A 144,179-nucleotide genomic window follows, 5' to 3' on the forward strand; every position below is an offset into this window, starting at 1 on the left:
GAGCTTCCCTAAAATAACAGCAGTGTTTAACACACAGTGCCTCACTTTTATCTTCCTCCAGCACAATAACTCGACTCCCTCAAGGCAATAACCAAAACCACACAGGAAGGGGTTCTCCCTGGGGAAACTGCATTAAGAAGTGATCTTTGGAAAGCCCCTCCAAGCCCCCTGAGCTTAAGCAGCTGAGTTTGAGACAGGAGGGTTTAGTTCTTTCCACGGGGCTTTGGGCATGACTAAAGCAACTTTTGCTCAGATTTCCTGAAGGCAGCACACTTCCCATCGGGCTGGGGGAGCTGAAGGATGAGCAAAGCTACATTACAAACCTCTGGACAAGCAACTGATGGAGACAAACAGCAGCTGGAGCAGGTAACAACAAGGAGGTAACAACTGACCTCAGCCTGGTCTAGTGGAAGGTGTCCCTGCCCATGGTAGAGGGTTGGCAATAGATGGTGTTTAAGGTCCCTTCCAACTCAAACCATTTGGTGATTCTCTGATACCACTTTTTGGCCATTGCCACCCGGTGCTTCGGGCTGACCTGCGATGAGGGAGGCTTCTCCTGTGACCGTTTTTCCCAGCAAAAAGGCATCTGATGTTATTTTTCCCAATTTTGTATGTCTTCCAACACAGACAGCTAGTGTTTGATGAAGTGCTTTGAAGCTGCTGCCTCGGTTGTAGATCTGAAGGCAGCTCCAGTACCTGACAGCTTGTGCTTCCCATCCTCCCTCCTCCCTTAGCCTGACACAGTCATTCTCCCCTCCTACCCTGCAGTGTGCAATTTTAAATAGAGCATCAGGATAAACTCTGAACAGACATTTAGGAAAGCAGGACTGTGCCTTCACACAGTTTGCAGCCTTGGATTGGGACCATTCAGAGTTCAGTATCTCTCTCTATTTCTTCTCCTTGAAGAAGTTATCTGCAAGTTAAAATTGAATGTTCAGAGGCCAAACAGAGCTTGCTGGTACTGCAGCAGCCTTAGTTTTCCCATATCTGTGTTTCTTTCACTACAGCAGTGCAGCTTTTTCATAACAGCCCTTAGACCAGCCCTTGAGGCTGTTTGTTGATAAAAGGAGTAAGGCTAGAGTTGCTACTCATATAAGGAAAAAAAAAAAAGGAAAATAATAATCACAGAGCTCTTCTGAACTTTGAAATTACTAGTAAAAAAAAAATTTAATTTTTAATTTTTTGATTTTAATTTTTTAATTGTTCCAGAGCTGCCACAGAACAGGAGAGGGGAGCAGACATTTCATAGAAATTGACAACTTCATGATCTGTTTTGATAAAATATGGGCATTGAAAAAAGCATCTCAGAGCACTTTCACCCATCTCTAACTGTTGTTGTTACAGAAGAACCAGCTCTCCAGAGCATGGAGAGGTGGGAGGTCACAGCACAGAGAATCCTGCTCCATGCCACACCTTTCCTGGCAGGGTTTTCTCAACAGGGCCATGGCAGGTGGGATCTCTTAGAATCACAGACTGGTTTGGGTTGGGAGGGAACTTAAAGATCATCCAGTTCCACCCCCTGCCATGGGCAGGGACACCTTCCACTAGCCCAGGTTGCTCCAAGCCCTGTCCAACCTGGCCTCGGACACTTCCAGATATGGGGCAGCCACAACTTCTCTGGGCAGCCTGTGCCAGGGCCTCACCACCCTCATATTGAAAAATTTCTTCCTAATATCTGATCTAACCCTGCCTTCTGTCACTGTAAAGCCACTCCCCCTTGTACTATCACTCTGAGCCCTTGTTAGAAGTCCTTCTCCAGCTCTCTTGGAGCCCCTTTAGGCACTGGAAGGGGCTCTGAGGTTTCCCTGGAGCCTTCTCTTCTCCAGGCTGAACATCCCCAGCTCTCCCAGCCTGTCTGCATACCAGAGGTGCTCCAGCCCTTGGAGCACCTTCATGGCTGTTGGAGGCGATAAGGAGGAAAGAGAGAAATATGAAGTGTGGAGACGCATTTACAACCCTTAAATGGACTTTATAATACCGGACTTGACCTATAATACCAATAATGACTCTCACTGAATATGTCTGTTGTGCCCCAGTTATTCCCCAGTTTGCTGTTGTGATGTTATACAGTTCTATGTACCCCTGTTGTTGTTTTAAAATTTGTCCACCATATTGTCCCCTTCTTCTTCCCTCAGTTTTCCCGCCTTTTTCCCTGTTTTCCCGCTCCTCTGCCTGCCATTGGCTAGGTTTTGGTGCAGTGCAGAGGTAGCTCCCATTGGCCCTTTCCCATGGTCACGCCCAAACTCCTCCCTCCTTACCCAATCATCCAATCACCCTCTCTCCTGAAGTTGTCAATCCCAAGCTCCTCCCATGCTCCTCCCAGTTCTGGAACCTTCCCTAGACCAACCCTATTTAAACCCCTGAGTTGCTTAATAAAGTGGCATTGCTTCACCAGACCTTCGACCGTGTCTGAACCCTTATTCGCAGTGCTGTGACCCTATCCCTTACCCCAGCGGGTTTCGGCAAGTGGCGCCCAACGTGGGGCAGGGTTGAAGGTCCCTTGTATCAAGGGAACTCCCTTGACTCCGCTTGGGATCAGGCAGCTTCAAGAGGGAAGTCTGCTCCGCCGACCCTCCCTCGTGCAGCCGACGGCTACAGACCTCCACAGTCGTGTGGGCCGCGCACCGGACAGGTGAGCCACGAGGGACATCCCTGACACCTTCCCCTTACTCCACACCCCGTAACTTATTTCACCGAGAGGAATAACATCAGAGAGTGTTCCCAAGTACCACCATGGGCTTAACACTCTCGACCTCTCAGAAATTCGTTTATAGACGCCTCAAGGACTTTGTCATTGAGCACGGCCACCCGCTGGATAAAAAATCGGCCAAAGCGTTAGCGAGGTGGCTGGACCGCCAGGGCTGTGCCATAAATGATAATATTTCCATGGACAAATGGCAAGCCTTAGGATACCAACTCTGGCGGGACTCTGAACGAGGCAACAAATTGGCCAAGCAGGCATTAATCGCTTGGAGGCTCGTTCTGATGGTGCTACAGCACCAAATGATGAACGCGAACACCAGCCTCCCAAAAGACACACTCAAGGACACTAAAACCGGTATAGACAATGAGGGCACACAAGATGGCGGGGAGACGGACACTGACACCACTCAACAAGATGGCGGGAGGGAGCGCGGAAGAAGGTTGCGTCGATCGCGAAATGGCGTCGAGGAGGGACCCCAGCGTCGCCCAGAGAGAAGGGGGGAGGGTGAAGAGCGCGAAAAGCCAGCGCGGGAAAAGAAAAGGCGGGCCCCTGTAGCTCCACCCCGTGGGCCGCCCCTCTCTCCTCCCACTCGTGGCGCGAGAAGTCCCTCCCCCGACGCGCCTTCGGACACGCCCACTTCCGTCACCCCAGTCTCCTCCCCGGACGTGTCGCCCTTACGGCACCGACAGGAAGTAGTGGGCGGGGCAAGGGCAAAGGCCAAGCCTTCCTTCCGGGAAGATGGCCGCGCCCGTAGGGCCCGTAACACCAAGGCCTACCCCGCTCACCGGGACTCGGACAATGACTATGGGTGGGCACCGCATTCCCCGGAAAGGCAACCATCCGTGCCTGACATCTGGGAGGCCTTCCGGGAGGAAGCTGCGCGGGCCCAAGATGTGGAATTTTTAAGGGCATTTCCGGTCTACTACGAGGAGGGGAAACCCCCCGAGTGGAGACCGGTGTCCTATCCTATGCTTAAAGATATTAAGAAGGCAATCGTGGAATACGGGTTAGGGGCCCCATTTACCATAGGCCTCTTGGAATCCTTCTTTCTTGCCTACACCTTAATCCCCTATGACATTCGGGCCGTCATAGGAGGGCTTTTCACTACCGTTCAGGCCTCGGTCTTCGAGACTGAATGGAAAAAACGTATCGTTGCCTTTGTCAACGAAAAGATGGAAAGAAGGGGGATTCCAACAAGGCAGGCCGTTGATATGCTTTATGGGGAGGGGAACTACTCCAGCAGAGGGGATCAGACCAGATTAGACCCCAAATTATTAAATACAACTAAGGAATTGGCTTTGGAAGCAGTGAAAAGAGTGGCGGACGCGTATGTGCAAGCGCCCTCTTTTACATTGATCAATCAGGGAGTCAAAGAGCCTTTCGTAGATTTTATTACGAGGCTCAAAGAAGCGATAGCTCGGCAAGTCCACCAAAAAGAATCTCAAGAAATTTTATTTAACAAATTAGTGATCGAAAAAGCAAACGAGGACTGCCAGAGAGTTTTGAAAATGCTCAAAGATCCAACTCTGCTGGAGATGATTGAGGCTTGCAAGAATGTGGGTTCCAATGCCCAGAAAGCAAGAATCATGGCCGCAGCATTTTCGGGGCCCCAACACTGTTTCGAGTGTGGGGAGAAAGGTCACTATCGTAAACATTGCCCAAAATTCAGGTCGGAGCCTAACTTAAACCTGCCAAACACCCTGTGTCGCAGGTGTGGGAAGGGTCGCCATTGGACCTCCAGCTGTAGGTCCAAAACCAACATCAATGGCGAACCCCTTTCCCCAAAACAATCCCCACGGCTCCAAAAGAGGGTTACATTTTCATCAATGCCAGACCTCAGACAGTGTGCATGTGAGCACTCGGGAAACGGGGAGCTGAGCGCCCGGGGGGGCGCGATGACACAAGTTGCCCCCCACTCCATCTTGCGCCAGCCACGCCCAGCTACCCCGTAGTCCGACTGCCACCAGCGGACCCTGTTCCCCTACGGGAACAGTGTAAACCCATACCCTGGATTGTCTTACAAGTTATTCACCCTTCTACACATTTGAATTCATATGAACAGCTTGCGAGGGTCGTTCCATCCAACCCTGTAGACCCCAATTTGACATATTTAATAACATCTCACTTTTCAGCAGTCGGTAAAGGGATTGTAGTTGTACCCACCCTCCTGACGGGTTTGACACCTAACAACATTGCCATCTGTCTAACTGTGCATCTTCCCCCCGTACAGCTGGAGGACCGCTTCCCTGTAGCGAAGATGGTCTCCACCGAAGACCTGCTGTGCGTTCTCTCGGCAGATGAGGAAGAGAGTCAGGCAGCGGAAAGGGAGGTCCTGTGGACCACCACCGTTAAAACATCACGCCCACTCCTAACCTGTTTTATTTACTATTCGCAGCCGAGGAAACCGCAGCGGGTCAAGGTGGAGGGCCTACTCGACACGGGGGCGGACGTAACCATAATCGCCTCCAGAGACTGGCCGCACGCGTGGCCAGCCCAGACGGCCTACGTTCAAGTGAGCGGTGTGGGAGGAACACAGTACCCCGTCAGGAGTCGGGAAGTTTTAACTATCTACGGGCCGGAGGGTAGACCAGCGTCCCTTCAACCGTATGTATTAAACATTCCAATTACATTGTGGGGACGGGACGCCATGGAGCAGTGGGAGCTCAAATTGGGCACCCTGACTCCAGAACAAAATTTTTAGGGGGGGTCACTGAAGTAAAGCAGCTCCCCAGACTGAGCTGGAAAACCGACACGCCAGTCTGGGTTGATCAGTGGCCCCTACCAACAAAAAAGCTGCAAATTCTTAATGATTTGGTCAATCAGGAATTCGAAAAAGGACACCTGGAGTCTTCCACCAGTCCCTGGAACACTCCAGTGTTCGTAATCCAAAAATCCTCAGGTTCCTGGAGATTTCTCCAGGACCTGCGCAAAGTTAATGAAGTCCTTGAGCCAATGGGAGCCCTCCAGCAGGGAATGCCTTCACCATCCATGCTCCCTGCTGAATGGCCCCTAGTGGTGATTGACATAAAGGACTGTTTTTTTCACATATTTCTCAATCCGGCTGATTCGGCTCGATTTGCCTTCTCTGTCCCTGCAATCAACTCTTGTGAACCTCACCGCAGGTTCCAGTGGCGTGTGCTTCCCCAGGGGATGAAAAATTCCCCAACACTCTGCCAAATGTTTGTGGCAGAGGCGTTGAGGCCAATTCGGATACAATACCCGCAGTCAATCATCTTCCATTATATGGATGATGTATTGATCTGCGCAAAAACTCAATTGACGGTTGATGAGACCCTAAATTCTACGATCTTGGCTCTAAAAAACCAAGGATTGGAGATCTCCCCTGAGAAAGTGCAGAGGGAAGCACCATGGAGGTATCTCAGACTCCAAATCAACGCAAAAAATATCAGACCCCAGTCTATAGAAATTGACAAGAATGTCCGAACTTTAAATGACCTCCAGAAGCTACTGGGTGCGATCAATTGGATCCGGCCTGTGTTGGGGATCACAACAGGAGATTTGCACCCCTTATTTGAGCTGCTACGAGGAGACGCTGATTTATCCTCCCCCCGGCATTTAACATCAGATGCCATCAAATCCCTTACCGCTGTTGAAAAGAAAATTTCCGAGAGACAAGCATGCAGGAGGATGGAGGGACTGCCATCCTCCTTAGTGGTAATCAAAGAACAAAGACAACCGTTGGCCCTTCTGGGTCAGTTTTCCAGCGACTACCGAGACTTTTGCTTGTGGGAGTGGATGTTCCTCCCTCATCAATTCGGTAAGACCATCACCACTATAACGGAAATGATTGGAAAAATAATATTTAAAGGTCGCACTAGGTGTTTAGAACTTAGTGGGGAAGAACCAAATTTCATCTACCTCCCACTAACTTCCGAACACCTAGATCAACTGCTGCAGACCTCCATTGACTTTCAAATAGCCATCGGGGGTTACCCGGGAGAGATTCGGCTACATCTCCCGGCGTGCCCATTTATACAAAGATTAGTGAACATACCAATCAGGCTCAAAATTATGCAATCCGACATTCCAATTCCAAATGCAAAAACAATTTTTACCGATGGCTCGGGGAGAACCGGGAATGCTGTAATAGTGTGGAAAGAAAACAATGATTGGCACCAAGATATCCACAAAGTTCAAGGTTCTCCTCAGATCGTGGAACTCTCGGCAGTTGTACGCGCCTTCCAAATTTTTAGTGGTGAGCCAATCAATATTGTTTCTGATTCGGCGTATGTAGTAGGTGTGGTAAAGAGGATCGAAAATTCCTATTTAAAAGATGTCACCAATCAAAATTTATTTCAATTGCTAACCAAATTATTGTTTCTAATAGAAAGACGCGAATTCGGCTATTATATCGTCCACACCCGCTCGCACACCACTCTACCCGGTCCTGTGGCGGAGGGGAACCAACTTGCTGACCATCTAGCAGGTATGGTTGTAACCCCCAATTTGTATCAACAAGCGAAACTCTCGCACGAGTTTTTCCACCAGAATGCGCGATCGCTGCAAAAACAATTCGGACTCAAATTATCTCAAGCAAAAGAAATTTTAAAGGCTTGCGCTGACTGCCAAACACTCACACCTGTTGTCCCAGAGGGGGCAAACCCAAGAGGCTTGTCACCCCTGGAGATATGGCAGTCAGACGTGACCCATGTGGCCGAATTTGGAAGACTAAAATATGTACATGTGTCTATTGACACATTCTCAAAAATGATTGTGGCCACCGCGCATGCTGGAGAGAGGAGTAGCCATGTCAAAAAACACTTCCTGTCTGCATTCGCAAGGATGGGTGTCCCGAAGCAGATTAAGACAGATAATGGACCCTCCTATGTGTCTGCAGACACGAAGAAGTTTTTTGAACAGTGGGGGATACAACATACCACAGGGATCCCCCACAACCCCACAGGGCAAGGTATTGTGGAACGTGCGCACCAAAACATAAAGAACATGCTTAAAAAACAGAAAGGGGGGAGTATTGGCCTCTCACCCCAAGAAAAATTAGAGAAAGTTATGTACGTTCTTAACTTTCTCAACATGATGGAGGACACAGAAACTCACACAAGCAAAAGTCCTGTGGATCGCCATTTTAGGACCACAACATCGGTCCTATCTGACCAAAAAGCAAAAGTATTGTACCGGGACCCACTAATGGAGAAATGGACGGGCCCTTTCCCCTTAATCACCTGGGGGAAGGGCTACGCTTGTATTGCAGGTCCTGACGGGCCAAAGTGGGTCCCTGCCCGGCGCGTGAAGATCTCCCGGGAACCGATAGCGACTACTACATAAAAGAAGTCATCTACAACGCAGCAAGGAACAACGATGCTGCAGATACCGCATCTCCTATGGATCCTCCTCCTGGCTACCATCATCCATCGAGCGACTAACATCCTGCTTCAAGGATGGATGAACCAACCCGATCAAAATCTCTGGGTAACGCTGGCCAAGGCTACGGGCACCGACACCCTATGCCTAGCCTTGACCAGCGCAGGTAGTCCCTTTAAGACCTGCCTAGTAGGGATCCCCATCTCATCATCTGAATGGCCCGCGTTTGTATCACAAACGCGGGTCCGGGGACCCCTACCACTAAACTCCCCCAACATGGCACAGGCCATATCAGCGCTCTCCTTCGTAGACATCCCATTTCAAGAAATAGATCTTTTAGGTTCGCTTCCCGCTACCGCTTGCATTATCTTTCACCGCTACACCCAACCCATTCTGTTTACCCCTCTTAATGTAACTGCAACTAAGTCCATTTATAAAGGGACACACTCTCCGTGGTGCAATGGCTCAGTGGCCACCACCGTACCCACTGAGCACGTCCCACGGAACATGAGGCTCCCTAAGGGATTTTTCCTACTGTGTGGGGATCGGGCATGGCCAGGGATTAGAGCCTACCCGGAGGGAGGTCCCTGCACAATAGGAAAACTCGCCTTATTCAATCCGGCTAAATTCTATTTTGAAAATCAATTAGTGCACCAAAAAGAAAGAGCAAAGAGGTCCCTTTCATTTTCTATGGGCGCTCCCCTTCGTTTCCCCAATGCTAAGCCCGCAATTTCTAAGCCTGCTGTCCCCAAAACACTACCTAAACTCGATGTGACACCCCAACCAATTCGGACTCTAGATTTTCTCCCTGCACCACATCTGAATCTTGGAAAGACCCAGTATTGGCCCACTCCTCTGCCCTTCCCAGAGGATTGCGATTCCAATATTCATATCTGGTCCAGGGTAAAAAACTTCTGGGCGTCTTTCCCTATCCCTGGGATAGGGACAGCGCATGCTCTCTCTCTCCTAACGCACCTTGGATGCTGGTTGACCAAGGAGGCGAATGCTACCACCAAGGCGATAGAGGGCTTGCTCGAAGACACCCAGAAGTTAAAAGAGGTGTCTTTGCAAAATCGGGCCGCCATAGACTTCCTTCTCCTGGCACACGGTCACGGGTGCCAGGAATTTGAGGGCATGTGTTGCATGAATTTTTCGGACCACTCTGAGTCTATACATCAAAGTATCAACCAGCTTAAAGGATTGGTCCGAGAAATTCATCAAGACAGAGGAGGCGGCCTCGATAGCCTCTTCGATTGGATCCAGTTGCCAAATTTTCCCCCTTGGACAAAAAAGATTATTATGCTTGGTGCTTTATTTCTTTTCGGTTCGGTCTCTGTTTGTGTTTTTTTACCATGCTTGATTGTCTGTCTACGAAGGATGCTGCTAAAGACCATCGAGGCTAACATCGCAGCCGCTGCTGAAAGAAATAAAGAAGGGGGAGATGTTGGAGGCGATAAGGAGGAAAGAGAGAAATATGAAGTGTGGAGACGCATTTACAACCCTTAAATGGACTTTATAATACCGGACTTGACCTATAATACCAATAATGACTCTCACTGAATATGTCTGTTGTGCCCCAGTTATTCCCCAGTTTGCTGTTGTGATGTTATACAGTTCTATGTACCCCTGTTGTTGTTTTAAAATTTGTCCACCATATTGTCCCCTTCTTCTTCCCTCAGTTTTCCCGCCTTTTTCCCTGTTTTCCCGCTCCTCTGCCTGCCATTGGCTAGGTTTTGGTGCAGTGCAGAGGTAGCTCCCATTGGCCCTTTCCCATGGTCACGCCCAAACTCCTCCCTCCTTACCCAATCATCCAATCACCCTCTCTCCTGAAGTTGTCAATCCCAAGCTCCTCCCATGCTCCTCCCAGTTCTGGAACCTTCCCTAGACCAACCCTATTTAAACCCCTGAGTTGCTTAATAAAGTGGCATTGCTTCACCAGACCTTCGACCGTGTCTGAACCCTTATTCGCAGTGCTGTGACCCTATCCCTTACCCCAGCGGGTTTCGGCACATGGCCACCTCTGGACTCACTCCAGCAGCTCCATGTCCTTCTTGTGTTGGGGTCCCAGAGCTGGACACAGCACTGCAGGTGGGGTCTGACAAGAGCAGAGGGGGAGAATCCCCTCCCTCGACCTGCTGGTCACAGTTCTTGTGATGCAGCCCAGGGTGTGCTCGTCTTGCTGGAGGATGAGCTGCCACTCTCTTTATTTGCAGAGGTTCATAATGATCTAATTTCTGCTTCACTAGTTCTCAGGAGGTATCTGCTCTAAAACAGAAAAAGATATTAGGGAAAAGATCCCCCTATTATGACTAATTAGTCACTCTGCTTCAACACTTGTAACTGTCTCCAGGATGGGGCCGATACCTATTTTGGTGGTGAGATCCCTAAAAATGGGTGACAGCACACAAACCCAGTGCCTGTGAGATCCAGCCTGTCAGCAAGCACATCAAATTCATTATTTTAAAAAAACATCACAACAAAGTGTCACAGCTGACAACCTGGTTACCAAGAAGTTAAAAGAAGAACTTGATTTTCTGTAAAGCTGAAATTTAGAAAATCTGAAGCAGCCAGAAAATCTGGTTCCCTTTGCTGCCTGTAGCTGACTCATTGCAGGCAGATAAAAAGCATTTATCCCCCAGCTCCCAGAGATTTTCAGGAGAGCCAGAGTGATGTCGAATCAAATGAGGCGAGGCTGCAGCCCTCAGAGAAAATACAAGAACAAATACTATTTGTGGAATTGTTTTACCCCTTGGACAATGGGGTATAGATAATTTCTTTCCTTTTCGTCAGAGTGAAGGTGAGAAGTGCCTGTGCTCCAACAGCATCCAAGAAAATTAAAGGATTCAGGGAGAAACAGGATCTTGGAGAGATCAGAGCCACATTTAACATCAAGCCATTAACTGGAGTCTTTAACTGGAGCCTGACCTTTTCCCTGACACGCAGTGTATCACTGTAAAGCTTGGGAGATGCCTGTCAAGGAATTTTCCTCCTTTTAATTTAAGTTCTCCCTATTGCCTGGGTTACATTAATCAAGTTACACCTTCATTCTGCATCTCATGGGGAACAGGTATTTGCAGATGATCTGATTTTTGCAGCAGAGAATGTCTTTGTTTTGCTAACAGAGATGCAGGTGTTACTTGCAGCAGCATCCCCTCAGCTCCAGCACCCCCAGAGCCCTGTGTGCTGGAGCTGCCTGTGACAGGCAAAGCTGTCACCTAGAAAAGGCAGGAATTGGGCCCAGGCAGGGATCCCAGCCTGGGATTTAACTTTCAAGGCAGCCTCCCCTGCATGAATTAACCTTCAGGCTAAACACAAGCCATTCACCCCACAGTGCTTATCATATTCCCTGGTGCAGCCAGACAGGGTTTGCCTCTCCCATACACATCTGGAAATACCAATTAGCATCTCTGTGCCCCATGTTGTGTCACTGGAGAACGCTCATCTTCCCTTCTAGTCACACTGCTTTGCTAATCAAATGGAAAATGAGTAAAATAAAAATGGCAACACGTGCAAAGTAAAAATATTCTGAGTGAGAAGAGCAGTTCTGCTCCCCACAACTAACGAGGAGCAGGACTGCAAGGGGTTTAGTGTCACCTCCAACCCAGATGTTTTGCACTTGTAGGAGTAAAACAATCAACACGCAGGGAAATCTGTTCGTTCCTCTAAAAGAAGGGGCAAAAGAAGGGAGAACATCTGAGGCACAAGGAAATAGCCTGTCCAAAGCTGGATGACTCTACAGAGCCCTCCTCCTTTACCAGGACAGCTGGTCACCCCATTCCTGGGGACAGCAAGCCAGGAGGTGGAAAAAGATACATGGGAAGTGTAGAATCAAAGAACAGCCCAGGTTGGAAGAGATCTTGAAAGGTCAGCTGGTCCAACCTGTCATGGGAAAGGAGCTGGATGAGGTTATCCATCGCCCTATCCAGTTGCATCTTGAAATCCTCCAGTGATGGGGACTCCACCACATCCCTGGGGAAGTTGTTTCCATGACTGACTGTTCTTACTGTAAAAAATGTCTGTCTTGTGCCAAGTTAAAACCTCTTCTGGTGCTACTTGTACCTGTTCCCTGTTGTTTTCCACATGACTCCGTGTGAAGACAGAGCCTCTGTACTCTGCAGCTGTGATGAGGCCCTGCCTGAGCTTTCTCTTCCCAGGAAAAAGGGACCTGACTCCTTCAGTCTTTCCTCACAGGGCAGGTGCCTCCGGTGAGAGGGAGCAGAAGGCCAAGGGGATGGGCAGCAAAGGGAGGTGGCGGGTTGGAAAAACACTTCTCTGCAGAAAACAAGAGCATGTTGGGCACGTGAAACCAGACGATGCCCTCACTAACAGGGAGGAGCAGCCCTGCAGGTGTGGCCCATTCCCTGGTGGATGCAGCCCTTCTGGTCCAGCCCTGACCCTCCCCTCACCCCCGTGCTCTGGCCCAGGTCTCACACGGTTCAGCACACGCGGCAGGGAAGCGGAATTGGCACAGGGAGAGGTGCCCTGTTACACACCTGCCAGCTTGGCACCACACTGCTTTCCTTCTCTTCCTGCCCCGCCTGGAGACTCAACATTTGTCCACAGTCCTCCTGATGTACTTCAGCCAAATCCCAGTTTAAAACGATGTTGCTTTAGAAAGAGAAGAAAAGGTGAGCAGCAGAGCTTTTGGAGGAAAACAAGGTTTACCACACTAGGGAAGGCACAAGGACGTAATTTAGAACTCAATTATTTGAGAAATGCTGATTTTCCTCTTTATTTTTCATGTGCTGATCACACGTTTCTGCGTTTTCGTGGAAGAAAAAATAATCAAGAGACTAAAATTATCACGAATACTTACCTGTATTCAGGTGAGGGGCCACAGGTTCCTTTTGCAAAGGAAACTCAGCATTCGTTGGGCAAATGAAGAAATTGCCTCTGAAGGATTTTTACCTGAAGGAAGATGTTTTCCGTGGACCTGTGGAGTGCAACCCTGGCAGGGGATTCAGATATTCGAAGTTGTGGTGATGCTTTTACTCGAGATAATGGCTTTTAAAAATCCTCTACGGTGCCTTTAAAAGCCAGCACTGCACAGCTGCACCATCTCGTGGTGTGACAGAGCCCTGCATGGCCCGAGCCTTTAAAACCCTCCTTATTTTCCCGAAACTTGGATCATGGATACATCAAAGCCAAGTGCACCCACTGCCAGACCATGCCATGGCTTGGCCCACCACAGTTCAGAGCCACAAAGCCCCCTCCGGACCTCCTCCAGCTCCACTTCTTCCTGCCTGCTCATCCCTCTCCCCAAGGTACCAACAGTACAACCATTTTCCAACCACAGCCATCATCATTCCAAATATTTGCCTGACCCCTCCAGTTATTATTTCAAGATCTATCCAGGCCAGTGGGTGATTATTCATCTGAACCTGCTCTACCTGCCTTACTAAGATGTGTTACAGATGGTTCCAATGAAATCAAGGCTCTGCTCACTATTTAGAGAAAATATTAAAAGGAATACTTTTAATTTTAAAAATATTAAAAGGTCATAGAGCTACAGCCCCGTGATGCAAAGCCAAGGGCAAGACCTGTATGTGCTCAGTCTCAGCCCTACTCCTACACAGCACCTGGCCCAAGTCAGCAGTAAGTCCCTTCCAACCTAAATGATTCTATAATTCTGTGATTAAACAGGCTCATGCCTTGACAAAAAAGCTTCCTCTCTTCTTCTAAATGCATTTGCTTGTGAAAGAACAAAATGGCCCAAGACATCAGACTTTGTGCCTGAGCATTTCAGATGCATAAAAAACCCCACAGTGGTTCTCAACCTCTGAGGGTACAGCACAAAGTAACCAGCAGATTTGGCAGAGACTAGGAAAAAATCCTAAAGGCATATCCTGTTAAAAACACACATGAAAACGTCAGACTTTTGTATTTCTGTGGGTTTGTCTTCCAGTAAATGCTTAATTTACACCCAGCTTCTTCAGCATGCCCCTTCCATGCAGACCTAACTCGGGGACATGTGCCAGAGGAAAAGCTGCTTCCCAGGAGCACCTTGAACCAATCCAACTCAAGCACAAGTCGGCTCCCCCAGTTCCTCCCCATCCCTTAGGGAATCAATGTTGTTTGCCCACAGAGTGGTTGACCCAAAACCAGTGTCAGGTCACCAGCTCACCACGACCACGGACGGATCAGCACTCACAACAGGCACTGCCAAAGTTAAGGAGGCAGATGCCACTGCAGCCTGGAAGGAAGGCAGGGATGTGCCTCCTGATCCACTTTCAGGCCCCATTTATCCCTACAAACCCAGGAGAGGCAGGTGAGGAACCAACCCACTGCTTCAGGGGTGCTGTGAGCACCACGAGAGGGGTGCTGCACACAGGAGCTGACAGGGGGTTGTACAGGAAACCCCACCAGTCCCCAACAGTTTTCTCCCACTTCCCTATCCCCTCCCAGAATCCAGGATCTTTCTGCTTTCTCAGCTCCCACTTATGTACAGGTTTTAGTGGCTTTGGAAGCAGCAAGATGGCTTTATTCAGACCTCAGCAGGTTAACCAAGAAGAACAGGAACTGAACCCACCTGCCAAACATGCTGCTAGGGGAAGGAGCCCTTGCTGCTCAGCAGTCAGGGCTCTCATCTTTATTAAAGCCCAGCAAGTCCAAAGAGCTGTGAGAGGAATGGAACGGGGAGAACTCTCTGGCCTGATTCTCTGAAGCCTTTGCTTCCCCCTCCCAGTATTTCCCCCATGGAGAATGGCATGTGGGCACAAGAGGGGGATTCCTGGGAGCAGCCCTCAACTATGTTGTGCATTATCAGACATGAAGAGGATGAAAAAAATAACACAGATAGTTTATTGTCAAACTGAATCAAAGCGTGGAAAAAAAAAAATAAAATCACAAGGTTACACTGTAAAGAAATTTGGTTTTCATCACAAAAGCTCATTAAAATCGGACAAAAGAAAACAACCCATTGTCAAGCCAGCAACTCCTCCAAGCCTTGGAGTGCAACATTTATTGAAACGCCGGGAATTCTGAGGCGGTGACATCGCGTTTGTAGGGACAAAACGATCAACCCTCATTATCTGGGAGAACGGAGGTTCTGTGAGGGGGTGACGTGTTTCTGGCTGAGCGGTGACTCCTCCGTTCGCCTTCGAGCAGCAGCAGCCTTGTCCTTGCTGGAGTCCAGCCCGAGATGATGGCCAAGGCTGGCGGGTGCCAGCTGCGCTGCCTTTCTTTGTCCAGCATTTTCCATCCTGATCGAGTGTGTTTACATCCCTCAATCAAAGGGGCTGTTCCAAAATTAAAGGCTGTCGGGTGCGCAGAGAAGAGCAGTGGGAGCTACGACGGGTCCACCGAGGCCCAGGGGACACAGACACGGCCAGTGCCTCCCAAACACCCAGTATGCTGCTGATCCAAGCAATGACCAAATCTAACCCTTCTAAACTGCTTTTGAATCTGGGAAAGTGTGTAACTGCCGATGCAGGGACCTGCCCTATGGAGCCAAACTCATCTGTGTGTGTCCCGGGCTTCAGAAATGCCCGTTACGTGGTACCGGGCAATTATGGAGAACCCGGCTCCTCAGCACAGCTCCTTCCCAACAAAACACTCCTGGAAGCTTCCCAAGTTCGAGTCTGCCAACCTGTCCAAACCAATGTATTACCTACAGATCATTTATTCACCAGTAGCTCCAGTGGAACCAGAGGAGTCCAGGAGAGCTTTGCCTGGTCTCCTGCCAGCGTAGCTGGGCTGAGGGGAAGTCTGGATGGTGAGGGTGGCTTGCCAGGAAAACTGCTGGAGACTGCAGGATCCCCTGGAGTGCAGCCCACCTGGAAGAGGCCCTATCCCATCCTGCAGGGGATTTCAGAGTGGTTGGCTTTCCTTCTGAGTCAAAAACACAATGAAATGGGGGAAAAACATGGGAAGGTGTTTAAGTACGTAGATTAGGGTGTGCTTGGTTTTAATCAGTCAGGACAGAACAATAAGGATCTTTCTCACTGCTATAAATGAGCTGTTTTATGAATTTTGAGACACTTGTTTTACTGAGTGAAAAAAAAAGAAAGGCATCTTTATCCTAAGTAGCAGCTAAGGAGACTGGTAAAACTAAAAAAAAAAATCCCCTAAACAAATCCCCCCCAAAACAAACCTAAAAAAAATTTTTTTAAAAATCAACCCCCTGACTCACCAGTACAAAGTAAAGGCAGTCTAGTCATTCCAACTGATCACAGGACTAACTAAAAAATATTTTTAATTGCAACTAGTGTGCTATCTTGAACCAGCTGCTTATTCCAACAGGCCTGAGGTTTTCTGCTCATAAAGCATCAATAATATGTGCCTTTTCCTAGAAAGGAAGGCTCTGCCTAAGTCTTATTGTGTCAGATAAAAAGTCCCAAAATAGATTTTCCAACCAAATAAAGTGTTTTATTCAGATATTCATGTGGATATGGCAGTGATGTTAAGAACAGCTATTCAAGTAGCTGAAGTAAGCCCTTCAAAAGAAGTCACACAGCTTTGAGACTTGAACAAATTACTGTATGATCTCATCCAAGAGATCTAAATAGCTGGAACATCTGCAGGAGTCGCCACCAATTTATTTAGCAGAGTTCAACAGTAGTTCATCAGCTCTGTTTGCATAAGCAGGTGCCAGGGCAGGCACTGAGGAGTCCTGCACACGACTTAAAAAGAGGAGAGGGGGAAGAGGGCTGGACTTAGATAGATGATTTTATGATTTAACATGGATGTGCATTAGCAGGAATAATGTCCCTGACAAATTAGGGCAGTGCCTTTTACTGAAGAAGTGCAGAATTTCTTTTTCCCAGAGAAGTATTACATGCACAAGTAACTATATTGTTAAAATTTTTTTATTTGTGACAGTAAAGAAACCATTCAATACCTGATTGACAACACTTCTCTCTCCTGCAAACACTCATATGGTATCTGTAGTGTTTCTCAAGTATTGCTGGATTGTTCATTGCATCAAAGTGTAAACAGCTCCATCATAAGAAAAAAAAAAAAGAAGGAAAAAAAGAAAGAAAGAAACATTTCCATTGCTTACTCCTCCGTTAAGGAGTTCCCAATAGACCTTTAACAAGAAATAAAAGAGAGTCAGCTGGGATTTTACAATACCATGTGAAACAGAAAACTGACAGCTGGTTTTGCATAGTTACCCAGAGATTCTGAAGCAATTGCCCCACGCCAGTCTCACCTGCCCCCTCCTCGCCCCACAAAGGCAAAAACATCACAGCACCTTGGAAATCAGAGGCACAAACTTGTTTCTGTTTTACAAATAGGGCTGTGCGGTACTGTGGTTTATTAGGTTAAAAACAACCTGTAAAACAGAGGATTTACGTCTCCAGAACTTATATCATTACTTCACTTTTTTTTTTTCTTTTTTGATACACCGAAATTTCAAAAGCTGCAACATCAGCACACACCAGTGTCATTTAGATACTTTATTGTCCCCAACCAGTCTAATCAAAATCATGCTGTAAGAAAGTGATTTGCGTACACTGACAACCAAATGTCTCCAGGTGTTGAGCTTCCTCCGTGTAGAACTTCGCTGTTTAATAAAGATCAAAAGGGCAAAACAAAGAGACAAATTACTCTTCCAAAGCTACCTAAATGAACACAGCAATATTGTACATTTTGCTACCATCTCCCATTCCAAGCCTGCCACGCTTCCTGGTGGTTGTTAACAAGGACTCTGCGCACAGCCCTAGTTTACAAATGGCAATTTAATCGTTAACACCTCAGCTGAATTTAAAGAATCTAAGGCAATTCTGCCTTACAGCTTAATTCAAAAATACCTATACAGGCAAAAAACCGTTTTTAACCCGACATAAAAAGGACAACAGAACTTCAGGCCAGGCAGCATCTCTTTAGCTGAACAGGATGACCAACTGGAAAAAACTTTTTAATAACTTCTATAATATCCAGAAATAATAAAATTGAAAGCCAGGGTTTATAACAGCCCTGGTGACCTGCATGCACTAACTGCACTTCAAAATATGCAAGAGATTTAGGAAACAAGTATTTATTTTTTTTTCCTATTTTAGTTTTTAAACTCTTGTATTTAAAATACAATCAAATACCCGTATTGCAAATTTTACAGACATTCCATTATCTGACTGTATGGACAGAACTATATTGCTTTGTTACAATCTAGAAACTAAATATAGAGCGTTTGTATATCCACGCAAACTCAACACTTGAAATTTCAAGTACGATGATAAGTGTCAAAATAACCAACTAGGACAGTTTGATCCCTCTGGTCAAATCTGAATACACAGGGGAGTCCAAACCTGATTGCAGAGCACTCCAAGTGGGTTAAAAAATAAAAAAAAATTACTAAATTACTCAAAACTTACAGAAAATACTCTTAATATTAAGAGATCAAAGCTGTGGCTAAGTTTTTTGCCTTTGTCACAAAATGTTATTTTAATGCTTTACTAAAACTAACTTATTAAAATAATTTGGGTTGGTTTTTTTTTTTTTTAAATTTGTGGATTTCAAGAGCCAAAATAATACAGTGTTAAGTACAGTTTGTACAGAACCTCATCAGAACCCTTCCTGCAGAAGCTGGTGCAGAAGTTCAGTTGCCCCTTCTATGTGGATTTTAGAACAATACAAGACACTTTTAATAGTCAACATTCATTCACAGACTTAAGGCAACTGGTTCATGAAATCTTGCTGCTTTCAGAGATGCAAACGGATGACATGGTTTGTCTCACGTACAACAGGTCACCACGGTGGGTTATTTATTGTCTGTTTGGTCTAACGCTTTTGAGAAAGTCTTAAAGTTTTTTTGTTTTTTTCAGCCATTCCTCTCATACCTGCACGACTAACTACAACCTGAATACTTCCCTGCAAACTGCATTTGAAGCCCAGAAGCCGCAAAACGCAGTTGAAAAAAATACTGCTCAGAGAACAACTTTTCTTTCTTTTTTTTTTTTTTTTTTTTTTTTTTTGGCAGCTTACGGGTTTTCGTTACTCTGAAGTCAAATACAAAATTAAACAATCTTAAACCGAAAGGGAACGTTAATGGACTAACCAGAATCCACACGTCTCTCTTTTTATTTTTTTACCCCCGTTTTTATTTTTTAAACAAAGTAGGCTTTTTTTTTTTATTTTTTTTTTTGTTTGTTTGTTTTTTTTTAAATTTTAGATTTGACGGTTTTGTCTTTCGTTGTGGCACAGAATTGTACAGTACTAAGGTAATGCCAGCTGGTTAAGAAACAAAACGGTGATGCCATTACAGACTCACACAGAGTGTGACGGGACTGCCTCCAACACCCCTGGGTGCAGCCACAGCTGGAGCACAGCTGCTCACTTTTATACTGTACCTACAACCTTACTCACTGCCTGCCCTTCTATGAACGTTGTTAAGCTGCTTCACCAATGATTTTAGACGAGGATCACAAGCCAAGTCTATTGCAAAAGAGCTGGTTTTTTGTCTTTTTCCCCCCCCCCCTCAAATCTTCAAGACTTTTAGAAAGAAAGAGAAAAGGCAAAGGGGATCTGCAATTCAGAATTTAGCACGAGGCTAACTAGAAGCACCGAATAGTCCATTTAGTCTTCTCTGATGACAGCCAAACACAGCTGCACTTTTTTATGTTTGCAGATTTCTGGGGTGGAGGATAATTAAAAGGTGACACTGGAAAGGGGGGAGAAAAAGTAAGAAAGAAAAGGTGCGCCTTTTCTTCAAAGGCTTAAAATGTTTAAAAGTTATTCAACTGAAAAAGCACCTCTGACACTGCAGAAGATGCTAAGCAGGTTCTCAGACTCAGAGATGAGTCTAACTCAACTCCAAAGCCAGAGGAGCCATTTTAGTCTAGGCTAGTAACTTGTGCCCTTCTAGCAAAGCTCGATACAGCTCCCAATCTGTACCTTACAGCTTGGGGGGAAAAGAAATACAAATCAGAGATGTGAACAAAATGCTTTTTTGCATTTTTATATACCAACAAAAGGAGAGGGCTTCACCCCAATTGAAAAAAAAAAAAAAAATTTAAAAAAATGCCCTTTACAGGTCACCTTTAACTGAGTTCTCTGGTATTTCAGATACCATTGGATTAATCCATGGGGGTGGGTTATGAAGCCTGCATTTTATTTATTGCCCAAGTTTGCAGCTTACAGAAAATGTTTCATAGCACAGGCACAGTGGCAAAAACAGTATAACAGCCGATGGTCAACTCCATTTGGTGAGTATACAGTAGCAGCAATTAAAAGAAAAAAGTACTCCAAACAGCTCAACACAGATCCAGCTTACCCAGACGGGCTGTTTTAAGAAAAGAATCTTAAACTAATAAATAGATCTCCTCCTCCCCGTTCTCCCGAGATAATGGTTTTCCGAAAATCGAGAGGCATGGCAGTTGTGCGTAAGCAGAGACAACAGAATTTCATCTGTCTACAAGAGAAGGTGCTCTAGGTCTATCAGCCACCTTGTTTTCTCAATTCCATCATTCCCTGACACTCGAAACAACTGCAGATATGTTCCAAACCGTGCCCAAAATCATCATCGGTGAAACAACCATGTAATGAACCCAATTCACCCCTCCCACGAAACGCCCGAACCTTCCGAGCGTGGCAAAGTGTAATGCAACTTAATGTCACTGTGGAGACAGGAACCCAGCATCTTGGTTTCAACTTTTTCCTTTGTTATATATTACAGTGCTCTATAAAATTTTTTTCCTTTTTTCCTTTTAAAGCATTTAGACAATACAAGACTAAAAGATGTCTGGAAATACGTCTTATACAAAAATGAATTTTTTTTTATCTTAAAATAACATTCAAAAAGGCACTTCATTCTGTAAGAAAAAATTCAGAGTCAGGTCAACTGCTCTAAGCAGGGGGGTAAAATTGTCTGCATAGTGGGAGGGGAAGAAAGGGAGAGAAATTCAACTGCTGAAATACAAGCTTCTTTTTTTTTTTTGGCATGTTTTAAGAAAAGCTGATCCAGTAAAAGATGTCCATTTATGAAATTAATTAAAAGAGTCCCACTTAAAATAGCTTCTTTTTTTTTTTTTCCTTTAAAAAAGTAGTCTGAACACATGACCTTAGGAGTCAGGCTTCTGAAGGCTTAAGAGCATCACTCATGATTGTCCTTCGTGTCCAATGTAACAGGAAGATCAAGAGTAGCACTTCTGACAGGGGTGACCTCCCCAAAGCTTACATTTGAAAGAGCTGAAAAAGATGGAGACAGGCTCTACTGCAATCTAGTAGCAGAAGTCAGTCAAAGTTAAGGGCTACCTGTTGCAGAGTTTATGAAGCATACTGTAAACTTCTTCCTCTTTGCTTAGTCCTTCAAAGAAAGGAATAAGATCTAGCAGCTCTGTGTCTGTCATGTCATCAAACCAGGACTGCACAGGCACCTGAAACAAAGCAACCAACAAACACTGAGAGGGCTTCATGATGTGAAGGACACGTGAGTTTTGCCTGTGTGGGTGTCCTGTAACACTCATCATCGCAATAAGGCAAATTGCTAATCATTAGCATTCAGGTGGAGCACCGGGTTCAAGCCCATGTTTTCTAGCACCCAACCCCAACCCCAAAGCCAAGTGCAGGACAGCTGACCTTCACCTGCATGTCCAGGTCACCTACGTGACCCCACACTGGGCAGCTCGACTCGCTCTGCCTCCTTAACATTCCAGAACAGACTGGAAGGGAGACACAGGTTATAAAGCTGCACTGACAGTTTATTTACAGGCAAGTGTGGGTTTTTTTTTTCCCTCTAAGAATTATCAGTGTGAGTCACCAGACAGAGGAATGCAGCAACAACCCCTTCTGGCGAGGGGTTTGGAGGAAATATTTAACAGCAAGTACAGAACAGAGCTCAGATTAAAATATTAGACCTAGAGAACAGGTTCAGAAAATAATGCATGTAATAACCCTTCTTAAATATGTGGGCTGGATGTGTATCTTCACTATGGAAGTGCACTGAGGTCTTTTAAAGACTATCTTGGATCTTGTTACAAGCTCTGGTTTCTGCAGAGACTCGAGTATCAGTTCGCTAGCAGCACTTTTCTATACATGAATAAACCACTCTGACAAGGCCCTTAACTTCATCTCCCAAATTTCTACAGCTCATTATTTTCTTGGCACTGATTTCTGAGATACCAAACGATGATCTGGATCAGGTTTTTGATTTTAATCATGAACATAAATTTAGAGCTTCAGCTCCTGGTTATTATAAATGGCAACTTTAAACCACGTGTGGCACCAACTAGAGAAATGTTTTCACCACATCACTTGAGGCATCACAGTTTTAGGATCTGAACTTGAAAGCTGCCTGCTGCAAGATAAACAGCTCATGTTAAAAAAAAAAAAGCTATTCCAGAGAGGCAGGACCATGGAAAACAGTGGTCCTGATAAAAATTTTCCTACATTAATTTTAACAATTCACAAAGACGACAGGTTAAAAACATCAAAGAAGGCACTGCACAGGCTGGTTGTTTAAAAGTCAGTAGATGCAAGGGAGTTCCAGCTTCTATCCTGGCAGCTACAAAGCAGCTGCCAGCATCTGTAGCAATGGAGGGAGCAAGTGCCAGACCATTCCATCCGAGCTCCTGGAGCCACCAAACACACGCTGACAACGCACACTGCTCCTAATTACTGTCCCCTGAAGTACTAATGCTGCTTGTCTTTTATTCTTGTTCCTAAAACCTGATGAATTTGTTGGCTAACATTTCTAATTATGAAGGGAGTTATCACGAAAACACTTGAAGGAGAACCATAACAACACAACAGGATCCTGACTTTTTTTCTCTCCCTTATCCGCAAACACAGATTTCAGACAGCAACCAGTAGAACATTCACTCTTCTTGCCTAATAAATATTCTCATTCCCACAATGAAAAAAGATGGGAGTACAAGAAGTTGTTCGAGCAAACCATTCTGTCTGTAATCACCACTGCAAAGAACAAAAGCTGTGCTGCAGGGCACGTTTGGTTTTTAGAGCTAAGTTAGTTCCTCAGGTTCCCCACCACCTGGTATTTCTCAGAACTGTTGGACTTCATGCCACAAGCTAAAGCTGAAAGCACATGAGCAGCCATGGCTATGACACGCTGTCAAGATCAGTTTGCCCATGTCCTTCACCACTTGGCAGTGAATCCCAGAAGCTACCTGCAGCCTAAGAAAATACAGAAACTAATACAAGGCAGGGCTCTGAAAGGTTATTTTCTGAATCAGAAGGTCTGGGCAAGGAACAGAAAGATGAAGTCAAGCTCGAGTACTTTGAATACTTACTGCATTTTCAGGATGGAAGATGTAAGATGCAGGAGAATTATCTACTATAATAACTTTACTCAGCTCACGTCCCAGTCGACTCAGATCCTTCACATAATTTCCTCGGTGGAAAACACAGGATTCTCTAAAGAGCCTTGCCCTGAACACACCCCAGCGATCCAGTAAGTCGGCCACTGGGTCTGCATACTTAAAAATAGAAGTCAGAAACATGGAGTTAGCAGCATACAGATAAGGCTGGTTCACAGAGTCAGGCGAAGGAGGGACACAAAATAATTTCAGACAAAATGCCCTTTCTCCGTTTTCTTCCCTGCTCCTCGTTAATTAACTTACTTGCCGCCAACCTGAAGTGATTAATAAAGAGATAATGCAAAAGGAGGACTTTCTGCAGAAGGCTAACTTGCACTCTGATGTTTTCTGTGATTTGATTAGGTTTTATTCTTAGGGTCAACTTACAGTTACTGTAAGAGTTTTCCAGAGGTTGATGGATCCAGAGATCTCAACTAACATTACTGTAAAACCAGCCAGTGCTAACAGAAAATCTATAGGAAGCATTTCCACAGCTGATTTGTTTCCATGTGCCTCTAAATATAAACTGTAAGGAACACATCTGAGCCTGATGTGGCTTTTCCAAGTGATGCCCCTGGAGTGACTGGGTCAGTAAGACTCTTAAGGTTGCCAAATTGCATAACTGGGCCACAGAGGATCAGACAAAGATGTTATTAGGAAAAATACCACAGTACTAGAGAAATTCTCATTTTATACATAAGATGATACTTGAGGTGAGGCACAGTTTAGAATCCAACAATTGACATAAACTGACCAAGAAAAAGTGTCCAAATAAACCAAAACATGAATAACCAGACACTTGAAAGAGGTAGTTGTAACTTATTACTGCAGGGCAGGAGTTACCATTTTGTTATATTTTTTTTCTGTATTTTAAACTGAGAAAAAAAACTGATGTTGAAATCAATCATCTTCAGACTATGAAAAATTAACAGACACCTTACTTCAGTACAAAATTGTTGCAGTATTTAGGATTTTTACAACACAACTGAACAGAACACGGTAAAGAGAATTCAGGGTAGAATCCTCTGGTAGGAAGGCATTACAGATCAGGGTCCTGCCCCCTTCTACCATCACTAGGTAGCACTAAAAGCTTGCCATGCTAGAGCATTATTTAGAAACAACCAATATAACTTTACAAACAAGACACCACAAATACAGTACACTGAAGGTGAAGAATTTTAAGATCAGTCCACTACTGTAACATCTACCACAAAACTACCTACAAACTACTACTGCTACTGCAGACCAGAGGGCACAAAATATTCCTGCTGACGTTTCAGGCTTTGCAAAAAAAGTCTCATTTTCCAACTCCAGATTTGCAATTGCACCTTGACAGAACAAAAAAAAAAAAAAAAAAAGACGTGTTCCCAATTTTCAGCAAATTTCTGAGTCACTGGTTGGTGTGGATGGTGTTTAATTCAGTGTGTTTTATTTCGTGCCCAGCTTTAATGTGCTGCTTTACTCGCACACTATTTGTTCTAATTTCTCACTATAACCATGGTAACTTGTGAGCCTTTCATATTGGCATCATGAGCAATGCATGGAGGCTACATTATGAGACGAGCCCATATGTGATGGTGTTACCATGGAAACACTTACCCACACACTAGCAGACAAAGTACACACTGTCAGACAAAGAAGCAGAAAAGAAGGGGAAAAATTAAGATAGTACCAAACTGTGGAAATCATTATCCATAGAAAACCCAACCAAAAAGTCCACTGACCAGCACTGAAAAGGTTAATGAGATGAGGAGAGGAACAAACCTTGGCTAGACTGGCTGTGAAGAGTACACATTCAAAGAGCTCTCCCATCCTCTGAAGAAACTCATCCACATGTGGTCGTTTCAAAACATAAACCTGGAATGATAATGACATTTAGGTCAGATGGTGCTCAAGGAAAATTAAAAAAAACCCACCAACCAAACCAAACCACTCCTGCAACCCCAACACTTGAAGAAACAAAAAAGTTAACAGGGAAGCAGTTCAAACGAGATGCTGAAAATAAAAAAAGAAGTGCACAAGATAAAAGTAGAGATCCAATAATGAGAGATTGGCACGCACAGGCTGCCAAGCCCCATGCTGATTATGCCATTGCAAACACTGTGCATCATCTGGAGTGATGCTTCTGCAAAAATCTCATTAAAGGCAAAGAGAGACAGGAGGCCTTCTCAAGGAACGAGGATTCGTGTCTCTCAACCAAAAAACCATTTTGGTGCTGGTGCCTTCGGTGCTGAAGAGCTTTAGAGAGGGAATAAATTCAATGAAAACTCTGTGATGACAGGAACTGCACAACAGGGAGCTGTTTTCTCTCTGTGGCTAATTCTCTCGTTTTTTTAAATTCCAGGTGCTAAGTACCATATCTCACCATGGAGAGTTATCAGTCATCCAGCTCTGCAGGGAGCTTTGTTCACCAAAAGCCTTCCCAGCACCACACAGAATGTCTAAAAATGCTGTTTTTCAAAACAAAGTCTGCAACATCTTCTACGAGGAGCTAGCCCTAAAGATGGCAAATACTCAAGATCTCTCTCCTCTTGGGAGAGATCCTCTCAGCAATGCTGTACTGCCTTTCTGCACTGACATCCACACAGGCAGCTTGGCTGCCTACTGTCAACAACCTGATTAGCAGATATTAGGGCCTCCCTGCCTCTCTTTCCAGAGCAAGCAAGATGATTTTGCATTCAGAGAAAATACCAAGATAAGATAACTGCTGCTCAGAAAGCTTGGAAGTAGCTCACAACATACTGGGAAGCTGAAGAGGGGAGTCTGCTTAAAAAATATTTATCTATCTTGTTTGCAGTTAGATTAGAAGTTTGAGAGAAAACACTGGCAGCATTTTATCTTCTTTGTTTGGCAAATAATCCTCAATACTGGAAATTTCAAGTGGAGAAGTCTGGCATAGAACTGACTGAAATTTCAGGAATTTCCTTCCTTGACATGTAAAACTAGATTAATTTTATGTGTTTTACTAGCTTCATATTAATAAGAGGTAAAAAAATGGAGATACCCAGAGAAAAGGCCTGAAGGAGAAAAATACAGAAACAGCAGCTTGAACTGAAGTGTAACAATTAAAGCCTCCAGCAAAAGAAAAAAAGTGTGTAATTGGAAACCGAAAACCTCAATCTGAAAGCAAAGTTTTATTAACAACATATACGATGGAGCTGCACCTCAATGACTAAATCAGAAATGTTAGTTACTCTTCCACTTTATGTAGCATACAGATCATACCAGGAAGCCCTGACCTTTTTTAAGTTATTCCTATGAAATTTATCTAAACTATTTCTGGCCTCATAAACATTACATTCAAAGTTTGATACAGATAACAATTTATAACCCATATACATTTTTTTTAAACAGCAACAGCAGCACCTCACCCATCAAATAAATGTGACATTTTATGAATTAAAGACAGTTAACAGATGTACTTCAACACCACTCTTTCCAGATAATTACAGCAATGTTTCCTGTATTCCACCAGGCATAAACCAAGTAGTTTCCTCCCCTACAACAATGCAATTAATTTTTCATTAATTCTTACTAAACAAAGTTGTTCTGTAGTATTTCCTCTCTAAATTCTATCTCTGAATTTTTTAAAGACACAGATAAAAAGACAGCTGCAGTCCCCCTGCTTTTGGGCACCCAGAGACTATCCAACTTCCCAGTTGTAAGAAGAAAGGTAGCAGGATCCAAGTTACTCCTTAATAATGAAGTTTTTAATTCTTTAGCCTTAAATTATTTTTTTGAGGGCACAAAAAGGGCACTCCAGAGTCTTAACTAGATAGTTAGTGCTGGAATTTAACATTCATTTCCCTTCTAAAGCCCAGTGTTTTCAGCCACAGCAAAAGAAGACTCCTCTTTGCTCTCCATCCCTATCTATGCCCGTGCTGGCGAAGTATTTCCACTTGGAATGTAATTACAAACTCCCTGCCAAGGATATGAACTTTGCTGCTTGCAACATAACCCACCTCCTCCATAAGGAGAGCACACAGTAAATCAACCCTGGAGCTGCAGCCCAAGAGCTCCCAAACCACAGGCTTGTGCTGTATTTGCAGGCAAGTCCTTGCAGGAAGTGCTCTTCTGGCTATTTGCAGGTCTCCTAATGCTGCACCTCCTCAGTGTTTAGCTGTAAATACACAGCATTTTAAATTGTGCTGTCCCCCTTCTGCAGTTTAGATCTCCTGCTCCACCAAAGGGCACCCACAACCTCCACTCCTTGAGTTTCTTGCTCTTTTGCCTTAAATCTTCCCTGCTGGGATCTGGCCAACAGATTTGCTTCCCATGTTAAATGCCTGATCAATAATGTCATCTCTTAGGATGAAGTCTCAGTAAACTTTCTCTTTAATTATTTCCTTCTGTAAAAGGTCTTAATTCCTCGCCCCCCCCTTTTTTTTTTAACAACACTGTTTTTTTTTTTCTTTGGCAGAACAACATATCTTAATACTTTGGATAGTTATTCTCCTTCAAGTTTTCTTTGGGAAGTCCTACTTAGCCCCTGGAAGCAACTCCAAGTGTACTGGTATCCTGGGCTACAAAATCTCTTTGGTTTACTTCACATAAAAAGCTTTCTTCAGCTGACAGTGCAGCTCTTTTCTCCTCTTCCTCCTCATTTGGAATTTTTTCCCCCTTTACTTTGTTAGTGGCTGGACTTGAATCTCAATGCTGCCTGGTTATTTGTGGCTTGGCTTTTTCTTCTGTTGCCTGATGGCTTCAGTTTAAGTCTCTAGACTAACTGGCTCCTGGCATTTTTCTGAGATTTATATACTGTCTTTAGGGCATTAAAAAAAATATATATCCCTCCAATTTTTTTGTGTATTGTGTGTTAACTAATTTCTTCCTTATCACAGCAAGAATTTGGAGGAATACTGTCTTCTTTTTATTATTTAAAATGAACCCTACTCTCAACATGTTAAGCACAAATCAGGCAGTAGGCATGTTTTCACAGGATTCTTACAGCTGCTAATGGCAGAACACAAGTAATTATCTTTAATTGTTCCCAAGCATTTTGTATTTCCACATAAATTTTCTATACCTCAAAGCAGTCTTAACCCAGAGAGACTCAGGGTTTGTGAAACCAGAGGAGAAACCCAGCTCCATTTTGATCAATTAAACGGGACACAAAGAATTGCCTTCCGAAACACGCTTTACAATAACAAAATCTACCAAGTAATGACCAAAAAATCTGCCCAGGACAACTCCAACTCCCGTGATCTCCCGTTCCGTGGGCTGGTGCATCTTCTGAGCAGAAAATAACACACGTCCTCGAGCCTCCTCGTGCTGGGTCACACAGTTGTGGTTGTCTCCCAGTGCAAGTAACCAAGAATAGGCCAGTTAGAATGGATACAGCCTATCCTGGATTACTTGAACCAGGCCACAGCCTTCCATAAGGAAATCCATGGATTTTGTGCTTTACAGAAAGGAAGTTTATTATTCAAACAGCGTTTTCCCCCCCACACTATTAAAAAACATTTTGTGTATTACACTCAAAGTACACAGGGCCAAAGGTTTCTTTAGCTTTCAACAACTAAAACAAGCAATTGTTAACAGAAATTAAAAAACCAAACACTAAAAACTAGTTTTACTTGACAAATTAAATTTAAGAATGAAATTCCAAGTAACACCAAATCAAACTCCTCCTGGCTGCCTCCTTTTACACTTTGACACTGACAGCAAGGCACAAAGGCACTGCAAGCCATTTGGATAAAAGACAAAAGGACAACTATACCTTAAAAATCTTCCCTTACTGGGGATTAAAGCTACATTTAACGTGCAGTTTCTGATCTTTTTGGTCACTCTGCACTTGTTCAGTGGGAAGCAGCTCCAAAGGCAGAAGTTACATCAAGGTTGAACATCTTTCCCCAGCCACTACTTTCACCCTCAATAAGCCTCCTCTCAGTTGCAGCACATTTCACTGAACTTCCCACAGTTTATCTCTTATAATTTGTTAGAGTGGGAGACCAGCTCTGGTTTCCTTTTATCCAGAGAACCAGGGTGAAATGAGAGAACTGGCCAGAGAGGGTCAGCTCACACCAGAACTGCCCTGCTGTGTCTGTGCCATCATTCCCAACACGAAGTGTGGGATTCTTCTCCTGGAATTCCAGCTGCCCTCAGATGGGCACAGTCTCTGCAGGCATCTAAAGGCCCACAGCAGCAAGAAAGGGAGGTGCTTCCACACGTGATTTATTTCCTTCTAAAATCAAATGACAAATCCTTCCCAAAGATAAGGTAATTCAGGCCAGAGTAAGAAAGATGGGAGAGGGAAAAGGGGTGTTCAGAAAAGCTATTTTTTAATCTGGGAAGCTCGTTTACCCAGGTACCCTTTAAGATGATGAATTATCCCTCCCTATATAAAAAAAAAAAGAGTTTCTCTGACCTTTGGATTATAAATTATGTAAGGAAAAACAAACTCCCCAAACTAAAGACAGTATTTTTTTTTGAATACCTCTGTTGAACAGCAAAAAATACAGCATTTACCATGAAAAAACTTGTCGGGTATGCAAATCTCAAAACTCCTTTAAGTGCCCAGCAACTGAATTTGCCACAACTCGTGTTGTTGGTGCACGAGACCCGACCAATCTCACATTATTTCAAATTTCTGCCTGAATGGGCACTTCTGAAATGGTCGTTTCCCTGTTTGTTTTCCTTGGGGTTTTGTCTCTAAGGCAGAGTTCAATGACTACAATAATCTGTCAGACCATCTCGTGCCTGATAAGGTACCAGGCTTACTGGTAAAGCAGGTAGGGATATGCACTGTGGACAGGATGGTTCCACAACATCTCACATGCCCCGTGGTGTTTTACACAGGTGGAAGTATTTCCCAAGGTCAATGATTAATCTTTGAGTGTATGAACTGCTTAAGAAAACGGATGAGCATTACCCAGATGACAAATTCTGAGAAATAACAAAAATTGCTCATGTTTATGCTCTAAGTGACTGGAGAATTACAGGTTTGAGGCGGGAACAGGTTGTCAAAGCTCCACAGCCTGTGTTAATGCACAGACTCAGCCAGAATATATCCCTTTTTGCCCTTTAGTTTGTCACAGTGTAAAAAGAAAAAAAAGATTACTGAATGACAGAACATTACTTTGCCTACAGAGATGTTACAAACACAGACTTTGCTTATTCAGTGTGCCACGAAAATTACCTTTATTTCAAGAACCACAAATTCCTTACAATTAACTTCATTTTGACCACCCAAATGTGACTGAGGTATTTACTTATTTTAGAGATTAATAACTGGATATTTTAAGAGATTAAAAACTGGAAATACAAAAAGGATTAAGCAATTTCCTTGAAAATTATGCAGGAAGTCTCCAGCAAAGCACAGTCAGAGACTCATTTCACTTGATCTTCTCTGTCAAGGAGAAGGAGATGCACAAATCCACTCCCTCTGGCCAGTTGTGGGGTTTTTGTTTGCTTGGGGTTTTTTTTGTTGCTGTTTTCTCTTTGCCCCCACAAGCAGTCACCTCAAGTGCCAAACTGCATCACGTTTGGTGAAGAATCTGAGAGTTTGCAGCAGGGAATGGAAAAGCAACTGGCTTTTGAAGTGCTTGACTGTAAAGCCCAGATAGTCTTTTAGTGAGATTTGTTTCAAAATGTAAATATACCACCTTGACAAGCTAAGTGATGAGAATTCTAAGCCACTCAAAAATTCACTTTCAAAAGCATTCTACGAAGTTTTAGGAGAGAAAATGTCTGTTTTACAGCACCAAACACAACTAAAGCCCACATCAAATCAGGACTGACAGTATCACAAATCTCCCAAAACATCACTTAGTGTTTTAAGCATCAGCTCTGCTGAACGTTACAGGTGTAAGTAACCTAGATATTGAGTTTTTCTACATGAAACAGGCACAGTGTAAAAACTGTCAAAGCAACTATTACTTTAAAGCATGTTTCTGTCCACTGACTGATATTTAGTAATTATTTTAAGAGTGACAATTGCATGGGAAGTTTTCATAAGAGGAAATTAAATGGAACTATGAACTTTACGATCTATCAATTAGTCCAAGATTAAAATAAAAAACTCTCTGTCCAAGTAAAAATAATACATATAAAAAACCCCAACATTTCAACAATTAAAGTTCTTAAAAATCTCCATTAAATCACATCCAGGGAAGATTTGCAACTCAATGACTGCATTATCTGTAACCTACAACACCCGGCAGAGAAGATGCTTCAAACAATTTGCAAGGTTCATGTATCAGAAAGGCTCAACTTCAAATTAACCTGCTTAACTCATCTCCAGCAAGAACTTCAATGTCTGTCTGAAGAGGAAAATTTATGGCACTGTAATTTCTCTCATTCGGGGGTTTCAGAAAAGACTCCTGATTAAAGACCAAGCTAAAATACATGAAGGGGATTGATTTTCAAATTATGGGTGTTTTGCATTTACTGAAAACCATTTCTCAGAGCCATAAGTGAAGTTCTTAAAGAGTAAGACATAAAAATTAGTCTCCTCGCAATTTTGTCCAGACCTTTTAAAATATGCTGAAGTATATAAAAAAACCCTCCTATCAGAGGAACTTTGATTACTTACAGGAATAAAAGGGGACAGGAATTAAACACAGACTGCCACAAAAACCTGAGGAATGTCTGTTCTTCCTTACTACCTTTGTAAAGTTTGGTCCTTATGAGCTACCAAAAGACATTAAAGTCAACTTATGTCCTGTTTGCCTTGGAAGGAATGAGAAATGCAGTATTCAAGTAGCTTTTTCTGAGTTCTAGTCATGTTTGAAATCCCATTCTTAGACCATTTGCTGTTTGAAAATGTTTTAAAATTGACAAGGAATCAAGTACTGAAGCCCTGAGACAGAGTTTCTACCTGATCAAACAGGGATGCCTTTCTGGAAGGTACATTCCAGAATACACAGTTTTCGTGTTTTCTAAAAGTTACTGAATGCAAAGCAGCAAATGCAGGAAGAGAACACTCTGGGACACTCAGGACACCATGTTGAAGGAACAACAGCACTTACCTGATGTATGGTTCCATCGATTTCGACGGGAACGATGAAATCAGCATTGCTAATTGGCTGGAAAGAATGACAAGGAAACGACCAACATTAAAAACGGGATCATTAAGAGGGAGAATTTCAGAGCTGTAAAAGGGAGGAGCACCTACTTCTCAGGAACAAGTTAATAAGCATTACTGACTGTACAAATTCACTCTGTGTGTGCTCTTCACACACACAAGTCAGAAGCCTCACAGTTGTATTCCTGGATGCTGCAATTCCCTCTTCTCTCATATTTTGGAGCTTCATGCAACATAATACACTTCACTGCCTGAATAACCCCCTCTACCACTGAGTCTGTTTACCAGGAAAACATCTATTTGGCTAAACTCTTCCACCAAGTCTGTGTGGATACTTGATAATCAAGAAAATCAGCTATGTGCTTCACATATTCTATTCTGGGTCATCAAGTAGTAATTAATTAAAAGTAAAGACAGTGGTAACAGTAATACCTAATGGTTATATCTGAATATAACGAGACTCAAGTTGTATAGCTAATTGATTCTCAAGATGCCACACTTCAAGAACCAATAGCAATCAATTTAATCATGTAAAATTGCATTTTAATTCCAAAGGGAAGAGCAGACACACTCTGCCCAAGTCCTTGAATCCACTTTTCTAGCCTGTCGATCACAACTTATTTCTTAAGACTTACTGAGAAAAACTGCTGGTCAAGTAAAACTGCTTTGGAAAGTAGGAAAGTGGCCTTGTAGGCAGTTTAAGAGTACATAATCTAATCTTGGCTAGACAGCAGTGGTAGTTGGGAACACGCTGTTAACAATGTTTACTAGTTCAAATGGACACCCAGCTTGGCAGAAGCCTTGGGTACAGCTCATGCTTTATGTCCATGATAAAAAAGTAGCCATGTAAACATGCCTGGCTGAAGCTTGTAACTCATTCCATCATCTGCAGCTTGGAAATGGCTGAGACAGAGCTGCCAAATACAATTTTAACATGACTGATTAACAGACAATATGCTCCATGGATAAGAGCCTAGAACGAGGGCTGGGAGCAGTCTGGTAACTGGTGTTACTAAGCTAAGGCTGGAAAACGTCTTCACTCAGCTCTACTACACTTGTACAGACCTTCCCACCTGGTTTTCTGGATCAGACTGATCTCAGGAACCACCAAGAAGACGCCCCTGAAGAATCTGTGAGACTAGAAACAGACTTCAGACCCACTCAGGGGGGCAAGGGGGTGCCAAGAAAGCAGAGAAGCAGCCAAGGTAAAGAGCAGATCACAAACTGGTGAGCCTCAACAGCTGCTCTGTGAAAAATGGTGGGAAAAGAGAATCCTGCAGGATGAACCTGACAGCATCACTTTGATCCCATTCCCTGGAGAAACAAGATTCTCACTGCACTATGAACAAACCTTCCTACGAGGAGAGCAAAACGACCGCAGGAATTTCTATGGAGGGCAACACCCTCTCTCAGGAGTAAAGTAAAGAGGAAGATGGTTTGATCTGACACCTGGAAGTGCTGGGTCAGAGGGCAAAGGAGAGGCTGCATGGAATCTACTTGTCCTGACCAACCAGTACTGGCAACCAGACTCTGGAGCAGATGATGCTGGAAAACTCTACCCTGCCGATGACCCCTGTGTGAGTATAACCTGAAGATTTCCTCAAATACACACAGTTCAATCCAATTTTATTTTTTTTTTAGCTGACACTGAGCAATTTCCCCTTTCTGCTTCAGGAAAAGACAGAGGGGAGGCTTCCATCTGTTCCCTAAATGGAGCCCCTCAGATAGAGAAGGTACTCTGCAGCCTGTCCAACAGCCACAGAAAAAGTACACAAAAATGTTCTGAAGCTTCACCTTAAAAAGAAACCCAAATAAACTGTCAATAAGCCTCAGCCACCAGTTTTCCAGTGGGTGCCAGCTCCCTGCAGACTTTGAAGAGGCTTGCACACACTTGAAGAATTTATATATGCATGACTCCCTTAAGCAAGAGAAATACTCTGCAGCAGCAGAAAAAGAAGAGGTCACTGCAAGCTACTGAGGTTTTGAAATCCACTGATAAAACTACAGCTTTTACAAAATTTAATCCTAACAGTAGCTACACCAACCAGATGTCAGAGAAAAGCACATTCTGTTCAAACAACTTCCATTTTTTTCCTAACAAATAAAAGCTCACCCTTAGACTTTGCAACACTGACCAAACTACTCTTAACTACATATTTGCTTCCTCCACTTAAATTTCAGGTACTGTGTTGTTTTCTTGTTGGCACAAGTGATAAGGAAAGGGAGCATGGACTGGGGTTCTGTGCTTTGTCGTGGTGGGGAGAGAGGAGGAAAGTCTCCAACAATTTGCTGGATGAAGGTTTCTGGGGTTGTGCACACGAAGCACGTATGTGCCTCCAGCGGGAACCACAGAGGCAGCCTGGAAGGAGACAACGTATTTCCACTGAAAATCTTCAGTTAGAACTGCTTCTCTTTTAATAAAAAGTCAGCATTTTAAATGTTCTGAGAGTGTTTCACAGCCAGTTTTGAATACGACTGCATTCCAGACTTGCATGTGGTTTAATACATTTTACACAAAACCGTGTTTACATCTCCTTGATTTAAAAATTTATTACTTTTGCTTCTATTATTGTTTCTATGATGGGAATGATAACTATCATGTCTATCTATTCCTTTTTTACTCTTGCCAAGGAACCCCAAACTTTATTCCTTTAATATGCACCTAACATGAAAGACTAGTACCTCCTTAAAGCTTCACAAATATGCAGGGGCATAAAATAGATGAGAATTACCCTCCTTCAGATGTTGCTGCTTTCATAAAAGAGCACTTTAAATATTCTGCCTCTCTGGTTGTGTTAAAAAAACATGTAATCTGCATTTGAAATATGAAGCCCATTTCATAACAGAATTACGAATTCTGAAGTATCAGGTGTTTTAAATAAACCCTTTTTTGTACTAAAAAATCACAAATTTATGTATGCTTTTCCAGCTTTTAAGTGGAGACCTGCTTGGTTAGAGCAGACGTGTTTTAATGAAAAAAAATCCACCAAAAATACCCCCAAAACCCCACAAACTAAAAGAAATTGCAGAAGTAACTTGATTATCCAGGCAGAGCAGGGTGCACAGAGGGGTTCAAACCCCTGCTCTGTTGGAACATATTATTTTTGATGATAATTAATGGTCTTGATTCAGTTGAAGTATTTCCCTTTCTGAAACAAAACCCAAACAGCACCACTGGACAGTGCCAGCCACTGAACAATTAAAGCCACTTCCTCCAACACTTGGTTTTCTCTTACACACCCCCCTCACAGGGCTTTATATTAAGATATAAATATTAAGATATGGTTACCTTTGTAACCATAAGACTACTACTGCAGAAACTCCAACATCTGCCTAACACTACTGACCTCACACAAAAATGGAACAGTTTTCTTTTCCTAACACAGAAAATTATTCAGTGCTCATCATTAAGTAGAATAACAGTTTAATTTTTTAAATATCTATTTAATATCATTTAAATGCCCATTAAATATAATTTGAATGTTACCCACAGCATTCAGAAAGCAAACCTGTATTTCTACCTTTCAGATAGCACTAAGCCTAAAACTTCATTATTATTTATTATTATATAAATTTAGATTTTTAAATTCAGCTTTCCCTCCCTACTTTTGATTTTTGGTAAAATGGGATGGCATGGTTCCTCCCTTCCCACTCCAGCTGTGTTTCTCATCTCCCTGAAAAACTCCCCAGTGCAAACTCAGTCTGGGTATAGAAGACAAATCTGGCACTGAGGTTGAGGGGTTCCTGTGCACCACCATAAACTGTTATATACCATCAGGCACCATAAAGACAGAGAAAAATCTTAATTTCAGTTTGAGGCAGAGGAGCATTTGTTCTAATATCTCCATATAAGGTTTTCTTTAAGCCAACAAAGACAGCCTGTTGCCAAATTCTAACCACAGCATGAATTACAGTTTGCATTTTAAATGCTGGCAACTAACTAGTGAAGGATTAAAAAGTGGTGTTTAAGCCAGCAGTGAAAAATGGAGTGCAACAACTAGAAGAATATAAAGGTAGTAATTTTAGTTTGCCAGTAGTAAGGTAACTATTAATTCTCATAAATTCTCCAATCAATGTACAAAACCAGCAGATGCTTTATCATGTATTAGATTTGCTAATCAGAAATGCTGTCAATACTCTGAGCCAACGGATTATTTCTGAAGCCTCCCAATTTCAGCACTACTTAAACAATCAAAAAATACCTCTACTTCCACCACATGCTGAAATCTGAGGGGTTATAAAAGTTGCTTCTCAAAAGTGACTGACTCAATAGCAACAACTAAAAGGTACTTGCTTTCTTGCTCTGAAAACTAAATATCAAACCCATATTTCCATAGCAACACATTTTTTATCTGTTAAAATACAGGTTCTTGCTGAAATACTTAAAGCCATGAAGACAATACCTATTCCAGGCCTTGTTGCAGCCAATGTGACTGTCTCAGAGTTGAAACATAAAAAACCAATATGTGTGTCCCTCCCCTTACAGCTAAATTAGGATGAATAACCACAGAAGCAGCAATGAGAACTCCCAGGCATCCTGGGAGAGCCTGTAAGACGAGTTCAAGTGTTAAGAGGCTTAACAGTTCCTGCAGCATTCACTGACAGATTAAAGCTGCAAGAGATCACTTTTGAATTTACTTACCTTAAATGAACTGTGCACTAAAGTTTCATCTAAATCAATGACCACACACTTCTTCCCATAGTCTGATGCTGTCAGTTCTGGCAGGAGGTATTTAGCTGGTGGCTAAAAACACAAAGACAAGAGGAAGACAACAAAAAAAAGTAAAACCTCTATCCAAGGGGCACTCTTCTGTCAACATTACTATTCTAGCAATTACTGGGAGCTGGAATACATGACTTGAAATTCAATGCTTTTCTGGGATCATCTCAAGTACACATATGGAAATTAATGGCTCATGCAATTGCAATACCCATACAGACTTTTTTAATATTATTTTTTAAATGAGAGGTTTGTTTGGAATGACCTCCAAAGCACTGGAAATGAAAGTGGTAAAACATCATCACTAGCTAAGAAAACCCAGGGAGAAATAAGACATTTGATACAAAAACATCTTTTTGTAGTGACCCCTTCTCCTTATGCCTGGTTTTGGTTGCTGTTGTTATCCTATTCCCAACAATGCCATTTCCAGCCATATCAGGCTGAGGGACATTTACACAAATCGTTATTTCTGTTTGCCAGGAAAGGTGCTGAAGTGGAGGAATCCATCCTGAAGGAAGACAGCATTATTAATTTTTATCTTCTGGGACATGTCTTCACTTTCATTTGCACCACTTGTGAGGGCACTGACCAAATTTCATGTGGATTATGCTCCCAGTCAAGGCATTAAAACTGCAGTAAAGAACCTAAACTAGGCTCTTGTACAGCATGCTGCCCTTTCTGAAAAATGGTACCAATTCCTTGAATTGACAATTTTTCTGAAAGCAATGCAGACAATCTCATATTCTTTGGATTGCTCATTTCCCACTTTAACACCCCAGTTAGCAATAAAATAATGGTAACTTTAGATTTTAGTACTGGATACTTCCTGAAATAACATAAGTGGGAGAGAAAGCTTCCATTTGGAGCTGAAACACTGCTGCCTCTCAAAAAGAGTTTTTTTTTTGATGAAGGAAAAGGATTAGCTTTATGGAAAAGTGTCAACAGGGAGAAGCTCAAGACTGAGAGGAAATTAAATTAATTTAAAATTGGGTACAGAACTCTAACTTCATTCTTTTGCTACCTTTTTATCTGTTCATGCAGTGTAAAGATGCATCTATCGTGGTTTTGTTCCTTTCAACAGCCCTTTGGAGAGGTGCTGGTAGGGATCTGAGGCCACCCCTGTGCAGGTGACACACAGGTTGAGTCAGACACCTCCACACACCCTCTGGCTGCCAGGACAGATCATCAACCACTGACTAAATTCAGACCTTAAGCTGACAGATACTGGCCAGTGATGCCTAATAAGTTCTTGTTTAGAGGAAGCACCTAACAAATGAGATTCTGGACTTAAATAAAGTGTCTTTAGCTAAAACAGAAGTTCTTGGGGCATTTTTAGGAGTGCTCGCTGCACTTGATTTAGTTCCTTACAATTAACGACGACAACAGTTCCTTCAGCTACCAAACTGGAAGCTGTCTTGTGTACAAAGCCACTTGTCTCAACACATTTTCTCTCAGCACAAATCTAACAACAACCTTCAAGAAAAAACAGCTTCTGCCTAATGCCTGTAATGGACCCAATCCATCACTGTCACCCAACCAGGCTCAAATTTATAGGACACCCTTTCTAGGTTATATAGACAGTCCCACAACTGCTTCAGCTCTAGCTCTGCTTGTTGGCAACTAGGGTCAGACCTAAAGAATTTTACTTTCTCACTTCTTGATTTCAAAGCCTAAAAGGTATTTAGCACCCCACCTCAATTTTTCACAGCAAGGAGGATCCAAATTTGCAACCTGAACAGACCAAAAGGTTACTGAAAGAAAAATCCAACCCATTTAAAGACAATAATCTTCAGAACCTGTGTTCTGATACTGATTTCTTGTCTTTGAAGATGCAAAAAAGGAGGAACATCCCAAGAAACCTTAAGTATATTTTTTTTCTTTTTAAATAATAGTTCAGTTCATTTTTGTACTCTTAGAACTGTATCTAGTTCAAATTTTTGACTACATTATTCTGCACCAGCAGTTCAAAGCCAGAAATTCCTTCTGCTATATGAATTCTTTATCAAACTGAAAATACCTATAGCTATGAAAAATATATGGGAATAGATATTCTTCCATACAAAATTATGCTATGAAAAATAGGAGCCCTGTCTTATCAAAGATATCTTTAGTTTTTTATCTGGAAGCTGTTATGCCTGTCATCAAGAAAAGGATGGACATCTATCAGGGACTGACTACAAAACGTGAGAACCTTCAACTCTTGATAACCTGAATTCCTTGACTGCATCTGAGACAATCCACGCCCATCTTCTTCAATCACCTGCACCCTCTGCTTCCTCAAAAGCAGTGATAAGAGTTTCTCTCCCTTTTCAGTATTGCTTTAAGAAATAATGTGCAGTTATTGACCTAACTTTACCTAACAAGACTAACCCTCAAGGTTTTTCCTGGGGAAACACCAACCCTCCTACAAGCTTTGGCATCTTGGGTTCGATCTGATCCAGCTTCCCTAAGTTCACACCTTTGAAGTTCAAAAGAAATGTGTTTCCATTTCACAACCTGTGTCTCCAGTTGCCCTCAATTGTGAAAACACATTTGCACCCCTGATAATCTAACAGGGATAAGGAAACTATTCTGGAGTTGAAGTCACTACAAGTTGTGAGGTTGTTAAATAGCTGGTGTAGGACTCTGGAGCATGGATGACATTTTTGAGGCTTTAGGAACTTAAAGGATTTGTTTGTAAAGTATCAGTCCATTTGTTTTGCTGTTCAAGCTTTCTGATCTAAAGCAATTTCCACATGCCAAGAGTAGCAAAGCTTTGAGGCAGAAACAAGCATTACTCAACACTGTATTTTAATTTCTTCATTAACAGAGACATATCCAAGAAGAGTTCTAATTACCAGATTTCCACCATAGTTAATAGTTATGGATCTTTTACAATTTCCTTTTTTTTTTCCCCCACATAGTAGCTTTAAAGACATCTAAGATGATTAAGAATATTTAATAGTGGCTAACAGCAACTCATATTTACTATGCAATACTCTCTGAAAGGCTGCAGACTTCCACAGAACTCAGCAGAAAAATAACACGTGGTCTCTCAGTACTGTTAAGTCCTAGCTTGGTCTTCAATTCCAACAAGACATAAATTGTATACAAGTTAAACTAGTCACTGTTTGGGATTTATGCATTCCAGCCAGGTCTCATGGCTGATCAGCTCAACAGACCTTGTAGTGAAACGACTGCTGCACTGCTTCAGTCCCGTGGAAATAGTATATTCCCTAAGAAAAAAAAAAAAAAAAAGGGGGTGGTGGTGGCAAGAGAACAGGACTTTTGGTTGAAGCATAAACAGCTGGTCAACACAAATCTTTCAGAAATTTACTGTATAAAACAATCATCAGCTTTCTTCCCTGTAGGCCCATATTTCCCACAGAGACAAGTATCAGAATTAATAAGCCCTTTTTTGTTTCCTACACTGGCAATGTTGTCGAGCCTAAGTGCAGCACACTAATTCACTGTTCGTGTTCCCTTCAACTCACACTCTGGGTTGCCCTCCACAGAGCTAACAGCTTCTCCCAGCAATTACACAGAGAAATACTCTTACAGGAGATAAATGATTTCTACTTAGAACACAGCTGCCAGGAGATGCCAGCTCCTGTTATGGAACAGGCAGTTCCCAAAATTTCTTCTGTAAGTTATAACAAGGAGTTGTCTAAATGTACGTGAGGACAAGTGAAAATCCCAGTGATAAGATTTAACTTCCACAGGGATTCTGAGGGATAATTCTGGTACCACTCCTTACCAGTGGTATTTTATACTGAACAACTATTCAGGATGTTGCACAAGTGTGGCTTTGTATTTCCATCTACCTCTGTGTTCAAAAGAATTAAAAACAACGAAGCTGCTATGGGTCTACTTTGATTTAGGGGTTGGAACTAGATCACCTTTAAAGTCCCTTCCAACCCAAACCATGGTATGATTATATGAGATACAAACAGGATGAAGTTCATATTTTAAAAACCCCCAAAGTAATGCTGGTTCTATTTTCTGAAGAATCTAATCTAAAGCTGGAACGTTTCTTCCTCAGCAATTACCTCTATCAATAACCAAGCAAAAAATCCATATTAACTCAATTAACTTTAAATTAATTGCAATTAATACAGGACAAATCTGCTTAGCAGAAGATCTCTTTCACTGCATTGCACATATAAATGCATCGAAAAGCAACACACAACGCACATAAAGCAATGGAAGCTTTCAAACAGGTGATCTCAGCAGACAGCCAGGTTTTATACAGGCATTATAAAGCTCCAAAAATCCTCCCATTTTGACTGGAGGTTTCCACTTGAAAGTTTATTGAGTGGGGGAGTGGACAGAGCACTTTTCAGAGTCACTGAGGGGTTTCTCTAAGCACTTGAAGTGATGACATTTGCAACGAGCCTCGTAAAAAGTAAATGTCCACTTAATTGTGACCAAGCTCACTCTGTGTTTAGAAGATTTTCCTCCTGGTTTGTATGAGCCATACAGTTCAAACAGCCCAGTTCTCACCTCTACGTAGCAGAGCATCAAGAACTTCTGCCCTAATGGGTCTCAAACACACAGTTCAGATTTGTCTCAGAGGGACCCTCAGGACAAACAGCCTTTGGAAGACCGGCAGAGAAACACTAATTTTAGGTGTTTTTTTTCCTAATATAACGCTGCATTTCCTTTTCTACCACTTTCTCCACATGCAGCTCACTTGTGCCTTTATTTAGATGATGACATACTAATGCTGGCTGGGCCCTGTCTGACAGCCAGGAGCACTGTGATACTGGAGAGTAAATGTCACACAACTGCCCGCGGGCGATGGTTGCTTGACAACACTCCCAATGTCCTGCTGGAAGGAGCATCAGATGGCACCAGGGAAGGGGAATTAGTGTGTTTTAAAGTCACCTGCTCGCCGAGAACTCTAAGTCATGACTGCAGAGATAAGTTAATTTTACTACCTTATTAAAGTGCTGGGAATATAGGTCAGCAAAATTACAGTTGAGCTTAAAAAAAGAAAAAAAAAAAAGGAGGAAAAAAAAGAAATCCCTTCTTGAATCATTCATTTCCCTACCAGTACCCAAATCTAACAGAGCACTGCTTTAACACTGCAAAGACAATGTCCTAACAAAGCATCTCATTTCACTGCTGTACCTGTCAGAGGAGCTGTACTCATTTATAATTTCAAAATTCTGTTCTCTTTGAATTCTTTTTCTGTTAATACCTACGCTCACTCTTAGCAAAGATTTTATTCCAGGTCAGAGCACAGTCAGAACATGTTTCGTGTTCAAATAACTACCAGCAGAGCAACAACAGTCACCTAACTGAATTTGGCAGGTATGTAAAAAGAAAAGTAATTCAGGAATCTGTATTTTCATCCATCCAAACTTTTCTATTTCTAGACTTGCATACAGATAAATTCCATGCCTGTACATGTGTGTGTATTCAGACACACAAATCTATGCCTGAGCCATATTACAAATATCAGGTAAGCAACAAAAAGTAATTCCCAACAGTTCCTAAATCCAAGAAAAACTAGTGAGAGAGGGAAGATGTGCACAGTCACAGTGAGCTCCTGACACTTCTGCTCTGCAGCACGGACAGGGTTCTTACAGGGAGGTTTGTAATGTTGGGCTACGTGAGAAGGAAGGGAAAGAAGAAAAAAAAATGGTATCGTGGGGAGTATCCAGGTCTTTAAAGGCTACCAAATATCTCAAACAAGAGGGCTGGGTCAGTAACTCCGCACATCAGCACTGCTATTTTCTGGAAAACTCTGCATAATAAAGTATTATAAACAGCAAAGGAGCTAAAACCAAAAAAGTTATTTTCAGATTTACAAAGCCTAAGCCTTCATCCTCATTAAAAAAAAAAGGCAAAAAAGAGCAGCTTTTTGACCAAAAAAGGTTAAAACTAATTAAATTAAAAGCTTCAGTTCGAAGAACTTCTTTTTTTCCCTTCCTTTTATTTAGCCTTGAGAAATAATTCAGATGCCAAACAGCATTCCAAGTTTAATCCAGGCAAGATAAACAGAAATACTAAGGCCCATAAAACAGCGGCTGATAGCAAGAGCATCATCTCAAACAAGGGCAGTAATGCAGCTTTAGTCAGTTTTCCTGAAGTGACTTGTTTCAAATAAGTTTCACAGTTTCTAACTCTTCCTTTCAACTGGAATACTGGGAAAAATGAGAGGAAAAGGTTTTTGTAACTGTGTCTCACATAGTGGTGATGAGTCACCTTTTGCCTCTATTAAAATAAGTAACTTCAACTTTTAGAGCACTTCAAGCATTTCCAAAATAGTAAAAATTCAGATGAAATCCACATAAAACCCAAACTCTTCTTTTAGTCCCTGTGGAACACGTGCAGTTCAATTCATCTCTGAGTATACAACATCACAGACAGAACATAAAATCCTTTTGTTAACATGCAACACAAAACAGACCTGTTAGACTGCAACATAAGATGAAACAAAGCAAAAGTTATGAAAATTATTAAAAGAAAAAGGGATAAAAATACATACACTTGGTATAGGCATGACCTGCATCTGGTCACCCTGGGGAAAAAGAAAAAAAAAAAAAATCACTGTAAGGGTAATGGCTTTTAAAGGGTAGAACAAAGGTCTGGAGCAGTAAATGTAGCACTCAAACATTTTAAACCAAAAGTTCAAAGTATTCAAGAAACCAGGGTAAAAAAAATAAAAACAAGGTCTTGCATTTTAGTTGCTGGAATGATCTGTTAGTACACTGGTATTTATGATTTTTAGGAGACTGGACTGGTAAAACCCATGCTATGATTAATAAGAGATGGCAATTAGAAAGTACCTGTATTTACTGTAACTTTTTCAGCTTTAAGATCTACTAATGGGTATATTTGTCAGTTTTCACTGCAGCAGCAAGAGGCTGAGCCAGACCTTGGTAGCAGGGCAGAAACCCACTCCTTGAACTGAACTTCACTTGAGACAACTGACTCCGAAAAAACAGCATTTTTGCCCAGGCAATATAAAAACTAACCCAATAAACCTCACTGTCTTCACCCAGAAAGAGGCAACAGTATCAGAGCTCTTCCCATGGTCTCACTTTTTGTTATGTACTTGGGAGAAGGCAAGAAAATCTTGGCCAGATTGACTTCTTCTTCCCTTCCTGGGTCCTGATATACAGAGACAAGGACAGCCCCAAAATGGAGAAAGGCTGGTCACAGGGTCACTGACACAAATATGTAAGGGATTGTGGAAAATGGGGACAAGTATTTGCTTTTTGGTAGCCACAGCACAAAAAAAAAAAGGAAGCTGATCCTTCTAGCGTAGATATTACTTAGGTAAGTGATTTAATTCTTGAATACTTGGACAAAAACAGAAGCTCTGACTTCCAGCAGAGCAATTACTGAAAGAGTTGTTTTCAACATTAGCACGGTCTCTTCCAGCTGAAGAAGTCTTGTGCTTACTTGTTTTGATGTCTTACTACAGTGTTGACACATCTCTGACAAACAGAAGTAATTCAATATTAAAGTCCTCTTTTTTTAGTGCTAAAACATCAGAAATTTTTACTGAAGTTCGACCAAAATCCTGAGAAGCTGAAGAAGCAACTAGAGAGCAGCAACTTCCACGAACTATCAAAACCTTTGCACTAGTAAAAAGTACCAAGGATTTCTAGAAAAACACACACACATAAACTGGCAAGAATCCAAGTTTCCCTCAGGGCAACAGCAATAAGAAAAGAAAAAGATTATAATTCAGTACGTTGATGTTCTGTTAGCAGAACTGACTTCCATGGGAATCCAGAACTGAAGCTGCTACAGGACTTGCATTACTGTTTGCTTTATTTTTCTCACAGAATTTCTTAAGTAAATAATAATAATAATAAAAAAAAAGCAAGTAAATTTCCTAAGAGGAACTCTAAAAGAACCTCTGCAAACATCAAAAAGGTAAAGATGAGAACAGCAAAAAACAAGCAGAAAGGTAATTGCACGAGTCTGCTGGGAAATTGTGAGTGCTCACCAACAGGCAAATGTTTTTTAAAAACAAGCCTGCTATGGGAAACTTCTTAAAAGTGTCCTGCATCATTTCCTAATGCTTTGGAACAGGAAGGGGAATAGGTCATACCGGTATCGTTTGAAATACATGACAGATGACTGCATTTGTTGAAGGCTTTCCACAAGCTCCTCATGTTGGGAACAGGACAAAGCTGTTCCTAGAATGCCAAAATTTCCCTATTGTATCGCTAAAATAACCCAGGAACTGATTTGTCCAACCATTGAAATCAGGGTTGGTTTTTTTTTCACAGCACACTATATACAGATGAAATGATAAATCCTATCTTTTCCCTTAGCTGTGTAATTTTGGTTTAGAGACACAACATTTCCAGTATCATGTCGTTCATTAATGCTGTCTGTGGTCTTGTGTGGGATCAATGAGCACCAAGTGACAGGCCACATTATTTTGCCTTTTTTTTTTTGAGAACGGTCTGTATTCAAAGATAAGGAGCTGTTTCATTTTAGAGAAAAATCTGTTATTTTGATCAGCTTCATCATATCCATTTCTTTAACACAAAACGTATTCTAGACCATGACAGGTTCTTTAAAAACAGTAATATAAGTTGCTATTGGACTCTTTCATTGACTTTCAATATCAAGCTTTGTCTCTTAATCTAGAGGACTTTCTGGAGGCAAAGAAGGTCAGAATGAGTGACTAGTGAGAGAGGAACCAAGCACAGCTATGCAGAGGGGGTTTTGTTTTCTAAACAGATCTTCCATACCCTACGTTAATGTTGGCCAACAGAACCAAACATTAGGAACTTTCTTGCTCAGATCAGCAAAGGTTAAGCAGGAGAAAAAGTACTAGGATTTGCATTAATCTCAGTTATCTTCTTCCACACTGGAGAGTGAGAGTGGCTTCCACATCCATTCAGAAAGCGCGTCATTGATGGTCTCCTCCTCAAAGAGAGCTCGTGCTGCTCCTCAAGGTCTCCTCAGTGAAGGAGATACTACTCTGCCCTCAAGAACGTGCTCCCTACAAGCTGTTTTTCTCATCTTGCTGGACCATATTCATGTGGGATAGAGAAGATCCTTTTTCCTGCACTGTGTTAAAAACAGAGTCCTGAAGCAGAGAACAGCGTTGGAGACATGACCATAGGTCATCAAAACAGCTTTCCAGCATCACCTTGGCAGATGATGGTGCAGCAAAAAGCAGTGGGGAGAAGGAGCCCTGACTTCTGTAGTTGTTCGGATGGGTGAGGTGGGAATGCAGTTACTGGGAAAGCAGCAGGGGCAGCTGCTGCCCCCAGAATAAACCTCCTCCTAATTTGTCTTCTTCCCTGTTGAGTGTGGATCAAGACCTTCTCCTCTACTCCAACAAGTATAAAAAAACCTTCCCTCATTCATGCTTCATCTCGTTAACACGAGCCATCTGCCTGATTTGGATCTCACTGTGAAACAAAAGCAAGGATGACTCCAGTGGAAGTGGGTTGTGAGTGAAATGGCAAAGTGCCGATAGACTTGTCAGAGCTGCCTCACCCACCAGGGCTGAGAGCAGAGGGAACAAAAAGCTATTTTGCATCTAGCTGTTTTCACCTCTCTCTATCTGGATCCCACTCCTTGAAGCCTGAGTGAATGAAATCTGTTATCTGCAAACACCTCAAAACTCAGATAACAGACTTAACCCAGAAGGAAAAAAACATCCAGAAGCACGCCCAGAAAACGCACAAATTGAGTCAAGTTGCCAACAGAAGAATAGGAATTAAGACTTGAATTTATTCAGAAGAAAACAAAAAACAATCCCCCTCTTCTAACACTCTGGCCTCTAAACAAAAAAATGTGGCTGGAAGGTGTTGGGGAGCTGCCTGCTGCTGAGGAGGCAGGAAAAAATTACCAAGGGTTTCATGAGGCTGAACATTGTGTGCTCCCAGTGACACATCTGGCTCAGCATCCAAGCTGCAGGCAGGCTGATATACCCACTGTCACAGACATTACATCTCCACAATACATCTTCGTGCTGTGCTAAATAGCTGCTGCATTTCAAGAAAAACAAATATACCACAGTTTCAGTAAATACAAGTTATTGTTGAAAAAAATGTTGTATTGAAACTTTAGTGACAGAATGGACCATTCATTACCAGTATTAGAGTCACACTTGGACAAGCAGCTGCTCTGTGAGGAGAAGGTTTAAAAGTGAACTCAATACTTTAAAGAAGTTTTTGGGCTTTTTTTTCCCCCTAGCAGAACAGAAGTCAGTGCTGAAAAAAATTGTTTATTCAAAACCATGCTTAATTTGGGGTTTCTTCCAATCCTATGAAGAAGTGACATGACACTTGACATGTCAAGCATCATCAAGTCACATCATGAAGTACTGATTAATCTGAAGCACTGATTTCATTTTTTCTAGTACAGCCAAATAATAATAATAATAAAAATTAAATCACACAATGCAATTACTCTGAACAAAATTTCACAACTGTGTTTTCAATTACTTTATAGAATACTCTCCCCTGCTTTCCTTCCTTTTGAACAGGTCACCATTTAAAGAAATCAAAATTCCTGATTAGAAGGGAGTCAGCTTGTCACATCAACTTCAGGTTCAAGAATATGCCAGAAGCAACACAGAACAAACACTGAATTCCTCTGAAACCAGCAGTTGTCTTCCCCACTCCTTCCCTTCCTCTGAAGTCTTTATCACCAGTTTTCATGTAACAACTCCACTGAACAGTAAAGACAGAAGGAAAGTACATCCAAGCCATTTTATATGAGTTTCTAGTGGTAACTGTTTATTGAGCAATGTTCTTTGTCCATTTTTGAAGGAAAGGGTCACAACACATGAGCTGACTTGGGCCATGGCCAGAGGTGAACTGTGACGTGGTAATTAATTTATAAAACATATAAATCAGATAGCAGATATAAGTAAGTAATCATTTGAGCAGCAGTTCAACAGAATTCTAACCTGGCAATAAGAATAATGCAACAAAGAGCTTTAATTTAACAGCAGAGGGGTTTAAGCAATGTGTTGTCAACCTTTACTTTTTTTCCTGAAACAGGTAATTTGGTCATTCCTGGACACTTAATTTCACCAATCTGGAATCCAAAGACCACTGTTGCATGTACTTTCCCCCATTACTTATAATTTCTGAATCTAGACAAGATGCTCAGTGTAACTCCATCGAATTCAAGCAGCCTGCACAGTTCTAAAACAGCTCTCCTGGCAAAAAGCACCACCCTGACAGGGTAACAATATTCAAACATACCCAAGTCTTCAATGCTCTTTTTCTTTCTTTAAAGAATTTCTTATTTACACTGTGTTAGTACTCAATAAAAACAGCACATAAAAACATATACAAAGCTTATTAGTCTTTAATACTGCATTTAAAATAGCCATGTCACAGACTTATTTTACACTGAAGAACCACCTAAAAGTTCAGCTGTACTTGATTTCTTCTACAAAGGTTTCAGTATTTCTTCAACAAAAGTTTGAACTCTCTTCAACATGTTCCTTCAATTTTTTAACTCTTTTAAGTTTTAACTTGGCACTTCTATGAATGCTTCTCTTCCACATACTCCTTGAAGTTTTTCACTCAAGTTTTAATCTGTTAATTCTACGAATGCTGTGATTTGTGTCTTGGTCTTGTGTACAAGTGTTGCACAGCTCCAAAACTGCTCACTGAGGCAGCAGAGTGGAGATGGAAACTTCTGTGAACACATGAGCCAATCACTCACTCAAGGCCTAAGATTTATTTAGAAAATAATTAAGTGTTTTAGAAAATACAATCTGGAAACTACCGACTCCAGACCATTTTTACTCATGTTTTCTGTAGCAAAAATAAACTTTGTTTTATGTTTTTCTTTCTAATGAACTCCCATTCTCTCTCAGCTGTAGTTTTGCCAGTAGTCTCACTTCAGCCTACTTTCCATTCCCCAGTACAGCGGAAAGGGAAATTTTATTAGTTTCCCACTCCTTTTGTTTCTCAGATGAATGTGTGTGCACATGCTACACACTACTCAGCTTTCCCTTCAGCACATCCAGGCTGGATTTCCCTCATTTCAGTCAGAATGTACCTTGGATAGCAGAGTAAGTCTAAAAATACATGTACAATTCCTCCTCTTGGCAGAATTCTCAGGGCACTTCACCTCTGCTTGAGCAGTTTCAGCATGAACTGCTCCAGTTCAGACTTCACCTCCACACATACTCTCAGTCTCCATCACTTTAATCTGCTTTCACCAAGCAGTTCCTCTGCTCTTTCTCCTGAGCTTTTCAGAATTCAAACATAACCAGCAAAATCCAAGCCAGGATAAAATGGACTGGACAAAGGTGGGTAAGGAATCCGCTGCATCAGACATGAAAAATTAGGTGAAAAGCAGGAGGGTGATTCTGTGATTTCCATTTCTGCTATTATTCCCCACCATGGATACACCTATATCTCCAATTTCAAAGCCCTGGAAAACTGTATGGAAAAGATGGCACTCCTGTGTTTGCCATATTGAACTGAAATTCTTCAGTTCATAAGACAAACGCTCTCAGTGTTATCAGAATTAAAAAGAACATACAGAATCATTATGTGATTCTATGAATATGGCAAAGCAATGTAATTACTAGAATTCAATCAAAGTAACATTTTGCTGTTACACAAAATGCTTTGAAGTGCTGAAATTTCTATCAGTTGATTTATTAGGTAAACAAAGCTTAATAATACGGAAAAATGGTCAAAAGCTGATAATTCTGGATTCAGCATGTATTAAACAGAAGTGAACTGCTTAGGGAAAAAGGTCCAAATAATGGTTCTCCCTCTTGTTGATTTGGTTTTTTTTGTCACTAAACTCCTTTTTAAGTGATATTTAAAAGGTTCCACTACGCTCCAGTGGACACATTTTAACCTTCCTGTAATCAGGAAAGGGAACCAAAGCCAGAGACAACTCAGCAGCTGAAATTTTATGAGAAGTCTACTTTCTTGTAGTGTCTTAAAAGTCAGGTTTTAAATGTTGTTTGCTTATAAAATTAATACTGCCAACACTGTCTATGGAAATACTGCTTTTAAACTGCAGCTGAACAGAAAGTATTAGCAATTCACCATCAAGACAGTAATTTTTTCTCTAAATCTTAACAGGTTTCCCTCAGGTTAAGACAAACCTTTGGGAGCAGAGTTAAACCTTGGCTACAAAAGACCCGTATGACAGCAAAATAAGATAAAATCCTGACCTTCTGAAGTCCTCCATTCTCCTCCACCAAAGGAGGCAGAGCACTGGTGCTATTGGTAGATGGTGGTTCGACATTGTAGTCACGAAAGCAGCAGAATAAGGTGCTAAAGATACTTCGACTCCTCTGCTTCTTCAAGCTGATATTACATTGGGACACTAGAGAAAAAAAAAATACACAGCAGAAAAATAAATTCATGTATACAGACCTGGTTTTCCAGACCACAACAAGTGCATTTTTAAGATGTATAGGTATTATACTCAGAAGTCTTCAGCAAGATAATCCTACAGAGATTCTCCATCATGCTGAGACCCACTTCCAAATCAACACATTTTTCCCCTGTTAGACTCACATGGTGATGTCAGCCCACTACAATCATACTGAGACAGTACACTGGGAGTTTTCCAAGTAATATCCAAAGCAAATAATGTAAATACACACAATAACTTGCTGCTAAAATGTGCCTCTGGACTGAGGAAGCAGAATATCTAAACCAAAAGAAAACCACTAAACGCCGGGCATAGTTTCCATCCGAATACAGCATCATGTGTGGAACATTTAAAACTTCTGCAAGGGTCAGGAAAAGCTCTGAGATGTTTCTGAGTTTCCTCTGTTACTGTTTGACAGCACTGCTGGAGGACAAAAAGACACAACACAGAGGCAGTGCTGGGAGCTGCACCACTGGCTGCAGGAACAAGGTTGCAGAGGGTGTTACTAAATAAACAGGAGCCTTGGCCTTGCTTTTCAACTTGTTTATTGGTCCACCAGGACTGAAAAAAAATACTAGCTTGGTAAAAAAATTACATACAGATCACTGAAAGCAAGTGTAACATTTTTAAAGACTGAAAACTGTAGATAAAAAGCAGTTTGGAGGAAAGAAATGCACGTAGGACACCTGGGGATTCCCCTCAGATTCAAATTCGTGAGAATTAAATCTTGAATGCACACAAAAATAAAATGGAGTAATACAGAAGAGTTGAAAAAAGTTTTAGAGTATTTTAAGTAATATTTGATTTGACGACCAAATATTTTAATGATCTGTTGTTATACTTCGAGGTATTACCTATCTAGAAGTATTTGTTTCCTGTGCTGGGTAGAAAACCAAACACTCCCCCATTCCAAAGTTAGAGGGTGAGTGGAATTCTCAGTGAGTCCCATCACACACATCAATATACAATTCCCCATCTTTCCTCCCCTCTCAGATTATTAGAGGACTGCCACATCTACCTGAATGTACAAATATATCAACACAAATAACACAATTATTAATACATAAAGAAAATTTCAGTGGAAGAAGGAGCTGTGTGTGGAATGGAACTGATCTCCCTGGAAAACCTGAGGGATGGATTCCATCATGCTCTGAAGGTGTGCAGGTTCACACGAGTGCTCTGACAAGAAAGCCACATAGAACAGATTCTGAGTGACCTTCCAAGTACCCTCTGAAAAGAGAAACTAAATCTTCTGATTTTGTAGGCCCAGCATAAGTTAGACATGCAGACTTCCACCTCTAAAAGCAGTTGCAAGGTGTCCAACAAGTCCAACAATGATTTTCTGATCTCCATACAGTCTGTATCTGTGGCCTTTCAGTATGTAAAGGGGGCTTACAAAGAAAAGGAGAGCAACTTTTTACACAGACAGAGAGCAACAGGACAAGGGGGAACCATTTTAAATTGAAAAATGAGAGTTTTAGATTAGATATTAGGAAGAAATTCTTCCCTGTGAGGGTGGTGAGGCCCTGGCACAGGTTGCCCAGAGAAGTTGTGGCTGCCCCATCCCTGGAAGTGTCCAAGGCCAGGCTGGACGGGGCTTGGAGCAACCTGGGCTAGTGGAAGGTGTCCCTGCCCATGGCAGGGGATTGGAACTGAATTGTCTTTAATATCCCTTCCAACCCAAACTATTTCAGGATTCTGCAGTGAGCAATGCTCAGGTTCAGTTACTAACTGCTATTAAGAGGAAAGTGTACCAGTATCAAAAACTAAAAGTCTATAAAAACTCGCACCATTTAAAAAGTGCTCAGATAAGAGAATAAAGTCAGAATTGTGCACAGATTTGTGCATGTCCATGAGCTTAAGGAAGGTGTTTCATTACTTTAAAAGGCATTTGTAAACTGAAACCAGTCTAGCACTGCTTATCAATACTCCAGTCAAACAGAAAACACACACACAACTCTAGTCACTGCTGGTACAAGTTACAGTAAAAGACTCATTCTCAGATTGTCACATTCTGTTTGCAGCAACATGAGTTCAGAAATCCCCAAAGGATGCCCGGGCAGTTGGGAAGGACTTTTTTAAAACAGCAAGAAAACTGGTATTGCAAGCACAAGCAAGTTTGTTGCAATATAATCCAGGCAAGGAGAACTCCTTTCCGACATTAAAAATTGAAATATGCTGAAATTAGAACGGGAAGGACAATGCTGTGTGTCCTGTTCCCTACAGCTACTGCCACAGAAACCTTCCTCATAATTTTTATATTGTTTCCAGCCTCTATTTAAGAATATGAGGGCAAATGATGCCATTTGAATGCAGGTATGAATCACAGCAGCATGTTTAAACTTTTAACTTGCAGCAGATCAATGGGAACACCACGACCCTTTCAGAACTAAACTGTATCTTCTCTACTTACCACAGAAAGAGGTAGTAAACAGCAAATTGTCTAAATAAACATTCAAAAATCTCAGACAAGAGAAATACTGATTGGTCCAAACCTTCTAAGAACACTTGGATCAAATCACACATTTGAAATCTGGCCACTCCCTTTCACTTACTGAAATATTTGTTCTAGGAAAAATAATCCTTCATGTTGGTTTTAGTCTTGACAATTTTGCCATTCATAACACAGTGGTGTTTTAAATAGGTCTTTCCACTAATTCAGATGTTATTTTAAAGGGATATTCTTTAAAAATAATGTATTATAGAGGCTTTACTGTGATTTAATAAATGATAATTTTGGATGCAGTAAGGAACTGAAGATCTCAAGTGGACTTACGTGCCGTGCTGTATTAACACACAGGGGTATTATCAGAAGTAGAAAAAATTTGCACCATATTTCATTTTTAGCAACTATGACAGTGTTGTGCATCATGGAAAATATCTTCCCCTTCCTTAGTTACACTGAACCACCTGCAATCCCTGTGCTGTTTGCTGGATTTGCTTTTCTTAAAGCAGCGACAGCGCAAATATAACAACTACAAAGGTGAAAAGAAGCATTAATATTGAATCACTACCATAAATTTGGGCATTCTGGATGCCAGTACATTTTTAAAAAGGCAAAACTTCAGAGGACAAAACCTGGCACTCCTTAAAAGCTTATAGATAAGATCAGGTAGTAATGACACTGGAAGGGTAAACTGAATTAGCTAAACTCCAAGTGTGAGTGGCATCCAGCACATGGAATTTCCCCCCTGTCCATCTTTTGGAAGTTGCAACTTCAATTTCTGGAGCAGTTCTCAGCAAATTCCACTTTCATGGCTTTGTCCCATCACATTTTGAACCCACACTGACTTTTAGTGCCCAAAGCATCCCATGGCAGGAAAGTCCACAGCTCTGCCAAGAGTTCAGCTGCTTCGTAACTCTGACCCTCCATGTTTCTACAGTCTCTAATTCACATTTTTGAGCAGGAGGAACTAGAACACACACAATATCAAGGATGAAAGGAGAGCACCATGAATTTATACACCCACACAATACTTTGTTCTCTTACTTTCCTAATCTTTCCTAATATCTTATTTGAGTTTTACAACAAGTGAGCGCTGGGATAATGTGATTTTTCAGATCTGATTATAACACCAAAATCTCTTCATTAGCAGATATTTCAGGCATCACTGCAAATGTAAATCAAGAATTCTTATGTCTTCCCATGCAGAAAATGTCACATGTATCTACACTTAATTCCATCTGCTATTTTAAAGGCCAGTCATTCAGAATCAGGCTGCCTTCCTACAATTCTTCAGTTAGGTTTTAGGTGTATATACAGGTGCACATATATGCACACACATCTACAAAGATGCACAAACACTCAAGTCTTTCCCTTACAAATTTTGTCACCTTATTTCCTTTTCCATATGGTTTAAGGCCACGCTGAAGAGCAGACTGCACAGATCCCTGTGTAACTGCTGCCCCAGGGATCTCATGGAGGTCTGCAAGAGCCCTCAGTGGAGCACTTTGTCAAATTATCTGAATTTGGAAAAGGTTACCTTGGAAAAGGTAGCCAGAGTCAGAAAAAAGAGCACAGTTCTTCCTGTTCAGAAGGGAAGTCCCTCTGGTACAGATTTCCCCTAATTTAGAAGTATAGGGTCTCACCTATAATTTCCAGATGTCATTTCTAAGGACAAGACTCACTGATCATAACCCATGTGCTACCCACCGCTTGTATGTTAATTCCTGAATTGCCTGGAATCTTCTGGAATCCAAAGCTGGTCCACAGAACTGTGCTTATCAAGGTCTTCTGGCAAGTCCTAATAAACCCACTAAGCCTGGGGAGGGGCTCAAGGAAAGATAAAGGTAAGTTTTAAAATAAACTACTGTACCACGTAAGCTTAGATGGAAGTATAGAACCATACTGGGTGGCTGGACAAAGAGAACAGGAAGAAAAACCACCCCACAACAAAGCCCAAATATTACAGGCAAATGTTATAATAGAAATTAACACCAGAAGTCATCTACAGCATCTCCTCCAACCTCCCTTCACACAGACCATCCTTGGGAGGCACAAGGGTTGTGCTGCTCCTCTCCCACCAGGACAGTTCCAGCAGCAGCACAAGCCACACAGCAAAGGAAAAGATTTTCCCTCAAACCAAAAAAGTTTGGTTCAGGGCTTCTCCCATCACATTTTGCTGTAGGGGTGTGAAATTTCTACACCAGGTAGTTGTGCAGCCTCGTACAACCAACCCCTCGCTGCTGCAGGAAGCCACTATGGGATAACTAGAAGGCTCCAGCCCATCCCTCTGCAGCCAGGAGTGAGCTAATTACCGCTGGGTTTTTCCTAATTAAATGAATGCAATATCCAGTTCTCCCAAATAATATAAGCTGGGTAATGAAGAGATTTTCCGCTTACAGATGAACTCGCTAAATGCAATAAAACGAACATCTGGGCGGGACGAGCTCTCTGCTAAGAAGTTTGTTTATAGCACAGGATGGAAAGACCCCAGTCAGAATCAAGTGATATTAAACAAAGCCTTTCTTCAAAGGAACCAGTTTTGAAATCTATACATGATTAGAAATGCCTAATTTCTCAAACTTCTTAAGAGGTCGTATCTGATCTTGTTACAGAAGTAAAATTTTATATCCTACATGCCTCAAGACAGAAGCAGTTAAGTAGAAAACCATTAACTCGCTTATACAGCTCTTCTTTTTGTGATGTACTGGGCAGGATAAAAATTGTTTTACAATATTTCGTGCCAAATGTGCATGTGATGCCCATATAACTTTGGTTTTGTTTTAAATGCCACCTGTGGTTTATTATTGAAAGGTTCAATCTCCCTCATAAACTTTGCAGAAAATACACAAAGGACAGCCCTGTCACATACCTGAAACAACCACCCACAACTGGTTTAACCTGCAAACATGTACAGCCCAGGCAAGTTGCTCTGCTTAAATTCAGCATGATATATCCCAGAATTATCTTAATTTCAACTGAAGCTGGCAACCTTTTTCCCTCCAACAGAATAATTAAATAAACGTAAGGTTTTGGGTTTTCCACTGAAATTATTACTTTGAAGGGAAGGATCTCAGACTAGTTTAGTGAAATAAAAATCTTTCCAAACCATTTAACTCTCCCTCTCCACCAACCACTTTCACAGGCACTGCATTAGTAGTTTGCTCTGGATGGAGCTGATCACATAGTTACAGGCAAGAAAAAAAGCTTAAATATGTAAGACAGGTAAGGATATGGGGGAAAAATAAGCAAGTAACTTGCTTTTATCTCTGAGATAATTTCTTTAGGTCACTGCACTTGAATCTCAAAAAATGTCAATATGATTTATTTTAGGGAATTTTAGGAAAAATGGAACACTGTCCTCATTAACCCATGCCATGATGTTTTGGAAAATAAGCTCAGAAACTGCACCTTTGCACTAAGATGAAATTGTTACACAAGAACAGCTTATCCCATTCAAATTGAAGTTACCTAGTGGGTAGCAGAACACTACAGTTTGCTTTCCATGCCTCCAAAAGTCCTATAAAAACACAATTTCACACAGTACCTAGGACAAAAGGACAAAACTCATCAGGATGGATGTTAAGACAGCTAAAGATGTGCAAAATAAAAAACACTTCTGCCTAAACAACGCTTCGAAAACATTTCTGTTGCAGCAGCCTAAAGCTAAAAAAACCTTCTTTTGCCCTACATAAATTATTTATTACAGTCCTCAAATATGGGTCCATTAAATACCTGTCACTGGTTATTGGATGCTCATATTTTAAGGATCAAAAACAGTGAAACTCCAAAGTCACTTTTTTAAGAGAAGACTGGGAACTCAGCACTGCTGTCTCTGTTCAGACTGTCAGGCTTCATGAAACGTAGCCAGTAAATGTTAAAACCAGCAACTGTACACAGAAGCCTCTTAACTGACAAGGAGGGATAAGAAACCATGAAAAGGCTCAAAACAGCACAAAAACCTGACAGATCTGAAGGCAAATTCCAAAACCTTAAAGCTGTTGCTACACTTCAGTCTGCACACTGCGGTTTGGTTGGACACGTATATAGGATGGTGTAACCTTCACGTGTGTCAGCTTCTCATATAAGCCATGATTTAAACACCTCTTGCAGTATTCCAAAAGTCAGGAGGGGTTGCTACTGGGAAAGACCATGTTAAGAGAAATGCATCTGTCAGAGCCCAACTCCTGCATTTATTCAGCCCGAGTACTGAAGGCAGATCTGCTGCTTCAGGGGCATCCACATTTCTTAATGAAGCTGGGAAGTTAAATACTGTTTTAACAACCCAATTAACCTGCTGAACCACGATCTGAGTGAAATACCTTCAAGTTCAAATTAAGCAGCGCAGATTTTCCCCACCTCCTGTCCTGCTCAAGTGCCTGACAAGCTGACAGGGCTGCACTGAGACCACTTCCCATTTCGAGGAGCAGCACATGTAGATCTGTATCTCTCCAAAGGGCTCATAAGCAGGTCTCCCGTGATCCAGGAAGGAACCAATTAACACACAGCACTTTCATTTTTGTGCTTGTATTGCCTGCCACTGGGACAGAAGATGGATGAGAATACAAAGGAGAAGCTGGGAGATGTCCACCTCCAGTAACTCCTCCAAGCAACATGAGCCAGGGAGCTGCTGTGCCTTTGCCTTCTACATAAACAGCTGAACAGTGTTTAAAGAGGAGCTGAATGTGCCCATCCAGCCTTGCTTTCTCCTTGGAGCTAGAGAAGAATCCAAGCCGTGTTCAGTACCTGTCCTGCCCTCACATCCATCTACCTGGTCCATCCCACGGGAGAGCATCCAGGATGGATGTGCCCTGCTCTTAAAGGCTGACTTATGCACACTCACTGCCCTTTTACAGAGGGCTAAGAAGCTGCTGAACACCTAAAAAAGGTGCTGCAAGGATAGATAACATTTTTTAATGTGTACATATGCACACATATATGCATATATATGCAGTTCACGGTCAAATCTTTTCCTACTATTTGCTTTTTTTTGGAAGAAGAAGAGCCACAGCACTGGGTTCCAGAGGAGCCTATGGATATAAATTCTCAAAATATACATCTGCTTAAAAAAAATAAGGAAATTTAAAACAAAAAGTAAATAAAATAACTAGCCATGCCCCGCCCTTCCATCAGCAGACCATCAGTCTGAAACATGTACATAGGACCAGGACTACCGTGGGGAAAAAAAAAAAGGTAAAAAAAATATAAGAAATAACTCCCCTCATCTCACTTTCACACTACACACAAGGCCAGGTCACAGCACTGGAGTTTGGTGCTCGCTGGTAGAAGTGATCAAACTCCAAGCTTTTTTTCCGCCTTTGCTGAACCAAAATATTCTACTTCTGTAGTGGAACTCACGCAGTGCAAAAGCGATGCTTCAAACTAGTTTAAGAGCAAAAATGAAATACAACAAGTAACGAAAAAGTAGCTCCAGTGCCACAGAATTACCATGGTTTGCAATGGGGTGGTAAACCAGGCTAACTGAAGTATGCAGGCAATGCTATGGAGATGTATTGTGATACAAAATAAACATAACTTCTTGCAGTGACATCATGGAGCCATCTCCCTTGTCCCTACAGTGCTTCAGGAAGCTTAATGTTTTGCCTCAGTCCGCATCTACAAATATTACAGAACCAACATCCACAGACTGATACATTTACGGCAGTGGCACAACATTAAGATCCACTTTAAAAATTATATTTTCTGTAAAAAAAAAAACCTGAAGAGCTTGCAGCATTTCTTGGTTGTCTGAGCAAAGGCTGAGCTGCTGGATCTGGAGATTTTCCCAGCGCCGGGGTTTGGAGCGGCAGTTGAACAGGAAATACTGCGCAGTCTGTGCATGCATTACATTCCTGTCCCGCCCCGAGCAGCCGCCAACAAACAAACCTTTCTTCTAGTAAAAGAGAGAGGGGGGAAAAAAAAAAAATAGACTGCACAAAGTTCACCAGCAGATGTGGCCTGTGAATCCAACCCGGCCTTTTCTGCTGATAGAAAGAATTCGATGCATTTGCAATGTTGGTGTAACGTCACGGTTTGGTGAAGCTGGATCAGCAAAGACCTGGGAGCCTAAAGCTGCAAAATTCGCAGTGCTGAGGTTCCACGGGGTGCTGCAAGCATGGCAGAGGGTTTGCCTGAAGAAAATTGTGCCAAATATTAGTAGCAGCTTACGATCAAGCTGTAGGAGTCAATTAGAACTGATTTCTGCACTGCAGAAAACACCTATTTGCAAACAAGGAGGTTGCTTTATTTCTTTTTTTACTCAGGTTTTACTCAGCACCTAAGTTTTGTCTTCAACCACAAAGCAACACACAGCAACCAGATCAGATGTTTGCCTATCCCGACTCTTTCGAATTGCTCCAAGTCTGGCCTCTTTAAAAAAAAAAAAAAAATTCTGGAAGATATTTAATAATAATTTGTTAAATACTCGGGAGGGAAGGCGAAGGAGAAACAAACAAATGGAAAACAGGAGCAGCACACGGGGTCAAAATGGCCGGATCTCCGCGCTTGTTAGTCACGGCTGATCCCCTCTGGCAGCGGGAGAGGATCCGAGTCGGAATGGCAGGGAAGCAAATGTAAACAAGCGAGTGTTTACAGAGCAGAAATATGTACAGTATCCGCTCGGCTCTGCCTCGGGTTGTGCTGACGTGGGACACGGTGGGAAAGGCAGAAAAGAACAACTTGCTCAACCCCGAGCAGCTCCAGCACAGGAAAGGCAACAGGCGGCACCTGGAGCCATCACACAGCCCAAGCACTCGGATGTTTGTCCACTCACACTCACTAATTTAATTCAAAGTTGGTTTAATAATAACATAAAAAAAGAAAGCCTTTGAACCAATGCTGATTGAACGAAAGAGAGTGATAAAGCTAAAGAAAAACACACTTTTGGGAGAGTGTGTTTTCTTATCACCCATGGTATGAATGGACAGACAGACTGACACACACAGGGGCTCTGTAGCCCAAGGCTGCATCTTCCTCAAGAAGTTATGCCACGAAATCACTATGAAAAAGCTGGAAAAGCCTCTTTTTCTGTGCTCCACAGGCACCACACAGTGTGTAAAACACCAAGCTCCTCACCTGCCGCACAGCTTTTACCCAATCCGTTAATTTTTCAAGACAAAGAGAGATCCAAACCTGAAGGATATTGCTGGACACCAGACCTATAATCAGCTCATTTCCTTATCAAGTTCATTCAGTTTAATAATCACATGTCTATAAGGGTTTTAATAGGGTTTTCTTTCCTCCCAATGGCCAAATTCACAACCTGAAGCTGTGAAATTTAAGCTGAGCTTTTTCCAGCCTCCTGCCACACACAGGTTGACTCAAACATAGGAGACAGTTTTCAAGTCAAAAAAAAAAAAGAGAACTAAAAGTATAAGACAAGTGGTTCACCAAACCCAAAGGTAGAAGAAATTCCTCTCACCTCTTCCTCCCCCCCACCAAAAACCACCACACCTCCAATTAAAGCCTTGATCATCTGAGGAGAATAAGCTTAATTTAATTTTCCTAAATATAGCCCTAAGATGTTCCCATAGAGACAGCAACATTCTCTATGGTACTTTCTGCAGCAAATACTTCAGTAAGGCATCAAATCCAAAGAATTAGTCTATTTTTGCAAGCCTTCTCCTCTCTTTCCTAGGAACAGCTCTTCTCTAACAAATTCACGTTGCAAAAATGTGTTAAAGGGTGCTCCTTTGCAAGGAGAAGTTTTGTTTCTCCATTTCGCCTCATGAATTTTTCATTCACTCCCTGGGGATATTTTGGGACAGGCTACAGTTCTAATTCCTGCCAGGGAAATCACTCATCCAAAGTTTGCTCCCCAAAAGAATACATCCCTAATAGCAAAAAACAAACTAGGACACCTTTTTCTCTGCAGCTCCTTTGATGCCTACTTCCAATCCCCACTTATTTCTCCAAACCCACTGCTATTTTGTGGATATTCACTGCAGATCCCAAAAACTTCACCCTGTGTGAAAGTACCCACGTAAAACAATGGTGTTTCTGCCAACATGTTTTACAGAACCAAAGCCATTTAAATCATAAAATTTCTGGAAAAGATTTTGTCTTAATGGAGTATAGAACGTGCATGACTAACTATGAAACAGGTACCTTCTTTCTTTGGAAGAAAAATAGAGGTGGTTTAACTTTAAAAAGACATTGACTTTAACAGAGCTTTAGTTATTTGGTATGATTACTGTTTTTCTCCATTCCTCTCTGCCCCTCCCCAAGTTTCTCTACATTATGAAACCCAGAGACAAAGGAATAAAGAGGAATCCCACTCATTTGGAAGAGGAAACTTTATCTGAATCACTGTATTATCTATGCTTCAGTCATTAGTATAATTTAAAAGTAATAGCTGTTAGTAACAACTAAAACGCTCTTAAAATCCATTTACAGGCACCATATGCAGCAAGTATCACTTAGCAGGTTACTTGAATCCAGAGCAAAATAAAAACATCAGATTTTGATTATAAACTTATTTGTTGCATCTTTGGTTGCAGGGATTTCTCAAGGAGCAGTCCAGGTTACATTGGAGTATCTGCTGGGACACAATCTGAAGAAATTAGAGAAATTGCTGCCAAAATAATTTCTTCTCCAGCTTTAGCTTCAATGGAGTAGATTTTACCCAATCTTGGACTACCCTTCATAAATTCATTTTTTTTAATACTTGCAATATTTATGGACATGTAACACAAGTGCCTATTGCAGAGAGAAAAAAATGTAATTTTGTTTGCTGCTTGCTTTCTTCAAGCTGTTGCATCCGCCCTCACCAGTTAAATTGATCAAAATTCTCTCCAGCTTAAGTTTTCAGTAAAACCTACATATATTCTGTAACTATTTTAAATCTGAAGTAATTACAGTATCAACCACTGCAGGTTTTCAGTTCAATGGAAGTGTCACCTGCAGAACAGAAGCTCTGCCAGGTATCTCTGACAAAAATTTGAAGCTGTAACAGAGCATCTATTGTTACACACTAAGTAAAGAAGTGAGGAAAAACCCCCACAGAAGCACATTGTAAAGTCTCATTAATAATTTGCTAAAATATCTCACTGGTGCTGCATGAGCCCTCTCTCTCCTTGGCTTTTAAACTCGGGTTTTTTTTTAATATTAACTGTATTTTCAACTGATCCCAAGAAATAAGTTGGAAAATATTCAATCCAAGCTCTTCTGACCTTGTACTTTGGACTCAAGATAATTTTACCCATTCAGCATTCCCAGACCATTGAAAGCAGCACATTCCCACCTGGAAATCTGATATTTAGAAAGCTAAAACTAGATTAGGAATGAAACAAAAGATACAGGAAACTGCAAGCTTTGTATGATAAAGTGACTACAGTTTTGAAAAAAAAAAAAAAAAAAAAGGGCATCGAAAACTTGATGAACTTCCAGCAATTCCTTTCTAGAACAAAGACACAGTTTATTGCCCGTTGAGAAATTCAGCTAATAAGAAAGATTAATTTATTTTATTTTATTAACAGGAGGGGATTTTTTAAAAAAAGCACTTTGGTGCCTTAAACAAGTACTCAGATGCCTCGACCAAGCTGACAATTCAGCTGCAGGTTGGAACAGCTGCAGACACGTTTAATTGCTTCTCCAAATACCCAGGACGTCAAGTACTTTTGACCTATTTGAAATATCCTAAACTTTGTACTAAAGGAATGCACAGGATTTAATGCCCATGCTCTAACTTCTGACAATCCTGTAGTGCTGAAAGCAACCCACCTGCTGTTTTACAGAGAACTCATGGGAAAGACTGAGTGCTGTATGGTAACTAATAATTACGTTAAATAACCAGTGTCTTCAGCTCTACAAGTTTGGAAAAGTTAAAAATAAACTGTTTCCTTAATTGCATCAGGAAAAAAAACCCAACAAAAACAGTACAGTAACTTTTTGTTGTTTACTGGGGCAAAACTGATATATGTAATTATGTGGATACGTTCTACAACTCCCACTCCTGTTATTCCCACACAAAGGCCATGCACTGACCTTACCAAAGGTAGTCTAATAAAAAGTAAAAATAGCACCTGAGCCCATCAACAGAATTAAAACTCTTCCCCAGCTTACTTCTTCGGAATGTGCCTTTGTGTTAATTTTAAGGGAGAACCCAGGCATGAGGCAACAGAAATCATTCTAATTTTGCATCTTGCTCAAGTCCCAGCCTCTCTCAGCAAACGTACCTACCAAAGCTGTTTATGCAGAATATTTCAGATCAGCTGGTCACTGCCCAAAAAAAACCCCCAAAACAACCAACAACAACAACAACAAAAACCCAATAAAGCTCTTTTCCTTCACCACTGATGCAGTGGCAGGGGTGAGCAGTGTATTTAGTGTGCAGTGATGCAATACTATCCCCACTGTTTTGCATCCTTCTCCTCCTTGGGGTAAAAGAGCCAGACTTCCACCATCTACATTAAATAGATTGTGGAATCACAGAATGGCTTGGGTTGGAAGATACCTTAAGGATCATCCAGTTCCAACCCCCCTGCCATGGGCAGGGACACCTTCCACTATCCCAGGTTGCTCCAAGCCCCATCCAACACGGCCTTGGACACTTCCAGGGATGGGGCATGAGATCTTAACAGTGCCTGTTGTTCTCAGAACTAAAGAAAGCCAGGTCTTGCAGAGCACTTACTCTTCATCTCTTCGGGAGGTAGGAGCCTTCTCTTATTACCAGCACTTGTAACAGCAGTGGTCCCAGTTCTGCTCAGGGGAGAGAAGCAGCTGATGAGCTCACAGAGGAGCCCAGACCACGTGATGGATCCAGTACATTTACTGCACTTACGCTTAGATGGGAAATCCCAGGCACAAGGACCCACAAATGCGAACTCACATTAAGTCTGTACCTACCCAAGCACTTAAAAAGCCATCTTGAGGATGTGCCCCTTCTCCTCTCCTCACAAATAACAAGCTCTCAGCTTACAGAGCCTGCAGGACTCAGCACTGCTCCTCTTCAGCCACTTCACGCTCCCTGTGCTGCTGTCACCCACTCAGCCTTTGCCCCTCTCCAGTTCAGGTGGCTGCACTGACTCTGCCAGCAGGTGTTCACACAACCACCCCCTGGTAACCCAAACTGAAGGGAAGAGGGGCACAGCAACAACAATTTCTAACTGAAAACCCTCCCGTGTGCCCCCGGGACCCCCAGCTGCGTGGGGCAAACCTGCACTGAGAGCAAAGCGGTGCCTGACACGGTCACACCTGCACAGCCGGGTGTGTTGTTTACCCTGATAACTTTAAAAACCCCTTTCTGGCCCGAATAATGAGTATTATGCCCTGTACTATACGGCACAAGCGATTTTAAAGGCTTTTGGCTGAGCGCTATCAGTTTGGGCAGAGCCTCTCCCTGCCCATTTGGCTCCTTCTGCCCAGCCCCAGCACATTCAGTGAATTACTAAAATCTAAACAGGCTCTGCATTTGAATTGATCTCCCAAAGCTGCACAGAGCTCCAGCAGGAAAGCTCTGTATGCACTGGCACGCCTGCTGCAAAACAAGATAAATACCTGGCACCCCTCCCGCTCCTCCATAACCAAAATGAGGACAAATAGCTGCATTATTGGCTTCATTAGTGCCTGTCTTAGGAGATCTTATTTTTCTTGGGAATAGAGGAAAACATCCCAAGAGAGACACTGGAACAGGCCTCCCAGAGGAGCTGGGCAATACTTCCACAATGCCACATCCCTGGAATTGTTCAAGGCCAGGTTGGACAGGGCTTGGAGCAGTTTGGTCTAGTGGAAGGTGTCCCTGCCCATGGCAGGGGGTTGGAACCAGACGATCTTTAAGGTCCCAACCCAAACCATTCCGTAATTCTGTGAAATCCCACGACCAAACAGGATTTTCCCAGAACAAAATTTCCCAAAGATCAAGAGCAAAATTCTGGATCTAACTCTTGCAACACTACAGAGACATTCTCCTTTCTGCTAGAGAACTCTACTCCAGTGACATGTGAGCATAAACAAAGGCACTGGTCCCCTCCCACAGTCCCCACTCCAGCAAGGAATTCCAGCCCTGAAAAATAAACAAAGTAAAGTCCAGTGTGTTTAAGACATGCACTGCCAAAAATCTCCTGCCAACACCCAGCCAGCTGGTGGTGGGAAGTCTCTGGGTGGTAACGGGTCTCAACACTGGACAAAACTATTATTTTTTTTGTTCTAATTACATCATTATAGCTCCAAAGTAGTTTCTGTGGATGTTCTCCTTAACCTCCTGGTAGCTCGGCCCTCAGCCCAGCTGACCACAGCAGTGCTCACACAGCCAAGCTGATAAGCACTTGTAGGGCACAATTCATCTGATTTGCTCACACTAGAACCCACCCTAAAAATGCCAATTTTTTTTCCTTCTCTCCACTGGGAGCCCCTGGTGAACAGCTCAGCTGTTTTTACTGCAAACATTTACAGTTAGGGGAAAGATCACCATCCCCCACAGCGCCACTTTAGCCTTTCCTGTAAGTCCGTGGAGTTGGCCAAGACCAGAAACAATCCAACAAAGTTGCTTATCCTAAAAATGCTGCAAAACAACCCCTTCATTTAATCCTTCTGCTCCTCTACCCAACGCTGCTATTTCCTAACCGCTCCACACTACTAATCTGCATATCCAAAATACAAATGGAAAATGCTGTGCCTAAGAAAAACAAAACGCAGGAACAGCGTGAGATTCCATAACAAGGCTGGATTGGGAACACACTGGTCACCAAACACAGCTTCCTGCACCTCCCAGGTGTGCTCTCCCAGCGTTCAGGATTCTTGGGGAATCCTGTGAGTTGTCCATAATAGGTTGCAAAAAAACCGCCACTGTACAGAAAATTCTGATGAAATTCTGAACGTTTCGTGGAAGATTATTTGTCCGAAATACTTTGTGTAGCAGCTGAAAGACCACAGCACAATTCCCAAGGGAAAGAGCTTACATAAACAGGGCAAAGCTTCTGGATGGGTTTTCACAGCAGGTTGTTTTTTTTTTTTTTGACACTCTTCCTTCCTCCTTTTGCTCAGAGGTGAAAGTGGAAAGTTTTCTCATCCAGAGGATGCCTTGGCCACAGAGTACTTAAACAAACACGGTATTCACAAAACTTGGGGTTTTTCTTTCTCACTGGAGAAAATTCAACTGTTCAAAGGCCTTACTGAATCAGCTGGTGCACATGTACAGGTGAGCCCAAGCACTGAAGGGGCTGTTTCACCCCTTCCTTTAAGACAAGGATGAGCCCAATTTCCAAATACCTTTCACAAGCCACATGTTCAAACACGCTTCACCCCCACCTGCACACAACACGAGGTGATTACAACACTCCTGGAATGTTTGTACCTGCTCTCTGGCCACAGGTTTTAAATTTCCCACCACCATTTTACGCCTTGTCTTCAATCCCAAAGATAAGTGTATTCACAGACAACATTAAAAAACTGTGAGTTCTACCAATCTGAGACATCCTGCCTATGATGTAAACCCCTCTGTCAGCTGGTCCTTCATGTCATTGGGAATTTCATACCAAACATTAAGGATTAGGGCTGGAAGGGAATATGGAAGAAACACGCAGTTTCTCCTGGAACCACAAGTTTTGGATGCTCCCATCAAAAGGAAAGAATACAAAAATCCAGCTAGACCCAGAAGGTTCTGACTGCTCCCAGTGACAGCTCCCAGTGACAGCTGGGGAAACAGAACTGAGGTTTCCCAAACTCAGGATCAAGTGACGAAAGACAACACTGCATTGTACTTCTTAATGGGATGTATGTACTGCAAAGCACACATGGAAAGGTCAACCCCGCCCGTGAGAACAACCAGTTCAAGTCCAAGGAGAGCCAGACCCACTTTTCTGCTCCATTCCAAATCTCCATTTTTTTTTTGGATAAGCAGTTTCATAAGTTTTGTGCCATGGTTCCTTATCTATAAGAAAAACTTTTTAAACCCAAGATAAAAAACACCTGCAGAACATTTCTTTCTTCATTTTTATTTTCAAGTAAGGCACAGAGCCTTTCACTAGGAGCCTGGGGCTGAATATATATATTAAAAATTGAGAGGTGCTCATATAATTTAATAGTAAGCTCCAGAGGAGTATTTAGCTTGTCACATCCTAACTTTACTCCCTTATCACAGGTAGCAAAAATTCCTGTTTTATCCAATGTCTGGAAATGACATTAACCATATCTAGGAAATCCTGATAGGTGAGGTCTTAGCATTTAAGTAACAATTAAGTTATGCTTTCCATAAGATATAATTGTGGTGTTTGGACATTACTAACTCCAGATATTTTTCCAATTAATAACCTAATCATTGCATAAAGTTCTAGGAACAGCCAATGGAACAGGCAAATCTGGAGAGCTCTTTTCTAAACATGCAATTTGCTATTTTTTTTCCTTGAGTCATTTCAGGCAACTAAACCAAGCATGATCTAGGAACGGGAAAGCACCAAGGAAAAAGATCACTAAAAATGATGTCACTTGGCTTCTATTTCTTGTTTATAGTGATACTACAGCAGAAAACATAATTATAAACATCAGTTTGTACCCGGTATAAGATATTCCACATTGAAAAAATGGACTGTATTACATAATGCTAAATAGGTTTAAAGGCTTCTCCAAATTCCAAAGCTCACACACATTTTGCCTGCCTTAATAAACCAAAAGTACACACAGATCTGCATGAACACCTGGGGTGCAAATGCACACATCTGGAAAAGCCAGCTTGAAAGTGGTACAAGTAAGAAAAATGTGCTTTCCAGCCCTGTATCCAAACCAGAGAGGTAATAATTGTTAAACATGGAGTTTAAAGCAACTTCAATAAACAGTCACTCCGTCATTCTAAAAAGCACATTCTGACTGGAATTACCCTCATTTTTATTTTATTTTTTTTTTTTTTTAGGAATTGAATTGCAGTAATGTTGTACGAATTATTCAATGATTCTATCAGCTTATTTTCAACCAAATTCTGTTTTCTTTTCCCTGAGGAAATTCTAACAGTACTTGCATGCACCACTCCAGTATTAGCAAGAGTTAGAGGCCTTTATGCTCTTTTTTTCTATACAGATAATGTATTCTTCAAGCTCATTTCCACTGAGGGGAGAAAAAAACGCTTTCAGCTTGGCTTTCCTCATGAATAATACATTAAAAATTTAATATTAGAGAACAAATCTTCTTTTTAAGCCTCCAGAAACAGTACTATATTTGCCCTATTACTTTGAAAAGATTCATGTACATATTTAAACACGGGTAAACCATAAGCTCCTGTTCTCCGTAATTAAGCTGCAACAAAATATTTCCCCATTTATCAGACCAATTCTAAAACAATTCTGTGTAGCTTTATAACTGTCATTAAAAAAAAGATAATCCCTTACCGTATCCACAACAAGGACTGTAATGCATTTTGTTCCATAACTCTGTGTTAGAATATCAAGTGGAACAGATATTTTTTTTTTTTCAGCCATTCACGAAAAACCAGTTTGTTTACACGGAGGAGACGGGAGAATCCTGATTTCGAGCAGGAAACCGAAATCCACAAGAAAACCCATTTCCACAGCAGCAAAAATTATGTAAGGGAGGAGAGGCAGGAGAAAATAAGCGCCTGGTAAAAGGATGAAAACTTCTAGGAAGAGAAGAGTCCTTCTAAGAACAGCAGCCGCATCGATCTCGTGCCACTTGTTCAAGCCTCTGCTCCGTGGGCTGATGGCTCCATCACGGCCTCAGGCTTCCGATTCCTTCTCGGGCTTGTGTAAAAATAAACAAACTGTTGAATGTGAACCCAGATGTTTCAGAAATCAGAAAGCAAGAGTCCAATCGTGCCGCTACAAGAGGAGCATTTTTAAGTGTTCGCGTCTGGCGAGGCTGCGCTACAAGGCGGGATCGCTGAGTTCAACTCCCTGGAGGCTCCCAGCATCTTTTCCAGGAAGCCACCAGCAAGTTCATGACACTGAAGGAACTGGACAAGGTGTCCTTTGAGAAAGGAGCACACTACAATCTGCAGGATGAAGGACAAATACAACCGACACAAACTCTGCCTTCGCTGCTCAGGGCTGGGTCACTAATGTGGCCTCAGCACGGAGAGGGACTGATGGTTGGGCTTGATCATCTTAAAGGGTTTTTTCCAACCTAAATGATTCTACAATTTCCATGCATTGCCTTTGGTGGAAAGATGAGCCAAACGGGAAAGGAAGAAAGGGCAAAACATTAATTTTTATTAAGATGACTGGAAGAAATGCTGTGGACTCAACTGTATGGCTGCAACTACAGGTTTCAACCAACATCAGCCCAATTATCCTTTCAAGGTAACTTCTAATTTCTCTTTAAGGTATCACATTCCACATGATTTGGGATACTCTGCTCATTATCACAGAAAGACGGACAAACTTTTCTTCTTTATCTCATTTATTACAAATCCTTTTAAAATTATCATTAAGCTATGATTAAGCATTCAAGGACTTTACCACAGCTTGGACTTTTAGCGGGCTCTTCATGTTCCCTACAGAAAGGCAAGACATGGGAATCAGAAACTCTCTCATGCCTGGTCTGCAGGGAACTATCTAGCAAACACTGTTGATCTGTTCCCAGATCACAGGTCATGGAAGTGAGCTGTAAACCCTGTCACAAACACATTTCTAATCCAGCTTTCCAAGGGCAGTGAGGGCCCGGCAAAGCTTGGAATCAGCACTGTCAAGTCGCTTGGCTTTACAGCGTCCATGAAAAAAGGACGAAGCAACTTGTGGCTCTTCCACTAAAAAGCAGTGAAATCCTCGTGTTGCCTTTTTTCCAAGAAGTTGCATTTTCCTACTTCTCAATATCTGCTTTATCCTTAACTACAAAATTCATGAGGAGCTCTTGCATCTAAACCCTCTCAGAAACAAACCCCTGGTGCCTTCTAAACCCATGAGGAGCTGCTAAAGCTGCCCCTCACCCAGCTCCTGCACTCGGCTTTGCAGTGACAGTGACTGCCCCAAATGTCCCCCGTGTCCCAGAGCAGGAAGTCCATCCAGCAGCAGCTGGCAGGCAGCACAGAGATCCACACAGCCTATGTTTGTCCATTACCCTTTTCCTCTTGGCCGCCGCCTCGGCTCTGTGAGCTCCTCTCCCCTTATACAGGAAGCCGGGGCCTCAAGCTTAATCCTGCACATTCAGTTCTCTGCTCTTCCAGCTACCACTACAAATGTACTCTCCCAGAAAAAAAAAAAGCAAGCATGGAAAGCTCTCGCAATCCAATCTTTGCTAAACTTCTCCACGGTGAGATTATTTCTTTTTTTTTTCTTTTTTTTTTCCTGGGAGAAAAGTGAAGGAAAGATTAACAAATTCCCGCAGCTGAACAAACACACTAAACGTTATTCATCACAGAGGGGAGCAGATAATCCAAATCTGAAGGTCCAAACAAACCTTGCAACACCACTACAGCCAGAAAACCACCGAAGTCCCAGGATCTTCATTCGTGTTTTGGCATTACACGTCAGGCATTTCATGTGAGCCAGATGAGCTGCACTCCAGCACTTTCACTGGCTTGTGTGCAGGGTTGGGGAAGTGGGAGCAGTGATAGAACCTGTAGGAGGATGGGGAGGAAGATGTGGTTGCAAGCAAAAAGCTTGACCACAGCAGCCTGGGAACCCAGTGCAGCAGATCCAGTGGGTAAAACAAGGAAGGAGGAGTCTACAACTCTCATTTCTCTTCTTTTAGTCTAAAACCTGTGAAGTTTCTCTGCAGTAAAGCATCTACCCATCTACTGCTCTGCCTGCTCGCTCCATGCCAGGTCTGGACTCCACCAGCAGCCCTTTCCATCCTCAGAACAGCTTGTTTCCTTCTTACCCTATGAGGGTGAATATCTCCTTTTCCTCTCTCTTGACCACAACAACACTGCCAGGACCACCCCAGTATATTCCAGAGGGAAAACACCCAACCAAGCAAGCATCAGATTTCTGTATCTTGAGACATGTTTTGTAATGTTATATGTGTGTCCCCTCCCAGCAGCTTCCTCAATTCCTTCTTCCTGAACCTCACGGCCTAAAATAGAGTAAAAAAACCCTTCCTGTCATCCTTTCCAATTATTTTGGTAACTTCCTCAATTACTGACCGTAGGTAAAACTCCTACAGCACACATAGAGACATCCTGCAATTTGCTTACAGGCATACATGGCACTCTGGGAAGGGCAGGATTGCCCAGATCCCAGACTCACCTTTCCTTCAACTGCTGACTCTGATCAGCAGCCAACTCCACTACACCTCTTACTGGATTTACTCTAAATAATGTCACAATATTTAAGATGTAGACAGCACAGCACCAAACCACCGCTGACTTAAGCACTGACTGTTGTACCCAGAGCCTCATCCAAAGGAGCTGATGTATCTCCTAATGTCTGTGGCTGGCTGAGCAATGGCAGCTACTCATGGAAGTACCATGGGATGTGCAAATGGCACCACAAATCAAGGATGCCTTAGAGCACCCTTCCTGCCACCAGTCCCTCTAGGTATTCTGCAAAAAGCATCTGATATGGCAAAGAGAAGAGGTGCCTTCTGAAAAGGAAGGGAAGAAGAGCTTTAAGTTCCAGCTGAATTTATTTATTTCAGGGTGCTTCACCTGCTGATTGAAGGTGCTTCCGGTGGTATGAATGAACCTGATGCTTTTAAACATTCATCCTTTATTTCATGTTCAACTGCATATAATGGTTAATAACGTAATAGCAAGAAGAGGTGGGAAGAAAGGAAAAGTGACTATACATGGACTAATAACAGAATTAACCACACCAACACACCTTTTCTATATGAAAACCTGTGTGCCACTGTCAGCACTACTGCGGGTTCTGCTGGCAATTTAACTGCTGACATGCAGTTGTCACATCAGTCACAGGAACTAGGGGCAGATACAGAAATAAATAAAAGTCAGGATTCCTCTCCACAGAATTAAAAAAAGTTCTCAATTTCTTCAGCCCTTCACTGCAGGTCAGCTCTTCTACTCTCACTGCTTTCTCCCTGCTCCTTGCAAAGCTCTCAACTCCCAGTCCAGCACTCAAAGCTTTACACAGCAGCTCAGAAGTCATCTTTCCAAAACAGGGTACAGCAGGACGACTTCACCGTTCTTACAAATCAGCTGTCACGTTGGAATGTGTAAACAGACATATATCTCCTTTTTTTTTTTTGCTGCTACGTGTCAGATCTCACTACTACAAATACCTCAGGATTTTCTAAGGTCTAGCAACACAACCACTTGTCTTTTCTTCTGTTTTCGCAGTGGTTTATTCCACAAAATCTTGAAAGAGTCTGATCAAGTTAACATGAAAAACACAGGATATACATTTAGCTCACCCAGGCCCTTTCTATTTTTAGTGGAAACACCCAGTGTGGCTCCTATTTCAGTACCTGCAGATTCTGCAAATGTCTTCTCCATTGCATCACGCAGGTCATCAGTGACCAGTGACAGATCTGAGCACACCAGGGCACTGTCCCACCTGCCACATCCCTGGGAAGGCCCTGGACTACTGACACGTTATGCAAAGATTTCTGCACCCATTTTACAGCAGCTTATATGCAGACCCCATTTTTCTAGTTTATTCTTAAAAGCTTTATTTCAACGTGTGGTAATCTACTAATTTTTCTTTCCCCTGTTATCAAGTTACAGAAATAAGTTCAGTTTCTGTGACATGGTTTATTTTTGAAGAGAAAAATCTGCTGGGTGTTATTGGCTTCCTTGGTTTCTTGCAGTATTTCTCAAGTTCCTGCATTCTTTTCTGAAAACTGAAATTAGAAATTATAAATAAGGCAGCCTAGGCATTATTTTAATTCTTACGGGTTTTTTTAGAAGCTTATTTACTCTTCACAAGGTGTCAAAGGTAACAGCTCACAGTTCTGAAGTTGTACAGTTTCACACCAGCCACAAGGCACCCAATGATTTAATGTGCCATCTGCTCCCAATTAAAATCTTAGCCAGAGACTGATACAAGCTTCCCTTCCCCCATTTTAATACAATATTTTAGTGTCAGAAGTTGGTGACTTCCCTTTCCTGCTGAGCACCAGACCAAATCCCTTGTTTTCCTTTCACTACTACAATACTCACCAATTCTCTGCCTTCCCCACAGCCACTGCCAGGTGCATGTTCTGGCAAGCACAAGTCGGAGAACATAAAAAAATTAATTAAAAATAATTTAAAAACAACATCCAAAAATACCAGGGAAGCAAAAATATTCTTTATATTTATCCCTGCTCAAATCATCCCTATTGGAAACTAGGGCAGACGTTTTGCAGGCTTCCTTCCTTCCTTCTTATGCTGGAAAAAGTTATCAACTTAGTAAGTTACTATATTTTCCATCCTTCATTTGAACTGGGACAGCCTGTGCCATCTCCATAATAAAAAATTCTGTTAAACTGCTACTTCATCTTAAATCCTCTTTTTCTTTCAGGTTTGCATCTGAAAGAATTGAGGCACGCTGCCAGCTTCTCACAGATTACTGAAGTTTGCCACCCTGTAGCTCACTGATTTTAATGTTTCTGCTCTTTCTCTCTTTTCCCCCTTGAACCTTCTGGTAAGTGTCACCATTTCAGTCACCCTTTTCTGAGCCACCTTCTGCTTTTGTGCCCTTGGTGCCTCCAGGGATCTCTCTCAGCTGCTCTTCCTGCATCAAAGTCTGTTGGAACACGAGGAGGATGTGCCCCCGCTGCACCCCTTCCCCAAGTGTTTAGTTGAAAAAAACCCACTTCACCAGCATCTTCTGTGGTTTGAATCACTCCAGCACTCACACAACACAAGGCACACGTTGACTGCAGGTACCTGAGTGAAAGCACAGCAAGAGTTTATAAAGTTGTCCAAGAAAAACTCCCCAGTGTAACGGGGACTGTACTGACACCACCAGCAGTGTTCACTTTACAGCCCATTCTGCTGAGAGACACGTTGTTTTCAGGACACTCGCCCACTGCAGCAGCTTCCTGGTGCTACCATTTTACAGTCTAACATTTCATCTCAGTCTTTCTTTCTTGGTAACCCCACGAATGAAGCTCAAGTGTTCATTACTATGTCCCAGAGACCCTTCAATCCTGAAGGTGACACTGCACCGAGCCAGGACAGCACTAAGGTACACTGCTGTGATGTACCACAGCCCAGGGAAGCAGCCTTTAAACAGCAAATGGAAGTGTTATCGACATGCTCTGGATCATCTTCAAGGCTCCTCTTCTTGCCAAGTACATCTTAGTCCATCCTACAACACACACATGGAGTATGAACACAGACCACAGCCTGTCTCTTCCTGTGCCTTCCAGCAACCCCAGAGTTCTCCTGTGGCTCAAACATCAGCCACAAGGTAAGACAGACATGGACCTCCTGGTGCCAGTCCAGAGGAGGCCACAAAGATGCTCCAAGGGCTGGAACACCTCTGCTCTGGAGTCAGAGTTTGGGTTTTCAGCCTGGAGAAGTGAAGGTTCCAGGGAGACCTGAGAGCTCCTTCCAGTGCCTAAAGAGGCTCCAGAAGAGCTGGAGAGGGACTTTGGACAAGGGCATAGAGTGAAAGGAAAAGTGGGAATGGTTTTAAACTGAAAGAAGGCAGGGTTAGAATAGCTATAAAGAAGAAACTCTTTACTGGGAGGGTGGAGATGCCCCAGTACAGGTTGCCCACCCCATCCCTGGAAGTGTTCAAGGTCAGACTGGATGGGGCTTGGAGCAATCTGGTCTAGCAGAAGATGTCCTTGGTCATGGCAGGGGGCTGGAAGAGGATGATCTTTAAAGGTCCCTTCCAACCCAAACCATTCTATGATTAAAATTGTCATCTGTCATGCGTGAAGGAAGCTGCCCACACTGAAATCCTCTCCTGTGACAGACCCTGCATTTTCCTACCCTTTGCAGATCCCCTCCTATCACAACCACAGCAACCACATCTGCCACATGTGGCTTGCACTGATCCTTTTTCACAAACGTGCAACTCATCCTAGATATTTAAAAATGTAAGTGCTGTAACAAATCTTCATGTCTAGATGAAATATGAAAGCCATTTTGAGAGGGGTATATTAATCCTTAAGGGCTGAATCTTACTTTCTTACCAAGCCAATTTTAGGCTGTATTTTCAGAGTTTAAGAATTGCCAGAGAGGCAGCAACACACAAAAGTGATCTATAATTCTACTCAGGTCCCCATAAAAGTACCTCTTGACAGGGCATGTTTCCCCTCTGATCAAACATGGGCCTGCCTACAGCCTGTTCTGCCCAAACTGCAAAGCTGCCCAGCTCCTTTTAAGAAAGCTGCCACAGAGACCAAGGCTTCCCCTCTGTGACTAATCACAAATAAGACTATTTTTGTTTGGTAGGGTTCTTTTTTTTTAGGGCTTTTCTTTGTTTGTTTCTTTTAAGCATTTTTCTAAATGAATTCTGAACTCAATAGCCTGTGAGAGAGGATTAGAAACAACAACAACAAAACCCAAATTTTGTGACTTTTTTTTTGTTTGTTTCTAAATTAATCTTTCAAGACAGTGTGGTAAAAAACACAGGTCCACAGGCACAGTGGCCAGTATAATGCTTATGGATTTCCTTAAAGTTTTCCTTATAGGGAGGATATAAACTGACCAGCAACATTTTAATCAGTATTAAACATCATTAAAAGAACAGATAAAAATTATGATGTGCTTGTTCCAGGTTGATTTGGTTTTTTAAACACACATTCAAATATTCGTAACATTAAAGACTTAAGATCTGCAGAATTCAAGGAGTGCAAACAAAAGAGGAAACACAATATTCAAGACCAGGGATGCTGACAACTCAGAGGGACATCAGTAGGTTCCAATCATGTTTCAAGAAATAGCCACTGTCACCACACAGCAGAGGAGATCCCCAAACTTACAACAATCTCTTGTAACAACAAATCTTTCCACCACCCCACTCAATCTACACTATCATTTGACACAGGAATGCTTCAATCTGTTCTGCATGTACATCCACGCCAGGCAGATGAAGAGAATCCCATTTGTAGTGATGAATGAAATGACTGCAGGCACATTTGTCATGTTTCATGTCGTCGGTGACATGTTCATCTATCAGGTTTTCAACGTGAACAACCACATTTCCATCATGAGATGTCTTATTACAGACTCCAGCAAAAGCAACCACAACAATTAACAGTCTGTTTGGCAAATTTGTCTCCACAGGTGGGTCATGAAGTCAAAAAGAGAATGGAGAGGCGGAAAAGGAAAGCCAGTGAGACTTATGAAGATAGTAGTAAAAGGTCAGACTCAATAAACTTGCAGAGGTGGTCTGATGATCCCTTTTTTTAAGCAATAGGGCTGTGACCTTGTTTAAATAAAAAGCAGGTGGCACGTTAAAAGCACAGCTTGATATGCAGGGCAACATAAAAACAGATATCGATCACACTTCAAACGTATTTGTTTTGGGAAATAAGAAGCCACCAATTCTCAGTGGCAGAGCAGGATGTAGCACTACCAGGACTGCCCCCCAGGTCTCCATGCTGAGAGATCCCCATATGGTTTCAAGAACTTCTGAAGCAATTCTTCCAAAATACTTCAGAGTACAGGATTTCCAAATGCTTTTACCCTAAATCTCCTTTGGAACACTGCTAGTGGATAACCCAGTGTCCTACATTTTTTGCTACTAGTCAACACAGTAATTAAAGAGAATACACCCCTGATGAAAGGCCAGAAGAGAAACCACGCTGATCTGTTCCACGTGGAACCACATTTTAAAGTCAAAGCCTATGGGAGTGTAAAGAAAAAACCAAAGACAAACTGAAACCACACAACCTCTCTTCCACCTAACACAGCTCCTGTTTAAACTTACATCCAGAAAGGGAGCCAAACACACCTGAGGAAACAGAGATGAGGTTGAAGCAGCTTGTCATGTCACAGAATCACAGAACCACAGAATCCTTCAGGTTGGAAAAGACCTCCAAGACAACTGAATCCAGCCATTAACCCAGCACTGCCAAGGTCACCACTAAACCATGTCCCCAGATGCCAAATCTACATGTCTATTAAACACTTCCAGGGATGGTGACTCCACCACTGCCCTGGGCAGCCTGTTCCAGTGCCTGACAACCCCTCTGGTGAAGAAATTTTTCCAAAATGTCCAATCTAGACTTTCACTGGTGCAACTTGAGGCCATTTCCTCTTGCCCTATGACACGTTACCTGGGAGAAGAGACCAACTCCCAGCTACACCCTCCTCTCAGGCAGTTGTAGAGAGTGATAAGGTCTCCCCCGAGCCTCTTTTTCTCCAGGCTGAGACCCACCCCCCAGCTAATCCTCATCATACTTGTGCTCCAGACCCTTCCCCAGCTCCATTCCCTTCTCTGGACACACTCCAGCACCTCAATGTCTTTCCTGTGGCAAGGGGCCCAAAATTCAACACCGGATTCGAGGTGCAGCATCACATCAGAAAGAAATTTGTTTTTATATGCAATTCTTTGTTCCACTTCAGCTAAGCACTTAACTCCATGGATACAACACACATGGATTAGCTGCTGGTTTTGCTTCCACAGGGCTCTCATTGACAGCAGTTTTGCTGAAAAGAGCCCCACAACAAATGCTGGAAATAGCAGCAGAGCGGGCGCACAGAGTGATTTCCAGTAACATGTCAGAAATGCGCTGTCAAAGATTAACTTCTTGCCTCCAAAGGCAAAGAGTCTTTTAACTGTTAATCTCCCAAACTGTAGTTATTAAAGAGACCTCTATTAATCCACACCAGAGACAGAGAGCACAAGATTTTATAAAATATACCAGATCCTGCTGATAAACAAGAGATGACTTTTCCCCAAATTATGCAAAAAGCAGCTACATGGACTAATTTGGAACCGACAACTCTGTGTTTTGCAGCATTTGGCAAAATAATCCACCTCCATGAACATGTGTTTTGCTGTAAATGCTTCAGTTTGGGTCTTGCTATCCCATGACAGAAAGAGCCAAGTCACTGACTAATCCACTTTCAGAGACTTTTATTTATTTTTTTAACTTCTCTTGAATAAACTGCAAAACTACGCCCTGCCTTCCCCTGGCATTTCACTGCTCGAGAATAAAGACTGTCTTATTATGCAGCTTAATGACATGTTAATCTTAAAGCAAAACACTGAAGGGAAACACTAATACTTTCACCAAACAAACAAACAATCAGAAAATGTGCTATTCAGTGTAATGGAGCTGTTTGCCCAAATAATGTGAGAAACCGAAGCAGTAATTAACACAAATTGTTTTGTTTGAGAGAATTAACAGAATATAAGCAACCTGCCATCACGACACAGTTTAGAGTTGGCTTCTCATGCACTAGTTGGTGTTATGGCAATAAAACAAAGGGCACTGCAAAATGTAAAGCTGAAGCTAAAAAAAGGATGCTTCAGAATTTTACTGGGAGATACAAAGGGAATTTTAGATATATTTTATTTCTTTGAAGACAGGATTCACAGGGATTTTTTAAATGAGGTACAGATTTTCTACAGGAGTATCTACCCTGTAATTTTTCTGGATCTTCTGCACTGAAAATTAATGTTCATGGTATTCTGATTAAATGCTAAGATAATAATAATGAAGCATATACATTCTTCCTGAGGCTGTGTGAACAGCAGGTTGTATGAAGCATTAAGCTGTTTTACCTCTGCAGGGACTGTGCTAAAATAAGAAGTTAGGTTGAAAAGCAGTACATAAAATACTGTTGTCCTACATGTCCTGGGAAAGGTAAACTCAGGCAGCAGGTAAAGATCAACCTATCCACAACAGCTAAAAAAAATTAAGAAATACAAATGCTACTCACTGAGACTATAAAGGTTCAGTTTCTGTGTGTTTTACAGAAAATACATCAAACTGCCCTGCAAAATTGCTGCAGGATATTAACAACCTCTGAATTTTAAAACAGAGGAAGCTGAATTTTAGAGGTAAAGAATCTCATCTAAATTTTAAATCCAGACAAACTTCAGTTGACTTCCAAATTGAGTGTGAATATACACCTATAGAAACAGCAAACTATTTAAGGTGTGAGTGCACTACGTAGTCAGGAACATGTTTGTCAAGGAGTGGAAACCACACTGAACTTAATAATAATAATATCATGAACAACATCTCGTGATTTCCCTTTCCATCTTTGAAAAGGTGAGCTGGTACCACTGTTACCATCACATAAATACATATACAGAAAAAACAGTTTGTCTATAACCATTGCTGCACATCACCAGGTACTCTGTAGGATGGTCTCAAAGTGGATAAAAAAAGCCATGAAGGGGAAATCTTCCCCTTCCTTCTTCTACTGCCCCATCCCTGGAAGTGTTCAAGAACAGGTTGGACAGGGCTTGGTCTAGTGGAAGGTGTCCCTGCCCATGGCAGAGGTTAGAACTGGATGACCTTAAAGGTCCCTTCCAGCCCAAACCATTCTATGATTTTATACTCAAAGTATCACCCTAACACACAACAGTCCCCACCACAACACATTCAAGACACAAACCCACAATTACACAATCTGCTACTGCTGGCAGAACTCTCTGCCACTGACCACAGGTTCCCATCTTCGACCCTGTGAGAAAATTAACCCAAATAAAAGGGTGTGCATGGGGTGTTAACTGTAGCTCAGACACAGGGCATAAAAGCACTGATGTTTGCCAGCCTCAATTTTGCCTTTGTCTTTACCCTTATACAAATCAGTTTTCTGGATGTCATTGGGCAAATAAAAAAAACAAAGCCTGTGGTTGAACAGCATGGATTTACTGAAACACTCAGTAACTTGGGTACAGTGTCTCAAGAACCAGCACATTAAATCCTATAGGAGTGCTGGAAAAGAAGAGCATCCCTTAAAAATGAAGTGAGTTAGGATTCTGAGCGGGTTTTGACACACAGTATGACTTGGTTTAAAGTGGGACTGTTGTTTATTCTAGAAAATTTTTAAAGCTGTGCATGCACAACAGGATAAGTCTCTTCAACAGGTGATTGTGCTAAACCAAAAAACGTCTCAGAAGAGTACATGAGAGTATGACAAAACTGTATTATTGTGTAAGGAAGAACCTACAGCTACAGCATCTTCCTGTCTTCAGGAAAAACACAGCCAAGGCAAGTGCAAGAAGAGAATGAAACACTGGCTTTAAACTGAAAATCGCTACAAACATAATGGAAGAGAAGGATCTCTGCAGACAAATTATACTTAGGTGAACTGAGGACTGCCTGAGGAAGTGGGAAACACTGGACAAACAAGCATTTTATTATAAATTTGCACATCTATGTTAACATTTAAGGTAGAAAGAGCTACGGAGGAGGTAATAGAGAACACAGAGTGAGATTCTTGGAGGTACATATGAAGGAACAGTAGAAGAAGAAACAGACCCAAGTTGCAGGATAAATGCCTCCTAAATATCAGGAATTACTGTGCTCAAACACTAGACAGTCTGTGAAATCTCCATCCTTGGAGATACTCAAAACTTGACTAGGGAATGCTCAGAGCATCCTCAGCCCTGCTTTGGGCAGGACCTGCAGAAATCCCTTCCAACCTCAATTTCCATGCATTGCCATGAGCCTGGAACCTCCTCTCACAGTAACAAACCCAAAGGTGAGCAGCAGGTATTTACCCTATAGTTTTTATATATGTATACAGGAGGACAAACTAACTCTCAGTTATTTAAAGAATTAGACACAAGGGCTACAATACCACTAATGGGTTCAAAGAAAATACTACTTTAAAAACAAAACAAAAAAAAAAACTCTTCCTAACATTAGCCTGCCAGTCTTGTATGAACAATAAGCCTTTTTAAAAGAATTCTTTTTCTGCAGTAGAAAATTAAACCTTAGTATTTTTATCTTGAAAACCTACACTGCCAAATAAAAAATGCTAAAATGGGCTTGTGTGACACCTGAAAGGTGATTTTTTTAAAAAACCCTGACATTTACATCACACTGAATTCCTTAAAAGCCTTCATCCATCTTCCCTCCAGTTTTCTGTTAACTACCTTTTTTCTCAGTTTTCTATTTCCTGCAGAAATATTGACCTATCTTCTTTCTCCAGATCCTTACTATTTAGGCATCCTCATTCCCTTAAATTACTTCCTGGGCCATTAACAGTAGAGGTAGAGCAGGCAACACCACAGCCTGCCAGTGGAAATAAAATATCACCTTGCTAATCACTGATCACAGCAAAAGGCTGAACAGTGTTAGTGTTTCACCAACTGCTAAATGCCCTGTAAATATTTCCTGAATTGCAAACTTTCATCATGAATCTTATCCTGTCAAGCTCCAGCAGCCACCTAAATTTTATCCTTAGTGTCACAGACCAGCCCCACTAAAATCACACCACTGAGCATAGAGCTGAGCTTGCAGAATGATTTAAATCTGATCCTAAGGGAGAATTTCAGGACAGGAGCTTAAAGCTGGCTGTAAATTCAATACCCTTCCAACCCAAAACATGAAGCAAGTACCTGTGTTAGTGCCTCCCCTTGAACTAGAGCTTAAGCTCACACAAACACAGCCCTGTACAGGTGCCAAGCCAGGCATACCTGAGGGGTGAGACAAGGTTCCAAAATATCACAGCTTTGAGTTCACAAAAGGAGAAAGATGGGTATGAGGAAGATAGAAGCCCTGGAACAGCTGTGCCAAGACTTTTCCATCTTCTCAACATCTTTCCCTCCACTGACAAGAGCAGTCTGAAGTCAAGACCCAAATCACTGCAAGTGTAAGTCAAATGAAATTCATCAAATAAAAAAATAAAGTCGTTGTTCTAAACAGCTCTGAAAATTTCATTTTGCTGCAAGTGCAGCAAATTAACTCTTCCTGAACATGTTAGAAGTACAGCAATTCTTCTAATGGGATGCAGCCTTTGGACTTTTTTCTTTCTCTTAGCACAAGTCAGAATCCATTAAAATCCCTCATGTACATGTGATCTCTACCCCTCATTCCACAACAGCACCCCATCTCCTTCTACAGCCAGTATTACTGATCATCCCAAATGAACTGCCCTCCCTTTCCAGAACTGAGTATTAATTTCCCTTTTGATGCAGCAGAAATCAGAAGAACAGGAATTGAAAAGTTTCTTACAAACACTTTTCATAAATAATTACATAAAGGATCCTGATCTTGCAAATATATTAATTTAATTCAGAAAAAGGTCAATTAAAACAGATTCCGTGGCCATGCTGAAGGATAAACATATGAAAATGTTGGTTGTACTCACTCAGGAAGGCATCTGACGAACTCCATCAGAGAAGGAATCAGAAGAGGTGATATTTTATCAAATTCAGCTGCAGCTTTTTGCAGTGGGGGATTTGCTAACATCCTATAGAAACTGTAAAAACCGTCCGAAAGGCCCCTGGGATAATGCAGCCTTTCCATAACCCTCTATATTGTTCTCCTGGCTGCGTAGCAGACACAAGAAGTTTCTCTGCAGTGGCAAAACAACAAGCCCCTGCTGATGCTGAGATCAGGTTTGCCTCTATGGAGTAGAGCAACAGGACTTCGCTGTGACATGAACCTTCCCCACCCGGCAGTTTAAATGCGCTGCCTCGAGTCTGTCCCTGAGCAAACCACGGGATTCTTGCCTGCAACAGGGGGAGCTTTCGAACCTCTTCCATTTTTCCTGAATTACTGATTAAATTCAGCCAGGTGTTTGGGCTTTGGCAGCGCTGATGGGCTTCCAGCATTACCTAACGCTGCTCCCAACGGGAGGGTTTCAAACTCCGAAAGCCCGTTTTAACAACCACCCCCAACGCTGCTAAACTTAGAGCAGCAGAACACCACCACCAACCACTGAATTTCTCTTGCCAAGCTTTCCCTCTTCTTCTCCTTCTCCTCCTCTGAAGAGGAGCTAAAGATAAACGGTGGGACTCTGCAAGTCCGTATCTCTGGTTACGTTGCAACGCAGCCAAACCCCAATGAGGCACATACAGCGTGAGGAGCTGATGACAAAGCTGTCAAATTAGGACTTTGAACTCCATTTCACTCATCTTTGCACAGAGGCAAGTACAGAAGTCAGTGAAAACCTGTGCAGGCTTCCTTTACTGTTAACAGAGTCTCCACAACACAACTCCTGTCATCCTAAAGCAGACACCTACAGCAGCGGGATCCACTGCATCCTGCAAGTGCCTCTGTTGCCTCCCCCAGTTATTAAAACAAACTTGCTTTATTTACCTGCACACACGACAAAGCCACGTGGAAAACTCTCCCATGCTGACCACCTGGTAAGACACAGCAACATTTCCTCTTCTCACACATGAAAGAATTTCCAGCACTGTTGGCAACAGTACTTATCAGTCGAGTCAACTACTTGACTGAAAGAGTCCTACCAGGTATTTAAGTACTTAGGGCTCCTCCAAGAAAGGCAAATGACTGAACTGAAAACACTAATGGAGGCAGAAAGCCTTGTTTAGGAGACAGTATTGTCACACTGAGAGGATCAGAGATGAGCAGGACACTGTGCCTCTTCCAGCCCTGCATCCACAGCTGAGGGACAACAGAACATCTGGCTCAGCTTTCCCTCAAAAAGGACCAAAAGGCTGAAATGGATACACAGTGGTGTTCAAGAATAAACACAGGAAAAAAACCCCCAAAACAAACCAACCAGCCAGTGGAGAGGGGAGTTAGTGATGGACAGTGGGACATGTGGCACCTCCAGGCTCCACACAGGGCAGGAATAATGATATGTGGTCCTCCCAGTAATCAAGAAAAGTGGCTTATTTGGCCACTTGGACCAAAAGGCAGGTCATGGTTTAGAAGCACACTGGTATTATTTCCTGTGACTGTTCCAAGGGCTGCATTTAACCTCTGGGAAGTGATATAAATAGATGGGATGTTTTCCAGAGGGAAGGGTGTTAGTGGTCAGTTTTACCCAAACACTGCCATGGAAGTATCTTCAGGTTAAACATTTGAGCTCTCCGTCCAGTTGAAATGTTTTAATTTTTTCTAGCAGAATTAAGAAGTTAGTTCTCTAGTAAATACCTGCTGCTGCCTTTCACTAGCACACAAGTCATGAATTTAACATGTTCATACTCAATTCTCTTCTCAGTACATTTCTGCTATTATTCAACATGCAAGACAGCTGATTCCAGAGAAGTGAATCCGCCCAGACTTTGCAAAGAAAACAATTTACATGTATTTTGTTGCTTAGTAAACTTGAAAAAAAATTTTTTAAATGTATTTCTGGATACTGGGTTTAAACAGCTACTTTACCACCTTAGGAAAAATTCAGTGCTTATTTCATTACAGCACAAGACCATCAAACTTCACTAAATGTTTGATTGCTTTCGATGACTAAATAGAAAATAAAACCAAAACTGTTTTCAAAGGCATTTGTCTATTGGACTTGGTAGTCATTTCCACAACTGCAGCATTTTATCAGCTATTTAACTGAAAATACAGGATACAGCTTCCCAGACAATCACAGTTCCTCTACATATACACTCTTAATTAAAGCAAGAAGGCCTGTTTACTCCTGTAAAATACTCTGCAGCAGAGCCAGCTGCCCATCACCTGAGCAGATATTAAAAAGGTGAAAACTGTGAACCTGTTTTCCACTTGGGATTCTTATGCCTTCAAAACTGTGTCATTATTATTACCCAAGGGAGAAACCTTTACTGACCTTATTAGCAGAAGAGAAGATAAAGCCATTTGTTACTGAAGGCTTTAATACAAAGACCACCTACAGTGGTACTTAAGAAATCATCTTCACAATAAAAATTGCAGTTTAATTTTTTTTTTTTTTTTTAAGAGCAGCATGTATTGGGCTGACAATTACTGGAAAACAGTTAAAAAAACCCTACCATAAATTTTTGTTTTCCCACTTGACCCTCAACAAGTATTTAATGTGGCCAATAGAACCATTTTATTTCAACCTTGCACCATTAGCAAAGGAAAAAAAATCAAGTGTTTTTTGGTTGGGTAAGTACTATGTGCATTACTGCCTGTTGAAAAACAATGAATTTTTACTTGTGGATTTCTAAAATGATATCAAGTGAATTCCAGCATCCCCCCCATCCACAGCATAAGGATAAACAAAGCCTAAACTAAACAGATATTAACCTTAACATGCTGAATTTAGGACCATCTCAGATTATTCTGCGATGAGTCAGAGCAGACTTAATTTTACTCTCATGTGTCTTTAGTGGCCATGGAAGACATTTCCAAAACAAAACCAGGATTACTTCTATGTTTTAGTACAAACACAACTCACACAAACACACGCCCTTGTCCACCAGCGTGATTTGTACAGTCTGAGTGCCAGGTTACCTTGCTAGAAAAACTGCACTGCTGTGTCCTCCTGGTCACCACCACGAGGTCACCTTTGAGATTTCCATTATCAGCTGCACATTCACAGCTTATATCCCTGCTAGCATTACTGAGAATTTTTTTTGTTTGCTTTGCTTGATTTTATTTTTAAGTGTGTTACGGTTTGGTTTTTTCTTGGACTAAGGAGCACAGGGAATTATTTTTTATGTCGCAGAGCTCCAATCAATATTTTTAGATTTACAATTTAAGAAGATTGCAGGTGTTATTTGAACAGTGTGTGGTGAAACAAATAGTTTTGGGTCACAAGGGGAAGGATCAGAACCCTCTGTGGAAACTGCATTTGAACAGAACCACAACAGCACAAGGTCAATGTTAAATTTTGCACTTCAGGGATTAATCCAACATATTCCATGGTGCAAAGTGAATAGCACAGTTTCATCCTTTCCATTTAGGACTTTTCCTGACAGAATACTTTGAACAGAAATTATAAAGCCAAACCTCCTTCTGATCCCACTTTTGTAGTTACTGAATGTGACTCTGCATCCGACAGGAAGGGCACCTGAAGGATCCAGGGACACCTGGTCCTTAGGAATCTACTGAGGTTGTTTCTTTGGGCAGATTTTGTCTGAAAGCTCATTTTTCTCCTTTTAATATTATTACAGTTTTATAACATCAGATAGTAACAGCATTTAGTTCTCATGTTTAAGATAAACAACTGATTGACTGAAAGGTATTGAAAAGAATCCATCACTGCCACAACAGCTGAGGTGGTGGCATTTTTAAAGCCATCCTGCTCTCAGACCTCACCTGCTGCCAGAATGATGCTAAACAGGTAATTTATAATGATGTGCAGCAGCAACACCACAAGTAAATACAGGAATGAGACCTGCACGGATTCCTATTTCAAAACTGTCAGGTTTGATTTCTAGTTTTGTTCAGATTTCTGTCCTTTTTCCCATCATGATATGTTTACCCAAAGACAAATGGAGGCAACTGTAGGGTAACATGATGGGCACCAACAAGGTTGAAGGACTTGAAACGAAAAAATCAGACCAAACTCTCATAATACTAACAGTAAATGTTCTCTGTAGTAATACTAGTTAGCATGTAATTACTCTGAACAATTAGCTTTTAGTAACTTTTCCAATAGAGAGAGAATGAATTTGCTGGAGTGTTTCAGATTTCTTATTGGGCAGGAAAAAAGGCATTTGAATTTCAGGGCACAGTTTGCATTAAGCTGTCAGTTTTATCATGGTAATCTGGAGTCAGAAACATTCAAGTATCCAATCCACTCCAAAATTCAGAAGGACATTTCATGAGTTTTTTTTAGGTTTCACTTTCAGTCTCCATTAAACTTAACCATACATCCTTCCTTGACATATTTAATCTCAACACAAGAGGGAATCTTCCAGAAAGACAGGAGATTTTGAAATGTGAGGAAAAAGGAATCCCACAACTATGTACTCACAATAAACCCGATTAAACAAATCCAGTTAAAATCTCATTCCTCTGTGGATAAGCACAGACCTCTACACAGATGCAAATTGTTTTCCAGTTATGCTGCAAACCCCCTCCTTCTAGGACTTTCCAATTTATGTCAATGTGTAATTAGCAAATGAATTGCACTGCAGATTGCATTCAGTATTCTTTTCCTTTTCTTTTTTTTTTTTAATTCCCCAACTAACATAACCTTCCCCCTCTCCACTTCCAAAGCTCTCAAATCATTTGCAACTTACTGATTCTCAACAGAATCAGCTTCGTATCATAAAAAGTAATGAGAATTGGCAGCTGGCCAACAAATGACTTGGCAAAGGGAAGCAGCTTCCAGCACCCATAACCTACCACAGAAACACTGTGGGGGAGAGTTCAGGATCAATTTAAGCACAGACACCTGACACGTCCAGTTGGTCACTGTGTAAAGGAATCTTCCCCTTCCTTCTTCTACTGCCCCATCCCTGGAAGTTTTCAAGTCCAGCCTGGATGAGGTTTTGAATGACCTGGTCTAGTGGAAGGTGTCCCTGCCCATGGCACGGGTGTTGAACTGCATGATCTTTAAGGTCTCTTCCAACCCAACCCATCCTGTGATTCTGTGACTGATGACACACAATTCATATGCTGAAACACAATCGGTACCTTCATAATATTATTTCTCAGTACCTTCATAAAATTACTTTAGTTGTAACAAATGCAAATTGCTGCCAGTTAACCCTGTTTAGGCATTCCCAGATAAACTGGTTTGGAAACCATTTCTTCAAGGATTATGCAGGTCACCTGTATGATGCAGGAGCAAACACTTCCTTTATCCCAAATGGGATATTTTGCCTTTCCCTCTGAAGCCACGCTGTACTGTGGGAAGAGCCCTGCCAAACTTACTCTATTTTACTGGTTATTTTTTGTGCATCTCCTCCCTTTAAATACAGCACAACAATCACTGGAAGTGATAAAGACCTTTATCTTCCTAAATTTCAATAGGGAGTTAAGAAACACATAGAATATCTTTCTTTGTAAGACAGCTCCTACACCGTCTTGGCCAACTTGCCAGGAGACAATCTGTCCATGCAGTTACGGTCCTGGGCTCCTCATCACTGCACCACCTCACCCCCAAACATCCACTACAGCTTCTCACAGACTCACAAAGGTTGGAAAAGACCTCTAAGATCAAGTCCAACCACTAACCCAGCACTGACACACCAGAATTATCCCCGGACACAGCCACCAGTTCCAAATACCTCTGAGCCCCTTGAACTTCAACAGAAACACACCACAAAGAGCAGCTGCTGCTCCAGAACTTCTCATCAGAACATAAAAAGGCAAGAAAAGCAAAACACAGCAAGAGAGAGAATTAAAAAAAATCCAAAAGGTCAAAGCTTCACTCCAAAAATCCCTGTAAAATATATGCCTGAACCGTTTTTCCTGAAATGCTTTGCATTCCTCAAATTGTTAATGTATATCTTTGACCAATTTTAGTTGAGAAGTCCCACACATATATTTCGTTAAATTTCTAAGCTTTTGTGAAAGTTTAGTGAGATACTTTATAATTGCTCCTTTCTCTCCAGATGGTAAATATTAGACCTTTCTTTGTGCTTGGCTGAAGCAAGTATAAACGATTAAATATCTTCTAGGAACACGCCACCATTGACTAATCCTTTGCAGAATGCTTCTATCTATCTAATCATCACTAGGAAAAAATTGCCAACCTCACAGTTCAAGCAAATCTCAGGCTGCAAAACTTCAAAACCCATGCCCAGCATTTTGAACTTTACCAAAGTGGACCTACTGGAGCGAACCCAGAGGTGGCCACGAAGATGCTGAGAGGGCTGGGGTCCCTCTGCTGTGGAGACTGGCTGGGAGAGTTGGGGGTGTTCAGCTGGAGAAGAGAAGGCTCCAGGAGACCTTACAGCCCCTTCCAGTGCCTAAAGGTCTACAAGAGAGTTGCAGAGGGACTTTGGACAAAGGCGGGAAGTGATGGGACAAGAGGGAACAGCTTCGAACTGAGAGTAAGTTTAGACTGGATATCAGGAAGAAATTCTTCCCTGTGAGGGTGATCAGGCACTGGAACAGGTTGCCCAGAGAAGCTTTGGCTGCCTCATCCCTGGAAATGTTCAAGGCCAGGTTGGATAGAACTCTGAGCAACCTGGTCTAGTGGAAAGTGTCCCTGCTCATGGCAGGGGGTTGGAACCAGATGAGCTTTAAGGTCCCTTCCAATCCAGACTGTTCCACGATTCTACAAAAGCTTTCCTGTAATTAGAACCCCAGTAACCACATGTACGTGCATTCATGGGTAACCAATGCAAGTATGTAAACACTCAGGCATGAAAATACGAAACAGCTTTTGTGGACAGAAACGAGGCAGCACTGTCTGCAAATTGTTAAACGCGCTCGGAACGACTCTGCAAAATTCCTGCCCTTAAAAAAAAATCCTTTTACCAACGTTACTTCAAAGAAACACCTGGACTCTCCTCCACGTGTCCATTGTAACAGCAACGTTGTGGCAGAATATCTTTCTGACAGCTCTGAAGGTGGAAACTCAGTCATCCACCCCAAAGTGTTCTCTGAGATCAGGAGTTCATCCCCAAGACCTGGAGAAGCACCTCTCCCTCTTCCTCCCTCTGACTCCCAGAGGCCAAGAGAGGAGGTGATGACCAAGGGGATGACCAAGCTTTGCAAATCATCAAATAAACAAGAGAGTTTCAAATTTTACTGCTGATTACAGCAAACTGGGAAACAGCAAGATTAGTTTTACTGCCAATTCCGCTGGGAATCCTGGAATACAACTCAGGAAGCAGAGAGCTGCGGGGGTGGGGGAGAGCATAGCAGTGAATAAAAATCAATACTTGCTACCAAGAAAATAAGGTTTGCAACAGTGGCAGGAAACAGCTGACCAGTTACAAGATGACGTTAAACAATATCATCATTATACAAACTGTAACTGCAGGTTGGGGTTCATAAAACACCTGTTTTGTCCAAACTGGTCCTGGAATTTTAGAAACATTTTGAAAAGTTACATGCACGGTAGATTTTGACAGATGAGGCATCCATCATTTGGGGCTGCTCCTCTGCACAAAACAGGTTCTGCAGTACCTTACTTGCCCATCTGTCAAGCTTTAAATACATTCATAAGCATTCAGAGGAGAGTAATAGTTTCTTGCAAAAATAAATAAGGAAAAAAATCTCATTTAAAAAGCCCCTGACATCCCCAGAATCCCAGTCTACCATACATTTATTCAGATTTAACTCGCAATAAATTTTCTAGATAATAGAATTCTAGTCTCTAGTGCAGCCAATCACTTCTAGTAATTGGGTTCTTCTTTTTACAAATCATACTTTATTATCTTGTACAAAGAAAACAAGAAGTGGCACTTTGATGCAAGTGATCATTTTGATAACAGACTGAATAAAGCCTACAATCTTTATGTAGGCCCAACACCACTCACAGAACTTTCTCAGCTTCTTTGGCTAAAATTGATATTTTTACTGCTAACATCTATTTTTCACAGTAGCAGCTGGTACTGAAAGGACTGGACTGTATAGGACTCACTTGGATTTTTTTTTTTTTTGTCTTACAGCAAACATTCTAGAAATACAAAAAGAGGGCCAAAATTATACCACAGCAGACCACGTGGAATGTATTTTTACTCTGATCTATTTAGATGCCACTTATGGCTTCCATATTTGTCACATCTATGCCCATTTTATGCCTTAACCTCCCCAAGTAAAAATAAAGCGAGCTCCCATCAAATTCCAGCAAAAGCAGAATTTACAGAAGATTAACATTTCCAACATGAAACTCTCTGATGACACTAAAGCACAGGAGGCAAATTTCCTTCTGTGCCTTCCTGGAGCTCTGCAAGTTCAGCAAAGAATTTAAATCCAACGAGAAGATGTCATCCTGTTTGAGATGAGCACCGAAAATACAGCTTATATCAGTATCATTCATTAGAACAGACACATGAAGACTTCAGAGATGCTGCTGAAAGTTTTTGTGAGATTTTCCAGCCAGGTTTCCACTGCTGAGAAGAATCAGATGGTTCACAATCCTTACCAGCAATCCAGATGTGGTCTTTAAACCTCTAAATAGGCTTGGCTGATAGAAGAATGATCAGCTGTTGTCTTATTTCAGCTTGGAAGATTCCTTCCCCTTTCTGGACACACTTTTGAAAGGGGACAAGGGAACACACACAACCCAACTGGGTGGGCAGAAACCCTCTGACTTCATCATGGGAGCACCCAGTGCCCAGGAGGATGGAGGGGGTCAGGGCAGTTTGGGAGCCTCTTGTAGACACTAAAACTATTCCCATTTCCACTACCAGCCTCTGTCTGGGCTCCACAGCCCCAGAGAGCCAGGACTTCATACCCTCTGCTCTGTCCTCCAGATAGGTTGGAGCACTTTGGCAGCTCTCCCCTCCTCCCTGGTCCCATAGATGCACATTCCTAGCTGCTCTCCCAGCAAGATGTATCCCCCAGGCAGGGAGGGGAAAGAGGGATGAGCCACATTCTCCCTTACTGATTCACACAGTGGGCAAAACCTAGGGAAGAATGTAGGTAATTAGACCTGTATTTGCTTTTCCTAATTTTTTTTTTTTTAAAGAAAGTGTTAACTCTTGTGGACAGAAACACTTCAACTACAATTCAACGTAATCCATCCAAAATTCTGCGTTGGTTGGGGTTGAGTACTGGGCAAATTCACTCCTCAAGTTCCTGTTTTCATATCCAGGATCGCCTGAAACTCAGAACTTAATTGAAAATGTAACACTGATCCCCAGCCATGGTGGTAAATTGCCAACAGTTCTTCCAACTCAAAATTTAGCAGAAAACCAAACTGCACTTGCTTAGAGAGGGAACATTTAAGATTCAACACACATAAAAATTGCAGGCTAGATCTAATTTGCATCATATTCATGTTGGAATGATGACTTTTACAAGACAGTAAAACTCATAAATTCAGTGTTCCATGATGGAAAAATAAGCTTCCCACAGTTAAACCTCTCTATCAGGCCAATGGGAACGTCCTTCACCAACACTGGCAAGCGAGTCTCATTTCTCTTGGCTTTTGCTTTCTCAGCATTTTAGTTTAACGTCCCTTTAAAGAAACAAACATGGACCTGTTATCCTGAGGCTTATTTGCAATGTTCAGCTTAAACTCCGAAAGCTGAAGCGCAGCATCGATCACGCCGCATTTTACTGATTATGTCAGAAAATGCTATTTGCATTTCTGAATACTGAATTGACAAAATGTAGGTCAACTTTGGGTTTTGTTTTTTAAAAGCACATTAAACTTTGGAACACTTCAGTTAAATCACTGCACTGAAACCAGCATGAACTGAGGTGGCACCACGAAGAAATGATCGCGCCGCAGCTTAAAGACACCGACTGAAAATTCAATATTCATGAAAATTATCATTCCTGTTACTGCCAGGGCACTTCAGCCCGTTAAATGCGACCTTAAATCAAATCTTGGGTTACTACAGGTTACTACAGTCTCCTTGGAACATAAAACCTACTGTATGGCTACTCTGGTTTCATATAACAGCTATGCCATTAGTTAATGATTTAAAATTTTACCCTCTGCGAGCAATTCACATTCCACTGCAGTGCCCGAGTGGTTTCCACAACTTTTTTTTCCCCCCTCCTTAAACTGCTACTTTAACACTAAAATTCTGAAGTTAATATTATAAAAATCTGTTGAGACAATGTCTCAGGATCATTAACATATGTTCAAATGTTTGAGTGCTCTGAATCCTGGTGATGTAATGGCAAAAAAGTGCATTCAAAATATTTTCAGCTATTTTCAAAATGCTTTTCTTTTATTGAAGACACAATTAAAGGCACTTATTTTGGCTTCTAAATTGAGATCTTCAGAACTTCTTCTTTAAAATCATAACGAATATTGGTCTCGCTGGTGGTTATTCCAATTTTATTTGAAAGAAAAGAAGGCAAAAAAGTTTGTTTGTGGAAACATCCTTGGGGACTCACTGTGATTAAAAAAATTACAATGGTTCAGGTTCCACTGTGAACCTCTTTCATATAATTTATTGCATAAGAAAATACACATTTGTAGGGACACTAAAGCATTCAGTTTAAACTCTAAACAACTGAAAATACATGCCCAGCTGACAATTTTTATAGAAGCCAGGAAAGATTTATCTGAAGAGAGAAAACAAACCACCACAGCCTGAAGGAGGTACCTGAAGGACTGGGCTAGTATTACGCCACTATTTAACTTGGCACATGGAAACAGCCAAGAACCTGCATCATTTATGAGGATCAAATTAAAGAATTTAGGTAAAAAAAGGGAAATTCCCTTCTTTGGGCTGAATGTCTGCAGCCCATCCGTGACCACGCTCTCGATGTTACACTCAGTGCAAGGGCCTGTCAGCACTGCTCTGTTTTCTATACATTTAACCATATAGATCTTGCATTACAGGGCTCTGTTCAACTAATAATAAGAATTAACGCTTCCCTTTAGAAAATAAACAGCTGATTTTATCTGTAGAATTAATTACACAGAAAACCATCAGATTTTCATTTTTCATTTGTAGTTTTTATTTATATTTTTTCTTAGTTGCTCACACTTATCTCTCTTATAACAAACCCCCTTTCACGTATTTATGTCTCCATTTTAATTTCAAATTACAAGTCTTGGTTATGTTTCCAATTCCCAGAAGTGCCAGACGATCACAACATAAAATATTTCTGCGAAGAACTACTATTTTTGTTACTTAAACAACTAACAGGGAATTAAATTCTCTGCGGATTCAGTGTTCAAAATATTTTCAAGCACCTACAAATCTCTGCTAGCTGGGAGAACCGAAGTTTCTGTTTCCCAGAACTAATTTGACAACATAGGAAGGGACCAAAATCCTCCAGCAGCACGAACACCACAGGCATTTGAGAACATTACAATAATAATAATAAAAAAATATGGTTGTAGCAAACCTTCCATGCTCAGCTTTCATTTTGACAGACAACTAAATCCAGTGCACCACCATGTGGCAACATATCAGGGAATGGTTCACATACCAAGATCTGGCTTTTTCCACCTTCAAAAATTTGCTGCAATTTGGTAAAAAATAAACATTAACAAATCCATCTTAGAATGCTCCCCTTTAACAAGGTGTCACAGCTTCACTTATCTCAAGAGCTACTTTTTAATACATCTGGGCTAGCAAGAAAATACTTGGGCATTTTTATTCGTAAAGCTTGTTATTTACCTAAAAACAGAAGTGCCCCAGGACCAGAGAACCAGCTCTGTTTCTTGCCAACGGCGCTCCCTTGCACAGGAGAAATTTGGCATAAGCCTGTACTGCACATCGACCTCCTTTTAAAACATAAATACATTTTTAAAAAATAAATCAGGCTAAATGCTGGACTCACATCTGATTAAAAGCTTCAAAAAAAATCTTGGGAGAAAAATCAAAACCTTGAAGGTAGACACATGCATTATTTAGCAGCTGCTCAGTTACTGTAAAACTGCTTCTCTCCAGTTCAACAACAGGAAAATAAATTCATTTTTTCCCCCTCAAGAAACACCAACAGAAGGTCTCAAAAACCCTAAGAAAACACTGATTCCCCAAAGCCACCACATGCCACTTAGTACCCTGGAATTTATTTCTGCAGCCAAACACTAAACTCGGAGGAAAAAAACAGGTTTTCATTAAACTGGACAGCCCTGGCTCACACAGCACAGAGCTGCTGTATTTCAGACTTAAGGCTCAGGTGATCCTTGATTTCGTTAAACAAAGAGTTAATTCACGATGCCTCAACATATTTGTTAGCCATTTTGTACCAGTACATTCAGTTCACTCAGAATTAGCAGGGAGGACTCGCTCAACACCGGTCTCCTGCTAGGAACCTTATCAGTATTCCCATCTCTGCTCCGGGCGCTCTCGCAGCTCTCCGGACCTAAAGGCTTTGCTAGAAGTGTGAAGAAATCCGACAGAAAACTGGGTGACGTGATATGTAACCACGCCAGGAAGGCAGGTAGAGCAACGGGTTTTCACCAGCTCCGTACCTCGAGCACTGGGAAAACCTGTAGTGGAAGAGGTTGGAGCAAGCAGCGCGCTCCTTCCAGAGCCCAGCACGGACAGACCCGCAGTTCTCTTCCTGCAAAAGTTGCTCTGGAGTGATCTGACAGTCTCACCACAGAGCACATCGTCAAATCAATGCATGCACTTTAACCACAATAAAAAAAAAACCACCCCAAAACCAGAAAAAAAGGTAATTCACCTCCTGCATGAAGACGACGCTGGAGTTCCCTTGTCTCCCAACTCCAGCTCCCCCCTCCTTCCCCTCTCCCCCCACCCAGCCTTGCTAACGCACAGCCTGAAAAGCCCCTACTCTGCAATGAAGACCATTTTCTGCCAAAGACAAACCAACAGCAAGAACACAATGCACATTATGCAAGTTACTGCAGAGTTATGCAAGTTAGATGCATATTTTTGCTCGCTCTACCAAGGACTCTGAAGCCACTTGTTTGATGTGGATGGTTACTCTTATTTCGAGCTGTCAAATCTTCCCCTACTTGTCTCAACTGCCTTTTTTTACACTCAAACTTCAACCAGCTGCTAGTGACACTAATGAAGCCCTTCCACTGCTTACAACAACACAGACCATTAAGACCAGGACAACATCTGAGCAAAGTATCACGCACATCCACCCCAAACGAAGTCTTAGGCAGAGCAGAGCACCTTACTGTAGGTACTCCACGCTCCACATTGCCAAAACAGAGGAAAACAAGACAAATCCCTTGAGACAAACCAGGCCTCGTGGTGGAAGTATCACCTCACAAGTGACAGGAATTAAAGAGAGTTCCATGAACACTCCTATGCTGAACAAATAAATAATTTTTTGTTCAAACAACCCCCCAACCTCGTGGCTTTTTTTTTTTTTTTTTTTTTAATAAATATACCTTCATACTTCTGCAGGCAGCACCAATGAAGTGAGAAGAGAGATATTTCAGGTACGGCCTCTCAGTCAAAAGTACCAGAGAGCAACTTCAACAATATGAGACCCCTCCCTATTTACAAGACGAGCCACACAAAAATGGAAGCTTTTTGGACACGAAATCCATCCATTTTAGGGCGAGGTATATCAATCTACCATTTTTAGAAGACCACTCAAAGGTTTTACTGTACCTACCAGGGAACATGGACACTATTTCTAATTTCTGTTCTTTCTCCCCTATTTACCAGGACTGCCTGCAACGAAGCATAAACTTGACATCCAAGTAACTTCTCAAATCCACACACAGCTCCCCAGAACTTGAACCCTGCTGCTCACCCCGTACCTTGCCCACCACCAGACGCAAGGACACAACCACTTAAAGCCCCAAGACCGCTCGGAGCTTCCAAAAAGAGACAAGGTTAAGGGCACTCATCAAGACCCAGACTTTTGACAGAAGCACCTCCTTCGGCCAGGCTGGATTCATCTCATTTAGGAGCAAAACGCAATCCAGGCACGATGCCTTACGCAGGCAACAACTATTTATCTACCGAGTAAACAGAGCCGCTTTTAAAAGTAGCGCATATCTCCTCCTGAGAAGCACAAATATCCTCCAACAAACCTGAAAGCTACACATTCTGAAATGTGAGGCAGGAAAGAACACAGGAAAGCAGAAAGAAAACTGGAATTTTTTATTTTGCTTTAAAAAAAAAAAAAGAAAAAAGGAGGGAAAAAAAAATTTAAAATCTTAACAGCTGAGATTTCAAAGCGTTCCAACACACCCAGCACAGGTATCCCTCCCCTGAAGCGGGGCACTAACGGCACAGTGACCACCGTACAAAGTTACCTCCCCAAACCTCGAGGAACGAGAGTGATTTTATTTAAATGACCGATTAAACTTGGCATTTAAACACTCTAACAAGTTCTCGGCTGTATCCAGTAAGCAAATTCAGAGACGTTCATGCAAATACCTTCACCCCACAAGCAAAAAACCAACCCAAACCCAACAAGCCCTCCTCTATTCCCAGTAGCCTAGAGAGGATTATACGGTCACTGAAGAATGCGATTTTAAGCGGAGGGGGGGGGGGGGGAATAATCATAAAGAAAAGAGAGAAGGCAGCTCACCTTTATCCTGAGTGCAGGACAGGATCTCCTCCTCTTTGGGGTTAGTCACCTGGGTGATAATGGACGGGTTGTCCATGGAAACAGAGTGAGATTCCACCTGGCTATTTCCCTCCCAGAGGCAGGCGTGTGTGCGGGGCGGGAGTGGGGAACGGGGCGGGAGGGGGGGGGGGGGCGGGTTGGTTGGTTTGTTTGTTTGTTCAAGAAAAAAAAATAAAAAATCAATACGCGGGTTCGTATTTAAAAAACAAAAATTAACAAAAAAAAAAAAGAAAAACTGGAAAAAAGGCGGGGGGGGGGGGGGGGAAAAAAAACAACCACCCCAACTAACTCCTCCAGGAGCGAAGCCAAGGGGGTGGGGGTGAAGGGGGGAGCACCGCGCTGCCACCGCCGCCTCCTCCTCCTCCTCCCGGCGCCAATTCTCCGCGGCGGCGAGGGGGGGGAAGCAGCGCAACCCCCCCCCTTAAAAAAGAAAAATAATAATAATAATAAAAAAACCCCAATACCGGGATTAATCCCAATTCACCCTTCCGGGAAGCCCCTCCGAGCACTTCCCCACCCCACCCCCCCTCCCCTCCGAGCCCCCTCCGCCGCCGCCTCCCGAGGCGGGGGAAGAGCCCCCGTCCCTGCGCTCCGCTCCGCGCCTCCCCCCGCGGCCTCACGCCGCCCCCCGCATCCACCTGAGCCGCCCCTACATCACCCCCCCCCGGCCGCCCGCCCCCGCGCTTATCTCATCCCCGCGCCCCCCTTCCTCCCGCCGCTCGCCGGGCCGCCCCCTCCTCCTCCTCCTCCTCTTCTTCCTCCTCCTCCTCCTCCTCCTCCTCCCCCCGTTCTCCCGGTGGCGGGCGAGGAGGGAAGCGCGGCGCGAGGGGAGGAAGGGAGGGGAAAGGGGCCGAGCCGCTCCCGCGCTGCGCCACAACCCGCCGCCGCCTCCTCCTCCTCCTCGTCCGCCGCCGCCGCGCCCGGAGCCCCGTGAGCGCGCCCGGCCCGCCCCGCGCCGGGTCCCGAGCGAGGGGCGGGAGCGGCAGCGCCCGCGGAGCGCGGTAAACAACGGGGCGGGCCCGGGGGAGGGGACACGGCGGTACAAAGGGGAGGGGAGCGCCCGGGGGGCGGGCGGTGCTTGGGGCCGTGAGGGCGCGGGGTGGGCCGGGTCGGGCTGGGCTCGGCCCGGCCGCCATTTCCCGCCCGAGGGTGCGCGGGAAAAGATAAATCGGGGAATCGCGGGGTTGTTTTGGTTGGGGAAGAGCTGCGGGACCGTCGGGTCCGACCTGGGGCTCGGCGCCACCGTGTCAACTCAGCGCCACGTCCGGGCTTTCCTTACACGCCCTCCGGGGATGGGACTCCACTGCCTCGCTGGGCAGCCCGTTCCGATGTCCAGTCACCCTTTCGGGGAAGAAATTCTCCCAAATGTCCAACCTAAACCTTCTCTGAGCCCGCTTCCTCTCATCCTGTCACTTTTTACCGGGGAGAAGAGACTGACCCCCACCTGGCTACAACCTCCTCTTAGGGAGCTGTAGAGAGCAACAAGGTCTCCCCTGAGCCTCCTCTTCTCCAGGCTGAGCCCCCCCAGCTCCCTCAGCAGCTCCTGGTGCTCCAGACCCTTCCCCAGCTCCGTTGCCCTTCTCTGGATGCAAATGTTAATATTTTTGTTAATAAATATTAACAAATGTTCACGTTTATTTGATGTTAATAAATGTTAACGTACCCGTCGGGACCAGGTATAGATCATCTGCTTAGGAGATGTGGGGAGTGAGGTGTTTTTTTACAGGTGACCATGAGGTGTGTTTTTCACAGGCAAGCGCATAGCTCAAATCACAGAATGGTTCAGGTTGGAAGGGACACAGAGGGTCACTTGGACCAACCTCACTCCTCAAGCAGCGTCATCCCAGAGTACACGACACAGGATTGTGTCCAGATGGTTCTGGAATGTCTCCGGTAAGGGAGACTCCACAACCTCTCTGGACAGTGTTCCAGTGCGTGGTCACAGCACAGTAAAGAAGTTCTTCCTCATGTTCTGGTGGAATTTCCTGTGCATCAGTGTCTGCCTATTGCTTCTTGTCCTACTGCTGGGCACCACCAAGCAGGGCCTGGTCCACTCTCTGGCACATTCCTTGCAGATACTGATAGATATTGATGATGTTTCCTCTCAGCCATCTCTTCTCAAGGCTGAACAGGCCCAGCTCCCTCAGCCTTTCCTTGTACAAGAGATACTCCAGTCCCTTAATTTTGTAGCCTCCACTGAACTCGTTCCAGGAATTCCATGTCTCTCTGGTACTGAGAAGGTACAGGCTTGGCTGCTTCTCCCAGAGCAAGTACTCTCTGTCTTTTTCCTAAAAGGCATGTCTGGCTCTCCAGGAATTCCCAGTGCTGCTGTTTGCTGGTCCATGAGGAGATAAACTGTGGTGTGCCTGCCCTGCTCCCACCCTCCTCAGTACCTGCCATAAGCCAGAGCCCACTCCAAATAATGCCTCTTTTGTGGGCCTGTCATAGTGTAAAACCAAGAGAAAACCTTTGAGAAAACATGGTGGCATATTTAACATAAATAAGGAATTGCAACCGCCTTTCGCTCCTAGAAAAAGTGAATTCTAATGCATATACAAACCTCTATTGCAACCTTGCTACGAAAAGGACAAATGTAATTTTAAATTTAATTACCTAAATGGGGAAAATCCTTCCGTTACTGGCATAGACCCAGGCAACATGAATTTTAGTAATGTTGGTTATGACTATCTTCTTTTTGCCCTAAAAAAGGGAAAGCTACTGCCCATGTGCATTTAAAAAAACCCTCATAAATGTATGTCAGAACAGTTTTACTTAACAGTAGCAAACCCATGGTATTGACTCTCCATCCCTGGAAGTGTTCAAGGCCAGGTTGGATGGGGCTTGGAGGAACCTTGTCTAGTGAAAGATGTCCCTGCCCATAGCAGGGAAGTTGGAACTAGCTGGTCTTTAAGGTCCCTTCCAACCCAGGCCATTCTGGGATTCTGTGATTCATTTCAGCTGCCAAACGGGGTTGCAGAAATGACCACTTTGTTTAATCCCAGCAATTTAAGCAGCTGTTCTTCTTGCAGTGCTTTACCGTGAAGGAAGACTACAGGCCCAGCCTTGAGGAATTTCTGCTCAGCAGCAGTGCCACAGCCAGTTCCTGGGGAAAATGACTTAAATCTCTGGGGCCTTGTTACATTCCCACAGTTAACACATTTGAACATTTTGCTGTGAGTCTTCAAATTGATGTGGTTTTTTTTTTCAGTGTAGAAAAAGTGATTCAAAATCTACCTGCGCTTTCTCTCTCCAAAACTAACACTCCCTAAACTTCAGTACAGGCAGAGATACCAGTATTGCAGGTTTCTGGGACTTGTATTTTAGGTTTGCCCGTTCTACTCCTATGACAAACACTTGCACAGGGAGCGAGTGCGATGCCACTGCTTGCATTGCATCCAGTTGTACAAGTTTCAACCTGCTGTTTGGCTTTGGCTCCTCCAGACAAGAGTCTTGCTGCTCCAAACCGTCCCTTGCAGGTTGGATCGGGCACAGATGAACAGGAGTTGGTACATGTTGGCTGATGGAATTAGCCCTGCTACCTGTGAAGGCTGGGAGCTCCTGCTCCTGAGTTATTATGCAGCTTTATCACAGCACTGCTTATGTTGTAATCCAGCAAGTGCTTGATCTTTTACCCGCCCAGGCACTGCAGGCATCTTTAATTATCCGAGGGTCAATTTGCATGGGAGCTTTTGCTGAAACAATAAATTCATACCTCTGTTATTATTTGGTATGAGTTTCTGTATCAATATTTATATTTGGGGAAAACCAAAGGAGCTTCCTGCTAGCACTAAGACAAAGGAATTGCTTCAGAGCAAGTTCAAGAGTCATCCAGCACTAAGAACGTCTTCTAGTTCTTCTCAGGGGAAGAGCAATTATAGCATGTGGTGGGAGAACATGTGCTCCAGTGCCTCTTTTCTATGCAGGGATGAGGAGATAGAAACGTCTTGTCTGATGAAAAGCACGTTTTGCAAGGCTTGACAAATGCGATGTTCACCTTGAGCCAATGTGGTATGTATGATTTTAATGTTGGTAAGATTGTTTCTGCAACTCGTCTTATAAAATTCCAGTCAAACAGCTCACTGTGTATGTTCAGCTGATGAAGGAACTGGGTGCTTACTTCAGATTAGAGGGGGAACTGCTGTCTGGGGGGGAAGTAGGGTGGGAGAATGTGCCAGAAGAGGCTGTCTCTGCCTGTGCTTGTCCCTTTGCTGCTGCAATGCAGCTCCCTCACCCCTCCAGACTAAAGTGGAGAGCAGAAAAGCAAGATACTGATGGCACACTTGGAGCTGTAGAAAGTCCACGCTCTTGCAGGGCATTGGGAAGCCAAATGGAAATTGAGGAAGCTCAGCTGTGCTGGCAGCACTGCTGTAACATTGGAAACAGGTCCCTTCCCCTGAGCATGGGTTCGGCCTCTCCACCCCCACTACTCCCATTCCTGTGCCAGTTATGAGATAGCTGTTGCAATCCATGTATCCTTTCTGTTTTTACTTTAGGAACACTGTGAAGTGTGTACAGTATCTTCTATCTGTGTTTCTTTGTATGCTACATGAACTAAATCCCGAATAATCCTGTGGAACAAGGAATGGTTTCATCTCCCTGTCACAGATCCGAGGTGGAGGCACAGACAAAACAATACTTTGCAGGGAATTACAGTACCAGCTTAGAAGAAGATCCAGGTTTTCATCATGACTCCTGACATTTGTCCTTGCCAGTAAAACATATCCCCCTTTCAATGCCACAGGGTGTTTTATAATAGGGGGAAAAAATGTTTTAGCAGAACTGTTCTACATTAAAAGGAAGCATTTATTTTCATTGGTATCAGCTCAGTGAAGGCTTGACCCTGGGATCACAATGGGAGTTTTATCCTTGACTTTAATGGAAGAATAATCAAGGTCTCGTGATATTACATCCTAAAGAAAGGCAAATACTGCAGTTTGTATCAATAAGATAAATGTCTCACATTTAGTGTAAGCCGCTATATTCTTGCAATAAATGGTTTATTAGATTGATTAGATGTCTTAACTTCACCTCAGCTATTAATCACTTTTGGCAGCTGTTTACTGCTTTGTATACTTTGAAGTAATGGAGATTATTCCTTAATTATCTCATTGCAGTTCAGTCATTGTTTCCTAAATAGTGCCATTAGAATGGTAAATTGCAACAGTAAAACAGTGTCAATACAGAGTTATGGAGTTCCCATTTTATGACGCATTCATAAAGTTAACACAATCTACTTAAAACATGGCTGTGATTTCCACACAGTGACCTATTTGATATGGCAGAAGAGATTTGGATGAGAAAACAGTAGAACATTAAGTGTGCCGGGACTCTGCTTTCACCAAAGTAAAACACAGAATATTCCCTGCTGGAATATATGTGCATATCAGAATTTATTAAGCCGGTGCTTGTTTGATCACCTTCGGTTTCACCAAGTGCTGTGAATTCCAAGAATTTTGTGCCTTTGAATACAGCGTGTTTGTTTCTGTGCAAAAAGAAATGAGAAAACTCCAAGCAATGCTATCATTTAGAGGTTACCATTGTCATTCTGCGGAAGGATAAGAGAGAACAAGATCAATCAGAAGAAAATGGCTACTTTTAATATTGTCTTCAGATCCGGCAGCAAGTCATAACGTAGCAGTTGCACAACAATTTCCATTCTGAGTCCCTTTTCCAGTCAACTGTAACTGTCCTGAACTTTAACATTATGAGTTGTCTGTTTCAGGCTGAGTTGTTTGGGAGGAACCAGTATTACTGTCAAACTGAGAAACATTCATGAAACCTGCTTTCAAATACTGTAACAGAAATTCTCCTCCTTCTTGCTCCGCGATAAAGGCTTTTGGGGAGAAGATAACATTGCAAATTATGGGTAAATGTGGGGATTTTATTCTCCTTGACTTTTTACTGTGCATATGATAGAAAATGTGGATCCTTAGCTTGGCTTAAAGTAGCGCTGAAAAAAACTGAATATGATTTTTACTAACGTTAACAATTTATGTTCAACCCCAAATTCCGGTAGACGACTAATCCAGAAACTTTGATTAAGGAAGCCAACTAAGATAAGGCCTGATTGTGCCAGATATCAGACACACACATGAGAAATAATGCCTGAAAAGCGTTCAACCCAATGTGAAGCAAATGTATAATTAAAATTCCTGGCCATAATTTTGGTGCTGGGCTGAATTCAGCTGGTGACCCACAGGTAGAAGGCTCTGAGAGCTCATCACCTGGTGACCTACAAGTGAGATATCCAGTCCTTCCCAATTGCAAATGCTCCACCTTTGCAAGACAGCCTGCTCTCTTTTTAGCAAGCAACCGAATCGTGTTCCAGCCTTTTCAAAGGTTGGCAAAGTTTCCCATTCATGTGCTCGTTGCATCTTCTGCTTCATCTGATCGAGTTTAACGTCTCCTGCTGCCCCAAGGTGCTCATCAACATCTTAGAGCTGGAGAGGAGCTGCCACTAGAATTCAGCCAGCAGAGACATTTGTAACGAAGCTTCCACTCAGTCGAGACCAGCTGACTGCAGACAACCAGGTAAATTCTTTAGCCTAAATAATTTGTCCTAAACCTGATCAGGGCCTACTCTGAATCTTTCAAACTCCAAAAGCAACAGCACAGGGCCAGAAACAACAATTTAGGAGGCAACAGCAACTTCAAGAAGTGCAATTGCTTGTTTATCTGCAGCCTTAGACTGTATCTGTTCTATGGAAAGGTGGTGGAAGCCTAGCCATGATGATGGATGCCCCATCCCTGGAAACATTCAAGGACAGGCAGGGTGTGGCTCTGAGCAACCTTATCTCGTTGAAGATGTCCCTGCCCGTGGCAGGGTGGTTGGATTAGGTGACCTTTAAGGGTCCCTTCCAACCCAAAAGATCCTATGATTCCACAGCTTTTTGCTGTTGGTAAGAGGTGAGAGGTGGGAATTCTGTGTCCTCAAGGGACCACAGCGGAGACATGACAACAGTAGCAGGACTTCACTTTTGATTGTTCTGCTGCTTCACTTGAGGACAGCAGTGGAATAGGATAGAACTTGGCTCTGCCCTTATCTGGTTACCCATTGTGAGCACTCTGTTCTCCAGTATCCCACTGCAGTGCTCCTGCCAATGCAGCTCTAGAGGCTTGTTTTCCATTTCAGTTTCACTGGTTGTCAGATAGTTTATCTCTGAAACAGATATAACAACAGCTAATCTCGTGTTATGGTTCTGTGCCTGTTTATAACTCCTATTAATATCAAATGTGGAAAGCCTGGGAGTAGATTTTATAGGGCACTGGGGTAACCAGTTACTGCACATTCCCCTGAGGCTACGCAGCATCGAGTGTAGCAGCTTGTCCTTTCCAGACTAGGTCATGATCATCTTAACTCTGGCATTCCCTATTTTTTGAGAATTCGACTTTGTGCTCTTGATATTCTTCCTGAGCAATGATTAGTAAGCAATTGATTTTGCTCTGTGATTTATATTTACAAAGATTCCCACTGATTTACAAGGGGCTCCATAAATAAGCTCTACCTTGTGCACCAGCTCCAGTGAGGATTTCACAGCACTCAAAGGTGATTGGCTGGACTTTCATTGAAGGGAAATAGGATAAGAACATGATGTTCTCATGACTCTTAGAGGTTTATACTTTTAAATGCTTATAAACGTTCAGAATTCTCATTTCAGTTGTTGGTACCCATTCTTGAAAGCGTGTGTTTTATCCCCCAAATATGGGAAATGTTAACACAACACCTGTTTCAGTGAGGCATTGGCCCACACAACCACTGTCACATATAAAGCAGGACAACAAATACCTTTTTACTGATAGGTACGTGGTGGGGTTGCTGAGTTCATAAGAGCAATGGTCGATACACGCCGCGTTAGTGACACAGTTAATGGTCTCCCATTGAGCACAGTAAACACGGGAAGGTATTTGTCTACCCATTCTGGGGGAACCAGGTGACGAGCTGTGAGAAAGTCCTGGCTTTGTGGAGGATGAAACAGGATAAGAAAGTCATGACAAAGGCCTGAAACAGCCCTCGGCAAGGACTTCGGGTCATCTTGGCACATGGAAACTGTAATTTATCCTGGGAGTCACTACTGAAATCAACTGGTGTGAGCTATGAAATAATGCAATAGTATGAATAAAGGCAGTAGAATCTGGCCTAATTGGGAAATAGAAAAGGAGGAGTGAGGAACACGAAAGGTCTTGTAAGTGCAATGTCCTGTCATCTGAGTCAACTGATAGTCATGGTAAGTAGCCATCTAATTTATTTTTTGAAAGGACTTCTCAGAAGAAAAACCTGCTGACTGTTGGAAAAGCAAAGTCAAAACGGTTAAGAATTGCAATGAGAAATTCTAGTCAGTGCCTAATTTTATGCCTTTCATTTCAAATTGCATAAATGGTAACTTAGCTTTTGGCCTCGTGCCTAGGAGAGCACCTGAGAACACATCATTGCATCATCATTGAGAGTCTATTGGCCTTCTTTTAATTACGGGCTGGCTTTGGAAAGTGAAGTGGCATGGTTGGTTAAGGCTGATACCAGACCTAACTAGCAGTGAGGGACTACCACAAAAAATGCTGGCATAGAAGCCACAAGCTCCCTTTGAAGCCTTTGGAGCTATGGTGCTTCCACTTGGACCGTGAGATTGAAATTTCGTTCACGCTGCTGCTGGTGGAACAGGAGAGCGTCAGGAATGTGAAAGAGCATTTCTCATGTGGTGGGATGGTCCATGGGGCTGGGAGTAAAGAAATTAGAGTCAAAATGGGGAGGTCTGAGTGAGGGAAAGAGGACAGATTTACGAAAGGAAGCCTTAGGCATGTATGAGTTTTGTGTGCAAACTATGAGGGAGAAGGGAGTGGTAAAGCAGAGGAAAGGAAAATGGAGCAAAGAAGGGGTAGGGATTAGGAAATCCTTAAAGAAAAGCTCCTAACAACTCTCTGCATTTCAGTCCTAGTGGCTTTCCCCTGAGAATTTCAAACGTGGGGTGGTCTTCAGCACCGGGTTGCCGGAGAGCTGCGAAGAAGCTCGGTGATGTTTGCTGGGAAGAGGAGCCTTAGATGTCGGAAAAGCGGGGATGATTTAAAGGATTTATGTGGCTGCACTTGGGAATAGTATTATTCTCTTCTCCAGTTGTCCCTTCTGCTACCTGTGTAATGAGAGGGAGTCCAGTAGACACCTGAGTGGTTCTCGTTGGTTCCCCAACTGTTGGTTCCCCAACTCTGGCCACCCACAAATAGTTTGGAGTAATATCCTTCAGTTTTCACTGTAGAATTTATATTCCAGTAAAAGGAACTGAATCCATGAAAAATGTTCTCTGATAAAGATCTACAAGTAACAGAAGGGTCTAAGCATCAGCAAGAAGCCCTTATAAAGGACAATCAGGATGAAATTAGGCTTAATAAAAATATTTGATAGTGAGATCAAGATAATTCAATAATCTTGTCAAAATTAGTCCCATTGCGCTGGATTCTGCACAAAAAGTAGTGGGAAGTGACCCACAGCATAAAGATCTACAGTTCTAAGTGTAAAAGGAAATACAATTTCCTGTGGAAAACCGAAACATAGAAAGAATAATTCAACTGCAATTACACGGGCAATTTCTGGCAGGGTTGGGTCTACCCAGTCTGCTCCCTCCCCAGTCTGAGGTTGAAGCTATCCTTTGAGATCTTGAAAATCAACCCAATAAAGACACAAGAATGAATATGATGTGATAAGTTGTGTACTACTCCTAGAAGACAGGCGAATTCCATAATTCCCGGTCCTATCCCCCACCTATCAGAAGCAGAAGCCCCGGGTGGATCAGTGGGATGTGGGAGCTCAGACTCAAAGGACTCACAGATCATGTGCTTTCCCCTCATGGAACCACAGTGCAACAGTTTGTTAAAAAGGTGCCAAGTGTGAAAACACACCGATGCCGGGTCGGTGGGAAACTTCCACTTGTTTATTTTCGGAGGTGCCATCCCAGCAGGACACTGCTGAACTGAGACTCTCACTTGAGCCATTCCCAACTTACAACCTGTCCCAAGCCACCAACTTAACGAGTGCCATGGCTGTCACAGACTGGGCTGCAAGAGGAAGAAATAGCTGCAGCACTGTTATCTGGAGACGTGTGGGCAGGCCTGCCACAGCAACAGACTTCCCACAGCCGCAGAGTGGGGAGTGCTCTGGAGGCTGGGATGCCGTGGTAATTCAATTAATTGCTTCTTCAGCTTGGTTGAGAGATCAGACTATGAAGCACAAATATCTGGAGCCCAGTGATTTTTTCCTTGTCTGCCACGGGGGAGGTGTTCTTGCACGTGGTTGTCTGTCAGATGCTCAGCTGCAGCACCTGCATCTCGATGTTCTCAGGTGGTTTTCTCCGAGGTTCACTGCACAGCTATTATACATTTCACTTTCCCTTGGGTCGGTAAATGGAACATTTGCCTTGCATACTGGCATTGTGTTCACTAGGGGACGTGTATATGACTGGGTACAAGCCAAACTGGTATTTAGAGGCTGTGATAAAGCTGGAAAACTGCGTGGCAGTGTCTTGGTCCAAGCATCGTCTGCAATGCTTTGCCCCTGGCCAGTCATCCCACAGCTCTGAGCAGCAGGAGTGTACTCCATCCCATTTGCATGCAGGGGAGACTTTGAACTGCCTGAATTTTCCCTTGGCTGAGGGCCCTCTGCAAGATCCATGCACCATTTAAGTTCTTTATGCATTAGCTTTTACCAGAATAGTTAAATAATTAAGACAGTCCGTTGACCAATATACTAATAAATGAATGACTTGGGCTTCCATTGGCTGCTATTTATGTGACTGTGTGGGTTGTTATTTGCAAGTATTTATACTTGCAAGTATTTATACAGCTCCAGCTACAAGTGGAAATGGTGGAGTCATGGAGAAATAGTACTTTTTGGGAGAGCTGGGTTTTGACCTGGTGGGGAACCCCCAGCTCTGTCCCTAAGGAGGGATTTGTGGCTGAGGGGTTGGGTTGTATTTGCAGAGTGGCTGGGCCTGAGACAAAACCAACAAGCAGCTCTAGGACACCTGCTTGACCTGTACTGCTTTGATTTAAGGAAATTAAACTCTAACCCATAGAGAAAGAGCTGAAATCCTGCTGCTTTTGGGAATGTTATTTCAATGTACTTGTTCAGTGAGTTTGGCCTGGTAGTTTACAATTCAGAAACCCCGGAGCATTTGTGAATTGTGAGGGAAGTACACTATTCATTATCTGCTGTCAGGCATTCATCATGCCAGTGTAAGCTTCAATCCTCTCATCAGGATGCAGAACATTACTTATGACCAGTCACAGGCCATGAATAATGGCTTAACGAAATGAACAGTTCTCCAGCAATTCAGGCCCAGGTTTGTTAATCAAAACTATTCAGAGCCAGATTCTGGCATCCCCTTATACACACTGAATAACACCCACTCCCAGTGCACCCTCTTTGATTTTAATTGCATTTATAGTTTAACAAACTAATTTTTTTTTTTTTAATCTGACTGACCTCAACTAACAGGCTCATGGAAAATCTGTAGTTTGCCTGCACCAAAATAAGTAGTTCTTGTCTCATTCTGCATTAGCACTTGCTGTAGAAAACCACCTTGGCAATGATGACGAGTTTGCATGTCTTTTCCAGATGGGATTTCCACACTGATCAGCAGCTAAGAGCTACCTAAAGCTAAGCAATGATTTAAACATATCTTTTATTCTTTATGTGGGAAAATTAAGTCAAGTGACATATTCTTTATGGGACCTCATGCACAGCAATAAAATGACATGACATTATTCATCCCTGTGTTGGAATAGGCCCTGCTCTGGTTGGTGTTTAACACCAGCAGCAGGTCTCTCCTGTATATTCCCAAACATACTTCAGGCTCCTGGAAAGTGGAATATGGTGGTGTATTTGCAGCCCAGTCCCCAAGTATTCCTCTACAAATGTTCAAAGCAGCTGGTAGCTCAAACTCCCTTCCCCATTCGTGGGAGGCTTCTTAATTTTTTTGCTATTCTGAACTGCACCAAGGAAGCTGGTCCTGCATGCCCAGAAGAAGGGATTGGTTGTTGGAACTTTTTTTACATGGGCAGATAGTGATGGAGTGAGGGGAAATGGTTTTAAACTGAAAGAGGGCAGGCTTAGATTAGATATTAGGAAGAAATGCTTCCTTGTGAGGCTGGTGAAGCACTAGCACAGGTTGCCCAGAGAAGCTGTGGCTGCCCCAACCCTGGAAGTGTCCAAGGCCAAGTTGGACGGGGCTTGGAGCAACCTGGGCTAGTGGAAGGTGTCCCTGCCCATGGCAGGGAGTTGGAATTAGTTTATCTTTAAGATCCTTTCCAACTCAAACCATTATATGAATCTGTGACTCTATGATTTCATTAACAGAGAGCTTTCTGTGTAGTTAATGGAAGGTAAAACTCTGGAAATACTCAACTGAGTCTTTTATCTTCAATAATGTCTTGGAATTGTAAAGCACAGCCTTGGCTGCCATTGCATACACCAGGTAAGACCCCCAGGAGTGGTTACCCAGTGCTATTTTGGGGCATGGGGCTACTAGCAGATGTGGAGGTGTTAGGATATGTCCAGGATCCTCAATGCCCTCCTACTCCTCTAATATTCTCGGGATGAGACTCCCAGTGAGACTCTCAGGGATGTAGTTACCAGCTGCCGTTGCGGTCAGACTCCTCCGTGTCTTTGAACAGAACTGTGCATTTTATTTTACATATTCATTTTTTTAAATAATTTTTTTTTCAGGGCATAATCTTCCATAACCAGTTCTTCTTCCTTGGGATCATATTTTGGGAAACAGCCGCAGCAGTTTCACCCCTGGAATGTATTTCCCCATATGTCTGTCCCTTTGTGTGGGTAAATCAAGGCTCAAAATGAGGAAGAAAAAACCCTCTAGATCCATGTCAGAGGATCTCTCTATCAGCAATGTCTGGTGCAGGGGAGGCACAGCTTGCTCTGGGATTTTTTCCCACCAGATTATGGTCTCAGGCATGAGCTGCAAGGAGTGGGAAGGGAGGAGCAGGGAAAAGAGGGAGAAAAAAGTAAAGGCCCTCAACCAGAGAGAAACTAGGAGTGCTTATCTCTCCCTCTCCCTCCTCTGACTTACATTCACTGCCATCAGCTCTTCATCATCTCTTTCTGCCCTCAGATGTGGACATCTGTGGGGGAATAACCCAAGAGGAGACAAAGTTTTGTCTCCTCTTGGAAGTTTTCCGCAAATTTTAATTTTTGTCATTTCTTTTCTTCAGGTATTGTATGTTCTTTATTAGAGGAAACAGAGGGAAAATGCAACCCAAACAACATTACAGCTTCTCCGGCGAAGTTTCTTTTTTGATTTATTGAAAACTTGTCCAACCAGTTATTTATATTTTATCCGAGAAAGACTCAAAAAAATTTCATCCGAAACAGATATTTCCATGGAAACGTCCATCTTTGATGAGATGTCGTTCCTCGGATGTTTCAGCTGAAGAATTTTGTCAGTTCTGGCAGGGAAAAAAAAAAAAAAAGAGTGGGGGACAGAACAAAGACCATGCTCCCAGGAAAACATGCAATGCTTCAAGTTAATGGGCTAAAATGTCAGCTGGTAAACTGCCATAAAGCCAGAGAAGTCAACCAGTCGACCCGAGCCAATGGAGCTATGCTAATTTACACAGAGGATCTGGCCTTAGATTTTAATAGAACCAGCCTAGCAAGCTGTTTCTCTGCTTACCCATCCTCCTCCCTTTTTAATAAGCTCTCAGTCATACTTGGCCTAGCCTTTAATAATTCACCCTTCTCTCTTCACGATCCTTCTTCCTCCTCTGGAGATAATGGGATGGGATTTTCTGCTTGCAGCCCTCACAGAAATATCATAGGCAGGTTAAACTCTGCACAGCTGGCTACTGCCTTCTAACATATCCCTCGTGCCTCTTCCTGGACTCTAATATCCATCTTCTCTTTGGTCCTTACTTGGCCAGTGCCAACTGACTTCAATGCAGTTTGCCATATATTACAATATAGTGCATTGTGCTGTGATCTACAGATCCCGGGATATTGAAGTATGAAGCTCACAGGGCAATCAATTACTTTAATGGGAGTTGTGTGCATCTGGCCACGGTTCTGGAAAACAGATCTATCAGATGGCTCTAGGACACAATCCAACCTCTGGACTAAGGGGCTGCTCTACTGCAGAAGTTTTTCTTGCTCAGGGCCAAACACAATCGGCAAGGAGCTCATTATATGGGGGGTTTATTTGTTGTTATGTGTAACTACAGCATGAACTGCAACATGTATCTGTATGAAATAAATACTTGATGATATCCTGTTTCGGAGTTGCAAGTTTCTTACCCCATTCCCTTGAAGCCAAGATCCAAATTACTGAGTTTTGTAAAGTCCACTAGGGGATTTTTCTTAATCTAGTTCTTGTTTCTTGGTGACCATGTCCTTCCTTCTGTGCTACTTTGATTGAACAAAATAGGGAGGTGTTGATGCAGAAACACTCCCTTGCAGACCTTAAAGGCTTGTGCATCTTGAAAGATCCTCATTGAAAAAGGAATGACACTGGACTGTCTCCCTCAGAAACAAATAGTTTTAAGTACCCAGAGAATTTGATAACCCTTATTTTCAGTGAAATATTTCAAGTGCTTCCATTTGTTGTACCTGCTCTTGCTCACGCGAAGGAGTGAAGACACCATGCAGAGTCTGAGATGCCTCCTCTGTTGATTTCTCAGAAGCCAGTGGCATGGAACACACCTTTTGCACACCTTTTTCCAGAGTGGCTGAGGTGCTGTTTGATTGCACCAGGTACAGAGCTTCATCTTCCAGAGAAACAAAAAGTAATGTGTGTGAATGGTTCCCTCACTGAAACCCTGTGGACTTTGCATTGATTAAGTCAGCGTTTTGGAACAACAGAAGTATGATTGATGTCATTTGAATTTGAGCTTCAGCATCTTGATTGGCATTCTTATTTAATGACTTTTCCTTATTTGCTGAATTTAATTGATGGTTGTTGCATTTATTTCTAAAGCACATTGCTTTAATTAAAAAAAAAAGTCTCTGCTCTATGGAAATTAATATTCCCATCTATATGGCACAAAAGGTGTGTGGTGAACATAGAGAATAATTAGTAGCTGTAGGAGAAAAACTTATGAGAAGATGATTATGAATATGTAATAGGGGAAATAGACTACAAGGAAATTAAACCAATAAATTTATGAGTGAATAATTGACCTCTGAGTAAATATGAGCATCCTCTCAACCAGCCACTTGACATGTTGTTAACCACTCAGTATCTCAGAACATCAACCACCCTTTTAACTAACCAGTTCTTTGCCAACCATTCAGTCTCTGGAGTTGCCTTCCTGTCTTACAGGGTGATTGCTTGCTGTAAATACATGTGGTGCAAAGCTCTGGGGTAGGTGGGAGGAAGGTTGTATTTTGTTATATGTGTGTAATCTACCCTTAGCCAAAGGAAATGGTTGAAGGGACTAACTAACTCTGCTTCCAGCATTGCACTCTTAGAAATGAGAGCAAAATTTTATCACCACTAGAAAATGAACTCAGGCCTTTCCACCAGGGGAGCATCAGTCCAAAGCTGAGATTTTCAGAATCAATGGTGAAGTTTCTGAAGCCAATTTTCAAAATTTTCAAAATTTCCATTTTCCCTTAGATTTGGCGATCAGTCAGGAATTGTGATTCCAAAGAGTGTAGACTAGAGATGTCAGCCTGTTCCCAAGAAAATCCCAATATCTTCTAAATGAGAGACCTGATAGATAACAAACAGATACATTGGCCAGAAAAACTGACCTGATAACATTTGTATTTGACAGATTATTCCCAAGAAACACAGAGCATCCAGGAGTAAGGACTGGGCCTTTAACCTGAATTGTGCAATGGAGTAAGTGGGGTCAGAACCCTCTGAAGGAAGGCTGGCTTCATATCTTGAGGATTCAGAAATCATAATGATAAAAAACAAGATGGTAAAGTTTGTTCACTGGGAAACTTTTGTATTACAATGAACCCTGGAGAATATGTGTATAACGGTGTCTAATGGGTGTATATTGAGGATAAAGATTGTTTTCATTCCAGAGAGACAAGTTATTCCAACTGATTATGGACAAAACAAATTGCTAAATTGCTGCCAGTTTTACACCAATGAAACTGATAACAAAGATGTGATATCAGTGGAACTTTGTCTCTTCTCCTCTTTCCCGTTAGCTGGTTAGTGCACCAAACATTTTTTACATTGTAGAATAAAGGGCAAGCAGTTATCTAGAGAATGTAATGATCAACTACAATACGTGACTGATTGGATCAGGCGGGTAGTGTGAAAGATGAGGTTCACTTGGCTGGCCTTGGCCTCTTTGTTTGGCAAGGAGAGATAAGAAGACAAAGCTCAGTTTTATCAGAAGTTAACAGATGACTAAGTAGATGAGAATCTCAAATTCGCTCTTTATTTCTTGTGATCCAAGTAATTAATGGACTGTGTTTGGAGGTGGGAAAAGACCAAACATGATAACTTGGTTATCCTCCCCTTCGTCTCTGCTGGAACGTGGAGTGGTGCTGATGGGAGGTACTGTCTGTACCAGTGAAGACCAGGGAGCTGGGCACTGAGTTCCTCAGCCTCCTTGGAAAGACCTCCTCTGCATAGCTGTGGTCTAGGGGAGCCCATACACACAATCCCAAATCTCACCTTTGTCTGTCTTGCTGGAAGTCAACAAGTTGGAGGAGTTAAGTTTATGAGCCACAGGAATGAAATCACGAGGTAATCCCAAAGGGAAAAGGTGGACGTGCTCTACCTCAGCACAGCTTTTATCAGCAGGGAACATTCTGATTTCTTTCCAGGAGAAGGAGAACAACTCATAAGCTGAAAGCAAGTAGTCCAGAAAAAAAAATAAATTAATCCAGTCCTTTTTTTTTGGTGATGATGGGAAGGTTTTAAAGGATACATCTACAATAGTGAAACAGTGTTGAGCCTCTGGAATTTGCCTTCTGTTGTTTAAATGATCCGTGGCACAGTTTGTGGCCCAGGCCACCCAGCGCTGTCCCAAACAGTCTCCAGTCACTGTTGGGAAGTTGGGTGGGGGATCTTTTCCCATAAGCAGTTTGGATGAAGCCACTCTTTTCTGGAGGCCGAAGGACTTTGATAGTATGGACACAGCCAGATGGTGGTAGTTGGCTTCTGGACCATAAAATGCTCTCTGGCACAATTTAGTCCACCCAAAGAGGTGTAGCTGAAACTTTTGAAGCTGAATTCAGGCATTCTGGGGGAGATCCTTCCTCAGTTACCTCTCCAGCTATGAATAGCCCGGACAAGTTGTAAGAGGGAGAGGGAAGATGAGAGATCTCTTACACCAATCATCCACATTGGAAATGACAAGACCATTTGGAAGATCTGAGACCCCTTGAATTGCAGTTTAGTACTTTCTGGAGCATTCTGCTTTTTTTAGTGTTTGTGGAAAATAACAAGGCACGATGGAGAGTTTGGATACAAGAACTGAAGGTATATTTTGAGCCTCTGTGGCTGTGCCCTGTTTCAAAACAAACAGCAGCAAAGACATAAAGGTCAAGTTCAAACTGGGGGCAAAGACTGAGATGCAAAAGGGATGAGCAGCAGTGCAGACTCCAAGAAAACATCCTTACGCACCTCTTCTTACAGGTAAACACATATTAGTCTGGATAGGTGAGCATGGGTGTACAGGCTTTGTAGAGATGAGGACAAGGTCATGCAGAGCTACAAATCTGATGCTGGATGAGTTTGATTCTGAAGTTTCTGAGAAGGACTTCTGGGGAGGTGGATTTGGCTGTATGGGCAGGAAAGTTAGAAACTTCATCGAAAGATGAGAAGAGATTATCCATAGGAAGATATCAGGAGTACAGGTTAGCCTTGTTTAATCAAGGTTAATGATTTTTAAGTATTTAAATACTGTCTTAAATGTTCTGCATCCCAAAGCAGTGTTAAACATAATGGGCCTAGTTCATTTTTACTGGCACAAATGAGAAATAAACCTCTCCACTCACTTGAGCTTCTACTGCATGCGAGATCAAAATCAGAGCCAGAGGCATTTGGAGTCTGAAAGAAATGTTTTTGGTTTTGATGTCTATTTTTGCTGCCTGTATTTAGAGCAAACATAGCCAGGACTGGAAGTGAGTACAATGTCTCTGAAGAGGTGAATTATTCCCAGCCAATCTGTAGTGGCAGAAATGTGGTACCTTATGGGCTTCAAATAGACCATCCTCATTAACCACATGTTGGGCCAAACTCCATTAATTCCTACAGCCCCTCAGGGCTGAATTTAGCCCATTAGAACAAAGTGATAATGTTTTTGGAAGCTGTTTTCGTGCCCTGTGCTGTAAGTTGGATACTGAGATACAGCATAAACTAGCTGAAGCCAAGATGTTTTATGCTTTTGGGCATTAAGCAGTTTCTTAGTGTTTGTCCATGCTTTTATCAAGGGTTCCCAACAGTACTAATTAGTGTACGTTAATGATGGCTGAAAGTCAGGAAGAACTAATGCAGCAGGTGTGTTGGGGGTACTTGTGGTGTCTCCAGAGCCAAGTCTTCCTAAAGGGGTGTGAATTGAGCTGTGTCATGTGGTGGTATTTTGGCCAGTGATTGGTGGGACTTTACTGGTGGTAGTGATTGTGGGAGTGCCAGTGATACGGAGTGAAGGAAAACTAGGCAGGACTCTAGGCAGGACTACTGAAGTCTTTGTCGTGGCCCACCTAGGGCTGTCAAGGTTCATGTTGACTCTTGCATGTTTTAAACTGAAACAAGAAAGATATATATAATATGTTACAAAGAAATTCTTCAGCAGGAGGGTGGTGAGGCCCTGGCACAGGTTGCCCAGAGAAGCTGAGGATGTCTCATCCCCGAAGTGTTCAAGGCCAGGTTGGATGGGGCTTGGAGCAACCTGGTCTAGTGGAAGGTGTCCCTGCCCATGGCAGGGGGGGGTTGGAATTAGATGACCTTTAAGGCCCCCCCAACCCAAACCATTCCATGATTCTAAAACAGGTGGACAGACCCCTTCCCACAAGGGGCACTGGGAAGCTAAGAAGTAGTTGACACACCTGGTCTATGTGCTACATCTAAGCCCTCCCCTCATTTGTCATTCCACTGGTCACTTATCTTGTGGCTTTTGACCATCTTAAATTTCTGGTACGTGCCTCACGAGCTCAGGAGTATCAGTCACTGCTGGTGTTTAACAGCACAAATAGGACTTGTCAAACTTCTACCAAACATCCCAAATCATGGTCCCGTTCTCCCGCTGAGGCGAAGCAGGCGGAGGTGGATGCCCTGCTGACATGTGACAGTTTGTTGTTATATGATGCTCCTCTCCCGTGGCAATGCCAGCAGTGATTCCACACATCCCCCTGCCTGACTCATGCCCAGGCTGTGCCGAACTGGCATTACTTGGCTTTACACCTGCTGGATAATTGCGCTCTCGCTGCCTTCAAGATTGGGCATGTGAGCTTCAGCCACTCTGAGAACAGCTCCACTGGAGCAAAAAATCCGCTTAAAGGGAGAAACAGAGCAGGCAGGAGCTGCTGAGTCATTCCACAGCCCTCCTCCTCAGATAGCCTTACACCAACGAAGGGGATCAAAGGTGAAGTGACCTCGTGCATCGGAGGTGAGGCAAAGTCCTCCACATGGGCTGGAATGTGCATTAGCTCTGGAATGCAGACAGGCAAACACTGCCTCTGTTAGCAGCTGTAGGCAGGGGTCTAAGGTCATCTGCGTCTAAGGGGAAAAAGCTCCACACGTGTCCAGAAGCCAGAGAAGTCAATGGAAAGATTCCCACCAATTGTGACTCAGTGCTCAGAGAGAGTACTCTTAGATCTGTTCTTCTGACCAAGGCTGTGGTTAGTCTGGGTGATGCTCGGTTTTGGACTACTGTGTTTTGAAGCTGCATGAAGTTCCAGGAAAGCCTTAGAACCTCTCTTTAATTTGCTAAATAAGAAACTTTCATCCCATCCTGTAATTCCACAATTCTCATTATAATCTCCAAAGAAACATTAAAATGGTTTAAAGGTTACTATTTCTCATCCCATATCCAGCTCAATCTGTTTATTTCAGTGGACTAAATATCAAGTTTGTTATTTCTGGGTGTGAATCCCTGGTTGTGCCCTTGCTGATTTCCATACCCCCTTCTGGCCTTGGTAATTAAACTAAGCAACCTTTTGGCTACTTTTAGAGAATTTTCTGGCAAGTCTTGTTTCACTGCCTTGTCACCTGGATCCAAAGCAATGAAGAGCCCAGTGCTGTTTGCCACCTCTCCTCCATTGCTCTGAAAGGTACAGGACAGAGAACACAGAGGTGTTGACCAAGATGAAAGAAGGACTCTTGTCATCTGTTTAAATCCTCTTCTCTGTTTTGGGCTCACAGGTGCTGCTACAAGGTAAGATTCATCTCTCTTAAGCTCAGACATCTGCAGTGTGGATATTTATTTCGGTGTTGTCATCCTGGACCCCCTTTACTGTCCAGCAATGTACCTCATCCTAAAGTAGACATTTTCAAGATGTGCCCTAAAGCCCCTGGTTGCCTTCATGGACTCTGCTGGGGTCTAAAAAATCAGCTCAGAGATATACATCTACATCTGAGACATCCAGATTTGATTAGAGAGACTCAGATTCACAGTCTAGTTTTCACTGGACCTCAGGATTTTAAAATCAAGCCTCTGTTCAGTCTATTTTCCCTTCAGTCAATCACCTCTGGAGATGGATTTGCCTTCTTTCCAAGATGGGTTGCGAATTTGGTCCCTAAAAGATCTGCACACATGGCCCTTTGCAGAAGTCATGCTTTCACAATTTTCTTGTACTGGGGCATTCCTGCCTTTCCAACCATCCTCTAGGAAGCATTTTGTAACAGTGGAATATGAATAGGATGGTTGTTCTTTTTTCCATTACTGCTTGGGACACCGCTGACCAGAATGCCCATGAGTACAGAAGCTGCCAGGGCAGAAAGCCCAGATGGGCTTCCCCAGTACCTAAAGGACCTTCCCCAGTACCTGAAGGGGTAAAAGAGAGCTGGAGAGGGAGTTTTGACATGGGCATGGAGTAATAGGGCGAGGGGGAATGTCTTTAAACTGAAAGAGGGCAGGTTTAGATTGGATATTAGGAAAAAATTGTTCCCTGTCAGCGTGGTGGGGCCCTGGCAGAGGTTGCCCAGAGAAGCTGTGGATGCCTCATCCCTGGAAGTGTCCAAGGCCAGGTTGGACAAGGCTTGGAGTAACCTGATCTAGTGGAAGATGTCCCTGCCCGTGGCAGGGGACTGGAACTAGATGATCTTTGAGGTCCCTTCCAATGCAAACCACCCTGATTCTATGATGTCCTCATGAGCCAATGTACTTGCAGAACAGGAGGGCTGCATCCAGGTCACACCTTATAACACACCGTGATGCTATATAAACATAAAATATCTCCATTGATTATAAGTGATAGGGAAAGGGAAATGTGTGATTTAAAGCAGTGCCAGCTCTGGTCTAATCACCGATAAGCAGCACTGGGGTGTTGGTCAGATAGTGCTGCCCACTCTGCACTGCTCATGTTCAGACAAACTGTGGGAAGGATGTTTTTTTCTCTCAACACCACAGAGATCTGAGTGTTCCTATGTGTCTTTCCTACAGTGATAAAGAAATGGGCTCTGCTGACATGTTATATTCCTCTTATCTGGGGTGATTGTGCAATCCCACTGGTGTAAATCTCCTGCTTCCTACAGTGATGCAACAAGCTCTGCCTCTGCAAAGAGCGGGTGCAGTCTGGCATAGCCCTGCCCACCCCAAAGCAAGAGGTGTGACTTGTCAGCAGGAAAATCATGGAAGTGATTATACAGAAGGTGGCACAAGGTTGGAAGTTAGTGCAGGGGCTTTCCAGGAAAGCACCATGCAGTCTCCACAGCAATTCCTCCTCTGCTGTGTGTCTTATGTAAGGTAACAAGAGACTGACTTACTCATCTGGGCAACCTCCCGAAATTCTGGGCAGGGCTGTCATGCTGCAGGTTGCTGCTACATGATCAATCTTTGGAAATACAGGCCCATCAGTAGTGCTTCCAAACCGTGTATTTCCAGGTCCTGCCAACCTGAGGACTCTAGGAATGACTTTCACCTCGTGCGACTTCAGGGAAATGAATCAGTGATCGGGTGCTGCTTTAGATGCCCCGTGTTAGCAGAGCCATGAGGCTGGCAGGTAGGAGATGGGACCTGTACAAGACCTGAGTCCTTCTAGAGTGGCAGCTAGAAGCCAGGTGAGATACACCAGGGCATCTGTACGATATAACTACTGCATCTAGGCACCTGCATTCCTTCCTGCACATCTACACCCTCAGTGTCTCCATCAGAGCTGGGCTGTTTTTGCAGCAGTGACATAAGTATTTTTGAGGTGTGGTTTAGCCAAACTGTTTTTGACACCTCTTTCAGTGAGTTGTTCCCCAGACACCCCGGGCTGTCAGAACTAGATTCCTGTGACTGCAAAGGGAACTCAAATTTAGACATTTACATGCAATCAGCCGAACTTCATCCCGGATCTGGTCTGTCTCACGCTGACATTAACTTAATACCAAGGAAACAGCAATCCACGGGGCTAGTTTTCCTTGCAATTACAGTGGTGTTGATGAGCTCAGATACAGAACCACTGCTTGGCTGCTGTCCCCCAAAGTAAGCTCTGACAGATCTTCATTATGGTAATGTTTTCGTGGCTCCTTGTGTAAAATCAAGAGTTTCAGTTAGGAGTTATTTGTTTGGATTCAAGCCAGTTGCAAACGGCTTCAGTTTTAACAGGGTGTCCCCCGACGCTTTCGATTACGAGGAAGTGAGTAAGAGATGTTTTGTTTTACTGGTGATGCTGAAGGATAATTACACATGTCTGTATTGTTCCTGATCTAATGAAAAAGTTTCTCTCCATCCCGGAGAAAACATCTCAGTTCACTTTTAAGCATTTTTCATGTTAAGAAGAAAAACACAGTGAGAGGAAATCGCTGAACAAAGAGACATTTCATAGTGAAATCCGTCTCAAGCAACTTATGTTTTTTAATTCTAAATGAATTCACTTGGCAAAACTGACATAAATTCACAATGTTGCTGCTTTTTTTTTTCACCAGAAAGAGCATTTATCCCCCCCAAAATACGCCCACGCTGTTGCAGCTGCAGCGTTCAGAAAGCCACAGGGCTTTGGACCCTTGCTGGCAGAGTTTGGGGGTCCCTGCAGGGTGGTGGCAGCAGGTTGACAAAAGGCCCTTGGAAACCTTCCCTCCACGATACTTCCACAAGGTAAATGTTCCTGATATTATTTGCAACGCAGTCATATGTCACAGCAAATGCCAGGTACAATAAGACCCAGACAGCAAAACGGTATAAATAGATGAGGGAATTCCTGGCATTAGTTCTGGAGCAGTTTGGGACTGGAACAAGTGAAAAATACAATTTCTCATAAAAGGAAGTTTCCTGTAAGTAAAAGAAAATCTTCCTCGTTTCCCTCCCCCTCTTCTTTCTCCAGATTCTACGTTTTCACCAGGGAGAAACCGACTGCTTCAAGTGAGTTCAACCAGAATTTCATTTTGCTGAACTGGCCTGATTTGGGATGCAGACCGACCTCTGAAAGGCTGAAATTTCCCATGGGAGCAGAAATTTTCTGAGTTTTGCTCATCTCTGGTTACTGCTTGCACAGAAATGGCCTAGAGCAAACAAACAGCCACTCTCCTAGAGCAGAGAGGAGAGCAGCCTGGTAAGTAGGTTAATTTGGTTGGGCTTCCTGGGTGGCAGCTCCTCATCCTCTCTTCTGCCCAGGGAAACCTGTGCAGTGATCAGCTCTGCAGGCAGGGCACTGGCAAGCTTCCCTTCAAGGCAAAAATAAACCTACACAGTTTTATAAACTCGGAGATCCCTTCCTACAGGAATCATTTGCACACCAGGGCAGGCTGGCGTGGCCTGACACAGCTGACCTCGACAGAGCACCCCAGAAAAAGGATTGCCTCATTCTATTTGTGAGAATATCTACTTTCAGAACAAAGCTAAGTCCCTAAAGGATTTTTTGGTAGGCTCCATGAAACAGCTGATAGCCCAGATGGGACTTCATAGCTGTGGCTGGATTCTGAGAGGCTGCCAGCTGGTGATGCATCCCCATTTGTGAGGTATCAGCACGTTGCTGGTGAGGATCAGAAACGTGCCAAAGCTGGGAGCCTGGGGGGATGTGAGATGGACATGTGTGAATGGCTCTGGATGGAGGCAGCTGGTTCCTGCTCATTGCCTCTGTCTCCACAACACGACTGCAAGGACACATCAGCCTCCAGAGCTGATGAAAGGCTGGGGCAGGGTGGCCTTGGGGCAGCTGTGGGGAGAGCTGGACCCCCAGGTGCAGAGTGCTGCTGGAAGGTTTCTATCTGTATGTACAGGACATGAGATGCAGGATCAAGCAATTTTGGCCCCTTGCAGCAAAGACAGATGTGCCCTCTGAGCACTGCAGCCTCAGTCCTGAAGTGTTTGTGGCTTTCCATGCCAAGCTTCAGTCTTCCTCCAACCATGCTATAGAAAAAGTCCCTTACTTCCCATCTGGGGAGAGAAAAGTGCCCTGCAAACAATTAACACTCACAATCCTCCAGCGAACTAGGGAAGAATTATTTCCTCATTTTTACCTGTCTGGAAAATGACAGAAATTAATTGACTTCTTCAAGGTCACTCAAAGAGTCAGTGGGAGATTTGAAAATGGGACCCAGGAGTCCTGACTACTCTTGCTTTCTAGCCACTAGATACCCAACTTCAACTGCTAGAGAACCTTCTCCTAGGCTTTACAATTGTGATTAAAGATTCAAACAATATTGGAACTCTAAGGGAAAAATAATTCACTACAACTTTGCCGGGTGACGTGTGACTGGGCACAGCCCCTCTGGGAATACAAGCACTGTGTAAGAAGAGCTGCTCTGCTCTGTGCTCTGCATGCACATCAGCTCTCGGGCTCGATGCCAACTGACACGGGCACAGGTCTGGCTCCTGCCATCACAGGCAGCTCAGGTGGCTGCCAGGGCTCTGCTTGTCCGTGTCCAGAAGATGAGGTGCTGAACTGAAGCAGCAGCAAGCTGTGGGTTTACACTTTACTCCGGGCTTCTGTTGCATTATGTGTTCAAAAGCGTGTAGTTTGGCTGCTAAACACGAGCAACCTGGGCTTTGAGAGTAACACGTGGAGTTCTGTGAATGCACCTCCTGCTCTGTACCCAGAACCAAAGCAGGGAGTTGGCTCTTTGCTCAAAATCATCCTGTGTGGAGCAGACAGCACCTTCCACCAGGCTCCTTATCCCCTTCCCTGGGCTCCCACCCCACAGCCCTCTGCCCCCTCAATGCTCAGTGACCTATTTCAGATGCCACCTCATTTCTTCTCCCATCAGGGCACAGGGACACCCCCCAGCACACCCACTGCTCTGTCCTTGCTGCAACCCAACCCCACAAGAGCCCTATAGCAAGGCCAGCAAGGGGAGTGCAACCTGCCCCTTCATTTACTCTTGCCTGCTCTCATCTCCCTGGGATCACCACTTCCAGCCCTCCATCTCCACCAGCAAGACCTGTCCCAGCCATGTGGCCCAGCAGCCCGACTGACTCACTGTTACCCTCTAGTGCTGGACCAGCCAGGTGACAGGAATCTCCCCAGAGAACACAGCACTTCAGGCAGCACTGGATTGTCCTCTCCACTCCCAGGCAGCACAAATTCAAGTCCTGGCCCCAGTGACTCATTGTAGGGTGCTGAATTCCAGCCCCTGCATGGTTTGCTGAGCCACTTTCTCTGCTCTTGCATCCCAGACGGGCAGATTTGTCACTCAGTGGTTGGTAGCATGGACAAGCTTTTTGGTTCACTTGATTATGCATCTGCTGTGGGTTTTGTTGTTCCTTCCTTCCTTTTTATTTGAGACTCTCCCTGTCATCTCGAGTTTTGTTCTCCAGACCTCGTTTGCTGTGGTTTTGGTGGAGGGACCAGTAGCAGGTTTGCCCACAGAGAGGTGAAATGCCTGCCAGGAACATTTAGGGAAAACTTGTTCTGTTGGAAACTCCTATTTTTATAGGGAAAGCACTGCTGGTGGGAGAGGCCAGAGTTTGCTCCCAGTCTGCAGCAGTAAGGGCTCATACACAGGAAGATGGTGAAAATGCTGAATCCCTCTTCTACTTTCCCTGCACACTCTGAGAATATTGTCATTGGTTTCCAAACAACCAGGATTTTCTCTCTCTGCTGGGAAAGGAAGGGTTGAACATCTTAAGAGCAGCCTTTATGGGCTGAAGGCAGGCTGTGAGGCTGGGAGCAGAGTGCTGGGATCTGACCAGGGTGAAGTGGGGAGCTTGAAAGGGGGATGGATTTTCTGGGGAGGGTGGAGAAAAGGAATCCCTTGCAGCAGCAGAGCTCTAACCCTGCTCCCCCTCTGCTTCCAGGGGAAGAGGATTAGCAGTTTTCCCTGGTTGGATTTGTCAGTGCTGGGCACCCAAATTAGATGTCATCTTGCCCTAACCTGGCCACAGCCCTGAATGCCAGTGATTCAACACTGGAAATACTAGTAAGGCTACTTTCCTTTTCATGGTTTTCCGTTTCTTTTCTTTCTTAATGAGGGCCTCAAATTCCTTGTTTCACACATGCCAACACGTATTATAACTTGCTCCTTAGAAAAGAGGCCAGTAGTCACGTTGGCTGTGGGCTCAGTGCTGTGTAATCAAGAGCTTGCTCTGGCCCCTGACACATTTTGACCTGTTTTTCTGATAAGCTGAGCTTGTTTATGGCCATGCATGAAATGCAGCTTGTGGTTTTCTGTCCTAGTGCATCTTGTTTGACTATATTTTAACTTCACGGAGTGTTCCCATTGATAGAATAAACACTGATAATTCATACAAACCATTCACCCTTTTAGATCCTGTGATAAAGCACGGGGAAAGTGTCTTGCCTACACCAATGAACTGAGCAAAGCAAACATACTGGACGATAGGTAAGGAGCGTTTAGAAACTTTATGGCCAGAAGCAAACTCTTTGAGTCTGAGCAGTTTTATACACAGTCCACAAAAATCCTCCCCCATGTTCCTGCAATGTGTCCAGCAATGCATTCTCGAGCAAGGCATCTGTTCCTGGGAAACATACAGGGCACTGTTCAGTTGCCTAAATGGAGGTGTAGCAGGTGGGTTTTTTTGAGATGCTGTGAGAATGTGAGGCATCCCCACAAATCTGGCAGGAAATGATGCAGGCCTACAGGCTCCCTCCCTCTCGGACCAGCTGCTGAAAGCTGGGCGAGATACCCCCAAGATCCTCAAGAAGTGTGAGACAGAGGTGTGTTGACAATGGAGTTGAGCTCCCTGCATGATATGAAGGGTAGAGTTCAGCTCAGAGAATTCCAGTGTCTGCAGAGTGGTGTCCACATGAGCAAAGGGTGCCTGTCAATCCAGTCAAGGGACCTCAGGGAGGGATTCATTTGGCCAGAAGAACAACTCTGTTGGCTGCATTAGGAGAGACTCAGTTTTCTAAGCATTGTCATCTTCTAATTTGTGAGGTGCCCCAGCCTATCCCAGACCAGCATATATACCATGGATACCTGTGGCACCTGCAGTGGCAGACATAACAAAGGACTTAAAGGAGGCTCAAGTCTGGATCACATCAAATTCCGGAGAGATGAAGGTCTCCATGGGACTTTTATCATGTCTGCCAGCAGATATGTGTGCAGATACCCAACACATCCACAGAGCACTGGGCACTGAGTTTGGAAACTGAGCTGACCACCAAAATTTGAGTTCATCTCTCCTAACCAACATTTATAATATAGTTATATCTAACATGGCCACTCCCAACTCCCTTTACCATAGGTGGTAGGAAAGGTGCACTCCAGAGACACGATTCACCTGACCAGTTTTGGATGTGTCCTCTGGGAAGACAAGAATTACCCTTTGGTTCTCCTGGCCACACAGACTAGATCTCTACAGGGTCTAAAAGGAGCACAGCAAGATAGTAACGAGTGTTGGCTTTTCCCTGTAGATACAGACATTAATCAGAAGAATTGCATCTTCAGGAGATAGGCAGTCCACCAATTCCTCTGATAGATTTTTCCCTGTGACTGGTAATAGTCTCATCTGAATTTGCCTGACTCAGTTTATGTCCTGCTTCTCTTCAGTAAATTGAAGGATCCTTCAGCACTGCAGTGAGTCACATATTCTGATCTTCCCATTGATAAAATAAAGAACTGGAGCTGCTCAAGGCCTTGACGGATTGCTTCAAATCCTTAAGAACTGAGATAACACATAGTTGAGCACATTGTTTCCATCAATGAGGACAAATGGAGCAAATTATTAAGTAATTTTGTGTTATGAGATAACTGACTTAATAACACCATCGTGGCACAGCCATCTACAACAAATCACAGCAAAGTGATGTGCAAGCCACTCCTGAATGGGAGAGTTTAACTGTGTATCAAAGTGTGTGTGTACAAAGAGAGTCAGAAAGACCAGAAAACTGGAGAGAGAATATCCAATGGATGTAGTCACAGGAATCCTGTTAGCATTTTCTGAGGAAACAGAGAGAAGGAGAGCAATAATTCATTTGGCTTTCATGTCTTGGGTTATCTGGAAAATGGATTGGAGCTGTGAATTCAGAAATAAAAGTTCAGTTCTTTTTCACCATTTCTAGACAAAAATAGAAAAGGACTTTCTAAGTGGACGGAATTGCACTGCAGATATCTTGATCCTACAACAAGGTGTCCTGGTAGAAGCAACTCTGAATTTTGACAACTGCTTGAATAGATGCCTTTCTTGAAGCATTCTGACTACTTTCTTCAGAATGTGTTATTCTATCCCAGATTTTGGAGTAGGACAATGAGTCTTCTCTGTCTGCCCCTTTGAAACTGCTCAATGGCTTAGAATAGGCGATGGCAGAGTTCAGAAGAGGGAGGGCCAGAGGTAATTGTGTGGCTAGCAGGTGGCCTCATCTCCTTCAGAGTAGGGCCAGACACCATGACTAACCTCACTGGTCATGATCTTGGCCTCATATCCCACCAGAGAGATGCTAAAAAGGTAGTCATATAGGATACCTGAGGTCAGTAGGATTTGAGGATGAGTGATAGAGAGGTCTCTCGGTGCTGGAAACAAGAGAAAGACTTGAACTACACCCCAGAAAAGAGTTCTAAGGCACCACTACTCACTGAATCCCACCCCTGGGGCAAAACCCACTGCCAAATCTGGGAGCAGGAGGGGGACTTCCTTCCTAGAAACACCATAGGGTTACCCTGGGGAGTGAAAAAGAACAGAAGAGCACTTGCAATTCTCTTTCCGGGCAGAGTTCAGTTGAATTTTAAACAGCCTCACTCCAACCTCTCCCCATGACAGCAAATGTCACTTGTAAAGTGTGTAATTTGTGCCTGCAGCCTCGTGTCACCCAGGTCACATGCAGACATGTACTCCCTGCTGTTCCCTTCCCTGCTTTGAAAGGATGTGGGTTTAGCATGGCCTGGCATCCCAATGAGCCACCTACAGATCTGGGGCCTCTCTGTAGCACATGTAGGATGATGGGCTTTGGGGAGGGACAAATGTCCCTGCTGCCACCGTGGCCACCTCTGTGTGCAGCTCCCTGCACAGGGCTCAGGGCACCGCTGGTACTGGGTGTGTGCATCGCCCGAATCGCCAGCTGCTGGGGGCTGTGAGCCTGCAGGGTCTGCTGAGGGGGAGAGTTCCTGCATCCTCTTGGGCAGATATCCCTGCTTTTGGCCTTGGGCTCGTGTTCTTCCCAGCTGACAGACCACTTCTCTCTCCCTCGGCGTCGCTGCGTTGGCAGCACAGACGGTGCTCTCAGCACCCTGTTTCCCAGCCTGACCTTGCAGGAGTCTCTTCTCTCACTAGAGAGCTGACACTGCTGGTTGCTCTGCCTCCTACAAACCCAACCTGTGCTGGAAGGGAGCTGTGAGACCCGTGGGAAGCCTTTGGCACATCGTGTTGTGACCTATGACAACAGGAGACCCTTTGCACATCTTCAACACTGTGTTGGCCACGCGATGACAGTGACAGGGTGGGCAGCTGTGATGCTCAGTGTGCTGCACACCCCCTGGTTTATCCCAGTCTTAGGCTTCTTCTGTTGGAATTAATCACGTTTCAATAATAATAATTAAAAAAAAAAAGGCCCTGATCACACTAGTCCTTAACTACTTTGTCTTTTTTGTCTTTTCTCGTAGTGAAACCTTGGCGGGGTTAAATAACTTCATGGCACCGTCCGACTGAACAGCTGTTAAACAAGTGCTTCATCATTTTGGGAAGTGAAACTTGAGATTCTCCAGTGAGCCAGCCCAGCAAATGCCTTCTGAAGCCTGTTTGTAAACTAAGCAGGCACACAGCTCTCCTGGAGGTCAGGGAGATGTGAATCTGCACTGATAAATGAGATTCAGGAACCACAGGTGGGTGATCCTGTGAGGCACTTCAGTTACTGACTGAATTTCAAAGACAATATGAATGAAAGGTGCTGTGGTCATCTCTAGACACTCCTGCCAGGGTTAAGGCCCTATCTACCAATCAAGAATAATAAAATTTTACATCTTTTAGAAAACACTTCAAGATCTGCTTGTGCTAAGTGCCTTAGAGAAACCAAATATTGCCGTTATTTATTCAAATGTCAGAAATGTGTCCACACCTGACAATCCCATCATCTAAAAGACATCAGAAAGGGAGTATCCATACCTTCTTAGCTGTACAGTGTGCATCTGAGGGAGGTTAAGTGACTTACTCAAGGCTACGCAGCAATATGTGGAAGAGGCAGGACTGATTTCAGTGCCGCATCACTTGGGGCTGTGCCTGCAGTAAAGCTTAGCTTAGCAGAGCAATGCAGTCCTTACAGAGAAGGCTCCTGGTCCCCTCTGGTCTCCATGCAGAGCTATGGTCATGCTGGAGCCTGTGACAAGTGAGCTTCCTTCTGTACCCCTCACACCAATACTTTGTTCTTTCTTCAGTCCACTCATAAGCTTCTGAATCCCTGCTGGAACCCAGCCCATGGATGTAAACACCTGTGGCAGAGAAAAAGTTTCCTCTAAAATATTGCTGGTACCTAAAGTACTTTGTGTAGGTTAATTTATACCCTCTTCTTTTAGGTGAAATGCACACTTTGAACTTCTGTTGGGAAAGGAAGAAAAGATTTCCGTTTTAAAACCTGAAACGAGGTGAGGGACATTGGGCTTGCCCAGCCAGAGAGTGTGTGAACAGCACAGGAACCGAGTCCCCATCAGATCTAACGCCTGTCCTTAATTAGACAGGCTTTAATATGTGGTGATTAAGTAAATTAGAGCTCAGTGGGAAGAGGGAAGGTGCTCAGCACCTTGGTGAGTCACGTCCTTGGTGGCTCCACCTTCGGTGCCAGCCTGAGGGCGGGAGGAGAGGATGCTCCTGTGTGCTCCTGTCCTTGAGGCAGCACCGAGGTGAGCTGGCAGAGCAGGCCAGAAAAGCTTGTCTTGTGGAGGGTTTGGTCAGAGATCGAGACAGGACCTCAGTTTTCAGACATGTCAACCTCATGCTTTCTATGAAGGGCAGTGAAAATAAGTCTCATGTCCCAGGGCTGTGCTGCACAGGCCTATCACTGAACACAGGTTCACCAAACCTTGCAAATTCCCTCTTGGATCTGCTCTTGCTCCCACTGAAAACCTTTGATACCAGCTCAGCTGAGGTCAGACCTAGATTTGTAGAGGGAAACCAACCTGGGTTGTTTGGGTTTTTTTTGGAGGAAGTATTTTTCCTACAGAAAATTTTTTCAAGTACTTTGCATTTTGTCATTACATTGCTGAAGCCCTTCTTTTAAAACAGACTTATGAGCTAAGCAGGGACTCTCTTTGCAAGGCTTTTTTCTATTCCTCTTTTACCCTGCATTGTGCCACAGGACTGGTCCTCAATGGGTGCCGTTAATAAATAAATCCTTCCTCTGTCCCCTCCTCCTTCAAGCCAACCCAAGGGAATGAGAGAGCACTTTAGCAAGTCCCTATTAAAGTGATGGTAAATATAAACCCTTGATGGAGAGCTGTGGTGTAGGAATGGATTGCCCAATTTCCTTAGAGCAACGGAGACGTGCGTGTCATGAATAAAACATCTTATTATATGGTTTTTAATTATTTTTCTCATCTCAGTGGAGATCGTTACCTCTGCTTACATGAAAGAGCAGATAACTCGATGAAGGTTCTTGTAATAAGCATTGTTGGAGCCATCATCTGCCAGAGTATCTTGGTAATTAATGGTTTGTTTAAATTCCAGTGCATAATTGTCTTTGCGTTCTTGACTGCGACTGTTGGCTTAGGTCCTAATGGGACATTTGTAGAGAAAACAGGAAGGCAGTGGGGGTTTAATTCAGCACAAATGCTCATCAGCCAGGTGTGCTTCAGTGGTGTCATGTCCCAGTGGTGACTCTCTGAGAATGGCTGTCATTGTACAAGGAAACAGCATCTCTTTGCTGGGCACCTGGGCTGGGATCCTCCAGCAATTTACAGTGCCCGACACTGGCGTGTGGATTTAGGAGTAGGACTAAACATCTTATGAGCTAAGATCAGTGAGATTTTCTTCTGATGGCTTCTCCAAGCTCTGAGCACTGTCCTGTGTGATGGCACAAGGTGTCTGTACAGGCAGGGCCGGGAGATCTGATTCTACTAAATATTTTCTGGACCAACTGGCATCGTGCCCTTTCAGCCCTCGGTCCAGCTAGGTTGGGGCCCCAAAGCACTACACTCACTGGGCTCCTTCTCCTCTACAGAACAGCATGAGGAGACCTTTCTGCCTGTCCTTTCTGCAGCCCTGCAGCTTATTTGTGCTGCTGTCTCACCTGATTTTATTGTGAGACCTGAAATACCTGGTCCTTGTGTACCCATCCCCAAACTTGGTGGTGACTCTGACACTTGGTGAAGTAAGTGCAGACATAAAAAAGGGCTTCCAAGCCTTGTAAATATGGAAGAAATTTTGAAAATGTGATCCAGGCTCAGCTTAAAATTCTCAGCAAATGTAAAAAAGAAGTATCCTGCTAAAAAAATAAAAAATGATTATGACATATATCTCAGTAGATGCAAATCCTGAGGAGATGAAGGGACCAAGGGCTCTGCTCACACTGCTTTGAAGCCAGTGGGTCATGGCATTAGCTATGTTGGGACTGTCACTTTGCCACCACTAGAGTATTTAGTAAAATTGCAGTTTGACAAATCCTGAAGTTCAAAGCTAATTTCAGTCAATGACATCCCTCTAGGATTGGTAGATGGGTGCACGTCCTCACTGGAGAGGTTAACACTGTCAGATGAGCAACAAAAACATCGCTGAAAACATCACCCCCTCCATGCCTGGAGAATAAACAGTGAGAAATTCCTGCTTGGAAGGTGTCTGTGCCACAGGAGGCAATGACTAGAGCTGGGATCTCAAACAGTAAATAGTGGTTTTTCTACCTCAAAGACTTCATGACCTATAATAGCTTTCATGGTTCTCTGCTATAATGAGATCTCATGCTTCAGGAAAGAAAGCATCCTGACATTGGGAAAGGAATCTCTCCTCCACATGCCACAGATCCCCACAGGTGACCAAGGACAAGGTGCATCATGCAAAACTCCCCTTGAAAACCCCACTACCAGTACCTGCTGGGTATTTAATTTATGAGCCAAAATGTTGAGTAGCTGCTAATTGCAGTGTGACAAGTGAGTGGCTCATAATCCTATTGTTGATTATTTTTGGGAAGCCCCCTGTTACTGTGGTGACAGCCTAGAAGGATTGAGTGTGGTATCTTAGATGCCTTTGGGCACTTCTGTTTGTGAAAACACGCTGTGTTCCCAGCTCGTCTGGCATCAGATGGATGGGCTGCTGCCATCCAGCTGTGGCCCTGAGCCCGTGGAGCAGCACAAAATGGTTCTGAGTGGTGGCTGGGAAGAGGGTGAACATCACCAATGGTGACCGTGGGTGAACATCTCACCAGTCAGGATGGATTTCTCTGAGTTGCTATAATCAACTTCTTGTGGATGTTCCCGGGGAAATTTTGAGCTGTGGACACGTTGGGATGGTGAGAATGCAGAGAGGTTCTCTCTTCCCAAGGTCTTGTGTTTTGACAGATCATCAAGCAAGAGTCCCTTTGTGAGTTACTATGGGGGTCTCAGTTTGCAGAATAAGCCCTAAATCTATCTGCTTTTGAATTATAGAATCCTAGAACAGTTTGGGTTGGAAGGGACCTTAAAGATCATCCAGTTCAAACCCCCCCTGCCATGCGCAGTGACACTTTCCACTAGACCAGGTTTCTCAGATCCCTATCCAACCTTGCCTTGAACACTTCCAGGAATGACAAGAAACAGCAGCAATCTCTCTCCCTCTCAAGCACCCGTGGCTTCTCTCTTGTGTTAACTGTCCTCCTCCTCCTGTTTCTGCAAACGCTGTAATTCGAAAATAGAAAAAGGAGAAGAATGAAGCAAAACAACTGCTTAAAAAGCCCTGAAAAAAAAAAAAAAAAGAAAAAAAAGGGGAACCTAAGATATAATTATGCCTCTTGGATGATATTTTCCTCTGGAAAAATACTAAACATGTTCATGTGATGTTCTAATGTGCAAGTATCTGCAGCACGTCTCCCTCCTGCTCGCTCTCTCCCTCCCTCTCCCTTGCTCTCTGTTCCAGGAGCTGCCAGCACGTACTGCAGGCAGACCTGGTGACAGCTCACATGTGAACCTGCAGCACTGCTGGGCTTGGATTTAGGGATCACTCCGTAAAATCCCCAGTCACAGCATTTGACCCCAGAAAAAAAAATAATTACATTTTGAACCCTCTTTTTGCCGTAATTTGGGGTCTATGGCTCGTTTCTGAGGACTTTTAAAGAAACGGAGGAATTAAGGGAGTCAGAGATGTCGGGCCATCCCTGCTCCCATCACAGCACCGGACAAGCACCGGGAGCTCACCGGGCGCGGCAGGAGCAGTTCCCGGTGGGCTGGGGGATGGATGTGAGCGGTGGCAGAGATGCACCAACCCGGGGGTTGAATTCGGGGGACAGAGCACCATGGTTTAAGTGAGGTCTAAGAGAATATAAGTGCCAGAGGCTTTTGCAGCTCAGTGGCACACGAGCCAACAAATAATCTCCCCCTGGCTACGTTCGCTCCCGCTCCCGTTCCCTGCCCGATCAAGCCCCGCTGTTAATTGTGCTGTCAAAGCTCTGCGGGAAATTCCCGCTGCCTTCCTATGGAGGCTTCTCCTGACACACTCCTGGGGTTAAAGGATCCCGGGCTTAATTTATTCACTGTTTTCAGACTCAGGACCTGCGCTTTCCCTTTCACTTCTCCCCTGAGAGAGGTTTGCAGTAGCTGAAATTCAAACCCTGCAGCAAATCACCATGTTTTGCACTAATTTAACACGAAGCTTTAGGTACTTAAACATTTCTGCAGTCTTTGAGTACAAAAGTGGCCCTTTTTTCCCTTTGCCACCATACCTTCTGTTATTTAAACCCTGCTCCAAAAAATTTGAGGAATGAGCCATGTTGCTTTTTCCTTTCTGGCACATTTCACGTTTTTAAGAGCAGTTTTTCCCCTATGTTGCAGAAAGACTCATCACAGGGCACAGTCCTTTGCATGCTTTTGAGAACCCAGGCTGGATTTAAGGCTGGTGAGAAAACCTGAAAGCAGATTTGTGCCTGAAAGCCCAGAGTTTGAGTGTTGGATGTTGGCACATCTCAGCATTGGGGACCTGATCACTGATGCTGCCCTGTGGGGTGAGACCTTGACACAGCAGGCTCAAGTCCTCCACAGGGGTTAGATGACCCCATAAAGACATGGTGTGTGTATAAAGCTTTTTTTTTTCTCTTAAAAACTGAAGCCTCAAATCTATCACAGCACTTCTGAGACAGCATTTTCTCTTAGGTGACTCAACCTGTCAGAATAAAAAGACGAAGAAAGAGCAGACCTTTCGCCAAACAGGGTGTAGTTGAGTGAAAAGTCAGAGCTGAAAAAAATTGGAGATGCCAATAAAAAAGGGGAAAAGTATTATTTTCATCTTTTTTTAAATTACTTTTTTTTACCTGTTATTTTGAAAAGGTGCTTAAAATCAACCAAAGACTCTTCCTTCCTGCTGCGAAGGTGTTGTCCTAAATTCAACCTCCCATGAAAATTCAAGCTGCCTTGTCCTCATTGGGGTTTTAAATTGAATTAGTTAACTGAATTAGGAATGCTCTTTGCTTTTCTGTGTTTGGTAGTGGCTGATAAGCCTGCAGCTGCAGAGAAACCTGGGTTTGATCCCAGCTGCTGCCTGGACCTGAGTGTGGAATCGGTTAACCGTGTGCAGGAGAGCCCTCCTGAGCCAGACCCATATTTCCTCCATAAATGATACTTGTGACAAATACCTGGTGTCATTGATATTCCATTAGTTTCCTTCAGTGAAGGATCAGACAGCTTTAAAAAGCCAATAAATTCCCACAGATTGTCTCTGAAAGGGAGAGAAAGGATTCCTTGGCAGGCCACACACCATTAAGCCCAAGCAGCGAGCGGTGTTTTATGGTTAGCAGAGCTGAGGTCACTGCTTTTGGACGGGTGCAATTAAGATTCACTGAAGCTACCAAACCCCCATTATTCTTCAGGTGCTGGGGCAAAGACACCTTGTTCAAGCAGCAGCAGCCTTATCCTGGAGTAGGAACTTTCTCCACTGCTGCAATTCCAGGCTCTGCTGGTCCTGGGAGCATCCCCACAGTGTCGAGGTACAAATCAGCACGGATCCCACTTTAAAAAAAAAAGCTTCATGAAGATCCAGGGAAATGTGTTTGAAGCCACAGATTCTGCTTTCCTTGCAGAATAGAGGCCATGTCTACTAAAACCATTTTTAAAAGGGGTTTTGGAGTGTTGCTAAACTTCTGCAGCTGACAGCATGCCCACCTTGTGGTCAGCACGTCTCTGTCACTCCAGAAAATGTCTCAAGACACTTGGCTTTCTTTTTTTATATGCAGATGATCCGTATTTGTGGTATGAAATTGCAGCAGGTTCCTCATTGCCCGGCATGCTCAGGAAATCTGGATACTGTCAGTTTTTGGGTGCCATTTCCTGACATTTGGGTGTCCTTACATCCATCTGTCTGTTGAAATGATTTCCCCAGAGCTTGCTCTAGCTGTAATCCTTCAGCAGGTCCTTTGTTTCCACTATTCTGCTTATGGCTGGAAAATTATGTTATTCATGCCCAAATATATCTTTTAGCACTTTTCACCCAGACTTTGAATTTCAAGGAAGTCATGGGTTGGGTTTTTGGTTTTTTTACATTTTTAATTTTTTTTTTAATATAATTTTGTACAGGTAATCCAGATCTTTTTAGCTAAATACCAGAATAAATGAATATGCAGATTTTTTTTTCAAATGCATGCTTTGATGAATGACTCATTCCCTTTGTTACAGGAGCATTGTTGAAGCTCTGGTGTTTTCAGGCTCTGAGCAAGACAAGGTTGGGAGGAGGAGTTATTGTCTTTTATTAGACTAGATGATATAGTTGGAAAAAATCAGGCAAGATTTCAGGCACGAGATCCTTTCCTTCAGGTTTGGAGCTGCTTTTCTGCCTCCAAGCTGCCTGCAAGTTAAAAACAGTCGTTGCAATATTTGATGGAGTTTAGCCAAAGTAGCTCAGTTGTCTTCAGCTTTTCCTTCTGACCTGGGAAAAGAGTCCTGGAGCTCTCTGCCAGCTTCACCTTAAATTCAACCTCATGCTAAAGCTCCTTATCACTTCACTCATTAAATGATAGCAGCCCCTTTGAACATACTTGCCCACAGGTCTGTTTAGCTTTCAGTTGCTCCTTTATTCCTGATAAATAAAAGCAATTGGAGATAATTAATGGCATTTTTGCCTTCTTCCTCCTGACATTTGGATGAAATCCCAACATTCAGGTAATTCCAGTCCCATACAAAAACTGCACAGGAGGAAAAGGAAGAGGCTGGGGGGAGACACTTGCTGTAATTTAAAACTTCTGTCTGAAACAACTTGGGGAGAAAAAAATCCCCAGATTGACAAACCTCTGAGTAAACTTACTGGGGATGCTACTTTTCAGAGCAGACCCAGGGTCTGGAAAACTTTTCCGTGTGCTCCAGCCTCGATACAGGCTGGAGTTGGGGAAGGGACAGCACAACAAGGAGACACCCTGAGGTTGAGGTGGTTTGGGGCAGGCCGTGCCTGGGCCAGCAGGAATACGACTGGTTTGCACATCTCTGGCTGTGAGCAGGAAAACCTCATCACTGTTCTGTACTAACACGAGGCTGTGGGTGATGCTGCCTCCAGGCAAGGTGCTGCCCGATGGATCTTGTGGGAGATAACCAAGCAGACCCCCAAATCCCTAAGGGTTTGCACGACCACTTGTGTTTATCAGGTTGAGATGTCTGCTCTGGGCCAAGCCAAGTGCTGCACACTCTCCAGCCTGTTTGTTCCAGCCTGGCAGGCTGTGGGAATACTTTCCTCCTCCCCTCCCACTGCATCTGACTCAGAAAATGTTTGAAAATCCCAGGTTTGTGCTGTCTCCTGCCTCTCCCCCTCTGGGTAACAGGAGGCTGAAGGAGAAGCAAACAAAGGCGTCCTTATGCTCTGAAGAACTGATGGGTTGTGGAGCAGCAACTCCTCCTCTCCTCCTGCTGCCCTCCCAGGGATCCCGCCTTCCCATTGTCTGCAGCAGCTCCAGGCACTCTAAAGGCTTCCTTGGTGTGGCTCTCACATCCAAGCCAGGGCCAGGGCTGAGAGAGGGATGTTGATATTAATTATCCAAAAGGCAAGTTACCTCTGAGTCCTTTGCTGCTCCCGTGGTCCGTGTGTTCTCTGGTGAAGAGGTTATAAAGCCAGGGAAAAACGTACAGCAGGTATCTCTTACCCTGTTGCTTCTCCCGTCTTCAAATGATCTTGCAAGTTTGTGGGAGCCAGAGTTTCCCTTTCTTATGTTTGTGTGGCACCGCAGGACCCTGCTCCATGCCCAGGGAGCATCACTTTAACTGGAACTCTGCCACTGTGCAGCTGTGAATCTGAAGGGAAGAGAATGGCAGGAGGTTTGTTTCCTAAATTCATTGGAAAAGCAGCTACAGCTTCCTCACAAGGGGAAGTGGAGGGGTAGGCACTGATTTCTTCTCTCTGCTGATCAGTAATAGGACCTGAGGGAACGGCATGGAGCTGTGTCAGGGGAGGTTTAGGTTGGATGTTAGGCAAAGGGTCTTCACCCAGAGGGTGGTTGGGCACTGAAACAGGCTCCCCAGGGAATTAGTTAGGGCACCAAGCCTGACAGAGCTCAAGAAGTGTTTGTACAACACTCACAGGCACATGGTGGGATTCTTGGGGATGGTCCTGTGCAAGGCCAGGAGTTGGACTGGATGATCCCTGTGGATCCCTTCCAGCTCAGGACATGCTGTGATTCTATGACCTGGATAGCTCAGGTCTGGGTCCACCCCCCTGGCTGTGGCTGCCAGCCTTGTGCAATCGCCCTTAGAGGGGTAGAAATGGGAGGGAGTGAGGGAGGGGGGGCTGATGGGGCAGAGCCACCCCAGTTGCTGAACCACCACCCCACAAACAGCAGCCAGGACGTTCTCCAGGCAGAGCTGGTCACAGAGAGTGAGACTTCAGGAGTGGTGACTTCAAACAGTGATGAAACAAACATTGGCCCCTTGACACAGTGAGAATGGATTTAAATAAAGGGAAGGACATCCAAGGTCTGCACAAGGCAAAGCAAATCTGTGAAAGGCAAAGCAAATCTGTGATGCCTTTTCTCTGCCTTTCAGGGCTCCTATCTGCAAGCAGGGATCAACCACTCACTATTTTGCTATTTTTTTTTTTTTTTTAATACTGGCTCAGATGCATGCAGAGCCACATTGGAGCTCCTGCTGCAGCACTGGGGTGTCATAAGAACACAGAAAAAAAATCACAGAGGTAGAGCCACTGTGCATGTGCAGGTTTGCACCTGGGTGAGATGAGGAGAAGCATTTCCAAGAGATCTGCTGGGGAGATTTTCGAAAGCGTTTTCAAGCCCATGACCTTGTCAGTTGAGCTTCTGAACCCTGTGATGGTCAACAAACCTTCGTCCCTGTGTGGTATCCTCATCTCCTTCATATAAACTCAAGCCCCAGGCAAGGGCAGTCGGCCAAGAAAACATACACAGACTCCTTCCTTCCCTCCTTCCACCCTCCACTCTGCTCAATGCATGGGCCCGACATGGGGCCTTGGAGAGAAAGGTCAGGACCATTTGGTGTCCTCTTACTTTGGCTAGTGACATGTGTCTCTGGCTGTGCAGCCTTCTAAAAATAACCCAGGCTTGCAGGGCAGTTTTGCTCTACATCACAGACAGGAATAAAAGGATAGGAAAAGTCTCTGGTGAGGGAGGTGTCCAAAAGTGCCACATATCTCTGCTTCCTTGGAAAACCACGCATATGTTTCCTCCTCTGTGTGAGAATCCTTCGTGCTGAGAGAAGGGCTGAGAGGGGAGGAGAGACCTCGGAAAGCCTCTCTTGCCACTGGCATTGCTCTCACGTGGGAATGCAAACTCCTTGGAGCTGGGCTGGATCAGATTTTGGTGGCTGAGCAAAGGGACCCCTGATATAAACCTGACATAAAACAGGTTGGCAGCAGGGTCTGGGGACACTGGCACCGTGGCTGTGAGTGGGCAAGGTGCCACCCTGCCAGATGGTTGGGGTGGGGATAGGGAGCAGGCAGTGCCAGGGTGCTGAGGGGGGCTTCAGGTGGCCACAATTTGGGGGAGACTGTCCCTCCTGCGAGAGGACTGTGGGCTGCTCAGGGCAATAACAGCTCCTGTGCCGTGGAGCTGCTGGGTCAGGGCACTGCTTGGAGCAGGGGGGAAAGATATGGGATATAATCCTTTGGGAGCAGGTCTACCTGCCAGAGGCAGCCCCTAGGAGAAGGCACCAAGGGAGATTTAAGGGCTTTAACTCCTTCAGGACTCCGAGGGGGCCAGCAGCACAGAGTGGGTTGCAGAGGTGGCCGTAGCATTGACATTTCGGGTTCTGGCAGGGATTTCCCACCATCAGAGCTCGCCAGTATAGACCAGTTCACCCAAGTGCTCATCCTCCTCACTTTTTTAACTTTGGCTTACTATGCAAATATGTCCTGTGACAGCACTTCTCCCATGATTTTGAATACTGGGTCCAGCTTGATGTTCTATGAAAGGCATTTCTCACTTGACTTTTCCCAGGCAATCCTGCCTCAACCAATTAATTCCTCATCTAAGCACGTCCACGAAGTGTGACAAAGTCAGCAAGAGACGACAAAAAAATGTGCCAGAAAAAAAGAGAGATTTACCCTGGTTTTCAAAATCAGGAGAGTGTTTCCAACATGTTTATGGAGAGCTTGGAAATTTTCATCCTGAATGCTGCATGTGGGTCCTCTGGGTACAAAAAGGGGGATTTCAGCTCAAAGGAGTGTGAAGAAAATATCTGTGAGGAAGGTCAGAGGAATGGAGACTCAAACTCAGGAGAAGGAACTAAATCCTCCTGGTGTTGTAGATGGATTTTAGTCATTATATGAGCAGTGTTATATTTTATGGCTGCCTAAAACAGCTGATTGTGGGATTTGAGAAATCACTGCCCATATATTCTACACTGTAATCAGGAATTAATCTGGCCAATTGCCCACAGCTCTGGGACTGCATCTCTCCAAAGACACAGCAGGGCATTATAGCATTCCTTGAAGTCTGGGGTGGTGGCAAATACTGGGAACAGTCACCAGGCTCTGACAAGGGAGAGCAAGTGACAGTAATGATAAATAACGAGGAGGTCAATAGGATTTCCTTTGATGGGCCATATGTGAGAAGGAAGGGGTATGTCTGCGTGTGAACCACCTGACATTGTCCAGGCAACCACTGTATTAACCATCCTCTCCTCTTTCAACATGTGAGAGTGTAAAACCTGCCTGTCCACACCCCACTGGGATTTTACATCCTCAGAGCCAGTCAAGTGCAGGAGCTGTGGATTTTGGGAGCACGGGGCAGAGCTTGTGTCCCCTGCACTTTGATGGCCATCTGGATGTGTGCACACCAGAACCTGGGGAAAATTTCTTTATGGGAGAGGAAACTAAGAGCTCTTCACTCAGTTACTGCAAGGAAGAGCCCTGGGTAACTCTGTGCTGTGGATCAAAGCTGCCTGACAGCGCAGCGTCAGAGGCAGTGCTGGTGCTTACACTGGAGGACAATTCATCCAGCCTGGCTGAGCTGAAAAATAATAAAAAATGAAAGCTTTGGTGGTAAACTGGGAAGGCTGTTGTTTCCCCAGGAAAGGAAGAAAGAAGATTCAGCTAAAAACCTTCTCGTCCTCCCATTTCCTAGATGAATCACCAGGAAAGGCACTGTGCTGGGAGCCGTGATTTCAGCGCTGGTTCCAGCTCTGCACTTGGTCTACCCGTTTCTGTATTTCACTGTCTCCTCTCTGTAGGATGGGGAGAATCATTAAGGGTTTTAAGCTGAAAGAGGGTAGATTTAAATTGGATATGAGGAAGAAATTCTTCCCTGTGAGGGTGGTGAGGCCCTGGCACAGGTTGCCCACAGAAGTTGTTGACACCCCATTCCTGGAAGTGTTCTAGGCCAGATTGGACAGGGCTTGGAGCAGCCTGGGATAGTGAAAGGTGTCCTGGCTCATGGCAGGGGGCTTGGAACAAGATGGTCTTTAAGGTTCCTTCCAACCCAAACCATTCCACAATTCTATGACTCTATGAATCACCCTTACAAAACATTGCAGGGTTCTTCAACAAGCATTTGGCAAAGGCGGAATGCTCTTACTAAATGTGAGTGTTGGATTGACTTGGATGATGTCCTAACCAACATCCATCTCCCAAAAACAAATCTGGGGTGAGAAAACCATTCTTCAGGCTATAAATGAGCTGCGGTGGGTGGGAATTAATCCACGTAACACTTCCAAAGCACTGCTCAGCCATCACTTAGAAAACACCTCTGGTCACAAGCAAAGAACGGCCCTGAGTGCTGATCTGACCCCTCTTGGCTCGTCGGCCTCTACGTGCTGCTGGAAACCCATTTCTGTTGTGCTCTGCAGAGAGGGGAAAGGCAGCCAAGGGAAGCAGTACAAAATCTGCCTCTGGAGGTTTGTTTTGCAGGGAGCTGCAGGGACTTTCACACACGTATAGAAACTTATTAATAATAAACAGAGTTGCCTGGAACATTCCTGCATCCTGCGTGGGGGTTAGTGCTTCCAAGTCAGGGAAGTCTTGCAGATGAGAGAAGAGGGAGTGCAGGGGTACACAGGAATATCGGAGTAGGGCTGTACCCAGAGGAATGAATCTCTGGAGGAGGGCATGGGGAATTGCCTGCCCCTGATTCGGGAGAGCCAGCCCAGAAATCAGAGCCAACAAAGGCTGTTATTGCTGGCAACTGTAATGAAATTAAAGAGATGTTTCGCTATCCATCATCAGGTGTGTCAGTTTTCAACACTTAAAGGCTGGAAGTTAAAGCCTTTCTCGGCTGCATTTCCAGTCATTGGCTTTTCATTTCGGGCACAAAGGAGGGAATAATGTTGGAAATACTGCAGGTGAGATTTCCTCCCTCCTGCCACACATTTCCGTGGCAATGCATCAGTAATGAGACTTCATGTGTAGCGTCTTCTTTGCCAAAACAGAATAATTAATTCAGTTCTTAACCCAGTTACTTGTCCAAAATCACTCTGAGATAATTGGACAGACACTTATGCCAGTCCTTTCCTTTGGTATGTGACAGCCACATGCCACACACCACATCACATCACCACTGGGGATGTCCAAGGGGCAGAGCGTTGTGCTGGGATCTCACCAGGAGTCTGGGGGCTGTGCTCAGCCTCTCTAGATGTGGTCCCAAGGCTGCCCAGACTTTCCTTTAGAATCCAAGGCTAAGGAACAGATACATGGGGCACATGTCAACTCAGCTCAGCTCAAGTGCTGTCGAAGAAACCCTTCTGCAGCCTTTGCAGTCGGTTCAGTCCTGGAGTGAAGAAATGAACAGACCTACTCAGCATGTGAGAGCAGCAGCGTATGTAGCATGGGAGGACCGAAGAAAAGGAGCCCCTTTGCTTTCACAGCCCCAAGAATGTGTGTCAGATAGAGATACAGGCTCCTTTTTGGCGTTTGTCAGACACCAGCAGTTTTTCAAGGCTGTTCCTGACAGTGTCATATGGATTTTCCTTTTATAACCATCTCTCTCTCGTGGAAATCCCCATTGGTCCCTGCTATTCCAGCAAAAAGAATGTAATAATTCAGCTCGTTTTCCCCCAGGAAGATCCAGCTGATTATGCAATAGCAATGTGTACCAGCACATTAATGGTGCTTGGCACCTTCCTGGGCTGCACGGGAGGCAGGGATATTGCTGTCATTATGGAATTAGTCACGCTGGAAACACCGCAGGGTTTGTTTAATCCAGGGAGAAAAGAAAAAATTTGTTGGGGTGGGGTGGAGAGAGGCAACAATTGCAGCTTTTGAGCCAGATGGAGAGGGAGCCAGCACAGGACCCAGCACCTTCAGCAGTGAGGGGTCGTCCCAGCATCCCCCTGTGTTCCGTGTGCCTGTGGGTTATTAGTGGATTTTAACTAGCTGTGGGCTGGAGTTTGGGGATTTTTCACCATGTTGGACCCCAAGGGTTTTTTGGCTGCATTTTAGCAGGTATAAATAGTCAGGTCCCTGCAGATCCCCACAGGAGGAGAGGTCTGTAGGGAAAGACCCTCCTCCCCTCTGCTGCAGGGGGTCACTGAGGGGACATGTTTCTGAACCACTGGTGGTCACACTCTGGGGATGCTCTTATCCTGCTGCTGAGGACAGGAGAGGTCCAGACCAATTTCTCTGCTCTGCTGCTCTCCAACTTTCATTGCAACACTGCTCCCAGGTCTGGCACAGGTCTCCTCTGTGTCCCCAGGTCTCTTGTGCCTTTACAGGGTTAGGTGCCAGTGTCACGTACTTCCCCCCACATCCTCTCCTCTGAAACCAAAGACCCATCCTTAGGGACCACCAGCCAAGTGAGCTGGGTCTGAGCCCTTGTGCCTGACCATCTCCTGGCCAAAACAAGAGGTGTGTTGGCTGCAGGTGCCCCATGAGGTGCATCCAACTCCTTTTGGCCATTCAGGAGACATCACTGCAGGTGAGTCTGCAGCTGAGAACCACTCTCACTCTTTTCTTCAGCCCACCAGGGCTTCAGGCACCTCTGTTTCACAGCTGCATTTGTGTGCAAGCCCTCCTCATACCACCAGCTGTGTGCTCAGTGCCAAGGCACAGCTGGGATCATGCCAGCTGGAGATCAACTGCCTCCAGTCTCTTCCTCCTGAGCCAAGGTTTAATGCTTTTGCAGCAAACTCAGTGGCTGCTTGTTCCTCACCTGTGCCTGTGTCAATGCTGTTTAGAATTCACGTGCCATCAAGGGGCTTCAGCTGCTTCCAGCTAAGCCAGCCCTCACAGGACCAGGAGGGGATTGATTTAGACTAAACTGATGCACAGACAGGTCCCTAAAGGTGCTGTGAGCAACTCAGCCCCGAGGAAACACTGCTGCATGCAATGCCATAGGGAACCTGGCCAGAAGACTCGGCCCAAGGAGAAGGGGTGTCTGTTCCTTTTGCAACCAACCACCCACACCATATCCCATCTCATGGCTTTTCCTGCTGGTTGCAAGGTCCTGACAAGGGGTATTTTCTACCCTGCCAAACCAGGGGCTTCTGGTACCACAAAAAAAATGACTGCAGCCAGTCTGGCAGTGCAGCAGAGTGTGTTTCCCTCTCTCATCTCCGTGGGACTTGGAGGAGAGCTCCCTTTGGCAGTCTTCATCTCTCACTCCTGACGAGGGGGAAGCAAGCTGTGGTGGGGATGTGTTCTCCCTGCTGGGTACTGCTAATTAACATAAGAAATAGTACCAGAGGCTACAAGGCATTGAACTGGAGTGTAATTAGCTACATGGGATTTGCTAAGTGTCTCAGTCTGGACAACAAGCAGGAAAAAACCTCAGGGCCAGCCCCTGTCAAAGAGCTGCCCTATGACAGCAGAACCCTCGAGGGGTTGGTGCTGCTGTGGGTCATTTTGTGCCTGGCTCAAAGCTGTGCTGGGATGTATGGAGCAGCCCAGTTCCTGCTCCCTGCCCCAGGATGCCAACAGTGCAGACATCTCTCTCCTTCTGGCTGCAGCTTATTTAATATTTATACACCCAAGTGCTAGAAAATATCCTAGTACATAATATACTCAAAAGTCCAGAGCTCTGCTCTGCTATTTTGCTGCCCATGTCTCCTCTCCATCCTTTTCTCCTTTGCACCTGACTCTGCTTAGGTGTTGTCACTGGGTCAGTCTGTTCTCCTGCGTGGGGATGGGAACGAGCTCCCCAGCTGCTGTCTGGGTGTCTCCTTGTCACCTCCGTTTGCTTCTCCCAGACACAGAGGGATGCCCTGGGTGGGATTTCATCATGTCGACTCCCTTTGAGGGCCATGGACATCTAGTGAATGGTGAGTGTCCAAACTATACCAGATGAATCTCCTGGTTTTGTCCACTGAATTCCCAGTGGCATCCATAGGTGTTCCTGGTGAGACCCAGAGAGCTTGTCACACCCCACAGGACTTGTGAGCTTTAGGAACTGTGAGCCCAAGGTTGAAAATATCTTCTGCTGCTTCTGGTCTCCATGGTCACCTTGTGATGGGCTTGTGATTAAACCTGCCTGGTTTAGCCCATCCTTTACTGGGGTAATAAAACCATCCATTCGAAACCCTAAAGGCTTTGGAAGCCCTGGACAAAGGGATTTATCCTCAAGAGGCTGTAGGACAGCCCACCTTTTGGATTAGCCAAGAGGTGACAAAAATAGCCTCAATCCCACCTGAAGCCTGAGCCTGGGCTGTGATTCATGCCCTGGTTGCCTGCAAGGTTTGCACAGGATGGTGTGAGTGGAGCTGTTGGGTTCCTGGCCCCAACTGTCCTGAGTGCCTGCAGGAAGGATGAACCCTCTCTGAAACATGCCAAGACTTGGAAAGGAGCATCACGTCACACCTGGCAGGAGGAACCTGCTCCAAACATAATGTGGCTTCTGTTCAAGGCTCCCCTTTGCTATTTTTACACATGTGGATGGTGTAAAATTTGCCTGTTTTGTTTTGTTTTTAAAAAAAGCCACATGCAGTATAATACAAAGCAAAGGGCACTGGAGCCATGCTGGAAAAGGGGTGGTGGGGAAAGGGAAAACAAGGCAGCAACTGAAAATTTGTCTTCTGTTGTTGATGCTAGCAGAGATCATTAGTTCCTGCTTCCAGCCTGGCAGCCTTGCTTGTGCTCCATGAAAAGGGAGTCAGGATGATGCACAGGAATGGTGAGATACAGGCCCTGGTGACCCACTGAGCAACATCAGTGGCTTCATAGTCAGGATGTGGGGTGAGTGTGACAACCCACATCCCAGCTTTGGCACTGAAAGAATCCCTCCTTCCCAGGGCTGCTCACCTGGAAGGTGCTTTTTGCACTGACTTTAGGCATCTTCTTCCCCACCTTGATGGAAGAGAAACAGACCTGTATGGCCAGAGATGGAGAAGGCCCCAAATGAGGGGAAAAAGATTATATTCACCTGCTTAATATTTGATAAAAGGCAGTTCTGTGTGAGCCCGGGGGGTTGGGTTTAGCTGCAGTGCACGGGAGAGATTTCTTACATGACTTAGCAGAGAGAGGCTGAGTCTCTTGGGTTATACTGTTATCTCATGAGCAATAACTCTCGTCCATTTTGGGGTAAATGAGAAAAAGTCTGGGCTCCAGGTGCAAAGGAGACCCCGGGGATGGTTCTACATGGCAACTGTGATTGCCTGCACTGAGATTTG

At 43.6% G+C, this 144,179-nt stretch overlaps 1 protein-coding gene and 1 long non-coding RNA gene across 5 annotated transcripts; one reads left to right on the forward strand and one right to left on the reverse strand.

Moving 5' to 3' along the window:
* Positions 1-19,455: 19,455 nt before the first annotated feature.
* Positions 19,456-97,102, reverse strand: CTDSPL (CTD small phosphatase like). 4 transcript variants are annotated; one of them, XM_051768413.1, is made up of 9 exons: positions 96,496-97,102; positions 50,170-50,324; positions 43,516-43,548; positions 40,202-40,255; positions 36,963-37,064; positions 32,265-32,321; positions 25,060-25,152; positions 23,230-23,415; positions 19,456-21,357 (listed from the first exon to the last, which is right to left on the reverse strand). In XM_051768413.1, the coding sequence occupies exons 1-9, from the start codon at positions 96,569-96,571 to the stop codon at positions 21,232-21,234; spliced, it is 882 nt and encodes a 293-aa protein (XP_051624373.1). In that variant the 5' UTR covers positions 96,572-97,102; the 3' UTR covers positions 19,456-21,231. The 4 variants fall into 4 exon arrangements, with proteins under 4 accessions (XP_051624373.1, XP_051624374.1, XP_051624375.1 ...); XM_051768414.1 differs by lacking the exon at positions 96,496-97,102 and adding an exon at positions 68,133-69,195; XM_051768415.1 differs by lacking the exon at positions 40,202-40,255 and having other exon boundaries at positions 96,496-97,096.
* Positions 97,103-99,566: 2,464 nt separating this feature from the next.
* LOC127461108 (uncharacterized) lies at positions 99,567-102,180 on the forward strand. Its single transcript, XR_007899971.1, has 3 exons — positions 99,567-99,707; positions 100,458-100,542; positions 101,028-102,180. It is a non-coding gene; the product is annotated as an uncharacterized LOC127461108 (long non-coding RNA).
* The last annotated feature ends 41,999 nt before the right edge of the window (positions 102,181-144,179 follow it).

The sequence above is a fragment of the Manacus candei genome, unplaced genomic scaffold, assembly GCF_025592945.1.
Source record: "Manacus candei isolate 608988 ecotype Guabito, Panama unplaced genomic scaffold, ASM2559294v1 h1tg000094l, whole genome shotgun sequence".
In the NCBI taxonomy this organism is placed as follows: domain Eukaryota; kingdom Metazoa; phylum Chordata; class Aves; order Passeriformes; family Pipridae; genus Manacus; species Manacus candei.

Bases quoted from the DNA above. Each gene is read 5' to 3' on its own strand.
- CTDSPL (XM_051768413.1), bottom strand. From the start codon at position 96,571: ATGGACAACCCGTCCATTATCACCCAGGTGACTAACCCCAAAGAGGAG. The intron at 37,065-40,201 runs GTCTGTTGAGCT...TTGTGTTTTTAG, and splicing joins AGCAGTCGTTTCACTACAAG to CCACCAGCTAAATACCTCCT. The intron at 25,153-32,264 runs GTAAGTGCTGTT...TTATCATTCCAG, and splicing joins TCGATGGAACCATACATCAG to GTTTATGTTTTGAAACGACC.